General features: G+C 40.9%; 2 protein-coding genes, 1 long non-coding RNA gene and 1 pseudogene across 6 annotated transcripts; 3 read left to right on the plus strand and 1 right to left on the minus strand.

The window, feature by feature from the left end:
- The first annotated feature begins 19,237 nt into the window (after positions 1–19,237).
- Positions 19,238–53,186, plus strand: GIMAP8 (GTPase, IMAP family member 8). 4 transcript variants are annotated; one of them, XM_007983432.3, is made up of 5 exons: positions 19,238–20,061; positions 41,086–41,752; positions 45,047–45,092; positions 48,238–48,864; positions 50,914–53,186. In XM_007983432.3, the coding sequence occupies exons 2-5, from the start codon at positions 41,117–41,119 to the stop codon at positions 51,600–51,602; spliced, it is 1,998 nt and encodes a 665-aa protein (XP_007981623.3). In that variant the 5' UTR covers positions 19,238–20,061; positions 41,086–41,116; the 3' UTR covers positions 51,603–53,186. The 4 variants fall into 4 exon arrangements, with proteins under 4 accessions (XP_007981623.3, XP_007981622.3, XP_072865594.1 ...); XM_007983431.3 differs by having other exon boundaries at positions 19,239–20,061; positions 41,089–41,752; XM_073009493.1 differs by lacking the exon at positions 19,238–20,061 and adding an exon at positions 20,069–21,050.
- A 19,233-nt stretch (positions 53,187–72,419) lies between these two features.
- On the plus strand, positions 72,420–111,711 carry LOC140709725 (uncharacterized). Its single transcript, XR_012090473.1, has 5 exons — positions 72,420–74,440; positions 86,957–87,065; positions 89,164–89,313; positions 97,713–97,892; positions 101,324–111,711. It is a non-coding gene; the product is annotated as an uncharacterized lncRNA (long non-coding RNA).
- LOC103227217 (GTPase IMAP family member 1-like) lies at positions 83,786–89,137 on the minus strand (annotated as a pseudogene).
- Positions 111,712–123,394: 11,683 nt separating the features above from the next.
- GIMAP7 (GTPase, IMAP family member 7) lies at positions 123,395–140,227 on the plus strand. Its single transcript, XM_007983436.3, has 2 exons — positions 123,395–123,523; positions 128,731–140,227. The coding sequence occupies exon 2, from the start codon at positions 128,772–128,774 to the stop codon at positions 129,648–129,650; it is 879 nt and encodes a 292-aa protein (XP_007981627.1). The 5' UTR covers positions 123,395–123,523; positions 128,731–128,771; the 3' UTR covers positions 129,651–140,227.
- The last annotated feature ends 3,952 nt before the right edge of the window (positions 140,228–144,179 follow it).

Raw genomic sequence — 144,179 nt, forward strand, 5'->3', positions numbered from 1 at the left:
CGGAGCAAGAACACAGGGGTGTTCTTTCCATCTGGCCTTGGTTGCAGCATCTCCCAGGGGCATTGTATCCCTGGTGCTCTGGTTGGTGGAGAGTCATAGGTGCTCTTGTTAAGCGTCTGTGTGCATGTAGAGGAGAGTGCTTGGGAGGGACGGGGGGTGGCATCAAGGGCATCTGCAAACCTCGGGTGACTGGAAGATGGCCAGGTGGCTGCCTGTCTGTAGCTCGTGTTGTGAAACATCTTTCTGTGCCCACTTATTTGTGCTCGACCCTGGGCCACAAGTTTCTGGATAGTTACAGGGAGAGGTTCCAGCCACCCTGTTGGGTGCCTCAGCCCCATCCAACTCCTGATGTTTATTGTGGACCAGGTTGTAGACAGATCTTCATCAGTTGCCCCTGTGAGTCTTCTGTGCAGACACCTGCCTGTGGAGGAGTTGGTCTCTGGTTACCGTTTCAAGTCTCCGCTGTGGCCACAGCTTTCTTATCTCTCACTTTGGGGATCTCAGGAAACGAGAGACCAGGAAGAGTCTGCTATACAAAATCGTATTTGCTCAAGGCACCTGCATATCTCAGCTCATGTTTCTTAATCATTTTTCTGATTCTAAAAAGTCCATTACAAAACTTCAATAGGAACACAGTTCTAGCATTTGGGATTGGAGGAAGAAGTGTATTCAGCTTTCTACCTTCTTCCTGACCCTGTGAGCTTAGATCTGCTTCCACTTTAAATCTCTCTCATTGCAGGCCAAAGAGGAGTGGCCTTTCAGTGGCCCTCATGGAGCGGTAGGATGCTGAGCTTGGCTCTCTGCCACATTGTTCAGTTCCCACAGCAGCCTGGTAGGTCAGGGTAGTCACTTCCGTGTGAGAGATGAGGAAGTCGAAGGAGAAAGCTAGAGTGAGCCAGAACTGAGGGCTGATCACAAATTGGATGAGTAACTGAGATAACTAGGATGGCCCCTAGCTAAGGCTGCAGGCAGTACCCCAAGGAGACAGCTACCTTTTTGTTACAATTTTCCAGGGTGGGATAGAGCTTAGGAGGATGATGTGTCTGTCCCTAGGACTGTAGGTTGTTCTGGAGAAAAATAAGATGTTAAGGACTTTTTCTTTGTGCATATGCCTCAGGTAGATATCATGTGGGCCTAGGCAATAGGACCTAGGAGGGAGACTACCCTGCCCCCAGGCCTGCTGCTTTTACTCACGAGGCTGAAGGGTCCCACCCCAACTAACCACAGTCAGACACACTCTTCCTAACACACCTTCCTCCTGACCCCCTAGCTTCCCTCTTTGTCACTGAAGTCATAGACTTTTTGTTTGTTTGAAGAATTGTCAACCTAAATAATGAACGGAAGTGATTCTCCAAAGATGATGAGTTTATTTGGAAATGAGCAGCATGATTGTGATGCGGAGTGCCCGTGCCATGGCAGCCATGGGCGTATCCAGGAGGCTGAGGCAAGGGGAAACTTTTAAGGGCACAAGGAAGACTGGGCGCGGTGACTCAGGCACTTTGTGAGGCTGAGCCGGGTGGATAACTTGAGGTTAGGAGTTCGAGACCAGCCTGACAAACATGGTGAAACCCCATCTCTACTGAAAATACAAAAAATTAGCCGGGCATGATGGCGCATGCCTGTAATCCCAACTACTTGGGAGGCTGAGGCAGGAGAGTTGCTTGAACTTGGGAGGCAGAGGTTGCAGTGAGCCCAGATCACACCATTGCACTCTAGCCTGGTCAACAAGAGCGAAACTCGGTCTCAAAAAAATAAAGGCAAAAGGAGGAGTGCACCGGAGTTGTTGAGTTGTTTTTGAACAAAGAGAACATTGGTTACTGGGGCACAGGAGTTGAGGTCACTTTCTTAGTGGAGACGGCATGTGAGGCGAGAGTGCTCCAACACCAGGCTGGCCGTCCAATGACTCCTGTGGCAGGTTGCAGTTTGGAAAACCCTTGGAAAAAGTCCTTATTACAGGCATATGTACATCACAGCCTTCAGAGAGTCTTTGTAATAGTTCTTTTTTTTTTCTTTTCTTTTTAGAAATAGGGTCTTGCCTTGTCGCCCAGGCTGGAGTGCAGCGACGTGATCATAGTTTACTGCAGCCTGGGCTCAACTCCTGGGCTCAAGTGATCCTCCTGCCCCAGCCTCGCAAGTAGCTGGGACCATAGGTGTGAGCCACTGTGTTTGGCTGTAATCGTTCTTATTGTAGGTGCAGGTGCATGAGAACCCTCTCTTCTTAGGCTCCTGACTCTACTTTGCTTGGGTTTGACACAAGTGACTCCATCTTGAAATGGACAACTGGCACAGAATAGAGCATTTCAAGGGTAGTTTAGATGGCAACTTAAAAGAAAGGTAAAGAAAAATTAAAGAAAAAATTAAAGGTAAGGAAATATTTAGACTTTCTAGTGACTTCAGGAAGGAAGGGGAACATGAAACCAAGAAAGAGAAGTGGTTATCAGAAACTAAACTGCACGAGGCTTGTGAGGTTTCCCATGTTCCTCCTGGAACTTCCTCCCAGTCTCTATTCTGCCGTCTGCTCTGGGAAAGGGCCTCTCTCCTTTCATGGCCTAGAAAGCGTGGCACTGAGCTGTTCTTTGGGCTGAGGTGGGTATCTGGGGTACTGGTGGGGACAACCAGGCCCTGCCTTCCTGGGTACCCCTTGCTGCTTGTCACCAGGCCCTACCGTCCATACTGTGAGGGACTGAAGGACTGACTCCTATTCTTTCCTGTCCTCCATTCATACCCATGCTGTTGTTCATCTTGGGTGGACTGTATTTCCCTGTCCATTGAATTTGGGTTTGGTCTTGTGACTTGCTTTGGCCACTGGAATGGGGCAAAGTGAGAGGGTTCCTAGTTTCAGCCCACCTCTTGTAAGACTCTGCAGGCTTCTGCTGGCCTCCTGGGCTTCTGCCCTTGCCTGGGAGCTTTCCCTGGGTGGCTTCGGTTCCTTCTACTTGGTACCTGAAATGAAGACACATGGGACAAAGCCACTCCAGCTGACCTAAAGATGAACAAGATGAAGCCAGTGGACCCACAGATGACTGAGAAATGTGTTTATTGCTGTATCTATGCCATGCCGATTTTTGTGGTTGTTTGCTGTATGTCACTATTTTGGCACTAGCTATATATTCCCTTTTCCTTCTTCTCTGTACTCTAGTCTGAATTAATGCCTCTTTGTTTTGTCTCATTTGCCATTGCTTTTCACTTTATTACAAAAGCATTGCAATTTATACATTGAAGCAAAAAAGAAGGGTGGAATCCCCGAAATTCCATACCCTTCTGTGAATACACTGGTGTCTAGACTGTTGGAATATGTTCATTTAGCCTCTTCTCCTATGTACATTTAAAAAATGAATCAATTCTTTTTTTTTTTTTTTAAAAGCAAATTGTTTCATTTAACAATACATGGTAAATGCACTTGGTGTTAGTGCTGTCCTCAGAGTTCTGTGGCGCGTTTTACAGTCTTCCTTTTAGCACCCTCCTAAAGATGTTGAAGGAGGCGGGTGGTGGGGTCACCTGACTCCTTCACCGGGAGCATCCTCACATCCATCTCTTTCACACATTGGGGTTTCACATGCGTGCTTATTTGCAAAACAGGGCTCTGCTACAAAAATCACCAGTTGAAAATCATCATCTAAAAACTCCTTTTTATGTGTTTTAATTATATACCATGTAACATTATAACCAATCCCTTAATTGAAAATTTAGGTTGTTTGGGGTTTTATAATTAAAATCACATGCTTATGGCTTATATTTGTATATACTGTTAATTATTTCCTTACCATAAATTATTAGAAGTGGACATATAATTTCTACAAGTGTAGGTATAAAATCCTGGCAGTAGAATTCCTAAAAATGGAAAGCATATGTACATTTAAAGGCTGCTAAATTGCCAAAATACCCTCCCCAAGCCTTATCAGTTACTCTTCCACTGGCAGTGATGCCGGGTAGAACCTCTGACTGGCAAATGAACGTTTGTATCTTGTGGTTTTAAATTACTGCTCTTTACCAATTAAATGAGACTATTTCTTCATATAGTTATTACTATTTGCATATCTTGTTTGTGAATTTTTTGTTTATGTGCTTTGAGCATTTTTTTTGACTAGGATGTCATCTTTTTCTCATTGATTTATAATACCACTTATATATGCTTTATTAGAAAGAATGCTGGATTATAATTTGATGTATAAAGACGGTCTGGCTGGCATTACAGATTAGCAGAAAGTAAAGGATGAAATATTCAATAAACAATGATAGGACAATTAATTATTTATATGAAAAAATAAAATTACATATATAGTTTTTTAAATTATAAGTTTTATAATTATAAATTACAAAAAATAAGAACACTCTGTCGCTCAGGCTGGAGTGCAGTGGTGTGGTCTCGGCTCACTGCAACCTCCACCTCCCAGGTTCAAGTGATTCTCCTGGCTCAACCTCTCGAGTAACTGGTAGGTGCGCCCCACCATGCCCCACTAATTTTTTGTATAGAGATGGGGTTTCACCCTGTTGGCCAGGCTGATCCCGAATTCCTGACCTCAAGTGATTCACTTACCTTGGCCTTCCAAAGTGCTTGGATTACATGTGTGAGCCACCGGGTCCAGCCAGAAAATTACATTTTTATCTCTCTCTATTCACAAAAATATTTCACTGTGGAAAAAAATGAAGCTTATAGAAGAAATATGAGGAAGATTTTCAGTTTTTAAGGTACACACAAAAAGCACAAATCGTAAAATATTGATAATTTTGACCAGATCAAAGTTCTGTATAACAGAAGACATTATAAACTACATCAAAATACAAGCCAGAGACTTTGGAAAGAGTGGCTTTGGAAAGACCTGCAATACATAAAAGAGTAAATTATTAGTATAGATGCTCCTTGATTTACGAAGGGATTATGTCCTGATAAACTCATTGTAAGTTGAAAATATAAATTGAAAAGGCATTTAGTATATCTAACCTATGGAACATCATAGCTTAGCCTAGCCTACCTTAAACATGCTCAGAACAGCCACCCACCTGAGCCTATAGTTGGGCAATAGTCATCTAACACAAAGCCTATTTTATAATAAAGTATTGAAAAATCTCGTGGAATTTATTGAATACTGTGGAGCATTATGAGAAAGTATTGTGCCATGTATTGCTAGCCTGGAAAAAGATCAAAATTCAAAATGCAAAGTACAGTTTCTACTAAATGCATATCACTTTCTACTATTGCAAAGTTGAAAAATTGTAAGTCAAAAAATCCTAAGTGTAAGTCAGGGGCTATCTGTACATAGAACATAGAAAAATGGGGGCGGTGGCTCACACCTATAATCCCAGCACTCTGGGAGACCGAGGTGGGAGGATTGCTTGAGCTCAGGAGTTTGAGATCATCCTGGGCAACATGGGAAAAGCCCATCTTACAAAAAAAATACAAAAATTAGCTGGGCATGATGGTGCAAGCCTGTAATCACAGCTACCTGGGAGATTGAGTTAAGAGGATCACCTGAGCCCAAGAGACTGAGGCTGCAATGATCCGAGATTGCACTTCTGCACCCTAGCCTGGGCAACAGAATGAGATGTTGTCTCAAAAATAAAAAATAAGAACATGTAAAAATGTGGAATATAAAATATAGGATATAAAAAACTTACAGCATATCAAATGCCTATAACTTAATAGGGAATGTGCAGACAACCCAATAAAAAACTGGGCAAAGGATATGAATAGGCAAGACACAGAAGAAGAACATGACTGGCCAATAAACATTTAAAGGATGCTCAGCCTCACAGCTAATCAAACAACCTGATACCATCTCATACCCACCAGTCTGGCAATAAAAGTCTGATAATACCAACTATTGGTGAGGACGTAGAGAAATGATAATTATCAACCACTGTCAAACAGAAATGTAAGTTTTTATAAACAGGAGAACAATGTGATGATATCCAGTGAACTTTAAAATGTGCATTCCCTAAGACAAAGAAATTTAACTTTACAGCATAGACTCCAGGAGAACTCTCACATGTAGTTGCGTTAATTGCAACCTTATTTGTAGTAGCAAAAATTGGAAGCAGCCTGTAGGTTCGTCACTGGAAGGGTATATAAGGGGCTACAGCTGTATCTGAAATATTTTCACTTAAAAAATCTAGAGCAAAAATGACAAACTGTTTAGACTTAATGAACTGGGTGTTGAGTACATGGGTTATTTTCTATGCTTGTTCACACCCTGTAATGTCTTGTTTTAAAAAGATGATATTGTATTAGGAACCCAGGAATACCCCAATCCAGCTCGAGACCACAGTCAATCCTCCTTATTTTGTCTAGGCTGACCCCGGGGCTGGAATCTGTGGCACCTTCAAAAAGTGATGTGGAGGGTAGAAAGAAGGGTCACCTGTGGCAGGAATCACAGAGCAGTAAGGAAAATGGCCATAGGAAAGTCTCATTTGTTTTATGACAATTTTGAGATATGATTCACATGCCACAAAATTCAACCATTTAAAGTGTACAAGTCAATGGTTTTTAGTATATTCACAGATATGTGCAACCCAGCGCCACAGTCTGCCTAATGACATTTCTATCGCCTTATAGAGAAACCCCATACTTTAAGGATCACTCTTCATCCTCCCATCTCCTCCCAGCTCTAAGTAACCACTCATCTACTTTCTGTCTCTATTTGATGTAACTGGAATCATATAATAGGTGGCCTAATGTTTTCAAGGTTCATCCATATTGGATCATGTATCAGTACTTCATCCCTTTTTAGGGCTGAATAATATCCTCTTGTATGGAAATACTGCATTTTGTTTATCCATTTATCAGTTGATGTTGAGTTGTTTCCACTTTTTGCTTACTATAAATAATGCTGCTACAAACATGCAAGTACTAGTTTTTGAGTAGACATGTTTTCCTTTCTTTTGGGTAAATATCTAGGAATGTCATTGCTGGATCATTTGATTATATTTCACCACGTGAGGAACTGCTAGACTGTTTTCCAAAGTGACTACACAATTTTACATTCCCACCAGCGATGTATGAAGGTTCCAATTTCTCCACATTCTCACCTCTTCCACATTCTCCCCATCCTCACTCTCTTGTTATCTGACTTTTTGATTATAGCCATGCTTGTGGGTATGAAGTCATGTTCTCTTTTGGTTTTGATTTGCATTTCCTTTATGACTAATGATGTTACACATCTTTTCATGTGCTTTTTGGCTATTTGTGTGACTTCTTTGGAGAAATGACTATCCATATCATTTTCCCAAGCTAATTTATAGATTCAGTGCCATCCCCATCAAGCTACCAATGACTTTCTTCACAGAATTGGAAAAAACTACTTTAAAATTCATATGGAACGAAAAAAGAGCCCACGTTGCCAAAACAATACTAAGCCAAAAGAACAAAGCTGGAGGCATCACACTACGTGACTTCAAACTATACTACAAAGCTACAGTAACCAAAACAGCATGGTACTGGTACTAAAACAGAGATATAGACCAATGGAACAGAACAGAGCCCTCAGAAATAATACCACACATTTACAACCATCTGATCTTTGACAAACCTGACATAAACAAGAAATGGGGAAAGGATTCCCTATTTAATAAATAGTACTGGGAAAACTGGCTAGCCATATGTAGAAAGCTGAAACTGGATCCCTTCCTTACACCTTATACTAAAATTAATTCAAGATGGATTAAAGACTTAAGCGTGAGACCTAAAACCATAAAAAGCCTAGAAGAAAACCTAGGCAATACCACTCAGGACATAGGCATGGGCAAGGACTTCATGTCTAAAACACCAAAAGCAATGGCAACAAAAGCCAAAATTGACAAATGGGATCTAATTAAACTAAAGGGCTTCTGCACAGCAAAAGAAACTATCATCAGAGTGAACAGGCAACCTGCAGAATGGGAGAAAATTTTTGCAATCTACTCATCTAACAAAGGGCTAATATCCAGAATCTACAAAGAACTCAAACAAACTTACAAGAAAAAAAACAACCCCATCAAAAAGTGGGCAAAGGATATGAACAGACATTTCTCAAAAGAAGACATTTATGCAGCCAACAGACACATGAAAAAATGCTCATCATCACTGGCCATCAGAGAAATGCAAATCAAAACCACAATGAGATACCATCTCACACCAGTTAGAATGGTGATCATTAAAAAGTCAGGAAACAACAGGTGCTGGAGAGGATGTGGAGAAATAGGAACACTTTTACATTGTTGGTGAGACTGTAAACTAGTTCAACCACTGTGGAAGACAGTATGGCGATTCCTCAAGGATCTAGAATTAGAAATACCATTTGACCCAACAATTCCATTACTGGGTATATACCCAAAGGATTATAAATCATGCTGCTATAAAGACACATGCACACATATGTTTACTGCAGCACTATTCACAATAGCAAAGACTTGGAACCAATCCAAATGTCCATCAATGATAGACTGGATTAAGAAAAAGTGGCACATATACACCATAGAATACTATGCAGCCATAAAAAAGGATGAGTTCATGTCCTTTGTAGGGACATGGATGAAACTGTAAATCATCATTCTCAGCAAACTATCACAAGGATAGAAAACCAAACACCACATGTTCTCATTCATCGGTGGGAATTGAACAGTGAGAACACTTGGACACAGGAAGGGTAACATCACACACCAGGGTCTGTCGTGGGGTGGGGGGAGTGGGGAGGGGGGAGGGATAGCATTAGGAGATATACTTAATGTAAATGATGAGTTAATGGGTGCAGCACACCAACACGGCACTTGTATACATATGTTAACAAACCTGCACGTTGTGCACATGTACCCTAGAACTTAAAGTATAATAATAAAAAAAATTGGGTAATTTGCCTTTTTATTATTGAGTCATAACATTTCTTTATATAGTCTAGTTAGACACAAGTCCCTTATGAGATACGTGATTTTCAAATGTTTCTCCCATTCCATGCGTTGTATTTTCAGTATTTAAATAATGTCATTTGAAGTACAAAAGTTTTGATTTTGATAAAGCCCAATTTATCTATTTTTTCTTTTGTTGCTCATGCTTTTGATGTCATATCTAAGAATCTATTGTCAAATCCAACCATGAAGATTTGCCCTATGTTTTTTAGAAGTTGTGTAGTTTTAACTCTTATGTTTAGGTCTTTGATCCATCATAATTTTTGTATATGGTATGAAGTTAGAGTTCAATGTCATTATTTTTATATGTGGCTATCCTGTTATCTCAGTATGATTTGTTGAAAAGACTATGTTTTCCCCCATTGAATGGTTTTGGCACTGTTTTTGAAAATTAATTGATCATATATGTGAGGCTTTATTTCTGGACTCTGAGCTCTATTTTATTGATTTATGTGTTTATCCTTATCTCAGTATCACACTATGTAGATTACTGTTGCTTTGTAGTAAGTTTGGCAATCAGGAAGTATGAATCCTCCAGTTTGTTCTTTTATGAGAGTATTTTGGCTAGTCTAGGTCCCTTGAATTTTTTTTTTTTTTTTTTTTTTTTTTGAGACAGAGTTTCGCTCTGTCGCCCAGGCTGGAGTGCAGTGGCCGGATCTCAGCTCACTGCAAGCTCCGCCTCCCGGGTTCACGCCATTCTCCTGCCTCAGCCTCCTGAGTAGCTGGGACTACAGGTGCCCACCACCTCGCCCAGCTAGTTTTTTGTATTTTTAGTAGAGACAGGGTTTCACTGTGTTAGCCAGGATGGTCTCGATCTCCTGACCTCGTGATCTGCCTGTCTCGGCCTCCCAAAGTGCTGGGATTACAGGCTTGAGCCACCACGCCCAGCCAGTCCTTTGAATTTTTATATGAATTTTAGAATTAGCTTGTCAACTTCTACAAATAAGCCACCTGGGATTCTAATAGGGCTTTCTTGAATGTATAGATCAATTTTGGGAGTATTGCCATATTAACAATATTACATTTTTAGATCCATGAATATGGTGTATTTTTCATTTATTTAGACCTTTAATTCTTTCAACTATGTTTTTTAGTCTTTAAAGTATAAATTTTAAACTTTTATTAAATTTATTTCTCTTATTCTTTCTGGTGCCATTATAAATGGAATTGTTTCAACTTTATTTTCAGATTGTGCATTGTTTTGAAATATAATTGGTTTTGTATATTGACCTTGTATCCTGTAAGCTTGATGAAATTATTTATTCATTCTAATAGTTTTATTTAGTAGATTCCTTAGGATTTTCTGTGTAGAAAATTTCTATGTAATCTGTGAATAGAGAGTTTTATTTCTTCCTTTCAAATATGGATGCCTTTTAATTTTTTTTCTTTTTTTTTTTTTTTAGTGCTTAATTGCCCTGGCTAGAATGTCAACTTAATGCTGAATAGATGTGGCAAGAACAGCAATCCTTGGCTTGTGTCTAATCTTGAGGGAAAGCATCCAATCTTTGACTATTAAGTATAATTTTATCTGTGTGTTTTTTTGGTAGTAGATTCCTTGTATCAAATTGAGGAAGTCTCCTTCCATTCCTGGTTTATGAAATGTTTAATTACAAAAATGCATTAGATTTTGTCAAATATTTGTTCTGTATCTGTTGAGATTATTATGTGTGTGTATGTGTGTGTGCGTGTATTCTTAAAAGTCTTTTGATACGGTGTATTACATTAATTCATTTTCAGATGTTAAACCAACCTTGCATTCCTGTGATAATTCCCACTTTTTCATGGTGTATAATTCTTTTTCTATATTTATGGATTTGGTATGCTAGCATTTTGTTGAGGACTTTTGCATCCACACATCTATATTCATAAGAGATATTTGTTGTTCCCTTCCCTTCCCCTTCTCCTTCTCCTTCCTCTTCCCCTTCCCTTTACCCCTTGCAGGTCTTCAGGAGCACCTCTCACCAGTCCTTGGTCCCAGCCCATTGGCCTATTGGATCTGCCTTTCTTTTCAGCTTCCATAGGGAGCTCAGGGTATGGGTATCTGCTCTGAGGCCCCTGTGCTGCCTGCCCAGGAGCCCTGGGGAGCCATTTCTCCCAGGGGTCTCCCCAGCACCCTTGCTGTGCTGCTGGGAAGTGGGATGCGGCCCCTTCTCTCAGGGCTTCCTGGCCCGCCTCTCACTTGCCTTTCTCCTTCCATCAGGTATGTGGGTAGCAGGAAAGGGAAACCCTGGGGCCTGAGCGTATCCCCTACCTTCATCTGCCTGGCCATGTGTCTTCTCAGATCCCCTCCTCCCGTCATCTCTCTGAGGCTGATGCTGTTGGAAACAAGGTCAAGTTGCCTCTTCTTCTGATTCTACCTCTCTGTTCCATCAAAGAGCAGGAGCCTGCTAGTGCCCACATGGGAGGGCAGGGCCACCAGGGTGACAGTGCCCTGTGTGCAGGTCGAAACCTCAACACAGCGCTCGGCGGCACAGGGAGCTATCTATTGTGATTAACCCCAGCAAGGAGGGAGGAACGTGGCCACCAGCGATGCCTGGATTGCTGCTTGATTTTTCTAACCCTTTCCTACTTCTTGCCTGCAGGTGAAGAAGCAGCAGAAAAAAATGGAAGCCATTTTGGTTAACGGGTCACATCTTAGCAGTTGGCAGTGTAAGAAGGGGAAGGTTCCACTGGTCAGAAATGGAGACTGGGGAGAAGCTGAGAGCACGGAGGGCTTCAGGGGAGACCCTGTCCTTTGGAAAAGCAGGCAGTTTGCACTCGTGGTAGATGAGTGGGGAGGCCACTCAGACTCTCTGCCCCTTTGCATGTGCTGTGACCCGTTTCCAGTTTGACGTTGTGGAGAGCACCCCCAGGCACAGGCTATGTGAAAGGGTTTAAAAGTTTGGGGGCATGGCTGGGGGTCCCCACATGAAGGGTGCTGTGTAGGCTCCCATCTTTCCTGCTGGGAGCCAATGGCACTGGCTCCTGACCTGGGGACTAGCCCTGTGCCACGACGTGGGGACTCGCCTTATGCCCTGCGCCCAGGTTCCTGCTTGGTTCTGTGTCTCCTGGACTCATTTCCTTTCCAGGGTCCGCAACTGCCTCTGACACGATCACTGTTTTGGCTGCAGCCACAGCTTCATCTGCTTCAGCTCCGATATTTTCTCAGAACAGAGAGCACAGGGAAGCTGGGAGGAGTTCTCCTAGATGGGTAAGGACGGTATTTCTGGCAGCAGTTCTGGGGACCCTCCCTGATCAGCCTGTACCTCTGCCCTGGGTTGCGGGGTGCATTTCCAGGGAGGGGGTGAAGAGGTGAGAGCAGCTGGGGAGAGCCAGGGGCTGAGGGCCCTTTGCTCTCTGAAGTGTGGCATCATCACGGGTGCTGAAGGAGACACAGGGTGGCTGGGTGATCAGTCTCTGCCCTGGAATCTGTATTTAGCCCCTGTCGTCGTCTCAGGAGTGATGGAAGCTCCCGCTGGAGAACACTTTCTGGTCTTGAGCCTCCTGATCTCTTGATCCCTATGGCAGTGAGCCCTGACTCTTGCTCTTGTTGCCACCAGTTCATCTGTGGGTGTTGGCAGGAACCTGAAGGTGTTGACAGGGGTTGAGCGTAACATGTAGCCTGTGCTAGAATATGTGGGGGAATGTCCACAGGAGACGGGATGGAAGAGAGAGAAGAGGATGCCCCTGCTTCCAGGGGCAAGTGGGCACAACCAGAGGATGGGACAATGATCCCCTGGAGAATGGCCCAGGCTCCATCTAGACCTGGCTGGTCCCAGCCCCGGGCTTGTCCTAGGTCCTTGGCATCTGTGCTAGTAGCAACCCCAGGGCCACCCTCAGCGTCTCATGACTTCTGCCCTTCTCTGGTCCCTGTAGAAATTATGTTCAAGAGAAAACACCAGGGGGCCACAATGATAACAACAATAACACCACCACCAGTGCCCAGTGAATGTGAGGGCTGTCATGGAGAAAGCAGAGCTCCTGAAGGGGCCTCAGCTGAGAAAGGGCTAGAATTTCCTTTGTGGTTTGTGTGGAGTGGCTATGGAATTCAGAGGCAGAGCAGAATCTATCTGGGCTGTTGCGGCAGGAACCTGAGACTCCAGAGGGACCCTGGTTAGGCTCTCAGAGGAGAAGGAGCCTGGGAGAGTGAGCCAAGGAACAGGCCTTTGTCCCCAAGCCTGGAGCCAAGGGCTCTGTTTCCCTGGCCAGAGGCAAGGGGCGCCCTTTGGGGTCTCATGGTCTCATGGTTCAGGTGGCCTCTTCTCTCTTAGGCCTCTTCCTCCAGATCCCCACTCACCCCACGGGGCACAGCCCCATGTGTGGAGTCAGCCTTGACTCTGCCCTTCAGTGTCCCTGCTCATAGCTGGCTGCACTGGCTATCATTCCCCAGTCCCGCTTCTGGCAGGCCCCTACCCGGAGACAGACGCTGTGGCACCCACCACGACATGGGGGACCCTGGGCAGTGCTTTAGTGCTTGACAGACATTGGGTCCTCCGGTCCCCCTCCAATGCAATGAGCTAACAATTGTATCCCCATCTCACAGATGACAAAACTGGGAGGCAGCACAGCTCAGGAGCTTGTGTAAGTTCACACAGGGCATGATTGACAGGGCTGGGATTCAGATGCAGGTAGGATGCTGCCTTATCTCAGGCTCTGCTGCTCCCCAGACTTCTTGGCCCTGATGCTCCTTTCGAGGTTATGGAACTCTCTTGAATGTCTCTGTCGGCTGCTGCCAGCCGATTAATTACCCTGCATGAATGGGGACTATGGGTGACAGTTTCCTCTGTCCCAAGTTCTGGCTGAAGCCTCCATTCTATTGGGTTAGGAGCCAGATGCCTGAGGATCTGCAGGAGGCCAGGGCTACACGCTGAACGAGAACTTTACCTGGGTCACCAAGTCCTTCTGAGCACAGGTGCCACTCCCTGCAGTTAGGACATGCTGGCCGGGGTCTCTGACCTCCACCTGGAATGTTCCTGGAAGCCCCTGTGTGACAATCTCCGCCACAGTCAGCTGCAGCCTCACAGGCCTTGTGTCATTTGCCGCTATAGGACCAGGGAACCAGGCTGACCAGAAGGCCTACGAGGAGAAACAGTAAACTCCAGAGGCTGAGGTGGAAAGCCAGGTGTCCATTTCTCTGCCTGCAGACTGAGTCCCCAGAGAGCCCAGCGGCCATGGCAAGGTGTCAGGGGCCCTGGCACAGGGCAGGGCTGCGGGAAGGGCACATGGGTGGAACTGTGGGCATGTGACCAGGAAGCTGTGGCTCTGGGGGAGGGTTTGTGTCCCCGGGGTGTCTGAATGCAGCTCCGGGGTGGGGCCAGCCTGGGTCTGGAGCTCCTGCAGGCTGGTCTAGTGCCAGGCCCAGGGGATGGCAAAGTCAGAGACTGGGGGACTTTGCCTCTGCTCGCTGTGTCCCCAGTGTTAAGAGCTGGCTCAGGACTGGGTGGGTGTCCACATCAGAAGAGGGGCTTAAGCCATGAGGATTGAGGCTTCCCTCCAGACCTGAGTGGGTGGGGAGGGGTGGGGGTGAGGGCTGTGGTCATACCTGTTCCATCCACTCCCTGGAATGTTTTTCTCATTCCTCACTCGCTCATTCTTCCATCTCTGGTGTGCCAGGCCCCGTTTTGGTGCTGGAATAGAGTCATAAGCAAGACAGACACAGCCCCCACATTCAGAAAGCTTTTGTTTGGTACAATGCTGTGGAAATGAATCTCGATCAAATATTACAGAGGAACAATTTGGAGTGGAGCTCAAATCATTCCAGAAACTCACTTTTTAAAAATTTTATTTTATTTTGTATTTTTGTATATATTTTTTGAGACAAGGTCTTGCTCTTTTACCCAGGCTGGAGTACAGTGGTGCAATCATAACTCACTATAGCCTGTACCTCCTGGGTTCAAGTGATCCTCCCACCTCAGCCTCCTAGGTAGCTGGGACCACAGGTGCACACCACCAAGCTCAGCTAATTAAAATTTTTTTTTTTTTGTAAAGATGGAGTGTCTTTTTGTTTCCCAGTCTGGTCTTGAAATCCTGGCCTCAGAGGATCTTCCCTTCTTGGCCTCCAAAAGTGTTGGGATTACAGGTGTGAGCCGACACATCCAGCTGTCCTCACTTAAATTTTTTTTTTTTGAGACAGAGTCTCACTGTGTTGCCCAGGCTGGAGTATAGTGGTGTGATCTTGGCTCACTGCAACCTCTACCTCCTGGGTTCAAGTGATTCTCCTGCCTCAGCTACCCGAGTACCTGGGACTACAGGAGTGCTCCATCACACCCGGCTAATTTTGTACTTTTAGTAGAGACGGGGTTTCACCATGTTGACCAGGCTGGTCTTGAACTACTGACATCAAGTGATCCACCCGCCTTGGCTTTCCAAAGTGCTGGGATTATAGCGGTAAGCCACCGCACCCGGCCCTCACTTTTTATAGGTGAAAAAATATGGAGAATTTGGGAAAATCCCAGGAAGAAGAACCAGTAGTGAGGTGCTGGGAAAACCCTGGGAGCATATGAAGCTGCTGTGGAATTTTACAGGAATTGCCCCTCCCTCTCTGTTTGGGTGATCCTTCTCTTTTGGTGGATTTTTTCATTTCAAAATCAGGTCTCTTGCCAGCTTTTAACTACCATTGACTCACAGTTTTTACCTTCACAAAGCTGTTTGCTACCACTATCAATCACTTAGAGTTTAAGAACTTTCTATTTCCACTCCTGATTATTGTCTGTGGGCCTCTTGTGCCTGCCTGTATCTCTCTAGAATCTTCTAGAAGCAACTTGACTCTTTTAGGCCTTTGCTGCCAGCTAAGAAGGTGAAGAAAAGTCACCGTTGCAATAAAAAGAGGGCACTTTGTCTCACTTGGCAATAAACCACCACCACCAGCAGCAGCAATAGCGGCACCCCCCACCCCCACCAAACCAAAAACAAACAAGAAAAGAAAAAGGAAACCTGTAAGCAAAGCTCAGGGGAGCTGTGTTGAATGTAGGTACAGAGTGGGGTTGAGGGCTGCAGCTGGGCACAGGGTGCCTGCGCCCCAGCAAGAGTACAGGCTGGAGGAAAGTCATTCTTTATCATCTCATTGGCCCTTGGATGGTGTCGACAAGATTTAAAAATGTTTTTATCCTCTTTATTTTTAGTTGTTTTCAGTGGGAGGATGGGCATGAAGAATCCTTGGGAAACAGGAATCAATCAAGACCTTTGGACGCCCCTGCTTGCTCTGTGTCTAGAAGCCTCAAGCCCAGCATCCCCAGGCCGATGTGCTCATCTCTAGTAAAACACCAGCCTCTCAACCCTCTCTCCATAAAGGCCGCTAGAAAGTACTGTGATGCCAGGCTGCTCCACATCCAGGCAGCCTGGGTGACCACTGCCCTTTATGAGAATCAGAAAAAGGTGTCTCCCGAGTAGTTGGGATTACAGGTGCATGCTACCATGCCTGGCTAATTTTTGTATTTTATTAGAGATGGAGTTTCACTATGTTGGCCACGCTGGTCTCAAACTCCTGATCTCAAGTGATCCACCTGATTCGACCTCCCAAAGTGCTGGGATTACAGGAGAAGTTAAAAGTTTTAAAATAAGTATAATATTTCTTAATTACTATAACAGACATGGACTCCATTTGAACAAGATACTTAATTCCTTCAAAACATTGTCAAAACATACAAATTTAGTCACAAGACACTTTACTACCATCTGCCAAAGCTGTAGGAAACACACACATTTTCCATCTTTGAAATGAAACAACGTATAATAATGTTTTCCAAAATAACAAAGATGCCTCTGCAGTGAATAGCACTCCCTTTGATGTGGCAACTGGTCCAATCGTGGTAACAACTGCGAATTCATCTTTTTTAAAAATTCTTTTACTGTTTCTCTTCTTTTCTCTCCTCTTTTCTTTTCTTTTTTCTTGTTCCGAGACAGTCTCACTCGTGTCGCCCGGGCTGGAGTGCAGTGTCGGGATCTTGGCTCACTGCAGCCTCCCAGGTTCAAGCAATTCTCATGCCTCAGCCTCCCGAGTAGCTGGGATTATAGTCACGTGCCACCACACCCAGCTAATTTTTTGTATTTTTAGTAGAGACGGGGTTTAACCAGGTTGGTCAGGGTTGTCTCGAATTCCTGACCTCAGTTGATCTGCCGACCTCGGCCTCCCAACCTGCTGGGATTACAGGCATGAGCCACCAGGCCCGGCCTTATTGTTTCTATTTTCTAAATTTGTAATAAATCTGTTCCGCTTGCTGCTGTCTCTGTGTTAGTTCTCATTTCTAGCTTTGGCACTGCAGCAGCCTCCGACTGGTCCTTCCGGGTCCTTCCCTCCCCAGCCTGACTGCTTTTTCCTGCACCTGCCGGGCTGTCTTAGGGCTCCGATGGCGGTGGCGTTTGCCATTCTCCTTCTGCCTCAGGCGTCCTCTCTCCATCATCTGACAGGCAAATGTTTACAGCTCTTCAAGACTTAGGCATTACCTTTCCCGCGCGGCCTTCCCTCCACTGTGCCTTGCAGTCTTCTCCATGGCAGTACCTGCCACAGGAAATGGCGGGTCTACTGATTTGTTTATAAGTTTATTTCCCCAGTTGGTTGTTTTTCCGTCTTGTGGGGTTTACATCGTCTCCTCTTCACTTGCATGGCAGCCTGGACGCATCTCTGTCACAGCATATTACCTCGTTTCGTGACCACAGCGTAGTCTTTTCCCCATCCTCAGACTGAGTTAGGGCCCCTTGAGTCAGGAATTTGCCTTGCTAACCTTTGTGCCCTCTGTGTCTAATACGGTGCTTGGTCCTGGTGGATTTCTCCTTGCTTGCCTAACATGCGTCTTCCTGGCTTATTCGATTTCCGGAAGTCCAGTCCTTCTCCGCACTGTTTCACCTGCCTGCTGAGTCAGGGCTCTTAGCCCGCTGGGGAGCATTTTGCTGCACTTGTCATTAACCACAAAGCCACTAGAGGGCAGGGAGCCCCCATCCTTCCTCAGATCGGTGCCAAACCAGAACCCGGCAACCTTCCTTCTGCACGGAAATCAATTAAGCTGATTTGTTGAAAGATCATTTTGCAAAATGGTCAACTCAGCAAATAATCGACTTCCTGAATCTTTGAGGAGTTATTTGCAGCTTCAGTTTTACTCAGAGCAATCCCTGGATGCTTAATATTTCATTTAAGAATGAGTGAGCCTTTTCTTCTCTATTTTAGGGAAACAGTTTCTTGCTGAGCCTCTGTTAGTACCGCAGCGGGCATGAACTGCAGTACCTGGCTTAGGGTTTTTGTCTTATCATTTTAATGAGTTGGTTTTATGTGCATTGACCTACCACAAAGGAAGGGTTGGGGTTCTTCCAAAATAGATCCTCTTTTAATGAGGAGGCAGGTGGAGTGGGACATGGGAGGAGGGGCTTTGTCAGTTTTCCCCATCAAGATGTGTCCTGTGTGTCCCCAGACCTCTTCTTGGGCCATCCCAGCATAACCAGGGTTTCCTTCCGGTTCATAACAAGGTAGAGCAGCCCTCAAGGCTGGCGCATGAAGACCAGTCCATGGAGAGGGTGGATCCCTCGGGATGTGATAGGCTGACAGCAGCACCCCAAAGTCTGTGGTTTTGACTACTGTAGAGACTTCATATCTGAAGCATGCCCCTCTACTTCAGCCACCCCCACTGCTCCTCCTTCTGTGGGGTCCCTTTGGAAAGCTCAGCACCAACTCAGACATTTGGAAAACTGCAGTGAGCTCCAGTCCCTTGAGGCCCCAGCCTCTGCATTCCGTGAAGACAGCCCTGCGTGCTGAGTGCAGAGGGTTCCGCACTCACTTGGACGAACCTCGAGGGCATTCTGCTCAGTCTCAGAAGGGCAGACATTGTGGGACTCCACTCACATGAGTATCTGATGTTGCCAAAAATCATAGAAACAGGCTGGGTATGGTGGCTCACACCTGTAATCCCAGCACTTTGGGAGGCCGAGGCAGGTGGATCACTTGAGGTTAGGAGTTCAAGACCAGCCTGGCCAACATGGCAAAACCCCATTTCTACTAAAAATACAAATATTAGCCGTGTGTGGTGGCAGATGCCTAATCCCAGCTACTCGGGAGGCTGAGGCAGGAGAATCGCTTGAACTTGGGAGGTGGAGGTTGTAGTGAGCCGAGATCTCACCATTGCACTCCAGCCTGGGGAACAGAGCAAGACTCTGTCTCAAAAAAAAAAAAAAAAAAAAAAAAAAAAAAAAAATCATAGAAATGGAAGGTGGTTACGCGGGCTGGGGTTTGGGGAGGGGAGTTGGGGTGTAATGGGGAGAGTCTGGGTGCTGCAGGATGAAAAGTCCTGCAGACCTGGCACACAACAATGTGAATGTACTTTCTACCGTGGTTAAGATGGTACCTTTAATGTTACATCATTTTTACCCCAGTAAAGGTTTTTAAAGAAGTCTTCCTCAGTGTTTGACTTCCTTATGAAGTAGAGACCAGGGATTTGGGACACTATGTTCTTTCACAAAAGGGGTTTCATTTTGTGAAATATTTGAAAGCATCGAAGCATAGCATTTCACATGTTTTGCAAGCTGGGGAAAAGCATTCATTCCCTGAGAAGCAGCGCTGCTCTGTCAGGCTCGGAGTTCCCTGGGTTGTGGGTTTTAGGGAAGGCAAGGGAAGCGAGGAAGGACTTGTTAGAGGAAGTCCTAAAGGCCACTTCAGAGCACACAGAGGCCGGGAGCTGGCTTTGCTCGGAGCCTGTAGCGGAGCCACAATCTCTGTCCTCTCAGGAACAGGAACCGGCTTGACATCCTTCTCCTGCCCTATCCAAGCCCCTGTTCTTGCAGCCCTTCTGAAGCTCAGCCTGGCACCCGCCCCGGCACCCCAGCCCCTGGCCAATTCTCTGCTGTCATTTCTCCTCCCTCCTCTCAGTCTACAGCTGCGGGAGAGGCCGGGCTCCTCAGTTTCTGCTGTGTTGTGACTCCACAAGGCACTCAGCACCCAGGGAAGGTGCGTGTGTCCCCAGTGCTGGCTCCTCCCTGAGCCCCGATGGCTCTTGACGTGCTGAGCCTGTGGCCTGCACACGGAACTTCCTCTCCAACTGCATTTATGCCTCTGTGATTGTGAAGGCTGTTTCTAGAAATCTCGTCCTTTGCAGAAACACCCGAAACCCTCCTGCCAGGAGGACCAGGGCCTGGGAAGAGGGTCGCTCTCTGGTGTTCTCCCCTCACCCTCCTCACCTTCCTCACATCCTGTGCCCTGGGGGACCAGCAGCTGCTTCCACCCAGGTGAGAGATGGAGGGATAGAGCCAGGTGGATTGCAGAGCCTGGAGACTGGGACGCCATGGGACAGGACTGCAGTGCATGTGTGATATGTGCACACGTGTGTAGATGTGTGTGCGCTGGTGCATAGCTGTGGGGGAGGATGGGCTTGGCACCGGGAAGGTCGCCTGTTCAGCCATGGGAGAAGAGGCTGCTTGTGGGGTTGGATCGCAGGGACCCTGGAAAGCTTTCCTCTTGGTCCAAAGCGTGTCTCCCCAGCCTGGTGGGGAGCAGATTCCGCAGGATGGGGACAGAGGCACATTCCCAGACATCTGTGAGAGTGGCTGTCCTGAGAGAAGTTGCATCGGGGAGTGGGTGTGAGCCCTGAAGAGGAGGAGGGCTGAGGCTGGCAGAAGGGAGGAAGAAGCGGGCGGAAGGAGCCTGTCAGAAGCCCCATAAAGCTAGATGGTGCCGCAGAGCGGCCCCCAGGAGGAAGCCAGCGGAGCTCCTAAAGCAGGGGGTGGGGATATGCTGATTTTTCCATGTCTGCCTTTCTGGTATTTCCTGCCCCTTGCACAGTTAGGATTCTGTGAACTGGGCATTGGAGGGGTCAATACCTTACCAAAAACAGTATTTCTGATTTCATCTACATTTCAGCCAACCTGGCCCGCAGCAGTTAACCCCTTCCCTTCCTCTTGATGGCTGTCCTGCTGGGCTGGGCCTAAGGTCTCCCCCACGCTGGGCTCTGGAGCCATCTCCGACCACCCTGCTCTATAAGTGGGAACTGCGACTAGATGTGGGATGAATCCTCGCATGGCTGGACACTGTGCTCAGATGCCTGAGTCCACGTTTGCCTTGGGCTGTTTCCTGAGAAGGAGGCGGAGGCTGCCTTTACAGTCTTCAGTGAATTACAGGAAGAACGCTCTCTTTTTCTCTCAGTTGCTCTGCTGGGGCCTCCAGAGTGGCCTGGGAGATTGAGCAGAGGGAAACGTGGGCTGGCAGAGCGCGAGGGAGGGTGAGTTTGGGTTCCTTTTTGTCCTTAAGTGCACTTTCTACCGGCTGGGAAGCTGTATGTGTGGTAGGAGTGTGCATGTGTGCGTGCATGTGTGTGTGCGTGTGTGTGTAGGTCTTGACATCATGTGGAGCTGCAGGCAGGAGTCCAGCAAAGATTCATCGGTTTGGTCATACTCTGCTGGGGAACCATGCAAGGCTGTGCCGCCTAATTGGGAAAGAAATTTCTTTCTTCTTCAGGCCTGTGGGAGGCCTCTGCTTCCTTCAGCTTGCTGTTTACTCTCTAGTGTCTTTTTTTCTTACATTAATTTGCAGAGACATCTCACTTCACTTGCGTATATATATATATGTATACACACACACACAATTTAAGTCACTTCCCTTTTACCATTCAAAGTGACATCTCTTTTGTCTGCTTCTCAGTTCTTTTTATTTTTGCTTTGAGACGACGCTCTGTCGCCCAGGGTGGAGTGCAGTGGTGTGATCTCGGCTCACTGCAACCTCCACCTTCCAGAATTCAAGCAATTCTCCTGCTTCAGCCTCCCAAGTAGCTGGAACTACAGGCACCCACCACCATGCCCAGCTAATTTTTGTACTTTTAATAAAGATGGGGTTTCATCATGTTGACTAGGCTGGTCTCAAATTCCTGATCTCAAGGGATCTGCCCGCCTTGGCCTCCGAAAGTGTTGGGATTACAGGAATGAGCCACTGTGCTCGGCCTTCCTCTCAGTTCTAAAAACCATTTTTCTTCTTTTCTTCACGTTTCTGTCTCTCCTGTGATCATTCATTCATTTAACACCACGTATTGAGCATCTACTACATGCCAGGCACAATGTTAGGGCCTGGGGACACAGAACAAAACAGGCATGTTTGGAGTTTTGGCATATGCCATTATGGAGCTTTGTACCAGGGGTAGTACAGAGAAAATTTAGAAATGTAAAAATAAAATTAATAAATAATTATAAAATAATAAATAATATCAGATAGAATCAATGTTATTTAGAAAATTGAGGACAGACAGGAGATAGGGCATTAGCGTGAAAGCTTCTCTCCATAGGGTGTATCTGGGTGAAAGATGATCTTAGAAGACCCTGGTGCTGATTAGGTTTGAACCCACCAGAAGTATTTTTCCCCTGGTGGATGGTTCTGAGGTTCTGAGGTGTTTGAGGCTGCGGTGGGCTCTGCCTTGTGCCGTGCAGTCATCCAGATGATTCCAGAGAGAGGCCTCTGTCAAGGCCCTCATGGGCTTCGCCTCGCCCTTTTCGAAAGTGAGCTGTGCCACTGCCTTTACTACCTCCCTGGGTCATTCCCTGCAGTGCGGCCTCTTCCCTGAGTGCCACAGACCCCATTGTTTGAAAAGGTATGAACCACCAAATCACTGCACAGAAAAAGGGCTAAAGGACTTTCCCACTCTTCACTGTCTTTGGCGTATCTGCTGCATTTTGCTTGTTTTTCAAGTCAATAACCATCAACCCGGAAACAAGTATTTATCAGATACTTTCTCTATGTTGTAGATATGGTGGTGAGAAAAACAGAGCAAGTCCTTATTCTCACAGAACTCACTTCTAATGGTGGGAGACTAAAAAGCGTTAAGCAAGTAAATGCAGATGTGAAGGGTGGCAGTAGTGGGTGCTGGGTACGAGGTGGGGGTGCAGCTGAGGCACAGAGGAGTCACGACTCTTATGGTGGCAGTAGAGGGTGCTGGGTATGGGGAGGGTACCAGTGGAGCACAGAGGGGTGGACGGCTCTTAGGGTGGCAGTGGTGGGTGATGGGTATGGGGGGTGTCAGTGGGGCACAGAGGGGTGGATAGCTCTTAGGGTGGCAGTGGTGGGTGATGGGTATGGGGCGGGGGTGTCAGTGGGGCACAGAGGCATGGACAGCTCTTTAGTAGCGGATGGAGGATGGAGATGGTCTCCTGTACCAAAGGGATAGTGTGGTAGAGACCTAAGGGAAGTGCACATGTCTGCAGGGGAGAATGCCCCAGTTCAGATGAACAGCAAGCATGTTTGAAGAATAGCGCAGGCTGACATGACTGCGGCAGACAAAGTGAGGGGAAGGGAGTGGAAGATGAGGTCAGAGGGCAGCTGGGCGCAAGGTAGGGTCTCGTGACCACTATAAAGGCTTTGTCTTTTACTTTGAATGAGTGAAGAGCCATTGGAGGGTTTTGGAATGAAGCGTGACATCACCTGTCTCTTGTTTTAACAGGAGAGGAGAACTCTGGCTATTCATGGACATTAGACAGCAGGAGAAGGGTGGAAACAGGGGAGCAGTGTTAATATTACTGCAGAAGTCCAAAGAAGAGACGATGACAAGTTCAATCTGGAAAAGTCAGGAAAGGCTTGACATGGAGCCTCAGAGTCCTTGGACTAAGCGATGGAGAATGGGTAGGAACGTTCCAGGCAGACAGGAAGATGGGGTGCAGGCAAGGGTGTGCTGGACCATCTGAGAAGCTGTAGCTAAGGTGGCAGCGGAGGGATGGGGCCTTGACTGTGGAAGGTACCACAGTAACAGGCTGCACATTCTTTAAGAGCCTACAGGAACACCTACAAAAGTTTTACTGAGCCAAACAGTAAATCTCAACCAATGACAAATAGTTTATACAGACATTCTTCTCTGGTCACAATGCAGCATTTGGAATAAGTAAAAAGGAAGCCAATGTCTCAATACATTTTGAAATTTAGTAATCACTTCTCTTACCTTTGGGTCAAAAAGAAATCATAATTGAAATTAGAACATATTTAAAACTGGTCAACAAAAAAGAATGGAGGGAAAGACAACAAAGAATAGAAGGAAAGACAACAACAAAGCTATAAATGCAATGCAATGGCATTCAGCATTTCAACAGGACTTAAAGAAATTGACAGCTGATTTTAAAAGTCCTATATCAGATTAAAAAGCTGAGAGGAGCCAAGACAGTTTCGAATAATAGCAAGGTGTTGGGAGTTGCTCAATCAGTTAACTAAGACTTATTTTAAAGTTATACTAAAGTTATACTAATTAAGTAATATTGGCGTTTGGTAATGAAGGCATTCTGGTTCAGGAATACACTGAGTCCAGTGGACAAAACAGAGAACCTAGGGATAGAACTGTGGACCTACGGGCACTTGGCATCTGATAGAATCATTGGAGAAAGCATGGACTATTCAGTAAATGCTGCTGGGAAGCTTGGCTCTTCATGTGGGATCATTTAGGAATGCTCAATTTTAACTAAAGGTGGCTTAACCAGAGCTTGTTAAACTTAAATGCTCATGAGAATAACCTAGGTCTTGTTAAATTATAGATTCTGATTCAGTACATCTGGGGTGGGGTCTGATTCTGCAGTTCTAATGAGATCCCAGTTCTTGGCGATGTTGCTACTCTGTGAATTGCACTTTGATTAACAAGCTCTTAAATCATTAGAATATTAAGTGCTCATTTAACAAAGGGTTGGTCTCTGGGATGTTCTGGGAGCTCAGTGATAGCAGCAGAAATCCAGGTGCCTTTTATCTTTCTGTTTGGTGGTGCAATGTTCACTTTTTGTTTTAATATTTGTGACCTTATTGCCCCATACTATCTGCCACAATCCCAGATATCACACTTCAATCCCATGCAAGAAGAAGGGGGAGGAGATGACAACAGGAGCTGTCTACTTGAGTCTGTCTCTATCACCAAGGAAATAGTACTAATATTCCCAGAATTTCCAAGCAGACTTTCATGTAACTATCATCTGGTAGAGCTGGGTCACATAGACAACCCTAGTTAGAAGGGAAGCTGGCAGAGAGAGTGTATTAGTTTCCTACTGCTGCTGTAACAAATTGCCACAAACTTAGTGGCTAAAAGCCCACCAATTTATTTTACAGTTCTGGAGGTCAAAAGTCCTGAAATCAAGGTTTTCTGGGCAGGAATGTGGTCCTTCTGCAGGTTCTATGGAATAATCCATTTCCTCGCCTTTTCCACCTTCTAGAAGCCACCTGCATCCCCTTGACTCCTGGTGCCTGCTCCTTCCTCCATCTTTAAAGCTAGCAATGTGGCATCTTTAAGTCCCTCTGTCTCTGTGACCTCTGCCTCTGTCCTCACATCTCCTTCTCACTCTGACTTTCCTGTATCCCTGTTATAAGGACCCTCCTACAGACCCCTGAGCCCACCTGGATGATCCAAGATTATCTGTCTCGAAATTCTTAATAACATTGGCAAAGTCCCTTTTTCCATGTAAAGTAACACAGCTACAGATTCTGGGAATTAGCACATGGACACCTTGGTGACCATTCTGAGAGAGTACTCAGATCCCCCTCCCCAACATTTGTAGTGGGTGATGTGTAAAAGAGAAGGGGATTAGTTTGTTTGGCCAATCAACAGTGTCATTTTGTTCAAGATGGAAAAAGGATAAAATTAGTTGCCTACCTCATACTATACACAAAAACAAATTCCAGAGAGATTAAAGTTCTAAATTGAGTAAGAAATATTTAGAAGAAAGTAAAGAATATCTCTTTGATATCATGATAAAAACAGAATTTTTAAAGAAAAAAATGCACAATTCGCTGAGACCAGCTCGGTCGTGGAGACCCCAACCCAGTGGTGTGAGAGGAATGAAGACACAGACACAGAAATAGAGTGCAGAGTGGGATCAGGGGGCTGGCGGCCTTCACAGATGAGAGTCTCAAACAGTGTTTCACCCACCTATTTATTGACAGTAAGCCCGTCCTTTCGGCAGTTTATAGATTAACTAAAAGTATTCTTTACGGAGAACAAAGGGACAGGTTCTGGCTTGTTATCTGCAGCAGGAACATGTCCTTAAGGCACAGATCACTCATGCCATTGTTTGTGGTTTAAGAATGCCTTGATTTTCTGCCCTGGGTGGGCCAGATGTTCCTTGCCCTCATTCTGGTAAACCAGCAATCTCCAGCATGTGTGTCATAGCCATCATGAGCATGTCACAGTGCTGCAGAGATCTTGTTTATGGCCAGTTTCTCATGGCCTATTTATGGCTAGGCTTGGGGCCTGTTCCCAGCAACAATGCTTAAATTATGAAACAAAGGGTTGATAAGAGTAGATTAAAATTTAGTGTTTTTGTGTGTATGACAAAAGACATATTTAGAAACCTAAAAATAGGCCACAGACTGTGAAAAGATCTATGAAATGTGTAGAATCAACAAAGGTTTAGTAACCAGAACATATACATCATTTCTACAAATCAATAAATTATACAAATACCCATAGGGACAAATGGGAAAATAATATTAACTAAAAATTCACAGAAGGGCCAGCCCAAATAGCCAACAAGCACATGAAAAAATGTAAAATGTAAATTCTGACAGCTGAAAACATTTGTGAAGTACTGTTTTACCCCTATCAGATTGGTAAGATCTTGAAGGTCTGATGAGATTAAGGTCTGAAGAGATGCAGACACCCTGAGGCCCAAGTCCCAGCAAGTCCCACAGGCTCTACCTTGCTCATGGGCAGTTCTTTGAGCTGCTCTCGGCCACTCTCCACTCCAGCTGCACTGCCTTCCTTGCTCCTTCCCCAACAGGCCCTGGCCTTTGGACTTGCTGCTCCCTCTGCCTGCAACACTCTTTCCTCAGAGAGCCACATGCCTGGTTCCTTCAACTCCTCACCACTTCTGTCTTGCTCAGATGTAAGGCACTGAGCACTTTAGCACCTTTCCCATGTGTGTTAGCCAGGGTTCTCTAGAGAAACAGAATGAATGGTGTGTGTGTGTGTGTGTAAGATATTTATTTGAGGAATTGGCCTACATGATTGTGGAGACTTGGTGAGACCAAAATCTGATGGGGGAGGCTGGTAGGCTGGAGACTCAGGAAAGAATTGCTGTTTAGGTCCAAAGGCAGCCTGCTGTAGAACCAGGAAGAGCCAATGTGGCAGATGAAGTCCAAAGGCCATCTGCTAAATGATTCCTTCTTGCTTGGGGCAGGTAAGCCTTTTATTCTAATCAGGTCTTCAACTGATTGGATCAGGCCCACCCCCACTAGTGAGGGCAATCTGCTTTACCCAGAGTCCACTGATTTTTAATGTAAATCTTATCCCAAAACACCCTCACAGAAACATTCGGAATAATGTTTGACTAACTATCTAGGCTCCATAACCCAGACGAATTGACTCATAAAATTAACCAGCACACGTCCTTACCTTATCCACCTGGAATCCATACACTTCTCCTTAAACTACACTTAATCTCCCAATTAAAGACAATAACAAGGTCATAAATCCATCTAACAGGATACAACTGTCCTGCATACAACTGATATGCACTAATTCCTTCTCCAGAAAAAGAAATAAAGTTCTTTTATCCTTCTCTTTGATATCCTCTAACTTAAGTACTATGATGTAAAGTTAACCATACTTAAATATTATAATGTAAAATCAATACGTCTTATGTTGCATGTTAAAGAGATAAGAGAGGGAAGAAAACAAATATATTTGACACACATACATTCATTACAAAATAAGGAGGAAATACTCACAAGAATTATAATCCTCATTCCTGTAACTGGTCATGTGGTCATAACTGGTTTTGATAATTACCTCCTTTTTCCACCCATGCTGTTTTCCTTTTACCATCATCAGTGAGCTCAGCTGGTTGTGGTTTTTTATCTGGGGAGGTGGAGGGTGACCCAGACCTTTATTCCTTAAAAATCTGAGTTATTAGTAGCCCTGCCTGGATTGGGTTGTTGTAATTTTCCATTGACTTTAATCATAGGATGTGGCAATACTAAGAGATGCTCTAAGGGATTTCTTGTATTCCATATTCTTTCTTACCTCTATTGTAGAGTAGTAGTCCAATTTCCCCTTGGTAGTAAGGATCAATCACCCCCCCAATAGCAAAACTCCCTTCTTGGCCTGTTGATTTAGAGGTATGAGGAGCCCAAAGTGGCCAGGTGGCATTCTTAACTTCCAGTTCAATGGAGTCATTGTTGTATCTCCAAGTGGAAGCATTTCTTCTTTTGGAACTAAGATCTTTAGGCCAGCATAAAGCCTTGAGGATGGGAAGCAAAAATGTTGCTAGTGGGTCACTAGGAGTAATAGCAAGTGGTACCACTCCCGTTTCTACCCCTTGATTCCTGGACCCATGAATCTTGGCTATGGGAGAAATAGCATCATATATTGGATGCTGATTCAGAGCATGTAGAGCCTCCTGGAGAACCTTGCCCCAGTCCTACAAGGTGGCATTGTCATGTAACTGGTGCTATAACTGAATCTTCAGAAGGCCATTCCACTTTTCTATCAATTCAGCTCCTTCAGGATGGCAGGGAACATGGTAAGACCAGTGAATTCCATGAACATGGGCTCATTGCCTCACTTTATTTGCTGTGAAGTGTGTTCCTTGGAGTGAGTTCCTGTGAAGTAAGCCTGTATGGAAAACTGTAACAATAGGTAAAGTTTTACGTAAGCCCAAGGATGGTAGTTTTGGCAAAAGCATTGTATGCAGGGAAGGCAAATCCATATTCAGAGTAAGTGTCTATTTTGATAAGAACAAAACATTTCCTCTTCCATGTTTGAAGTGGTCCAATGAAATCAATCTGCCATAGGTAGCTTGCTGATAACCCTGGGGAATGGTGCCATATCAGGGACTTGGTGTTAGCCTCTGCTGCTAGTAGATTGGGTACTCAGTGGTGGCCATAGCCAGATTGGCCTTAGTGAATGGAAGACCATGTTGCTGGGCCCATGTATAATCTCCACCTCTGGCAGCATGGCCACTTTGTTTATGAGCATATTGGATGATGTCAGGGGTGGCTGGGGGAAGAGGCTGACTGGTATCCACAGAATGGGTCATTTTATCAATTTGATGATTATTTTAATAAAATCCTCCTCTGCTGAAATCACCCTTTGGTAAGCATTCATATGGGACTAAATGTCTTCATGTTTTCTTCATGTTTTTCACTCATTCCAAGAGGTCTATCCACATACTTCTTCCCCAGACTTTCTTGTTACCAATTTTCTAATCATGTTTCTTCAAGGTCCCTGACCATCCAGCCAAACCATTGGCCACAGCCCATGAATTGGTATATAATTGTATCTTGCCATATCTCCTTTCAAATAGAATGAACAACCAGGTACACTGCTTAAAGTTCTGCCCATTGGGAGGATTTTCCTTGACTACGATCCTTCAGAAATGTCCCAGATTGGTGCTATAGTGATGAAGCTGTCCACTTTGGGTAGTGCCTGCATATTGTGCAGAACTATCTGTAAACTAGCTCTGAATTTTCTCTTCCTCTGTCAATTCATTGTAGGAAACTCCACTATGAGGTCATGAGTGCAGATTGGGAGAGATAAGGCAGTATAGCAGGAATAGGGATCACAGGCAGTTGGGCTACTTTTTCATGTAACTTGTGCCTTTAGGGCCTAGTTAGGTCCAGTCTCATATATACCACTTCCAGTTGATGACGGAGTCCTTCTGTGCACACCCAACTTTACTATATACTCAGGTTGCATGTCAACTTGGTGGCCCATGGTTAAGTGTTCAGTGTCTACTAAGGCCCAGTGGCAGGCCAAAAGTTGTTTCCCAAAAGGTGACTAGTTATTCATAGACGATAACAGGGCCTTGCTCCAAAATCTTTAGGGTTTATACTGTGAGTTATCTATAAGGGCCTGCCAAAGGCTCCACACAATAGCCCATATTGGCTACTGATACCTTAAGCACCATTGGAGCTAATAAATTATTTGCTCAAATCATATCAGGATAATGCTGACATAACAGATGGTCTAGCATGGAGAATTCTCCATGTGTTGATAAGAAGAAAGTGTGTCATGTAGCTGTTGGAGGAAATGTTCTGTAAACATCTGTTGAGTCCACATGATCTGTAGTGTAGATTAAGTCCTATGTTTCTTTGTTAATTTCCTATCTAGATTATCTGTCCAGTGCTGAAACTGGGGTATTGAAGTCTCTACCTATTATTGTATTGGGGTCTATCTCTCTCTGTAGCCCTAATAATATTTGCTTGACATTTCTGTATTAGGTGCACAAATATAGTCATTATACTCTCTTGCTCAATTGATCTATCATAATATAATCTTCTTTGTGTCTTTATGTTTTTGATTTAAAGTCTGTTTTGCCTGATTTAAGTATAGCTACTCCTGCATGTTTTTGGTTTCTGTTTGGGTGGGGTATCTTTTTTTTTAATCCCTTCACTCTCATTCTATGTGTTTTACAGAGGAAGTGAATTTCTTGTAAGCAGCATATAGTTAGGTCTTGTTTTCTATTCCATTCAGTCAGTCTATACCTTTAAATTGGTGAATTTAAACCATTTACATTTAAGGTTGTTACTGATAGATGAACTTACTCCTGTCATTTTGTTGTTTTTGGATTGTTTTATATATCCATTGTGTCTCACGTGTCTATGTGAAGACAGTCCAGGAACAGGCTTTGTGTGAGCAACAAGGCTGTTTATTTCACCCAGGTAAAGGTGGGCTGAGTCCAAAAAAGGAGTCAGCAAACGATGGTGGGATTATCATTAGTTCTTATAGGTTTTGGGATAAGTGGTGGAGTTAGGAGCAACGTTTTATGGCCAGGGGGTGGATCTCACAATGTACATTCTCAAGGGTGGGGAGAATTACAAAGAACCTTCTTAAGGGTGGGGAAGACTATAAAGAAACTTCTTAAGGTTGGGGGAGATTACAAAGTACAATGATCAGTTAGGGTGAGGCAGAAACAAATCACAATGGGGAAATGTCATCAGTTAAGGCTATTTTCACTTCTTTTGTGGATCTTCAGTTACTTCAGGCCATCTGGATGTATATGTGCAGGTCACAGGGGATATGATGGCTTAGCTTGGGCTCAGAGGCCTGACATACCTGCCTTCTTATATTAATAAGAAAAATAACATAAAATGGTATTGAAGTGTTGGGGCAGCAAAAATTTTTTGGAGTGGTATGGAGAGATAATGGCCGACATTTCTCAGGGCTGCTTTGAGCGGGATTAGGGGTGATGTGGGAACCCAGATTGGGAGAGATTAAGCTGAAGGAAGATTTTGTGGTAAGGGGTGATATTGTGGGGTTGTTAGAAGAACCATTTGTCATATAGAATGATTGGTGATGGCCTGGATATGGTTTTGGATGAATCGAGAAACTAAATGGAAGACACAAGGTCCAGATAAGAGGAGAAAAACAGGTATTAAAGGACTAAGAATTGGGAGGACTCAGGACATCCAATTACAGAGTGCCCAAGAGGGTTCAGTGTAATTACTTGCTTGGTTAGTGAGTTTTTGGGCTCTATCCTTGACAGAGTCCTCCTTTCTAAGTATGAGGCTGAGCTTGGTGAAGAGTGTTTTTAAAAGACCATTAGTTCATTCTACCTTTCCTGAAGATTGAGGACGGTAAGGGGTATGAAGATTCCACTGAATACGAAGAGCCTGAAAAACTGCTTGGGTGATTTGACTAATAAAGGCCAGTCTGTTATTGGACTGTATAGAGGTGGGAAGGCCAAACCAAGGAATTATGTCTGACAGAGGGGAAGAAATGACCGAGGGGCCTTCTCAGACCCTGTGGGAAAGGCCTCTACCCATCCAGTGAAAGTGTCTACCTAGACGAAGAGGTATTTTAGTTTCCTGACTTGAAGCATGTGAGTAAAGTCAATTTGCCAGTCCTGGGTGGGGGCAAATCCCCGAGCTTGATGTGTAGGGAAGGGAGAGGGCCTGAACAATCCCTGAGTAGTAGTAGAATAGCAGATGGAACACTGAGAAGTGATTTCCTTGAGGATAGATTTCCACGGTAGAAAGGAAATAAGAGGTTCTAAGAGGCAGGCTAGTGGCTTGTAACGTACATGGAAGAGGTTTTGAAATGACGACAGAATAGAATGGGCCTGTGAGGCTGGAAGTAGATTATTTTCCTTGGTCCAAGAACCATTTGCCTTATGTGGGAAGAGATTGATAGGTGGAAGTTTCAGTGGGAGAGTAGGTGGGAGTGACCCATGAGAAGGAGAAAAACTGCCATAAGGGATAAAAGATGGAACACTAGCTGCTTCTTTAGCTACCTTATCAGCATAAGCATTGCCCTGAGTGATGGGATCTAATGCCTTTTGATGGCCCTTGCAGTGAATGACTACAACTTCCTTTAGAAGTAAAGTGGCCTTGAGAAGAGTTTTTATTAAAGAGGCATTAATGATGGAGGACCCTTGTGTAGTGAGGAAACCTCTTTCTGCCTATATAACAGCATGGTGGTGCAGGATATGGAAGGCATATTTAGAGTCAGTATAAATATTGATGCGTAGTCCTTTTGCAAGAGTGAGGGCTTGAGTTAAGGCAATGAGTTTGGCTTGCTGAGAGATAGTGCGTGGGGGGCAGAGCAGTAGCCTCAATGATAGGTGTGCAAGATACTATAGCATAGCCTGCCTTTGCTGGTGAATGGCAATTAGGCCTGGTGGAACTGCCATCAATAAACCAAGTATGATCAGGGTGAGGAACAGGAAAGAAGGAAATATGGTGAAATTGAGTGAATGCCAGGTGGATTAGAGAGATACAGTCATGGGGGTGGAGGCCAGCCTAAAACAGTAAGGTCAAGTTTTTTGGACAGAAAGGCTACAGGGTGTGGTCCTGACTCTTGTGTAAGAATTTTGACCACACAGCCCTGCACTTTGGCTGTGTGTAATGAAAAAGTTGGGATGAATTAGGGAGAGTTAGTGTGGGAGCAGCTTTTAGGGCTGTTTTTTAAGGAATTGAAAGGGGAGTGGGGAAAGGATTTAGGATTTATGGGGTCAGCTAGGTTTGCTTTTGTGAGTTTACATAATGGTTTAGTCAGGATGGTAAAACTAGATATCCAAAGGCAGAAGTACCTAATCATGCCTAGGAAGGAAAGGAGTCATTATTTTGTAGAAGGGGTTGGGGTTTGGGAGATTAGCTGGACACGATCAGCAGGGAGAGCACATGTGTTTTCATGAAGAATTATGCTGAGATAGGTAACAGAAGAGGAAGAAATTTGGGCTTGACTGAAGTAATGGGGGCTATCCACAAAGCCTTGCTGCAGTGCAGCCTAGGTAAGTTGCTGAGTCTGATGGGTGTCAGGGTCAGTCCAAGTGAAAAAGAAGAGAGGCTGGGATGAAGGATGCAAAGGAATTGTAAAGAAAGTATGTTTGAGATCCAGAACAGAATAATGGGTTGTGGAGGGAGGTATTGAGGATAGGAAAGTATATGGGTTTGGCACTTTGGGGTGGATAGGCAAGACAATTTGGTTGATAAGGCGCAGATCCTGAACTAACTTGTAAGATTTGTCTGGTTTTTGTACAGGTAAAATGGGGGAATTGTAAGAGTTTATAGGCTTTAAAAGGCCGTGCTGTAACAGGTGAGTCATAACAGGCTTTAATCCTTTTAAAGCCTGCTGTGGGATGGGATATTGGCATTAAGTCAGGTAAGGGTGATTAGGTTTTACTGAGATAGTAATGGGCATGTGATCAGTTGCCAGGGAGGGAGTAGAGGTGTCCTATACTTGTGGGTTATGGTGTGGGGATAGGAGAGGAAGATGCGAAGGAGGCTTTGAACTGGGGAAAAGGGTGGCAATGAGATGTGGCTGTAGCCTAGGAATAGTCAGGGAAGCAGATAATTTAGTTAAAATGCCTCGACTTAATAAGGGAACTGGGCAGGTGAGGATAACTAAAAAGGAGTGCTTAAAAGAGTATTGTCCGGCCGGGCGCGGTGGCTCACGCCTGTAATCCCAGCACTTTGGGAGGCCGAGGCGGGCGGATCACAAGGTCAGGAGATCGAGACCATGGTGAAACCCTGTCTCTACTAAAAATAGAAAAAAATAGCCGGGCGCAGTGGTGGGCGCCTGTAGTCCCAGCTACTCGGGTGGCTGAGGCAGGAGAATGGCGTGAACCCGGGAGGCGGAGCTTGCAGTGAGCCGAGATTGCGCCACTGCACTCCAGCCTGGGAGAGGAAGCCAGACTCCGTCTCAAAAAAAAAAAAAAAAAAAAAAAAAAAAAAAAAAAAAAAAAGAGTATTGTCCAAGTTGGCACCAGAGTTGGGAGTTTTAAGAGGTTTAGAAGCCTGGCCATCAACACCCACAACAGTTATGGAGGCAAGGGAAACAGGCCTTTGAAAAGAGGTAATGTGGAGTGGGTAGCCCCCATATTGATTAAGAAGAGGATGAACTTACCCTCCACTGTAAGAGTTACCTGAAACTTGGCATCTGTGATGGTCCAGGGGCTTCCAAGGTGATCAGGCGGTGTCAGTCTTCAGCTGCTAAGCTGAGGAGATTTGGGAAGGAGTCAGCCAAGGAACATTGGGTTTGGGCTCCAGGGATTTAGGAGCAGTGGCGATGTGAGTTGGACAGTCAGACCTCCAGTGAGGGCCTGCACAGACAAGGCATGGCTTAGGAGGAATCCCAGGCTGTGGGCATTCTGAGGCCCAGTGACCAGGCTTTTGGCATGTGAAGCAAGGTCCATGAGAATGTTTTGAAGGAGCCCCTGGGAGCTGTGGCTTGGATGTTTTGAAGTTTTTGTATGCTAGAGACGTGGTTGTGGGTTGTCTTACAGCGGAGGCAAGTAACTGTAACTCAGAAATACATTGCTACTTGGCTGCCTCTACTCCATTATTATACACCTTGAAGGCAAGGTTAATTAGGTCCTGTTGTGGGGTTTAAGGGCTGGAATCTATTTTTTGGAGCTTTTTCTAATGTAAGGAGTGGATTGGGTAATAAAATGCATAGTGAGAATAAGACGGCCTTCCTCTGGGATATAGGACAGTAAAGCATCTAAGAGTTGTTGCCAAATGGGCAATGAACTGGGCTGGGTTTTTATATTTGATGAAAAAAAGCCTAAATGCTAACTGATTTGGGAGAGGTTGGATAAAGAAAAAAGGAGCATTAACTTTGACTATGCCTTTAGCTCCAGCCACCTCTTTAAGAGTAAATTGTTGGGCAGGTGGGGGAGGGCTAGTCGTGGAACGAACCTGTAAGCCAGACTGGGTGTGACGAGGGGAGGAGATAGAAGGATTATAGGGTGGGGGAGCAGAGGCTGAGGAAGAATTGGGACTTGGCTCGGCCTGGCAAGGAGCAGCCTGGGGAGAAGGGGAGAGGTCAGATGAGTCCATAGAAAAGAAGGATTCAAAGGACTTAGAACTGGGGTGGAGACTGAAGGAACAGACAGAAGAGAAAGAAGAAAGATTTGGGATGAGTCACATTGGGAGCAGAGATTAGGGAGGGACCAATGTGTAAAAGAATGCCTGGATGTCAGGCACCTCAGACCATTTGCCCATTTTTTGACAAAAATTATCTAGGTCTTATAGGATGGAGAAATCAAAAGTGCCATTTTTTGGCCATTTAGAACCATTGTCAAGTTTGTATTGGGGTCAAGCGGTGTTGCAGAAGAAAATGAGATGCTTAGATTTTAGGTCAGGCAAGACTTGAAAAGATTTTAAATTCTTGAGAACACAGGCTAAGGGAGAAGAAGGGGGAATGGAGGGCGGAAGGTTGCCCATAGTGAAGGAGGTAAGTTTAAAGAGAAAAGTAGAGACAAGAAGAAGGGAGTGGGGAGCAGCCCTGGGCTGCAATATAGGTGAGCAGCCAAAGCAGGCATCCCCGCAATTGACTTGCCACCAAGGGAATGTGGGTGAATGACCAAAGCAGGTGTCCCCTTGGTGATCAGACACCCATGGAGTGTGGGTGAATAATCAGGCAGGCGTACTCGCAGTGATTAAACACCACAGGAAGACTGTCTTCCCGAGTCCATGACTGGTGCCAGAGTTTTGGGTCCACAGATAGAATGTGTCTCCTTTGTCTCTACTAGAGAGGAAAAGGAACTGGAATTGGAAGGACAGGGAGATTGAAGGGTAGCAAGAGGGGCTGGAGAAGAGAGTGAAAAGGTCGCATACCCGATTTGAAATTGGTGAGATGTTCCTTGGGTGGTTGGTCTGAGGACCTGAGGTCGTAGGTGGATCTCTTCACAGAGTGAGGATGAGGACAGGGGACTGGTCTCCTGAAGGAGTCCCTCTGACCCAGGTCTTTAGCACCAAATGTCTCACGTGTCCATGTGAAGAGAGTCCACCAACAGGCTTTGTGTGAGCAACAAGGCTGTTTATTTCACCTGGGTGCAGGCAGACTAGAGTCCAAAAAAGGAGTCAGCAAAGGGTGGTGGGATTATCATTAGTTCTTATAGATTTTGGGATAGGCAGTGGAGTTAGGAGCAATGTTTTGCAGGCGGGGGTGGATCTCACAATGCACATTCTCAAGGGTGGGGGGTATTACAAAGAACCTTCTTAAGGGTAGGGGAGACTATAAGGAACCTTCTTAAGGGTGGGGGAGATTACAAAGTACATTGATCAGTTATGGTGGAGCAGAAACAAATTACAATGGTGGAATGTCATCAGTTAAGGCTATTTTCACTTCTTTTGTGGATCTTCAGTTACTTCAGGCCATCTGGATGTATATGTGCAGGTCACAGGGGATATGATGGTTTAGCTTGGGCTCAGAGGCCTGACACATTGTTCCTTTATTTTACTCTTATTGTTTAATCCTTGAAATTTGGTGATTTTCTATAGTAATAACATTTGATTCCTTTCTTGTTCTCATTTGTATATCTGCTCTACAAATGAGTTTTATACTTTGTGCATTTTCATGGTGGTAGATACTGTCCTTTCACTTTCAGAAGTAGGACTCCATTAAGCATTTCTTATAGGGTTGGTCCAGTGGTAATATATTATCTTAGTTTTGGCTTGTATGGGAAAGGCTTTATTTCTCCCTCATTTCTGAAGGATAGTGTTGCTGGGTATAGTATTCTTGGCCAAAAATTTTTTTTCCAGCACTTTGAATATATCATCTCATTCTCTCCCAATCTGCAAGATTTCTGCTAATAAAACATGGTGTTAGTCTGATGGAAATTCCCTTAAATGTGACTTTACACTTTTCTCTTGCTGTTTTTAGAATTCTCTCTTTGTCTTTGACTTTTGACAATTTGACTACAATATGCTTCCGAGAAGATGTTTTTGGATTGAATCTATTTGAGAATCTTGAGTTTCCTGTATCTGAATGTCTATATCTTTCACAATACTTTGGAAGTTTCCAGCTATTATTTATTATATAGATTTTCTATGACTTTTCCCATCTTGTCTCTTTCTGGAACTCTCAAAATTCAAGTATTTGTTTACTTTATGGTGTCCCATGTGTCATATAGGCTTTCTTTATTCTTAAAAGAGTTTTTTTTCAGACTGAATTATTTTAAAAGACCTGCCTTAAAGTTCAGAAATTCTTTCTTCTGCTTGATCTAGTCTCTTTTTGAAGCTCTTGGTTATACATTTTGTTCATTGAATTATTCAGGTCCAGGATTTCCATTTGGTTCTTCTCTTTTTTTAAAAATAGTATCTATCTCTTTATTGAATTTCTCATTCAGATCATGAATTTTTTTTTCTGATTTCTTTGTATTGTCAATCTGTGTTCTCTTTTATATTGTTGATGTTCCTTAAGATCATTATTTTGAATTCCTCTTCAAGCATTCTAAGATTTTCTTTTCTTTGGGATCTGTTACTAGAGAATTACTGTGTTCCTTTGGAGATATTATGTTTCCTTGCTTTTTAATGTTTCTTGAATTTTTGCAGTCTGTGCATCTGGTGTAACAGTTGCTTCTTTCAATTTTATGCATTGGCTTTCATAGGGAAAGACTTTTTTCTGTACATGTATCTCTAGTGTTGATTGGGTAGAGTGCTTTGGCTTTGATTTTGGGTAGGTGCAGGAGTGTAGTCTTCATATGATTTCTCTGACTGTAATCAATGTCAGTGATGTCTGCAAGTTCCTCAGTGGTTTAGCCTGTGATTGTTAGTGAAGGCCATGGTAAGGTTTTCCTGGGGACAGAGATACCAAGTGGGCTCACCCTTGGACCCTGGATGATGCACATGGGCACCAGTATTGGTGGCTATGGGCTATGTGGGTCAGTAGTCAGTCCTCTGGGTGGCATATACAAACACTGATAGTGGCAGGTGGAGGACCCATGTAGGCCAGTATTGGGGCTCTCAGGTGTGTGTTGGCCACAGCAGCAGATTTGGTGGGTCAGTCCTTGGGCCCCTTGATGATGTATGTGGCACTGGCAGTGCCAGTAGTAGTGGTGGGCCAGCCCTTAGAGCCCCAAGTGGCATGCATGGGCCCTGGTGGTGACAGTAGTGGGCTGGGCTGACTGGAACCTAGGCCCCTGGGCAGTGTGTATGGGTATTGGTGGCAGCAGTGATAGGCAGGGTAAAGTAAATTATTTTACTACTACTTGTTATTTTCAATATTTGGAGTAATTTCTAGGGTAAACTTTCCTCATACAGAGTTTACATTAGCTTCAGATGGACACATACATATAAGTATGATAAAACGGAAAAAAACCTAAAATGCTCATTTACATGTAATAAAAACACTACAAATTGATATGATTCTTTGTAGATGGCAGATCACTTTCCAATCATGATTTTGTTTATTTTCCAACTTATTTTAAGGAATATGTTATTCTTATTTAATGAAAATATATTTTACGAGAGAAGTTATTGCTAGATGATGCAAATATATGTGTGTATGAGGAAATTATGGGCTGAACATGGTGGCTCATGTCTGTAATCCCAACACTTTGTGAGGCCAAAGCTGGAGGATTGCTTGAGGTCAGGAGTTTGAGACCCGCCTGGGCAACATAGGGAGACCCCATCTCTACAAAAGATTTTTAAAAAGTAGTTAGGCATGGTGGTGTGTGCCTGTAGCTCTAGATAATCTGGAGGTTGAGGCAGGAGATGACTTGAACCCAGAAGGTTGAGGATACAGTGAGCTGTGATCCCACCACTGCACAACAGCCTGGGAAACAGAGAGAGACCTTGTCTCTAAAATAGAAAAGAAAGAAAAGAAATTATATGCATATTTTAACAAACGCTACTTATGTATGATGGAGCCATAGATGGAGCCAGATTTTTTCTTTAAAATTTTCAGAATATACAAAATTCTGTAGAATAAACACCAAACTTCATAATCAGAAAAATACAAAGAATGAAGAGGTTACGGTGCAGAGCGATCAGATAATGAGTATAAGCACATTGTGAATTGACAGCTAAGGGATCTTTGCTCTCTGCTGCAGCAGTTTTTATGGAGTGGTACCAATCTGTCCCCAGTGACTGACTCCTCCCTGGGCTCCCACAACATTGTCCTCATGTGTGTCACATTCTTCTTATCTGCTTGCTGCATCTCTGAGTTTTATTTGTTGTTGTTCAGTCTTTTCATACAAGTGCAAAAAGGATGCTGGAGCAGGCTTGGTGGGAAGAGGAAGGAACCCATCAAGGGGCAGAGACACTGCCCAAGGGTGTGAAATAACATGAAGAATTTTCTGACTTCACCATGGACCCTGGAGGGGTGGCTGTCCAAGAGGGTGCTGTACGAAGGTTTCATAGGGAGAGTCACTCTCTTGTAGATCTGCATAGGTAAACCCTCACAGGGGAGGGCATCATGGCCAGGTTTGCAGTCTTGGAAACTAAGTTTTTTTTTTTTTTTTTTTTGAGACGGAGTTTTGCTCTGTAGCCCGGGCTGGACTGCAGTGGCCGGATCTCAGCTCACTGCAAGCTCCGCCTCCTGGGTTTATGCCATTCTCCTGCCTCAGCCTCCGGAGTAGCTGGGACTACAGGCGCCTGCCACCTCGCCCGGCTAGTTTTTTGTATTTTTAGTAGAGACGGGGTTTCACTGTGTTAGCCAGGATGGTCTCGATCTCCTGACCTCGTGATCCGCCCGTCTCGGCCTCCCAAAGTGCTGGGATTACAGGCTTGAGCCACCGCGCCCGCCCCGGAAACTAAGTTTTTAAGGAGAGGAACACAGGATCCCTGGTGTAACCCCATGTGGGAATCACAGCTAATTGCTGATGTGCCCTAAAGGGAAAACCTGTGATTACGGTAGAGGGGAGTTGTTTCCTTGCAGCAGCAGTTTTGCCATGCATTTCTAGGCCTCACTTGATTTCAGGTCAGTGACTCTTGGGCAATCCAGAAGAAATTGTGCAAGGCAGGATGATTGAACAGTTACAGCAAATCAGCTCAAAACATATGTCAAACAAGGTGGGGCCTGAATAAATAAATACAGATGAATAGTTCACTTGACTGGAGCATACAGTGTGTTGAGGAGAGTGGCTACAAGTAGAGCGGAATCTGTGGGCTGGAAACAGACGCAAAGAACTTGGCACATTAGCTCAAGGGTTTTGGACTTGACTTGCCTGGCAGGTGGAAGCCTTTGCAGGGAGAAAATTAAATCTAAGCAGCACTATCTATATACTGAAATAGTACCACTTTGCATTTAGGTAATATGTAGAAACTTGCAAGGTACTTTCTCATGTGTCATCTCATTTGAGTTTTATAAAAATATCCTTGAAGTAGGTGATACCGCTTCTATCTTATGGATTAGGACACTGAGTCTCAGAATGGTTAAGTGGCCTCTACAGATCAGCTAATGGGTGTAGAGCAGAAGGTGAACCAGGTCAGAATTCAAGACCATGGTCATACCCACCACATCATGCTTCTCTGTTAACTTCACCTGGCACTGGGTACATCATGAGTCCCACAAACGAAGTTTTCTAGTTTGTCTTCTGTGACATTACTTTCAGAGTATCATGTATACCATACATTATATTTGCTTGTATGCTCTAGACATTTCTACTTCATTGTATTTTATAGGGCAACGCTTCCCAAACTTGGCTACTCATTAGAATTACTGTGACATTTGATGAATACAGATTTCTAAGCTCCATCCTTTGAGATTCTGATTTAATAGGTCTAGGTTGAGTCCCAGAGATCTGTATGTTTTAAACATCTGACCATTACTATTAATTATGAGATTTCCTTCAACTTTGAAACATGCTTGTTTACTATGGTTTCTAACATATCTGGCTCCTTGTGGTTCCCAATGGTAAAAAAAAATTCAAGGAACTAAAAGAGGTCTCTAGGTTTGTCTCAGAGATGGAACAGAAAGATCCTGGGAAAGCGTTTCTTGTTCTAATCTAGTCTGGGTCTAGCACTTCAGTAGCTCAAATTCATTGGCGGCAATTTGAGTCAAAAAGAGAATGTCTTTTCTTGCTGTTCTCCTGTCCATTCTGTGTGGGAGTTGAACATTAATGTGTTGCTTTCTGTCCCAGCAGAACCAGCGGGAGCCTGTGTCAGGAAAGCATGTCGGAGCAGAGCTGCCAGATGGCCGAATTGCGGCTCCTCCTCCTGGGGAAATGCCGCTCGGGAAAAAGTGCCACAGGAAATGCCATTCTGGGCAAAGATGTGTTCAAGTCCAAGTTCAGTGATCAGATCGTGACCAAAATGTGCCAGAGAGAGAGTCAGGTCCTGAGAGAAAGGAAGGTTGTGGTCATTGACACCCCTGACCTTTTCTCCTCAATAGCTTGTGCTGAAGACAAGCAACGCAACATCCAACGCTGCTTGGAGCTCTCTGCCCCCAGCCTCCATGCTCTGCTCTTGGTAATAGCCATCGGCCATTTCACAAGGGAGGATGAGGAAACAGTCACGGGCATCCAACAAGTGTTTGGAGCTGAAGCCAGGAGGCACATCATTATTGTCTTCACCCGGAAGGATGATTTGGGGGATGACTTGCTGCAAGATTTCATTGAAAACAACAAATCTCTCAAGCAGTTGGTTCAAGACTGTGAGGGCCGATACTGCATTTTCAACAACAAGGCTGATAGTAAGGATGAGCGGATCACCCAGGTGTTGGATCTCCTTTGTAAGGTTGAGTGTTTGGTGAATATGAAGGGAGGACCCTATCATGTGAACTTCAAAACTGAAGGCAGCAGGTTTCAAGTAAGAATTTTGTTAATATCTTGAAAGATTTCTATGTTGCTGAAGCTAGTGGGATGAAAATGGGTACAAATAAATGAAATATTGCATTGTGTGACGGAACATGGGTTTTGTTTAATAAGGTATTTATACATAATTTGCAGGATTAAGAGGTATCAGATTGTAGGGTACTTCAAGTATCAGCCTCAGGACTTTAGGCTTTATCAGCAAATTAATGGACAAATTTAAGCCTTTATCTTACTTGTTCCCTCATATTATTCAACACAATGATTTGTTAGACTGTCTCTTCCCCTGACTTCAATATAATTGCCCTCTCCTTGTTTGTTTGTTTGTTTTTCCCTCTTTTTCTGGCTATTCCAAAGATCGCTGAGTCCTCTTATATCTGACCTCTAAAAATGAACATCCTCAGGGCTTGGTTCTGGCCTTCCTCAATTCTTCGTACTGTCTTCTCAGATGATCCCACACTTTTATGGCATTGAGCTTCATCTACTACTAACAGTTTTCAAATGAGTAGTAACTCTAGTCCAAATCTATCCTCTGAGTTCTTCCTCCTTTACACAATTGCTGCTGGGGATCTCCACTTGTCTCTCTTATACTTTCTCACACTTAACATGTCCACATTTTTTATTTTCTCTCTTAAATCTATAAGATTTCTCCTTCATACTTCAGAAAAGGGCTGTGTTGTTCACCATGCTCTTTGTACTCACACACCCCAATGTCAGCTCTGCTACCCTGGTAGCTCTCCTTGGAGAGCCAAGAAATCATCAGGTCTTGCGGGATCAATATACCCAGAATCCACCTGCTTCCCTCCGTCCCACTCCCACCACCTGGTCCAAGCCTATACTATTTCTTGCCTGTACTATTTTAACGTAATGATTTTCTCCTCATGTATTCTTGGGCTTTATCCCGCAATCCATCTCACACATTACAGCTAGGGTGAGATTTTATTTAAGCTTTTGACGTGAAAGAAAAATGTATTTGTAACTAAGGAAGATACAAAAATGCAGTCTTTTGCCTTAGAGGTGCTTACACTTCAACTGGAGTGGCTGAGGCATAAGAAACAAAGCTCTCCTGGCTGAGTGTGAGGCGGATGCTAGCACAGAGGATTCGGCAAGGGGAAGCCCCAGAGGGTGTACAGCAGGCACATGCTGAACCTGGGGGACGTTCAGGTCAGAGAGAGACTGTTCAGAGGGAAGAGTAATAAGCCCAAGCAGCATAGAAATAAGAGGGAAATCATTTACTGAATGCCCATTAAATTCCAGACACAGACATGAATTAATTCATCCCTCGTGACAACCCTATGGACAAATGCTCTACACATGAGGAAACCGAGGCGCAAGAGAGCTGACGACACTTGCTCTTGAGCTGACGACACTTGCTCTCTTATCTCCTAGCCTAAGTGCTCCCTCCTCTGTGACAATCTGTCTCTTCCTTGAGGGCTGCATGGAACAGGGATGTCAGTAGAGAGAAGAATGGGCATGTAGTAAGTTTCCTACAATGAAACCCTCTTGTTTAACATGCTCCAGTGACTTCCTGCTGATCGTGAGGTAAAGTTCAGAATCCTCAGTGTGGCTTGACTCCTTGCCCTGTGCTCTGCTGTCTATGCCTTGGCCCTGCTGGCCTTCCTGTTTTCCCCTGAGTTACACTCACATCCACTCCTGAGTCTCAAGCCTGCGATTCTCTCTGCACTGACTCTTCCTCTCCCCGCTCCCACCCTGTACCAGGTTTGCTTTTATTTCTCCATCTGCATCAGCTAAAAGTCACTTCCTCAGGGAGTGCTCCCTGACCATCCTGGCTCTCAGGCCTTGGAATGAGCCCCACAGTTTCCTTTCCTCATGGCAATGTCACCACCATATCAAGTGATTTCACTGGTTGTCTCCCTACCAACTCCATGAGGGCAGAAGAAATCATAACTGTTTTGTTGACTACAGCATCTTAGTTTTGTCTTCTGTAAAGCAGAGATAATAATCACATGTATGTCAGGAATTGCTCTGAGAAATAAATGAAATGCTTACAAAGTTGTTAACAAATGCTTGAAACTTGGTAGGTGTTCAGTAATTATGCTGTTATTATTATGATTATGAAAATACCTGAGGATTAAATAAATTAAGGAATCATTAAGAACTTTAACAACCCAGAGACTGAGTCAGAGCCATAGTTTGAGGACTCTATGCCCCGGAAATAAAAAAAAAATTAGTATACATAAAGATAGGTGTACAAGAATAGTTAGCACAGCATCATTTGAAACAGTAAAACCAGAAATAACCTGAAGATTGATCAATCAAAAGATGGTTGCATCAGTTATGCATGTCTGTACTATGGAATAAATTCTGTCTACTTAAAGAATGATATAGTTCTATCTATATTGACTTTTACAGATGTACAGAATGCATTAAGCAGATTGTAAAACGAATAACTTAATAAGTCTCCATATGTGCATGTATGCTTCTATGTATTTGTATGAACATAGAAAAAGATAGAAGGATATACACCAGTTAACAACTGTTACTTTTCTGGTGGAGTGGGAATGCAAAGATCATTAATTTTTATATTATGGACATTTACCTCGTAACGATCTTTTGCATTTAGAGAACATTAAAGAATTTGAACTGGGCTATGTAAGGTTAAATAAATCTGATAATGACAGCTAAATGGAGAGGATGCAGGGAGAGGGATGGTTGAGGGTATCAGTGATATTGGGCAAAGCCAGGTAAGAAAGTGGAGGAAAGGTTTCCTTGGATGGCATGAAGATTTAACAAAGATAAGGTTAAAACGAAGTCTAGGAAGCTTCTAAGACTAGCAAGTTGATCAAGATTGCATACTGTTTTTTCACCTCCTTTCTTGATTCCACAACAATAAATATTTTGGAACTAAGTACAAGGATTCCCCAGGCAGGAGAAGGGGATGTCAGTTATGTGTTTGGTTCTCTATCCTGTTGTCTCCATTGGCCAGACTTAGGGGGTTGGGGGACGGGATTCCAAATTATATTGGACAATTAACCTCAGGTTAGAAGAAGCTTCCTTTCCATACTGGGAGTAGTGAGGGAAGGAGACATTGGAAACATCACCTTCTCCGAGAACCAGTCATAGCAGCCTCAGGGGATCTAAGGATCCAATGCCATTGTGGACAGGTCCACAAAGAGCAACAAAGACCATAACCAGGGCCTTGATTTGACCACATCTGACTCAACAGATCACTCTGAATTAATACTTCAATTTCCCCCGCCCTTTTTTTTTTAAGTTTGTGGAAGATGAAGTTTTAGATCTATATGCACTATTTTGTTCCTTTATTTTCTAGGATTGTGTAAATGAAGCTGCATCTCAAGAGGGAGACAAGTCACATGGTAAGTTGATCTTTAAGAAACATTAAGCTCACGCTTGTATTCTTTTGAACGCATTCTGCAGCCAGAGTGAAGCGGAAACATTATCCATATAAACCAGAACAAAAATTCACCCTGGGGACCTAGCTGAGGTTGGTTCCTGCAACCTGTCCCCCAGGAAACTCCTAACACTTGTGAGTAGGTATAGCACCAGCAAAGTTCCTGGACCCAGCGATGGTGTCCTTGGACTTTTCTGAAGGGTTACAGAGCTGGGCTTGCCTATTGTGTCTTCTTTCCTAACTCAGACTCTTCCTTTTGGCCTTGGATCCGGCCCTGCACAAGTTTTGACTCCTCTTAGGAAAGCAGAAATCACTCCTTCATGGACAACACCAACTTGGAGAATTCTCTGATGGGGTGCAGTATTCATGTGACGATTGCCGGTAATGATAGATCCTGCACATCTGCATAAGCCGATATGTATAGATCCACCTCTTTCTGTTTAGTAGAAACACACAACATCTGTTCGTTTCACAATGTGGACACACACAACCAATGCAACCATGCCTGTACTGATGGATTTGCGGGTTATTTCTGGGTCAGCCCTATGAGAGCTCTGAGTATCCAGTCGTGAATAAGATAGATAAGATCCTTTTTCTCGTGGAAATCTCCCAAATGATAAAATCATAATTTTAATAGTACTGATAATAATTGCAGCTGAGACCAGGTGCATTGGCTCATGCCTGTAATCCCAGCACTTTGGGAGGCCGAGTGGGTGGAACACTTGATTCCAGGAGTTCAAGACCAGCTTGGCCAACATGGCAAAACTCTGTCTCTACTAAAAATACAAAAATTAGCCAGGCATGGTGGTGCATGCCTGTCATCTCAGCTACTTGGGAGGCTGAGACATGAGAATCACTTGAATCTGGGAGCGCAAGGTTGCAGTAAGCTGAGATCATGCCACTGCACTCCAGTCTGGGCAACAGAGCAAGACCCTGTCTCAAAAAAAAAAAAAAAATTGCAGCTGACATTATGTCCTGGGAAATAACTTTTATATACATGTAATTCAATCTTCATAGCATATTCATATATAATCCTCTTAAAATACACAGTTCAATTCTCATAACAATCTTGTAAAGAAGATGTTGTGAGCCTCATCCTCATTTCACAGCTGAGTGCACTCAGCCAGAAATACAGGTACTCAGGCAGAAGGATTTCAAAATTCTGGCAATGACCTTTGGCCAAGACCCCCAGGAACACACACGTGACTGAACAAAAGTGCCTTTATTGACCTGTGGCTGTGAGGGCCCAGCACACCATGGGGAGTCACAGGGATGTCAGAAAGAGGGGGCTGGGAAGGACTTTTTATAGGATGTGGGCTCGTGTTAGATGATTTTGAGGAAGGTTCCAGGAAGTGGGACTTTGCTCTGGGATGGATGCTCTTAGGAAGTAGGGGGTAGTTCCACAATGAAGTGTTTGAATAATTCTTCTGTCCAAAGTGACAAGAGTAGAGCGAGGCTAAAGCTATCAGGAGGAAGCTGTCATCTATTTACCCAGGGCAGGGGACGTTCAGGCAATGCTGTTGTTTTTGTGTGCTCAGACATGATTGTAGAGTGGTTGTGGAAGATTTTCTGTAATACTGTGGATGAGAGACAGGAGGGTGCCATGGCCTTGCTGTGGAGGCTAGACCAGCTCCTGGCTCTCAAGGGTTACTCATTATCCCTTCTCACTCCTACTTTTAACCACTGCACTGTATGGTCTCTCCAAATTGAAGAGAGTCCATATTTGAAATAAATGTAAAATTATTATTTTGGTAAGAATAGAGGAACTACACATGGCAGCTAATTTGTATGGTTTTGCAGGGAGCAATTTAGGTGAAGGTCTCTTGAAGAAGTTATATTTGCACAGGAACCCAATTAGCCAGCAGGAGTTAGGACGGGAGGCAAAGAAAGTGCTATCATATGGGCAAACGTCCTGAAGGCTATAAAGGAAGGGGGTGGGGAGTGTGAGGGAGGGAGGGGTGCTTCCAGGCCTGACTCAAGTTCCTCCTTACCTGTGAAGCCTTCCATGCACACTTCCGTAACAGTCAGGTCCTAAGAACTTTACAGGTGCTGTTTCCTTTAGTCTTTTGAACCTCAACATGGGCATTAGATTCCCATTCTACCAACATGGAAACAGATTTGCACAGCAGTAAGTTTTCCAAGGCAACACAGCAAGGGCCTTTGATGCTGTGTCCATCCCACCTTCCCAACTTGCTGCTCAGACCCTTCCCATGAAGGCTGTTGATGACTCAGCCTCAGAGAAAGCTCCCTGCAGTTACTGACTCTCCCTTTTGCTCAGTACCTAGGTCTGCTGTTGATGCTGCCTCAGCCAGGGGATGTGTGGAGAGACAGTTGTAGGGTGCAGGTTTGCAGGTTTTTGCAGCAATTTATTGAGGTACAACTTACATAGAGTAAAATGCACAAATTTTAAGTAAACAGCTTGATACCTTTTTCTATATCTATATGTATGGGGTCCCCATCTAGATAAAGCTATAGAGCAACATTTCCATCATCCTAGAGATACTTACTGCCCCTCACCAAAGAGAAGCACTGTCCAGACTTCTATCAGCATAGATTAATTTGGTCTGTTCTTCAACCTCAGATGGTAGAATCACATAGTATGCAGTTTTTGTGTCTTGCTTATTTTACTTAGCGTGATTTTTGAGATCCATCTATATTACATATCACTAGTTCACTGTTTTTTTTTTTTTTAAATTGCTGAGTGTATTTGATTTTATAACACCAAGGGGCATTTGAAAATCAGATTCTCCCTGCTCCTGCCTTAGCCCCTGGACTTACCTTTGGTAAGTACTTACCTTTGGTAGGCCCCAGTACTTACCTTTGATAACAAAATGAGGGGAACCCTGAGGACCAAGATCAATGAAGGCCAAAGTTGGCATGTTCGTGTTCCTGGGGAATCTTAAGCTCCATGAATATCTCTTAGTTCACTCCTGCCTCTGTTTGTGGCTTTTACCTCGATGGAGAGCCTCTGGCCAAGAGTAGAGTTCTACTGGTTTACAGTGTTGTTGCTATTCTCTATACAAGTTGGCAGGGATGAGAAATCATAAAACCTGCCCACATCCATATTCAACTGCAGGAAGAGACTCTGAACCTGTCCATTTGTCCCACAGGCCCAAGGGAGAGGCAGCTGCAGTCCATAGGACCCGAGCAGAATCTGGGGACATCAGAACTGACAGTTCTCCTCGTGGGGAAACGCGGTGCTGGAAAAAGTGCAGCAGGAAACAGCATTCTGGGGAGGCGGGCCTTTCAGACCAGATTTAGTGAGCGGTCAGTAACCCAGAGCTTCTCATCTGAGAGCAGAAGCTGGAGAGAAAAGAAAGTTTTGATCATTGATACTCCGGACATCTCAACTTTAAAAAACATTGGCTCAGAAGTTAGAAAACACATCTGTACAGGCCCCCATGCCTTCCTGCTGGTGACACCACTGGGCTTTTACACTAAGAATGATGAGGCAGTGCTGAACACCATCCAAAGCAGTTTTGGAGAAAAATTCTTTGAGTACATGGTCATACTCTTTACCAGGAAAGAAGATTTAGGGGATCAGGATCTAGATACAGTCTTAAGAAGGAGCAGTGAAACTCCCCATAGTCTCATTCAGAAATGTAAAAACAGATACATTGCCTTCAACTACCGGGCAACAGGAGAAGAAGAGCAAAGGCAGGTGGACGAGCTCCTGGAAAAAATTGAGAGCATGGTGCATCAGAATGGCAACAAGCATTGTGTTTTCAGAGAAAAAGGTAAAACTGTGAATAGAATATATATTTTTTATATATCATTTAAAAATAAGTATACAATATACAATAACTTTTTATTTTCTAAAAGGCATAGAGAAGATAAAAAGGACAGGTCTTCTGTTTCTGTGTTAATTTGCTTAGGATGACAGCCTCCAGCTCTATGTTACTGCAAAGGACAGGATTTCATTCTTTTTTTATGGCTGCCTATTATTCTATGGTGCATATGTACCTGTACCTAAACTAAAAGTTGAATTACAAAAGAAAAGAAATTGAAACTGGCAGAAAAATAAAGGAAGGACAGGGCTGTTCTATTCACTAACTCTTTTCTCTCTCTTTGCTTCTCAAATTGTACCGAAGTTAGAACCTTTCCATGTGCATTCTCTTGAACTGATCTTTAATTTTCTCATGATCCCTACTATCTCTTCAACTGGATGATGGATGATGTGGGTCTTGAGGAACGGAGCTGATACTTTCCAACCCTTTGTTTCCCCACAGTGTACTGTTGCCCAGAACTTGGCACACTGCTCTTTTTACTATTTAAGAAGGACTCCTCACCCACTTAGTGTTACATGTTCAGTTTACCTATGCTGAGGTCCTTCCCATTCTTACTCATCCCGTTTTTTTTCTGCTTCAAACACCCTCATCCAGGAAGAGTATAAAACCCAAAGGAGCATATCTTCTTATTGAACTCTCCTTTAGAAGTACAGATACGTGGGAAATTCAGGAGAGGCTGTGTGTAGAAAACCCAATTTGAAACAGGTTTTAGAGAATGGGTAGGGATTAAATGGCTGAGCAGAAAGCTGGAAGATATTCCAGAGAGTACACCAGCAATTTGAAGCAAAGATGTCAGGCTAACCATGTCACTTGTTAGGGGACAAAAAAGAATAATCTTGGTGGAGATGGGGGTTCACATCTCTAAAGGAAATCTTCCAAGAACGTTGAAGATTAAGACATTGAATATTAAGAATATTGAATTAGAGAATATGGGATGGGGAGTGAGGTCGGATTTCAGAGGTATATGAGAATCATACCCTCTGTAGGTACAGAAGTAGGGACTGAAATATATGACAAATATGGGAGTGTTGGAAGATTAAGCTATTGTTTATCTGCTAAGCATAACTATGAAGTTGAAGGTTCAGGATAAACAGGTTAATAATTTCCCCTTGAAGGAAGAGCATGAGATGTGCTTTCTTCCTCCTTTGCATTGAAGTAGATATTAGCTATTTGATATGAAATTCATAATGGAAGAGAACTATGAAGAGACTTGAATGAGCACTGGACTGTCACAGTGCAAGTGCAAAAGCATAAGGACAATCTGCAAAGAACACATATTGTAAGGTCTCTATTCATCTGTAAATTCCATTTATAGGGAAATTCATTCTCTTTCTCCATCATGGACACCACACACCCAATAGTGTTAGTGGATATTCATTATTATAACCATGCAGTTTCTTTGACTCATCAGTGAAAGGCAATTAAGTTCAATGTGGTTTCAATGAGAAATGAATTTTTATATAACTAAGGAAACTGGTAATCTATCAGTGGTATGTAGAGTTCCTTTTTCATGAAAGTCAATTTTACAGAATAATTCTTTAAATACTGTAAGGAGATGTTGCTATAGTTAGCAGTAGTTGGGAGTGAGAAGATGTAGTTGTAACAGGAACAGAAGACAAAGGGATAAGATGTATACACAGGAGCTGGCTGAGGGAAGTAGAGAGTAAGAAGGCCAGGGGGCACTCACAGGTGCCAGGGAGTCTGGAAGGTGCTGCAAAAAAGGAGCAGAGCCATTCAGTGATAGGAACAGTGCCACATTGGTGGATGAACCCTGGATGGAGACTGTAGTCCAAGTCCTGCCGTGAATCCACAGACTAAGCGAACTGGTCCAAGTCATTCCTGTGTTTGGAGATCCCCCTGCTGGGGTGAGAAGGAGGCCTTGATGCTGTTTGAACATCCTGTTTGTTTTAGTGATATAATGTTGCTTCATGGGATAACTTTAAAATCCAATTTCAGATCAGCCCATGATCACGAATCTTTCCCACTTTCCTTTGACAGAAACCCTGAGCATTGTCCTCGTGGGGAGAAGTGGGACTGGAAAGAGTGCGACCGGGAACTCTATCCTGGGGAGCCTCATCTTCACCTCTCAGCTCCGGGCCCAGCCGGTCACCAAGACCAGCCAGAGTGGCAGGAGGACCTGGGACGGACAGGAGGTGGTGGTTGTGGACACTCCTTCCTTCAACCAGATGCTGAATGTCGAAAAGGACCCATCCCAGTTAGAAGAGGAGGTCAAGCGCTGTTTGTCCTGCTGTGAAAAAGGGGACACATTTTTTGTCCTGGTGTTCCAGCTGGGACGATTCACTGAAGAGGACAAAAGAGCGGTGGCACAACTGGAGGCCATCTTTGGAGCAGACTTTATGAAATACACGATTGTGCTGTTCACCCGAAAGGAAGACCTAGGGACAGGGAAGTTGGAAGACTTCATCGGGAACTCAGATAACAAAGCCCTTAAGAACATTATTAAAAAGTGTGAGCGGCGTTATTGTGCTTTTAACAACAAAGAAACTGGCCAGGCCCAGGAAACCCAGGTGAAAGCTCTTTTAACAATGGTCAATAATCTGAGAAAGAAAAGTGGGTGGTCCGGGTATCCCCATACACAGGAGAACGTCAGCAAACTAACCAAAAATGTCCAGGAAATGTCCCAAGCCAAAAAACTCCTTAAAAATTTAAAAGATAAGTTACCATAGGTAGCCGAAGTGCCTGGGATCTCTTCAGTTAGAGACACCCTCAGGTTGGGGGGAGGGGCGGGACATGGTATGACTTGTGGGAAGGGAAGAGGGTTCATGGCTTTAAGGGCCTGAGAGGCAAATACATCCCACCTTGTGATGTATCAGCTATTTATAGATAAATAAATTGCAGGCGGGGGTGAATAGTAGGGGATTATAACGGAGAGAGAAGATACAAGTTGGGGAAATCTGGAAAAAGGTTTCAGACATTAGGCTGATAATAAGAGGTAGAATCAAGTCACAAGAATCACCTCATCTGTGTAGGTAGGTTGGAATCAGGATAGACACTGTGATCAAGGCTGAGGCCACCTGGCATCAGAATATAGATAGTCATGCAACAACTCGGGGGATCCAGATACATGAGACCAGGGCAGCGTTCAGCACACTCCTGGGCATGGCAGAAGTGGGCAGTAGACTCCAGAGGGCCTCTCTGTTGTCCAGGGCTGTTGGCTCCCTGAGCTCTCCCGTCTCCTTTGGGATGTGACTCAGAGCTAGAGTGTTCCTTTCTTCACATGGTAGCTATTCCTTACTGCTCTTCACATTCCACGCCTAGGTGTGAAGTGGGACATAGTCTCCTCTTGCTGGCTGTCCCTGAGGAAACAGACATGAGTCATGGAGGTTCTGAATGATTTTATTGCTAATTATCACAGTGACAGAGACTAGAACAGAAATTTGAAGCACAGTAAGATTGCCAAAATCAGAGAATCTTGCGAAGTTCTATAATTCTAAGTGTTGTTCCAGATTTCCTCTAGAGAAGGTTAATTGGAATCTCCATTGCGTTTCTCTTTCTCCCTCTCTTTCTGCTGAGGTTAGGAAACAGGTTAAAACTCAGAGAACTCCAATAATAATGGTTTAAAAACATCAGGGGATTCCTGTATCTCATGTCAGGAAGCCGAGGAGTAGGCAGTCTGGGTCTGTGGGTGTCAACATCCCAGTTTTGTTCTATCTTTCTATCCCACCTGCACTGGGATGTGGCTTCTACACTCCAGTTTGCTTCTTGGTTTCAAGACAGTGGTGTTGTTTCCATGGCTGAGCAGATTATTTTGAGAGATGGGTGATATGTGAAGAGAAATCTGGAACCTTCTTCTGGGTAGATATAGGGTAAGATGTTTAAATGTTGAGCACTTTGTACATGGTTTGAGGGCATAATCTTTGTCATCCATTTTCTTCCTCTAGACAATATCAGGTTACTGTCAACATTAATCCATTTAAAAGAGCATGGACTGTTACCATTAATACTTTTGGATTCCATATAACCCTTAACATGATAACTTCTAGAAAATGTGTGTGCCATGGACACAAAGAAGGGAACAATAGACACCAGGGTTTACTTGAGGGTGGAGGGTGAGAGGAGGGTGAAGATGGAAAAGCTGCCTATTTGGTGTTGGTGACAAAATTACCTGTACACCACACCCCTGTGAAACACAACTTACCCATGTAACAAACCTGTGCATGTACCCCTTGAACCTGAAATAAAAGTTGGAAAGTAAAAAAAAAGTGTGTAAATATATTTAGTTGAATCAAATAATAAAGATGAATCAGATTCATATTCTCTTTCTGATTTCTATTTTTCTGATTTAGGGAAGGAGCATACCTTCATGAAGAAACAATTGAGATGTTTAGACGCCTTGACTCAGGCGAGGTTTTTGTATTTTTGGTGCCTGAGGACATTTATTTAGACTGGGTGACAGCCATTTGGGTGGCAGGTCCCAGACAGCTCAGTTATCTTTCACTCTGGACATCTTACTATAGCAAGGACAAATAAACGTAACCAGTATTGGAACCAGAAACATGGGAGGAATAAAGTCTGAAAGGCATTTTGTGCTTCTTCCCTGAGTTTCCCGTCTGCTTGAAGACAGAAACAAATCCCAGTGTGCTACCTATGGCGGAGCAGGTGACACTGGGAGCTGCACAAGACGGGTGATGTGTGGGCTAAGCAATGTGGCATCCTCTCACAGGTTGGCTCTAACATACCTTGCTGTTTTTCTTTAGGTCCGAGTCTGAGCGGGGCGACAATACTGCTGTGTCAGTTTCTCTGAGAAGTACATGCCGAGAAAGAGTTAGGAACACAAGAGGTTTATTTGTGGGGAATGCCCATGGAAGACAAAAGAGGGAAGAAGCAGAATTGGTCAGGGAAAGCATTCAGACTGTCATTTAGACTGGACACTTGCAAGAGGAAAGTGGGGAGGAGCTGAGTTGGGCAGGGAGAGCCTGGCAAAGCCCAGGCCAGCTCAGTAGGGAATTCTGGGGCAAAGACCGATCAACAGCCAAGTCCTGCATTGGACAGACACTAGGAGCTCTGCTGTGCTCAGCTTTAGGCTAGGGACTGGCTGGAGAAAGCATGGCTTCAGTTCAGAAGCTGAGGTGGGGCCTGACAGCGTTGCAACTGGAGGCTGCCAACTAGCTGCATTCCTTGGAGCTGAATGGCAAGTTTCTTTTTGAAATGAAAGCCTTCAAGAGTGGCATCCCTTCCTCACTGGAGTAATTGGCTGACATCCTCCATGTCTCACTGAAGACCCTCCTTGAGCTGCAAGTCCAGAATTGATATTCTGCTCTCTGAAACATATGTGCCTTACCAAGGCCGCTATCATGCTGGGCACCTATTGCTTGTCCTGCCTCTTAAATGTGACATTATTGAGGTAATGTGCTAGTTCTCAACTGGAAACAGTTTTGCCCTGTAGAAGACATTTGGCAATTCCTGGAGAATTTTTTGTTTTGTTTTGTTTTTGAGACGGAGTCTTGCTCGGTCGCCCAGGCTGGAGCGCAGTGGTGCGATCTCGGCTCACTGCAAACTCTGCCTCCCGGGTTCAGGCTATTCTCCTGCCTTGGCCTGCTGAGTAGCTGGGACTATAGGCGCCCGCCACCACGCCCGGCTAATTTTTAATTTTTTTTATTTTTAGTAGAGATGGGGTTTCACCGTGTTAGCCAGGATGGTCTTGATCTCCTGACCTCGTGATCTGCCCACCTTGGCCTCCCAAAGTGCTGGGATTACAGGCGTGAGCTGCTGCGCCCAGCCTCCTGGAGAAATTTTTAGTTGCCACAACAGGGAGTGGGTGCTACTGGCATGTGGTAAATAGAGTCCGGAGATGCTACTGAACATCCTAAGATGCACAGGACAGTCCCCCGCAACAAAGAGTTATCTGGACCAAAATGTCAATAGTCCCGAGGCTGAGAGACCCTGATACAGTGAACAATGTGATAGATTGCAGGACATACAGATGGTCCAAACCTCTTTTCACTAGACAGTGGGAGAGGTAACTTCTAAGGAAGTGGTTTTTGCCTATTTACAGTGTCTCTGTTTTGCTAATGCACTAAGAACATGCTTATTTTTTCACAAAGTGTCTTCCAGCACCCCCAGCCTCCTCTCCTTCCTCATAGCAATCCTTTTCACTTCATTTCTCTCTTTTCCTGCACTGAGAAAGATGTACTGAAGGACAAGGCTTTTGTGATGAGCTTAGCATAAAGAGTAAAAAAAAAAAAAGTTTCATGATAACATGAAGACAGAAAATCCCATAAAATTTGGCTAAATTTCTGCAAGGGAGTCAGCTAAGTTGCTGACATGATCTGTGAAGCCTCCAGCAAGCTCACTTCCCTAGAAGAATCCCCAGGCCACTTAGCTATGAGCCTCTTCTCCTCCTACCTCAAATGAAGCATCCACCTTTTCAGTAAAAGCCCTCTCTTTCCTAGCCCATCATTACATTAGTTTGTTCCATGGGCCCATTGGTCCAGCCTCTACCACTAGCGCACTACCATCCTCCCTAGCAGATGAAGGCATTGGCAGGCCTCACCTCTCATTCTCCCAAGAGAGGCAGCTTGATGTTCGTGACAAACCTCTGTGGCTTTCACTCTTGCACCTCTGTATTTCTGTGAATACACACAGGATGTGCTCAACAGGCTGGTGTAAAATCTAGTTGTGAACAGCTTGATCAGCATGATGTATTTTCCTCTTCAGCTACAAACAGCTCCTGTTTATTGCTCTTCACTTCACATCGTCCTCATGTATGTTGGTGGGTGGTGGTGCGGCGGGCTTGCATTTCCTGACCCACAGATTACAGGGCAGTGTGTAGCCTAGATTAAAAGGGGTTAAGCCAGGGCCAAGGTGTCATGCCTAAAAGACCCTCTGGGAATATATTTGTAATTTGTCCTTCGAAAACCATCAGTAACCTGAAGTTTAAAATGACATCGTGTCGACAATAATTATGAATGTTTTCCTAGCTTGCAACCCACCTGCTTTTACAGTACTGTGGGCTGCCAGCAAGTTCCTGTTTCCCCTCAATTTATTTCTGAGGTTTCCCAATGGATGAGTTACATTAGCTACCAAAAATTTCTATCACTTGTCATGTGCCATTTATCTTTTACTTTTGTCCTGATCCAAATCCTTCTCCACTGGGTGCTGCTTACTAGGCACTGTTAACTACAAAGCATGCCTTTCAATCCTGCTGGCCACCATAGCTTCAAGTCAACACTGCAAGGTCTACTGGGTATTGGAGCATGCGCTAAACACCTTTGGTCTTTCCTCTATTTGTGTTTTCACTGGGTAATGAGGTTCTCATGGGCACCACTTTTGGCTCCACTGGCTGTTCATCCCTTCCTTCCTGGGTTTTCTATTTTGCAAATGGTGCCATAATCTGTCAAGTTGTCCAAGCCAGAAGCCTTGACTGTTTCTTCCAATAAATAACAAAGAGTTGTGTATTATAAAGGCTTCATATCTCATCCACTTTTTTTTTTCCTTATCTCTACTTGAGTTATGGTCACCATCATTTCTGGATTGGATTGTTGCAACTGTTTCTTTGGATTGGACCTGTTTTGAGGCTTGCTTCTCTCAAATTATCTTTCACACTGCAACCATAATGCTATATATTTATAAGACAAATATAATTGTGAGATGATGTCAGTGGGAATAGCAGAATAATGCCCTCCAAAAATCTCCACAAAAATAGAGAACATTGTCAAAAATAGTCAGAATCAACCTTTTTTTTTTTTTTTCCCAGAACTCTGGGTATCAATCCAAGGCTTGAAGCAATATTGAGAGTGTTCATTCAAGAAAAATAGTAAGAATAGTGAGTTCTGTCATGTTTCAACTTGCCCCTTTCTCATTACCCCCAACTCCGTGGTAACCTCGAAAACAAAAAACTAAAATCACTATGAAAACTAGCAGCCTGGAAGCCACTGAAGGGAACTGAATAGAGTTAGACCCCGTTAAAAGTCCCATTTCTAGAAAAACGTCATATTTGACCTGTCTAGTGGTGCCCTGGGAGATCCCACTTGCAACTCAGGAATGGAAAACCAAATCGTGTATTTTCTCACTTCTTAGTGGGAGCTAAGCTATGAGGATGCAAAGGCATGAGAATGATATAATGGACTGAGGAACTGGGAGGGGGAAGATTGGGAGGGGGATGAGGAATAAAAGACTACACATTGGATACAGTGTACTCTGCTTGGGTGACGGGTGCACTAAAATCTCAGAAATCACCACTAGACAACTTATCCATGTAACCAAAAAAAACACCTGTACCCCAAAAACTATTGAAATAAAAATAAAAATTAAAAAAGGACAAGGTAATGAAAAAGAATAAACATAGTACTAACTTAAAAGAAAGAAAAATCCTGAAATCCTCTCCACTTTCTAAGAGTCCTCTTTTTCCTCAGCCTTTCCTCTACATCCTCAGTCCTATGGAATTATGCACTGTTTCTTTGTTGGTACAAGACTCCAAAAGCCTAAAATGTGGTGCTTTTACTGTTACTTAAAAAACAAACAAACAAACACAAAAACCTGGTATTCACACGCACAATTATTCCTATTCAACTTTTTCTCTTTCCTGTTGTGTTAGTTTCAGGAAATTTTACTGGAGATTCTGCAGAGAACATGCAGAGTCAGCACACAGCCTTCCTTCCTGATTTTGATCACTCTTCCTTTTGCTCCTTCCTCTTTTAAAAAAGTGTAAGATGCTTTTATTTGTGTCTTTGAGAGACTGTTCTTTAGTGGATAATAATATCTCTCTTTTAGTCTGTCAAGCTTTGGGTAAGAAAACTCATTCCTACCCCCTTCCACATTATACTGAAAGGTAGGAAAAGTCAATTTAATAAACATTTAAAAACCCCACGTATTCAGAATATTGGATACGTTATAAATGATCATCAAGTATGGGCATAAGAATGTTTAGAGTACCCTATCAGGTTTAACAAGAAGATATAGTTATACTGATTTCTGGCATTCAGTTTATGTTCCTTAAATATCTAAAAGACTCATTTCTAAATCTTCTAGCTCCTGGAGAAGGGCTGTTTCTTTTTGAATTTTCTCCAACTGCTTTTTTTCCTAGCTGTTTGCAGGTTGCTGCTTGTTATTTCAGTTGTTTGATTGTTTTCGGTTTCTTAGGTTCTCATGTTTTCCCCGCTATCTTAAAATCTCTTAATGTTGGCTGACAGAAGATATTTTGGGGTGTTTCCTGTTTTGCAGCGATTGGCCTCATACTTCCTTTGTTCTTAGGGGATGTTTTGGGAAATGGCTTATTGTTTGCCCTTGTAGTTTCATATTCTCTGTGGCCCCTCCTCATGCAACTTAAGATCAATGACTTGTTCATTTCTTGTAACTGGAGTTCTAAAAGTTATTGCAATATTGGCTCCTCACAGGGTACTTAGAACTGCTTGATGAGTTACTGATTTTATTGGAAATACTATGTCCAGAATTTTTCGCTAAGGATTTCTGCACTTGATGGCATGCTATTCTTGTGCAGGATAGAGCTAGTATAATGCAAAATCTCGCACCTATTATTCACACATAACCTGGGGGCACATGTAGTAATTGTTGCAAGCCTGGTTCAGTATACAAGTATCAGTCATGTATTACACCATATTAACAGAATGAAGGACAAAAATTGCATAATCATCTCATTGGATGCAGGATAAACATTGTACTGCCCTTTATCTGGGCACCAAGCAAAGCATGTAAAATTTGAAGCTATAGGTTTGTGGGTTTTTAACACCCCACAATTTGTCCCCTTGATTTCCAAACCCCTACAGTAGTAATATGTATGAATACAGTGGCAGTATGTATGAAGGCTGTAGTAGACTGTATTACAAGAGCCAGTCCCAAAGTCAAGTTTACAATCACACAGCAAGTAGAGAATTGCTGCTTTGACAAGAGTTTGCCTAGAAGGCCCAACTCATTAAAAATGGGATCACTCTTCAGTATTTACATTATAGCATTTTATTTGTTGCAATATAGAAACATGTTTGTTATTGACAGTAGGAAACTATGGTTTTGTCGACATCTGCACTACCTATTACCAACTCACCGGTAGCTTTTAGATTGTATTTTAGTTCTCACTACTAATGTTAGTTTGCCTCAAACCAGGAAACAGGTTCCTGGTTTGGAACCTGTTTTGGAAAGCATTGTTTTGTTCCTGGTTTGGAAATTATTTTTTTGTCGACAGCTGTATTACCTAGTAGCAGCTCACCGGTAACTTTTAGATTGTATTTTAGATCTCACTACTAATGTTACTTTGCCTCAAACCAGGATTCCATGTTCCTTCTCTTGGGTTCCTAGATCTCCCTGAACCCATGTGTAGGTAGCCTGCCTGGGGCTTCCTGTTTCCATGGTATAAGCTGACTGGAGTAGGTCTATTTCAGGCAGATTCAGGCTAACCTTTCCTCTTCAGGTTTACTTTTCTCAGTCTAATGTGGCATGGATGTTAGCTGAGTTGTACTGTGGGCTCATACTACTCCATTTAGGAAGAAGATTTGGGAAGCCTCATTTTGAACTTTGATTCTTGCTGTGGTCTTCACTCCAACATCTTAGGGGGTTCTGTGTTTTGGATGAAAAGGTTATCATTTGCCCAACTGACTTCATTCTTTATGCATATATGCTATTATTCAGAGCTATCGAGGAAAGAAGGGGCTCATCGGCACTCTGAATCTAAACAGTAATACCTGGAATGTGAATAGTGGTTTGAAAAGTATTAACATGCTTACTTTTGAGTATTTCTAAGCACATGAACATCCTAAATTCTGTTGGAGGCACTCATCTGTCCTCAGATGAAATTAAGATATGTTTGGTTACAGAAGAGATGCCAAGAGAAAAATAAAGGTAATATTCAGATTCAAATATTTTAAGAAAATGACTTGCATAAATCCAACAACATTGCAAGCCAAAGTTTTGTCTAAGTATATCAACGGTCATGCCTGGTGGGGTAGACAATCTGTTTTTCTGTTTCACTCCAAGAGCATACCAAAATATTTCAATCACATTTATCTTCCCCAAAAGTACTCTGATATTAGCTTAACATTACAAACTATTTCCCCTTTTAATTAATGAACGAATCACCTCTAGCTACTACTAACTCTTAGTACACAATTTTTTAAGACAAACTCTGGGGCTTCTGATATTTGTTTTAAGTTTTATTCATTAATGGACGACTGTTTCTGAAAATCCACTTCTCCCTTTGCATCTGTGAGATAAAATAAAACAGACTGTAAACGTCAGACAAGGTTCAGCTAGAGAATTATATTCTGTACAAATAAGGGTACAACAGCAATCTTTGGTTGTTGGGGCAGCTGCAACACAGCACAGATGTTACATTCAACTTCCTTTGGAAAAAATAAAATAAATTTAAGTGTAAAAAATATATTATGACTTTGTGGTAAGGAAGACTGGGGACTCTTTTCACATCTAATTTTTGAATAAATAATATATTTACGTGATTCAAACAACAAAAGAATATGAAAAGGCAAATATTAAGATATATTGATTCCACCTTGTCTGCCTGGTTCTCCCACAGTTTTTAAAAAATAACCATTGTTTCTTGGGTATACTTACATTGTTTCTTTCTAAAAATATAAACAAATCACAGCACATGTTCTTAATTTCTTTCTTTTTTCAGATACAGAGACCCCTCTGTCACCCAGGCTGGAGTGCTGTGGCATGATCATAGCTCACTGCAGCCTTGAACTCCTAAGCTCATGGTCCTCCTGCCTCAGCCTCCAAGTAGCTAAGACTACCAGCAAGTGTCATCATGCCCGGCTAGTTAAAATTTTTTTTTTTTTTTTTGCAGAGACTGGGGCAGGGAGGGTCTCACTGTACTGCCCAAGCTGGTCTTGAGCTCCTGGCTTCAAGCAATCCTCCCACCTCGACCTCCCAAAGTGTCGGGATTATACGTGAGCCTATGTGCCTGGCCATAGATTCTTAATTTCTTCTCTCTCTCTTTTTTTTTTTTTTTTTTTTTTTTTAACATAAAAGGTAATATACTGTTTATATGGCTCTATGTCTTGTTCTTTTCACTTAACAACATATCATGGGGATTGCTCCATCTCAGTATCTACAGAGTCTCCTTATTTGTTTTATACAACTGCATAGTAGTCCTTTGTCTATCAATACCTGCATTTGTGTTAAACTGTTTCATCTGGGATATTTCTAAAACTTCACAGTTTCAAACAGTACTGCATTGTTTGCTACATTTCCCTCCACGTAGGTTGTGCCACTCTGTATTTTCACTAATGAAGTGTGAAGGTGCGTGTTTGTTCTCCTATCATGGGTTTTGAAAATCTGATGAATTTGCATTTCTCTCCATGTGAGTGAGATTAAGCATCTTTTCTATATATTTAATATCAGTTTGTTTTTCTGTTAAAATTTTTTCACATATTTTGTCCATTTTTACAATGAATTATTGGACTTTTGCATCTTTACAATCAGCAAACTTTATTTTTTAGAGCAGTTTTAGATTCACAGCAAAATTGAGTGGAAAGCACAGAGTTCCCATACACTCCCTATCCTCACACATGCCCAGCATCCCCAGCTGTTGACATCCAGCACCACAGTGATACATTTGTAATAAGCAGTAAACATAGCCTGACACTCTACACAAGAAGAGCTTAGTCACTTGTCTATTCTGTGAGTTACAAATATTATTTTTCAGGTTGTCATATTTTACTTTGTTTTTGTTATGTAGAAGTGTATCACTATTATGCAGGCAAATTAATCAAATTATATGTATTTCTGGTTTTTGAGTCATACCTTCCACATGTATAGATTTTAATGGAATTGTTTTGTTTCCTTCTAGGACTTAAGAAATTTTTTTCTAGCATTTAAATGTTTTATTCATTTGTAATTCATCCTGATGTTTATCAAGCAATTCTTCTCCCTTGCCTGCATAAACTGTTCTTCTAGCTACTAAACAATTGAAGAGGAAGAGAATATCTTAATAAAAAATATTCTAGCTACTTAACAGAAAGGACATGTTAGAATATGATATCACCAGCTCACAATATCCAATAAGGTAATGCATCTACACAACTCTCATGAGTAACTGCTAACATAAAAAGAGAAAAAGCAAAGCATCAAGTGCCCCCGATGGAAACATACAACACCATCTACGAGTAATATTGTCAAAAAATTGAACTTGATTGTGACCTCTTTGATCAAATCAACCACAACTAAATTCCAGTTTATAAAAATGTTTGAGACTGAGGAACATGGCAAGTGATATTAAAGAGAAAAATTCAGAATGGAGAAAAATCAGGAGTACAAATTATGTGGTATTTTTAAATGAATACGTTGCAAGAAAAGAAATGGGGGAAGAATCTTTTGTTTTGGGCCATGATAGAGTAATGGGAATTGTTACTTACCCTCCTTCCATAAACAACCAGAAAATGGTAAAATATATAAAGGAATTGTTTCCAGACATTGGACAATAGGCTGCTCAGGACTGATTCATGAGATAGGTCAAGTGGGTGGAAAATGAAAATAGATGTCAACTGAGATTTCCACTAAAGAATAAGAGATCAAAAATAGTAAATACTTGGATAAATATAAAATATTATTTTTATCATTTAAAATTTCTTTAGAAGATAGCTGATAGATTCTTGAAAGCATTTTCATAGTATTTACCTTTTATGTAAATGTAAAATATTTGATAACAATAATGCAGAAGATGGAAGGAAGGGAGTGAAAGTATAATATTATAAAGGTCTTACAGATGAAGTGACATAATATTTACTGATAGTAGAATGTGATGTTACAGAGAATAAAATAAGGTGCAGCTAATAAAGTAATAGTGGGAATAAAAAGAAATTTTAAAAAGTTGCCATAAAAGGCTGGGTGCAGTGGCTCACACCTGTAATCCCAGCACTTTGGGAGGCTAAGGCAGGCGGATCACCTGTGGTTAGGAGTTTGAGACCAATTTGGTCAACAAGGTGAAACCCTATCTCTACTACAGAAAACAAAAACAAAAACAAACAAACAAACAAACAAGAAAACAAAAATTAACCTGGTGTGGTGACATACTCCTGTAGTCTTAGCTACTTGGGAGGCTGAGGCAGGAGAATCGCTTGAACCCAGGAGAAGGTTGCAGTGAGCCGAGATCGCACCACTGCACTTCAGCATGGGCGACAGAGCAAGACTCCATTTTAAAATAAACAAAAAAGTTGGCATCAAAAAGAATAGTTGGAACAAATAAAAACAAATAGCAAAATGATGGATTTAAACACAACCATATTGATAATCATATTAGATGTAAATTTCTAAATGCTCCAATTAGAAGACACATTGTCAGACTGGATAAAAAAGCAAGACTTCACTGTATGCTGTCTAAAGGAAAGTCACTTTAAATATAAAAGCACAAATGGGTTAAATGTAGACGAACTGAAAAAGATATATATCATGCATACATTAGACATACAAAAACGGCAATGGCTATATTAGTTATCAGACAAAGTGGGCTTTAGAACAGTGCTATCTCTTCACCAGGGATAAAGAAGAATACTTCATAATAATAAATAGTATAATAATAATAAATTAATTCATCAACAAGACAATAATATTGGCTGTGCATCCACCTAACTAATAACTAACAACTTCAAAAAATAACAGAACTTCAAAATTCAAGAAGTGAAAATTGACAGAAATGGAGAAACAGACAAATTCACAATTACAGTTGGAGATTTCACCATAACTTTCTTAATAATGTATACTATTTCCAAACATCTATAAGGACTTTTTTCCCCCTAATATTAAGCACAGATGACCAAAGAGAAACTGTGTTTCATAATTCAGATTCCTGCACACCAATCTTTGACTTGAGGTATCATTTCCTGATTTCCCATAATCTTATTACTAAGTAGGTGGGTTGAGATCTGAAGAGATGCATGAAGGGACAGAAGGAGAATGAACCATTTTAGATTAGGGTTCCAGATCTCGCACAGTGGGTGGCTTTGTTTATACATCTAAGCTTTCTGGGCCTCAGTTTCCTCCTGTGTTAGAAAATAATAGTAGTCTCTCTGCCATCTCTGAAAAGAAAGCTGGAGTCCCTCCAGTTACTATGAGTGGATAAAGAACATTGCTGTTCTTTTTAAAACTTAAAAAAGTTTTATTGTTAGGTGTATATATTTATGAAGTACATGAGATATTTTGATACAGGCATGCAAAGTGTAAAAATCACATCATGGAGAAGGGGGTTTTCATCTTCTGAAACATTTATCCTTTGTGTTATAAACAATCCAATTAGCCTATTTGGGTTGTTTCTTAAATGTACAATTAAGTTATAATCGATTGTAGTCACTCTGTTGTGTTATCAAATACTAGGTCTTATTTATTCTAACTATATTTTTGTTACCCATTAACTATCCTCACCTCCCCCTCACACCTCTGGTAACTGTCCTACTTTCTGTGTCCATGAGTTCAATTGTCTTGATTTTTAGATCCCACAAATAAGTGAGAGCATACGATGTTTGTCTTTCTGTTGCTGGCTTATTTCACTTAACACAATAATCTCCACCTCCATCCATGTTGTTGCAAATGACAGGATCTCATACTTTTTGATGGCTGAACAGTACTCCATTGTGTATATGTACCACATTTTATTTGTGTATTCATCTGTTATGGACACTTAGGTTGCTTCCAAATCTTGGCCCTTGTGAACAGTGCTACAACAATTATGTAAGTGTAGATATTTCTTCAGTACATTGATTTCCTTTCTTTTGGGTTTTATCATATGATTGCTAGATCATATGATAGCTCTATTTTTAGTTTTTTGAGGAACCTCCAAACTGTTGTCTCTAGTGGTTTTACTACTTTACATTTCTACCAACAGCATACTAGGATTCCCTTTTTTCCACATCCTCACCAGTATTTGTTATTGCCTGTCTTTTGGTTATAAGCCATTTTAATTGGAGTGAGATAATATCTCATTGTAGTTTTGATTTTCATTTCTCTGATGATCAGTGGTGTCGAGCACCTTTTCATATGCCTGTTTGCCATTTGTATGTTTTCTTTTGAGAAATGTAAATTCAGATCTTTTGCCTGTTTTAAAATTGTATTATTAGAGTTTTTCGTATTGAGTTGTTTTAGCTCCTTTATATTCTGGTTATTAATCCCTTTTCAGATAGTTGGTTTGCAAATATTTACTCCCATTCTGTGGGTTGTCTTTTCAGTTTGTTGATTATTTCCTTTGCTGTGTAGAAGCCTTTCAACTTGATGTGATCCCATTCTTCCATTTTTGCTTTGGTTGCCTATATTTGTGGTGTATTGCCCAGACCAATGCCCTGGAGATTTTCCCCAATGTTTTCTTGTAGTAGTTTTATAGTTTGAGGTCTTATATTTAAGTCTTTAATCTATTTCAATTGATTTTTGTATATTGCAAGTGATAGGGGTCTAGTTTCATTCTTCTGCATATGGATATCCAGTTTTCCCAGCACCATTCATCGAAGAAACTGTGTTTTTCCCAGTGTGTGTTTTGGCACCTTTGTTGAAAATTAGTTCACTGTAGGTGTGTGGATTTGTTTCTGGGATCTCTATTCAATTGGATTGGTCCATGTGTCTGTTTTTATGCCAGTACCATGCTGTTTTGGTTATCATAGCTCTGCAGTATAATTTGAAGTCAGGTAATGTCATTTCTCCAGTTTTGTGTGTGTGTGTGGTTTTGTTGTTGTTGTTGTTTTGCTTAGAATAGCTTTGGCTATTCTGGGTCTTTTGTTGTTCCATATAAATGTTAGGATTTTTTTTCCTATCTCTGTGAAGAATGTCATTGGTATTTTGATGAAGATTGCATTGAATCTGTAGATTGCTTTGGTAGTATGAACATTTTAACAATATTGATTCTTTCAATCCATGAACATGGAATATCTTTCCAGTTTGTGGTGTCTTCTTCAATTTCTTTCATTAGTGTTTTATAGTTTTCATTATAGAGGACTTTCACTTTGGTTAAATTAATTCTTAGGTATTGCATTTTATTTGTGGAAATTATAAATTTTCATTTTTCAGAATGTTCACTCTTGGCATATAGAAATGCTACGGATTTTCGTATGCTGATTTTGTATCCTGCAACTTTACTGAATTTGTTTATTGGTTCTAACAATTTTTTTTGTGGGGGGAGTCTTTAAGTTTTCCCAAATGTAAGATCTTATTATCTGCAAACAAGGAGAATTTGACTTCCTCCATTCTGATTTGGATGCTTTTTATTTTGCTCTCTTGTCTGATTGCTCTAGGTAGGACTTCGTACTATGTTGAAGAACAGGGATGAAAGCGGGCATTCTTGTTGTGTTCCAGATCTTAGAGGAAAGGCTTTCAGTTTTTTTCTATTCTATATGGTACTAGCTGTGGGTCTGTTATATATGGCTTTTAGTATGTTGAGATATATTTTTTCTATAGCTAGTTTTTTGAGGGTATTTTTTAATCATGAAGGGATGTTTAATTTTATCAAATAATTTTAAAGCATAAATTCAAGTTATCATATGGTTTTTGTCTTTCATTCTATTGATACAATGTATTCCATTGATTGATTTGCATATGTTAAACCATTCTTGCATTTCAGGGATAAATCTCACTTGATCATGATAAAAGATCTTTCTACGTATTGTTGAATTTGATTTGCTAGTATTTTGTTTAGGACTTTTGCATCAATGTTCATCAGGGATACTGATTTGTAATTTTCTTTTTTTGATATGTCTGTGTCTGGTTTTGGTATCAAGGTAATACTGGCTTTGAAGAAGGAGTGTGGAAGTTTTCCCTCCTCTTCTATTTTTTGGAGTAGTTTGAGCAGGATTGGTATTAGTTATTCTTTAAATATTTGATAGAATTCAACAGTGAAGCCATCAGGTCCCAGGCATTTCTTTATTATGGGTTTGATCTCATTAGCTGTTACTGGTCTGTTCAGGTTTTGGACTTCTTCCTGGTTCAGTCTTGGTAGGTTGTGTCTAGGAATTTGTCCATTTCTTCTAGATTTTCCAATTTATTGGCTTATAGTTGCTCAGAGTAGACACTAATGATCCTTTGAATTTCTGCAGTATCAATTGTAATATCTTCTTTTCCATTCTGATTTTTTTTTTTTTTGTATCTTTTATCTTTTTTCTTAGTCTGGCTAAAGGTTTGTCAATTTCATTTAACTTTTCAAAGAAATCTCCTTTTTGTTTCATAGATCTTTTGTATTGTTTTCTTCATTTCATTTTCATTTATTTCTGCTCTGATGTTTATTATTTCTTTTCTACTAATTTTGGGTTTGGTTTGCTCTTGCTTTTCTAGTTCTTTAAGATGCATTACTAGATTGTTTATTTAAATTTTTTTCTTTTCTTTTATGACATAGGCAGTTATAGCTATAAACCTCCTTCTTAGTACTGCTTTTGCTGTATCCCATAGGTATTAGTATGTTGTATTACCACTATTATTTGTTTCAGAAAACTTCTCAATTTCTATCTTAATTTCTTCCTTGACCCACTGGTCATTCAGGAGCATATTATTTAATTTCCATGTATTTATATAGTTTTCAAAATTCCTCTTGTTATTAATTTCTAGTTTTCATTGGGTCTTGTTTCCTAATCCAACTTACTACTTTGCACCTTTTAAGTAGGGCATTTAACTCATTTACATTCAAGTTAATATTCATATGTGCAGATTTGATCCTGATATTGTGATGTTAGCTGGTTATTATGCAGACTTGATTGTTTAGTTGCTTTATAGTGTCAGTGATCTATGTACTTAAGTGTTTTTCTATGGTGGACAGTTATATTTTATTTCTTTATTTTGTTTATTTATTTATTTTATTATACTTTAAGTTTTAGGGTACATGTGCACAATGTTCAGGTTTGTTACATATACATACATGTGCCATGTTGGTATACTGCACCCATTAATTCATCATTTACATTAGGTGTATCTCCTAATACTATACCTCCTCCCTCCCCCCACCCCACGACAGGCCCTGGTGTGTGATGTTCCCCACCCTGTGTCCAAGTGTTCTCATTGTTCAGTTCCTACCTATGAGTGAGAACATGTGGTGTTGATTTTCTGTCCTTGCGATAGTTTGCTCAGAATGATGGTTTCCAGTTTCATCCGTGTCGCTACAAAGGACATGAACTCATCCTTTTTTATGGCTGGATAGAATTCCATGGTGTGTATGTGCCACATTTGCTTTTTTTCTTTTTTTTGTTTGCTTGATTTTATTCATTCATTAATCAGATTTTCCCAAAACACAAACTACATTCTGAGAATACATTAAAAGTGATAGTACCTTGTTTGGGCTTACTTTAATTTAGTAACAAGAAATTATATGTTGTGGATCTTCTTATCTGAGCTCATCTCAATGATACCATGTGAGTACTTTTAATTATTTTTTATAGTTTAAGTTCTAGGGTACATGTGCACAACGTGCAGGTTTGTTACATATGTATACATGTGCCATGTTGGTGTGTTGCACCCATTAACTCGTCATTTACATTAGGTATTTCTCCTAATGCTCTCCCCCCCGCCAACCCCATGACAGGCCCCAGTGTGTGATGTTCCCCAGCCTGTGTCCAAGTGTTCTCATTGCTTAATTCCCAACTATGAGTGAAAACATGTGGTGTTTGGTTTTCTATCCTTGTGATAGTTTGCTCAGAATGATGGTTTCTAGCTTCATCCATGTCCCTACAAACGACATGAACTCATCCCTTTTTATGGCTGCATAGTATTCCATGGTGTGTATGTACCACATTTTCTTAATCCAGTCTATCCTTGTTAGATATTTGGGTTGGTTCCAAGTCTTTGCTATTGCGAATAGTGCTGCCATAAATATACATGTGCATATCTCTTTATAGCAGCATGATTTATAATCCTTTGGGTATATGCCCAGTAATGGGATGGCTGGGTTAAATGGTATTTCTAGTTCTAGATCCTTGAGGAATCGCCACTCTGTCTTCCACAATGGTTGAACTAGTTTACAGTCCCACCAACAGTGTAAAAGTGTCCCTATTTCTCCATATCTTCTCCAGCACCTGCTATTTCCTGACTTTTTGATGATCCCCATTCTAACTAGTGTGAGATGGTATCTCATTATAGTTTTGATTTGCACTTCTCTGATGGCCAGTGATGATGAGCATTTTTTCATGTGTCTGTTGGCTGAATAAATGTCTTCTTTTGAGAAGTGTCTGTTCATATCCTTTGCCCACTTTTTGATGGGATTGCTTGATGTTTTTCTTGTCAATTTTTTAAAGTTCTTTGTAGATTCTGGATATTAGCCCTTCATCAGATGGGTAGATTGTAAAAATTTTCTCCCACTCTGTAGGTTGCCTGTTCACTCTGATGGTAGTTTCTTTTGCTGTGCAGAAGCTCTTTAGTTTAATTAGATCCCATTTGTCAATTTTGGCTTTTGTTACCATTACTTTTGGTGTTTTAGACACGAAGTACCTGCCCATGCCTATGTCCTGAATGGTATTGCCTAGGTTTTCTTCTAGAGTTTTTATGGTTTTAGGTCTTACATTTAAGTCTTTAATCTATCTTGAATTAATTTTAGTATAAGGTGTAAGGAAGGGATCCAGCTTCAGCTTTCTACTTATGGCTAGCCAGTTTTCCCAGAACTGTTTATTAAATAGGGAATCCTTTCCCCATTTCTTCTTTTTGTCAAGTTTGTCAAAGATCAGATGGTTGTAGATGTGTAGTCTTATTTCCAAGGGCTGTATTCTGCTCCATAGGTCTACCTCTGTTTTGGTACCAGTACCATGCTGTTTTGGTTACTAAAGGCTTGTAGTATAGTTTGAAGTCAGGTAGCGTGATGCCTCCAGCTTTGTTCTTTTGGCTTAGTATTGTCTTGGCAATGCGGGCTCTTTTTTAGTTCCATATGAACTTTAAAGCAGTTTTTTCCAATTCTATGAAGAAAGTCATTGGTAGCTTGATGGGGATGGCATTGAATCTCTAAATTACCTTGGGCAGTATGGCCATTTTCACAATATTGATTCTTCCTATCCATGAGCATGGAATGTTCTTCCATTTGTTTGTGTCCTCTTTTATTTCATTGAGCAGTGTTTTGTAGTTCTCCTTGAAGAGGTCCTTCACATCCTTTGTAAGTTGGATTCCTAGGTATTTTATTCACTTTGAAGCCATTGTGAATGGGAGTTCACTCATGATTTGACTCTCTGTTTGTCTGTTATTGGTGTATAAGAATGCTTGTGATTTTTGCACATTGATTTTGTGTCCTGAGACTTTGCTGAAGTTGCTTATCAGTTTAAGGAGATTTTGGGCTGAGACGATTCGGTTTTCTAAATATACAATCATGTCATCTGCAAACACAGACAATTTGACTTCCTCTTTTCCTAATTGAATATCCTTTATTTCTTTCTCTTGTCTGATTGCCCTGGCCAGAACTGCTAACACTATGTTGAATAGAAGTGGTGAGAGAGGGCATCCCTGTCTTGTGCCAGTTTTCAAAGGGAATGCTCCCAGTTTTTGCCCATTCGGTATGTTATTGGCTGTGGGTTTGTCATAAATAGCTCTTATTGTTTTGAGATACATCTCATCAATACCTAGTTTATTGAGAAGTTTTAGCATGAAGGGCTGTTGAATTTTGTTGAAGGCGTTTTCTGCATCTATTGAGATAATTATGTGAGTTTTGTCTTTGTTTCTGTTTATATGATGGATTACATTTATTGATTTCCATATGTTGAACCAGCCTTGCACCCCAGGGATGAAACCCACTTGATCATGGTGGATAAGTTTTTGATGTGTTGCTGGATTTGGTTTGCAAGTATTTTATAGAAGATTTTTGCATAGATATTCATCAGGTATATTGGTCTAAAATTCTCTTTTTTTGTTGTGTCTCTGCCAGGCTTTGGTATCAGGATGATGCTGGCCTCATAAAATGAGTTAGGGAGGATTCCCTCTTTTTCTATTGATTGGAATAGTTTCAGAAGGAATGGTGCCAGCTCCTCCTTGTACCTCTGGTAGACTTAGGCTGTGAATCTGTCAGGTCCTGGACTTTTTTTGGTTGGTAGGCTATTAATTATTGCCTCAATTTCAGAATCTGTTATTGGTCTATTCAGGGATTCAACTTCTTCCTGGTTTAGTCTTGGAGGGTGTATGTTTCCAGGAATGTATCCATTTCTTCTACATTTTCTAGTTTATTTGCTTAGAGGTGTTTATAGTATTCTCTGATTGTAGTTTGTATTTCTGTGGGATTGGTGGTGATATCCCCTTTATCAATTTTTATTGCATCTATTTGATTCTTCTCTCTTTTCTTCTTTATCAGTCTTGCTAGTGGTCTATCAATTTTGTTGATCTTTTAACAAAACGAGCTCTTGGATTCATTGATTTTTTGAAGGGTTTTTTGTGTCTCTGTCTCCTTCAGTTCTGCTCTGATCTTACTTATTTCTTGCCTTCTGCTGGCTTTTGAATGTGTTTGCTGTTGCTTCTCTAGTTCTTTTAATTTTGATGTTAGGGTGTCAATTTTAGATCTTTCCTGCTTTCTCTTATGGGCATTTAGTGCTATAAATTTCCCTCTACACACTGCTTTAAATGTGTCCCAGAGATTCTGGTATGTTGTGTCTTTGTTCTCATTGGTTTCAAAGAACATCTTTATTTCTGGCTTCATTTCGTTATTTACCTAGTAGTCATTCAGGAACAGGTTGTTCAGTTTCCATGTAGTTGAGTGGTTTTGAGTGAGTTTCTTAATCCTGAGTTCTAGTTTGATTGCACTGCCATCTGAGAGATGGTTTGTTATAATTTCTGTTCTTGTACATTTGCTGAGGAGTGCTTTACTTCCAACTCTGTGGTCGATTTTGGAATAAGTGAGATGTGGTGCTGAGAAGAATGTATATTCTGTTGATTTGAGGTGGAGAGTTCTGTAGATGTCTATTAGGTCTGCTTGGTGCGGAGCTGAGTTCAATTCCGCGATATCTTTGTTAACTTTCTGTCTTGTTGATCTGTCTAATGTTGACAGTGAGGTGTTAAAGTCTCCCATTATTATTGTGTGGGTGTCTAAATCTCTTTGTGGGTCTCTACAGACTTGCTTTATGAATCTGGGTGCTCCTGTATTGGTTGCATATATATTTAAGATAGTTAGATCTTCTTGTTGAATTGATTTCTTTACCATTAAGTGATGGCCTTTTTTGTTTCTTTTGATCTTTGTTGGTTTAAAGTCTGTTTTATCAGAGACTAGCATTGCAACCCCTGCTTTTTTCTGTTTTCCATTTGCTTGGTCGATCTTCCTCCATCCCTTTATTTTGAGCCTATGTGTGTCTCTGCACATGGGATGGATCTCCTGAATACAGCAAACTGATGGGTCTTGACTCTTTATCCAATTTGCCAGTCTGTGTCTTTTAATTGGGGTATTTAGCCCATTTAGATTTTAGGTTAATATTTTTATGTGTGAATTTGATCCTTTCATTATGATGTTAACTGGTTATTTTGCTCATTAGTTGATGCAGTTTCTTCCTAGCATTGATGGTCTTTACAATTTGGCATGTTTTTGCAGCAGCTGGTACTGGTTGTTCCTTTCCATATTCAGTGCTTCCTTCAGGAGCTCTTGTAAGGCAGGCCTGGTGGTGACAAAATCTCTCAGCATTTGCTTGTCTGCAAAGGATTTTATTTCTCCTTCACCTATGAATTATAGTTTGGCTGGATATGAAATTCTGGGTTGAAAATTCTTTTGTTTAAGAATGTTGAATATTGACCCCTACTCTCTTCTGACTTGTAGGGTTTCTGCTGGGAGGTCCGCTGTTAGTCTGATGGGTTTCCATTTGTGGGTAACCCGACCTTTCTCTCTGGCTGCCCTTAACATTTTTTCCTTCATTTCAACCTTAGTGAATCTGATTGTTATATGTCTTGGAGTTGCTCTTCTCGAGGAGTATCTTTGTGGCGTTCTCTGTATTTCCTGATTTTGAATGTTGGCCTGCCTTGCTAGGTTGGGGAAGTTCTCCTGGATAATATTCTGCAGAGTGTTTTCCAACTTGGTTCCATTCTCCCCGCCACTTTCAGATACACCAATCAGACGTAGATTTGGCCTTTTCTCATAGTGCCATATTTCTTGGAGACTTTGTTCATTTCTTCTTACCCTTTTTTCTCTAAACTTCACTTCTTGCTTCATTTCATTTATTTGATCTTCAATCACTGATACCGTTTCTTCCACTTTATCAAATCAGCTACTGAAGCTTGTGCATGTGTCAGGTAATTCTCGTGCCATGGTTTTCAGCTCCATCAGGTCATTTAAGGTCTTCTCTACACTGTTTATTCTAGTGAGCCATTCATCTATCTTTTTTCACGGTTTTTAGCTTCTTTGCAATGGGTTCCAACATCCTCCTTTAGCTCAGAGAAGTTTGTTATTACCGATCGTCTGAAGCCATCTTCTCTCAACTCATCAAAGTCATTCTCCATCCAGCTTTATTCTGTTGCTGGCGAGGTGCTGCATTCCTTTGGAGAAGAAAAGGCACTCTGATTTTTAGAATTTTCAGCTTTTCTGATCTGGTTTCTCCCCTTCTTTGTGGTTTTATCTACCTTTGGTCTTTGATGATGGTGATGTACGATGGAACTTTGGTGTGGATGTCCTTTCTGTTTGTTAGTTTTCCTTCTAACAGTCAGGACCCTCAGCTGCAGGTCTGTTAGTTTGCTGAAGGTCCACTCCAGACCCTGTTTGCCTGGGTATCACCAGCGGAGGCTGCAGAACAGCAAATATTGCAGAACGGCAAATGTTGCTGTCTGATCATTCTTCTGGAATCTTCATCTCAGAGGTGCACCCAACTGTATGAGGTGTCAGTTGGCCCCTGATGGGAGGTGCCTCCCCATTAGGTTACTCAGGGGTCAGGGACCCAGTTGAAGAAGCCATCTGTCCATTCTCAGATCTCAAACTCTGTGCTGGGAGAACCACTACTCTCTTCAAAGCTGTCAGACAGGGACGTTTAGGTCTGTAGAAGTTTCTGCTGTTTTTTGTTCAGCTATGCCTTGCCCCCAGAGGTGGAGTCTACAGAAGCAGGCAGGCCTCCTTGAGCTGTGGTGGGCTCCACCCAGTTTGAGCTTTCCCGCTGCTTTGTTTACCTACTCAAGCCTCAGCAATGGCGAGTGCCCCTCCCCTAGTCTCGCTGCCACCTTGCAGTTTGATCTTAGACTGCTGTGCTAGCAATGAGGGAGGCTCCGTGGGCTTGGGACCCTCTAAGCCAGGCACGGGATATAATCTCCTGGTGTGCCGTTTGCTAAGACTGTTTGAAAAGCATAGTATTAGGGTGGGAGTGACCCAATTTTCCAGGTGCCATCTGTCATGGCTTCCCTTGGCTAAGAAAGGGAATTCCCCAACCCCTTGCACTTCCCTGGTGAGGTGATGCTTTGCACTGCTTCAGCTAATGCTCCATGGGCTCCACCCACTGTCCTGCACCCACTGTCTGACAAGCCCCAGTTAGATGAACCCGCTACCTCAGTTGGAAATGCAGAAATCACCCATCTTGTGTCGTCTCTGACGCTGGGAGCTGTAGACTGGAGCTGTTCCTATTCGGCCATCTTGGAACCTCTCCAGATGCGTCTTGCTGAGGGTTAAGCACCAAAGGAGCAGTCATATAACAGAGAGAATGTGAAAAACAAAGTAAGTCTGCAATAATTGGATTTATTATATGTTAGAAACAGCAGTTACATACTAAATGTTTTACAAAGTGTTTTTCATTTTTTGTTTATCTTTTCAAAGAACTAAACTCATTTCATTAAACTTTTGACATGAAATTAACCTTTTTCTGGTCTCAGTCTCATTTAGTTCTGCTCTGATCTTTGTTATTTCTTTTCTTCTGCTAGTTTTGGGTTTGGTTTATTCTTGTTTTTCCAGTTTCTTGAGGTGCAACGTTAGGTTATTAATTTGAGATATTTCTGTCTTTTAGATTCAGGCATTTAATGCTATGAAATTTCTTCTCAGCACTGCTTTTGCTGTATCCCAGAGATTTTATTATGTTGTGTCTCTATTTTCATTTGATTCAGATAATTTTTTTGATCTCTGCTTTAACTTCATTTTTTACCCAAAAGTTGTTTAGGAGCAAGTTGTTTAGTTTCTGTGTATTTGTGTAGTTTTAAGAATTCCTCTTGGCATTGAGTCTAATTTTATTCCACTGTGGTCTGAGAAGATACTAGATATGATTTTGATTTTTGAATTTATTGAGACTTGTATTTTCTAATGGCTAATGATATTGAATATTTTTTCATACACTTTTAAAAATCATCTATACATCCTCTTCAGTGAAATGTCTGTTCATGTGTTTTGTCTACTTTCTAATTGGATTGTTGTTTTACTGTTGAGTTTTGACAGTTCTTTATTTAGTCTAGATACCGTTTCTTTGTCAGATATGTGCTTTGCAAATATTTTCTCCCAGTTTGTAGCTTATTTTTTCATTCTCTCAAGGAGGTCTTTTGCAGATCATATTTTTTTCAGTTTTAATGAAGTCCAGTATATCATATTTTTCTTTTATGGATTGTGCTTTTGGTATATCATCTAAGAACGTTTCTCCTAGTCCTAGATCCAGAAGATTTTCTCTTTTCTTTAAACAAAATATTTTACAGCTTTACATTTTACATTCAGGTTAGTGATACATTTTGAGTTAATCTTTGTATAAGGTGTGAGATGTACTTCAAGGTTCATTTTTTGCCTATTGGTATTTATTTTTTTCCAGCACCATTTGTTGAAAAGGCTACTTTTCCTCCTATAAATTGCTTTTGTATCTTTGCCAAAAATCCGTCTGGAATATTTGTGAGAATCTATTTCTGATTCTGTGTTCTGTTTCATTGATCTATGTATCTGTCTCTTTGTTTATACCACACAGTTTTGATTACTATAGTTATATAATACATCTTGAAATTTGGTAGACTGATTCCTCCCATTTATTCTTCTTTTCTCAAAACCGTTTCATTTATTCTACTTCATTCTCCTTTGCATATGAATTGTAGAAGAATCTTATCTATATCTACAAAAATATTGCTGTATCTTAGGGAGAATTGATCTCTTTACTATGTTGGGTCTTCCAATCCATGCAAATGGTATGTTTCTCCATTTACCTAATTTTCTTTGATTTCTTTCATTAGTTTTGTGTAGTATTCAGTGTACAAAAAGTTTGTACAGGTTTTGTTATATTCATACCTAAGTATTTTATATGCTTGTAAGCAATTAGAAATGGTACTGTATTTTATATTTCAGTTTCTACATGTTTGTTGTTAGTGTATAGAAATTCAATTTATTTTTGCATTTTTATCTCATTTCCTGTGACTTTGTTGAACTCACTTATTAGTTTTAGGAGATTTTCTTAATAGGTCCCTTGACCTTTTCTACATAGTCAATGGTGTCATTTGAAAATAGATGCAGTTTTATTTCTTCCTTATCTGTCTGTTTTCCCTTTATTTCCTTTTCTTATTTTATTGCACTGACTGAAACTTCCAGCACTAAGAGTGGCAAAAGCAGGTACCTTGTCTGGTTTTCAATCTTGGGAGAAAGGATTCATTCTTTTACTATTAAGTATAATACTAACTGTAAGGGTTTTTTTTTTTTTTTTGGTAGATACTCTTTATTTTTTGAGAATTTTTATTATGTTTAAGTGTTGAATTTTATCAAAAGCTTTTTCTGCATTGATTAATATGGTTATATAATTTTCTTTAGCTTGCTAATGTGGTGGATCATATTGATTGATGTTAAAATATTGAATAAGCCTTAAATCCCTAAAATAATCTCCACTCGTTCATGATGTTTATATACTGCTGAATTTTATTTGTTGCTGAATTTTATTTGCTAATATTTTGTTAATTTTTCTTTACATCAGTATCTTTGAAGAGTATTGGTCTGTAGTTTTCTTTCTTTGTACTAGTTTTACCTGGCTTCAATATCAGAATAATTAACACTAGTTTCACAAAATGAGTGAGAGAGGGTCTTCTCCTCTGTATTTTTTGGAGGAGATTGTAGAATTTGTGTTAATTATTTAAAAGTTTGGTAGAAATCTCCAGTGAAGCCATTTGAACATGAAGATGTCATTTTTAGTATTTTGAAATTACAAATTCAATTTTCTTAGTTGTTATAAAGCTATTCGAATTACTCATTTCAAGTGGAATGAGTTGCAGCACCTTCTTTTTTTCTAGGAATTGGCTCATTTCATCTAAGTTGTCAAATTTATGTGTGTAGAGCTGTTCATAGCATTCTCTTATTATCCTTTTGATGTCTATAGGATCTATAATGATAGACCCTGTTTCATTACTTGTATTGGTAATTTGTATCTTCTTTTTGTGGTCACTCTTGCTAGAGAGTTTTCAATTTTATTGATCTTTTCAAGAAATTTGTTTGTTGTTTCATTGATTGTCTGTATTTTTTTTCCATTTCATGGATTTGTGATCTCACATTTATAATTTCCTTCCTTCTGCTTGCAAGAGGCTTATTTTGCTCTTTTCCTAGGTTATTGAGATGGGAGTTTAGATTATTAATTTGGGAAGTTTCCTCTTTTTAAATGTATGCATTTAGTGTTATAGATTTCCCTCTCAGCATTGCTTCAGATGTGTCCTACAAATTTTGATATATTTTATTTTCACATTATTGAGTTTGATATAATTTTCATTTTTTTGAGACTTTCTTTTTGGCTTACAGATTATTTAGAACGTGTTGTTAAGTTTCTAAGTGTTTGTATATTTCTCTTATTTTTGTTATCAATTCCATTGGTTCAGAGAACATACTTTGTATGATTTCAATTTTTCTAATTTTGTTGAGTTTTTTAAAAATCAGGATATGGTCTATCTTGGTATATGCTCCATGGGCACTTGAAGATAATGTGTATTCTATTGTTGGGAGGGGTGTTCTACAAATACCAATTAGATCTTGTTGGTTGATGATGTTGTTGAATTCTTCTATATCCTTGCTCATTTTCTGTGAAGTTGTTCTACAGATTGCTGAGAGAGGAGTATAAAGTCTCCCAGTATAGTTGTAGATTTGTCTATTTCTCCTTTTAGTTTTATTAGTTTTGCCTCATATCTTTTACAGCTTGTTGTTTGGTAACACATTTAGAATTGCTATGTCTTTTTGGTGGGTTGGCCTATAAAATGTCTCTCTCTATATCTGGTAATTTTATTTGCTCTGAAGGCTCCTTTATCTAATATCTGATATTAATATAACCATTCATTTTTTTCTTTTGAATAATATATATTATTCAAATATCATATATTAAATATATATTTATCCTTTTATTTTCAATCTCTATCATTGTATTAGAAACAATTTTTTTGTAAAATCATGGAATCAGGTCATATTTTTATATCTATGCTACCAATTTTTGTCTTTTAACTGGTGTATTTAGACACCTTATAGTTAATATAATTATTGGCGTATTAGGGCATAAGTCTGGAATTTTAGTTTATTTTTCTCTGATTTTCATTTCTTTATATATCTCCTACATTTTCTATGGGTTACTTGAATACATTTTAGAATTCTATTTTGATTAATATACAGGGTTTTAAAATTTTATATTTATTTATTTATTTATTGAGATAGGGTGTCATTCTGTCATCCAGGCTGGAGTGCAGTGGTGCGATTATGGCTTACTGCAGCCTCGACCTCCCAGGCTCAAGTGATCCTCCCACCTTAGCCTCCTAAGTAGCTGGGACCACACACATGCACCCCTAGGCCTGGCTAATTTATATTTTTTGTAGAGACAGGGTTTTACCATGTTGCCCAGGCTAGTCTCAGACTCCCGGTCTCAAATGATATGCCTGCCTCAGCCTCCCAAAGTGCTGGGATTACAAACATGAACCACCATCCCCAGCCTTAACATTTATTTTCAATTGACAAGTGATAATTATGTATGCTTACCCCATATATAATGTTTTTAAAATGTATTTTTCTGTGTAACTTTTTAAGTGGTTGCTCTAGGTATTAAAACATAGATACATAATGTATCACAGTCCACTGATGCTATCATTTTACCAGTTTGTGTGAAACACATAAGTGTTACTTTCCTTTACATCCCTTTAACTTCTCCTGTTTACAGTATAAATTATCATAAATGTTTTCTCTACATAAACTTAGAACCACACCAGACAGTGTTGTAATATTTTATTCAACCATCAATCATAATTTAGAAAACTCAAAAGAATAACGTCTATTGCATTTCTTCATATTGTTGCTTACTGAGTTCTTTCTTCTGTCCTAGTGTTCCACGTTCCTTCTTGCATTGTTTCCTATTTGTGTACAGGACTTCTCTTAGTCTTGCAGAGAGGTCTGCTGGTGACAAATTCTCGTAATTTCTTTTCATCTAATAATACCTTGACTCCTCTTTTATTCATGAAAAATGTTTTCTCTGGCTATAGGATTTGGGGTTGACAATCCTTTTCTCTCAACACTTGAAAAATGTTGTGTCACTTACTTCTGGCCACCATGATTTCTGGTGAGAAATCAGGATATAATCCTACACTATGATAGAAGCAGAGCTTGATATACCTCTCAAAGGTGTGCCACCTCTGTTCTCTCTCTACAGATTTTAGGCACCTTCTCCCCATCCCAATATATTTATGTGTCGGGAGTATAAGTGTCATAGGACTTTTAAGTTTTTCTTTGTGTATTTGCTTCTCCAGGATCACTTTGTGCTTGAATGTCCCTTAGTTCTATAGTGGGCCTTGCCTTGCTTTGGTTTTGGTCAGCACCTTGTCCTTCAGGATCAATGTGCTCCCTTGGTCACTGCTGCTACCATTGTGCTTTTCTCAGAGGAGGGTGGTTGGAGGCAGCCTGTACTCCCCTCACTGCCCTGCCTACTGACACTTGTATACTACCTTCCCTTTCATCCCCAGAATGGCATCAACATATAATTATTAGTGTTGACCAGGATTAACTAGAGAATCTCAACATGGAGGATATACTGGTTTCCTAGGGCTGCCATAACAGAGTATCACAAACTTGGTGACTTTAACAATAAAAATTGATTCTCTCACCATTCAAGAGGTCCAGAGTCTGAAATCAAGGTGTTGTTAAGGCCATGCCCCCTCTGAAGCCGCTGAAGGAAAATCCTTGCTTGCCTCTTTCAGTTTCTGATAGACCCAGGTGTTTCTTGGCTTGTGGTAGTAAAACTCTAAATCTCTGCCTCGACTTCACATGGCTGTCTTTTCTCTGCATGTGTCTCTGTCCAAATCTTCCTCTTGTTATAAAGATACCTATTAAATTGAATTAAGTCTAACTCTTGTGACTTTAATTTTAACTCAACTAAATATGAACTTGATTAAATTGATTAAATTTGCAAAGACCTTGTTTCCAAAAAGGTCACATTCACAGGCATGGGAGTTAGGACTTCAATATATCTTTTCTGTGGAGAACATAATTCAACAATAAGAGTAGAGAAAAACTTAAAAAGTGAAGCAGAATATAAATGTCAACAGAATGCAAGAAACTAAAGTTAAAATCCTCTGAAGAACACTCTTAGGAGTCCACCCTGGTTCTGGAGGTTTCATGTAAATGGAATAATGTATTTATATGATCTTTTGTGTCAGTCTTCTTTTTCCTAGAATAATACTTTCAAGGTTCATTCATGTTGTAGCATGTACTTATATTTCATTGCTTTTTATGGGTAGATAACATTCCATTGTATGAATATGCCATATTTGTTTGTCCATTCATCAGTTGACAGACATTTGTGTTGTTTCCACTTTGGGGTTATTATGAGTAGTGCTGCTGTGAATATCCATGCAGAAGTATCTGTATGAGCATATGCCTTCACTTCTCTCGGGCACATACCAAGAATGGAATTACTGAGTCATATGGTAAGTCTATGTCTAACTTTTTGAAGAAATGCCAAATTGTTTTCCACAGCAGTGTTACCATTTTACATAGCCACCAGAAATGTATAAGGGTTTAATTTCCCCACATCTTCATCAATATTTGTTAATTTTTTCATTAAAAATATTATAACCATCCCAGTGGATCAGATGTGGCATCTTATTTTGGTTGTTGATTTGCATTGCTTAATGACCAATAATAATGAGCATCTTTTCATATGTTTATTGGCCATTTTTGTATCTTCCTTGGAGAAATGTCTATTCAAATCTTTTGCCCATTTTTAAATTGAAGTATTTGTCATTTTTAGAGTTGTAAGAATTCTTTATATATTCTGATACTTGGTCTTTATCAGATATATTATTTTCAAATATTTTGCTTTATTCTAGGGGTTGTCTTTTCACTTTCTTAGTGGCATTCTTTGATAGGGAAAAATTTTAATTTTGAAGAAATCCAGTCATTATGCTAAATGAAATATGTTGAACACAGAGAGACAACTAGAGTTGTCTCTAGTTGAACACAGAGAGTGCATGGTCTCACTCATTTGTGACGTCTAAAATAGTCTAGCTCATAGAATGGTGGTTGCCTGGGGCTAAAGCGAATGAAAATGGCAATATTGGTCAAAAAGTAAAAAATGTTAGCTATGGAGCTCTAATGTAATCAATGTGACTATAGTTAACCTGTGTATAGTTAACAAAGTTGTATGACTATAGTTAACAGTGTTGTAGTCATGTGATGCATAATGATGTTTTGGTCAATTAATGATGGATCACATATATGATGGTGGTCCTCTAAGATTATAATGGAACTGAAAATTTCTATCGCCTAGTAATATGTTAGCTGTCATAACATCATAGTGCAATTACTTTATTTTTAAAATAAATTTATTGTAGCCTAAGTGTACAGTGTTTACAAAGTCTACAGTAGTGTACAGTAATGTCCTAGGCCTTCACATTCACTCACCACTCACTTACTCACTAGCTCACCCACAGCAACTTCCAGTCCTGCATGCTCCATTCATGGTAAATGCCCTATACGGGTGTACCATTTTTTATCTTTTATACTGTATTTTTATTATGCCTTTTCTATGTCTTTATGTTTATATGTGTTTACATACAAAAATACTTACCATTGTGTCATAATTGCCTACAGTATTCGGTACAGTAACATGCTGTACAACCCTTTTCTCTCAACACTTGAAAAACGTTGTGTCACTTCTGGCCACCATGGTTTCTGGTGAGAAATCTGGATATAACCCTATACTATGGGATGGAAGCAGAGCTTGATATATCTCTCAAAGGTGTGCCACCTCTGTTCCCTTCTCTACAGAGTGGGTACCCCATTCTCTCTAGAGCCTAGAAATAATAGGTTATGCCATATAACCCAGGTATGTAGTAGGCTATACCAACTAGGTTTGTGTAAATACACTCTATAATGTTTGCACAATGCCAAAATTGCCTAATAATGCATATCTCCGAACACATACCAGTCATTAAGCAATTCATGACTGTCCTTGGAATTTGCTAAAAGGGTAGATCTTACATGTTCTCACCATGCACAAAGGTAACTATGTGAGGAAATGATATGTGAATTAGTTTGATTGTGGTGATATTTTATAACATACATGCATATCAAAACACCAAATTATATGCCTTAAATATATAAAATTTTTGTCAAGTACACCTTACTAAAACTTCAGAAAACCTAATTTATCTATTTCTCCTCAGTTGCTTGTGCTTTTGGTGTCATATCTAAGAAATTGTTGCCTAGTCCTAGGTCATGAAGCTACACACCTGTTTTCTTTTTAAGACTTTAATCGTTTTAACTCTTATATTTGGGTATTTGATCTGCTTTGAGTTAATATTTGCATATAGTGTGAGGTAGGGGGTCCAACATTCTTTCGTATGTGGATATACAGTTGTCTCCTCACTGTAGGTTGTTTTTACCCATTAATTTGTTTTAGGTATTTTTCATGACATCCTTTATCCTTTTGTATATATCCCACTACTTACAGACAGCTTTGTAACACACTGCATACTAAACACACTCTTTTCCCTAGCATGTCCTGCATTCAGCCCTAGCTGGGTGTCAGTTGAACCAGATAATCAACTTCCTCTCTGGGATTCCTGGAGTGCTCCTTCCACATTCCCACCAGCTGAGTCACTGCCCCTTAGTAATTGCCTGGGCCCATTCCTCCTCAACCAAAGAGTAAGAATCTAGTGTTTCTCACTTGATTTGGGTCAAGGGTTAAAACCTTCAACTGCTTACAATGGGCACTTTGCTATTCTTTTTTCACACTGATTTTCATCAATGATCATTCCCTTTCTCTTCAGGCTGCCAATGGCAGAACTTTTCTCTGTTTGTTCACGGCAAGAGTATATTGAAAAGTGATTTCCTACCAAGGCCTCTGCTAAGATCTGTTCACAACTCCCTAAACCAACTCCCTAAAAGCCCCTGCTGCTGAGGAAATGTCAAGTCTCAGCAATTGGCACTGGTGTTCCTGTTGATGTGTGCAATGGCTTCCAGGAGGGACTTGTGCGCTTGCTCTCCAGCATGAGCTCAGGTGTTGCAGCTTATTTTCCCTTTTTGCTTGTCTCTTCAGTCATCGAGGCCATCAGTAACCTGGGTCTCTCTGGCTGTGAATGCAATGGGTGGTAGATGTTGTAGGGGAGAGGTTTGGAATTACAGAGCAACACCAAAGAGATGAGCTGGAATCTGTGGGTGAGAGTGGTGGGGTTGGAGACAAAGTCAATGTGGGTGGAGGAATATGGAGGAACTGTAGGGGTAGACAGCACAGGCTAACCTGCCTCATTTTACCTGGACCAGAAATCTGATTCTCCCAGGTATGTGTGGGTCAGAAGAGGAGTCTCTATTCCATCATCGTATCACCGGTTCTCAGTCCACAAAAACCTGTTTGCCCCTTTTTAGTAAAATAAAAATTTCCAAACCTCTTAATTTTTAAATTTATCTTTGAGTTGAACAGATCTCAAGAACTAATTCATCTTGCATAACTTACTCTGTGAGTATATAAGCCTCCTTGAAGTAAGCTTTGTGCAGGCCCTCAATAAACCCTGGGAATTGAGCCTCTAGTTATATTCTCCTTGGACTTGCAGAATCATCTGCATTCAACTGTTGAAGGGTCTGAGTGGGGACACATGGGGAGACACTCCCCAACTGGTGCAGATGGCAAATTTTACACCAACATACTTTCTTTTATGGCTACACACAAGAATGTATGTTCGTGTGTGTGTGTGTGTGTGTGTGTGTGTGTTTCTGTGCATGTTTTTGCTGGTAAGGTTGACAGAGTCATGTCTTTTTTCAGGGGGCATGTAAGGCAGATGAGCAAACACCCACAAAGACTGATTTCCTTTGATACATGTGATCATGCAGTACATTTATTTATGGAAATAAATTCCATTCGAATAAACAAGGGTGCAAAGGACTGAAGCTCTGCATTGGGATGGTTCTTGCTTGTGGTCCTGTGGGGACTGCAGGGAATGGGGGACAAGCACCCCTCATCTGTTCTCTGGAGAGAAGAAAACTCAGTGCAGGGAAAGACAGCCAAGGCCACTGGAGAAGAGGCAAAGCAACAGTGGTCTTTGGCTTCAGTAGTGAGAATGCTCAGGGAGGCTGGGTGGTATGAGACGGTTTTGTGGGAGATGGGTCCCGGCAGAACTCTCACGGTGGTGGATTAAGGCGAGGTGAGGGAGGAGAGGAGAGTCTGTGAGCTCTGAACACCAAGTGAGGAGGATGAATGCGATTATCAGCTGAGGGGTCAGAGCCACGTTTACAATCTGTCAGTCAGATCTGACCTCAGCAAAGGCCGCCGACCAGCGCCAGTGGAGCAGCACGTAGAACAGGAGTGCGCCCCCCAGCAGCAGTGCCAGGCCCAGCCTCCAGCTCCAGGGCGGCTTCGGCCACGCCCACAGCCCGGCCCGCAGCCAGGCGCCCCACGGCCTCCTCCGCATGCGGGCGGCCACGCCCTCCGCCACCCTCCGAAGCCCCTCCTCCGGGCCAGCCCAGCGCAGGAGATGCGCCAGCTCTTACAACTCGTTGGAGTAGTGGGCGCCCTCGTGCTCCCGCACCAGGCCCTCCACCAGCCCCAGAAGCTGCTCCGCCTGAACCTCCTGCTCCCGGCCAGTGGCCCGGTTGTCAAAGGCACAGACACGGCCCCCGCACTCGGCCACTAGCTTGCGCAGGGCCTGGTTCTCTGTGCTGCGCACGTAATCCTGCAGGGAGCCCCCCGTCAGGTCCTCCTTCCTGGTGAAGACGGTGACCTTCCATTTCAGGACGTCCTCCCCGAACATGTCCCTCACCTGCCTCACCGCTTGCTGGTCCTGGGCGGTGAACCGGCCCAGCTGGGTCACCAGGAGCAGCGCGTGGGGCCCGGGGGGCCGAGAGCAGGTAGCAGCGACCTCTCTCCTCACAGCCGGGGTCTGTCTTAGGCACTTCGGAGCTGAAAATGTCCAGAGTGTCCACTACTTCCACATGCCACTTGTCCCACCTGCGGCTGGCCGTGGTGTAGGCCCTGGTCACAGATGTGGCCCCCAGCCTGGAGAGGAACCGTCTCTTGCCCAGGATGCTGTTCCCAGTGGCGCTCTTCCCGGCCCCTGTTCTCCCAATAAGGATGAGCCTCAGCGTGCGCCCCTGCTGGGACTGGGTGTCCTCTGCTGAACCTGAGAGAATAAATTATTTGTAAGCTTTCAAACCTAAGCCAGCATACCTAGGTAAACGGATCTCTTGGATGCCTTCTGAATCAAGGAGAAGAGTGCGTTCGACTTTTGCTTTTTAAAGCAAACCTTCACTGAGGTGATCTGATGAGAGATTTGTGGTCCCGGGTGGTCCTTACTCATCCAGTCCTGTCCCCTTTGGTTTCACCGCATGCCCCTGTTGATGTCCCAGCGCTTGAGGAACCTTTCTCCAGGGGGAACCCTTTATAGTTTCAGGCCATTACCTCATATGACAGTAGCTCTCTCTAGTCATCTGCACACATGCAGGCTGCACAGGGATTTATTTCCCCTGCTTTCGCATTGGCCTTCCCACTCTGGACAACTGCAACTGTGGTGGGCTCTCTAACAAGTCTTCCAGAAACCACCCTTCGGAAGTGAGAGTAGGATCTGAGCGGCGGCTAGAGTCAGCCCCTGGGTTTGAACCACCGCCTCTGCACTGGCTAACCAGGTAGCTGTGGGAAGTTATTTAATCTCCCTGAGCCTTAATTTCCTTCTGTAAAATGGGAGTAATAATATCCATGGTTCCTCAGAGGGTTTTTGAGAGGGTTATATGAGCTAATCCGCATACATGCTGAGCAGAGTGGCTGGCACGTGGAACATCTTTAGTGAATCTTAGTCGTTGCTTTGAGAGGGCTGGGAATAAGAGACCGTATCAGCTTGGGTGGTAGATAAGGAATGTGATCTGGGGGTCTCCTGACTAAAATTCAGATCCTGGTGCCATTTCTAAGGCCCCTGTCTGTGATTTTGAGCCAATCTCTGGGAAGCTGAGCTGATACAAGGCAACTGTTTTTAGGTCAGCCTTGTATACAGAGCCTAAGAGGGTGAGGCAATATATTGGTTTTCACTTCTCTAAGGTCAACTTCTTTTGAAATCTCTGTCCCTGCCCATCCGGATCTGGGCATTGAGGGCTGGCATTACTCTCTGCAGGGGCTCTGGGGACTTCAAGGTCTAAAGTTATCTAGGCCAGTGGCAGACAGAGTGGAATCTACCGTCCCACCCCAGAGATCAAAGCCTAACACTTTATTCCTAATCAACTGGGCCATACCAGCCTTTGCCATTGTATTAACAGGGGCAAGGAAATTACAAAGCCAGTGCTCCTGAATTTTCTTAGTCCCATTCAAAAGTCACTAATTGACTTCTGACTCTAATTCTGATTAGGAGAGAGGCACCTACAGGGTGTTAAGAGCTGCCCATACCTGGAAGGTAGAACACCTGAATGGTGGCATCTGCCCTGCTGCTGTCTGAAGTCCATGTACAGGAAGATCTCTGAATTTCACTTTTGTCACATTTTAAATGAAGGGGGTTGAATTTTGATAATCCCTGAGGTGCTCTCCAAATCTACCCTTCCAAAATCTTCTTGTATCACTTCTCTTGGTAAATTTCAAAGTTTGTTCATTTCTGTCACAGTGTCTAGCATGACTCCTTACCCACCCTAGTACCACATAATATTTCCAAGTCAACTATTTTGTGGTGTATGGCAAAAGTCACTCCTTTCCATTTATAGCTCTTCTCAGTAATTATTTCTGACCTTACTTTACCTCTGCTATCCTCAGTTTCCTCATATTGAAAAATGCAGATAATAACTGTTTAACCTACCTTAAAGATTCCTTTCAGGATTAAGTGGGATATTGGATACAGAGCCTGTCATACACTGAACTACTCATGATGCCCCTGATCCACAGGCTGTCCTGCAGTGCCGGCTTCCTGACCAAGTGAGTCCTTTATCATTTGAATAAGTAGTGCCCTGCCAAAATGGAAGGTAGGCAGAGACATTTCTTTTAAGGTGGGATGTGAAATAAATGATTGGAATTTATTCCACCCCCCCTTTTCCTGTTCAGTCAGGATGTCATCTCTCTCCCAACTAAATGCCCTCACTGGGCTCTGTCATCACTCTGCTCTTACATCACCATGTAAGTCGGTCATTCAGAGGAAATGATGCATGTGAATCCCCGCTCATCTCCCCTTCTTGACTTGGATCTTAGTTTGTAAAATCCAACAGCAGAACCATGTTAGAGAGGTGCTCTCTTTGTCATTATCAGTCAGTCTGCATTTCCCATCTTCTGTCTCTCAGTCTCCCTTTCTTCTCTCTTTCTCCCTCCCTCATTTTCTCTCCCTTGAGCTCTCCTAATATTTTAACTCTTACTCATTGTTCTCCAACACTTTCTTTGGTAAAATCATGTTTACTCGATCTTCTATACCCTTGGTCCTCACCCTGTAGAAAAGGACAGAGCCTCAACTATGCTCTCTTACTGAGGCCAGAGCAGTCAAAAGACTTTCCACAACATCACACAGCAGACCAGGAGCAGAGATAGTGCCAGGGCCTTCACTGTGATATCCTACTGGTCACAACCCCTCTATCTTTTAGAAGATAGCTAAAGGAATTTTCTCCCAAAAGAAACATATCTTAGCTGTCTTCAGGCTTGAGTCATTCCTCACCTCTGTACCCAATCCAGGCACAAACACAGAGGGCATACGTGCCCTCCAGACACAAGTTCTTACCATGGACATGCTCCTTATTGCCTCCCATCTTCCCTTGTTGTCCCATGCTCAGCTGGAAGAGTCACAAACACAGCTCGTTTGTCCATTCATTTGTCACATAGGTATATATCACCTAAAGTCAGGAGGAGAACAAGATTCTGGGGAAACCACAGCGAGAAGACATTGTCCCTGCCTTCAAGAGTCTTAGAATCTAGTTGTGTATTGTGGTGTGTGTTTGTAGGAGTTGGGATGGGATGGGGTGGGGAAAGAATACAAATGGAATCAGTGATAAGTCCTACTTTAGGAGTGACATTAAGATATCAAATGTTAGCATTAGGATATTAGGATCTGGAAGGAAAGAATAAGGGCACCCATCCTGTTCTTGAGTTAGAAGGACATTTTGGAACCGTTTAATGTTTTCAGTTTCTGGTTCAGAAACTAAATAAGAGGATATTCTATGTCAATGACACATGAACTGTAGAAATACATTTTTTCTAGGGAATTTGGGGATTACAAGAGACTTCAGTAAAAACTCTGAGTGTCAGAACATGTACTCAGTAACTTAGGGAATTGCCTTAGTGGGAACTGGCCTAGCAAACAAATGAGAAGACACTTGGAAAAATCTCAAGTTTCTTGGGTTCACAAATACATACAACAAGCTGACCAGAGCTTTTAGCTTTGCTCTCACAAAGCCAAGTATCTATTTGCTTGTCTGAATATGAACTCTGTGCTGTGGAGGCTCAAATGCTGTCCTCCACCTTTTGATGTCCTTCTACTCAAATCTGCGGCTTTTCTAAATAAAGTAATTGTGCTCAATCCTAACATTATTTAATATAACTAACACTCTGTGATCCAGTTTGCCTGATCACACAAGCTCCTGAACACAAATGTACTTCTCCCTGCCTCTACGTCTCCAGCCTAATTCCCAGCCAATCCCCTACTCAGTCAGCTACTCCGCAAACAGCAGATTTCAGGGCCTTTCCAACCTGCTCTGCTTCTCCTCCTAGGATTATTGATCCTCCCCAACCCTCCCCAACCGTCCATCTGTGCCTCACCATCCATGTCAAACTCACCTCTTTGTGTCTTCCACCCTGGTCACTCAGGTACCTGTGTTTTTTCCCATCGGCACCATTCATGAAGGAAGGGCAGAGAGAGAGGCTGTCTGAGTAACTTGTCTCTGGCTGAAGACTTGTAGAACAAGTTTGCCTTGTACTTATTCCAAAGTTGTTTCTATCTCTGCAGGAACTCCCCTAACCTCCGCACCCCCCCTGCCAAAGTCTCCAATAAAGTTCACTCCATGGGCCTTAATGTGATTAATTGTTTTGTGTGTAGGAATTAACAGATGATAATAATTGACACCAAAGCAGAAAGTGAAGAATCAGCCACAAGATTCAGAGCAAAGGACAAGAATTTGACAGAAGCAAAAAGTACTTGCCAATGAAGACAAGGCAAAAGTGTGCCTCAGGGACCTGGAGAAATCAGGTAGGCCACTTGGAACTTCCCACAGAGTTTGGGATACAGTTTCAAAAGTTAGTGCAAAGTTCTTAAGTGCCAAAATATGGAGTTACAAAAGGCATATATTTAATGGAGAATGTAAAATGTGTAGAATCCTATAATTGTAAAATTCTGAGGTATCTCCAAAATTATCTAGTTCAATGCTTCCCCAAACTGCTACCTGTTGAAATTGTCTAAAGGACTCTTTAAAGTGAAAAGCATTATTTCTTACAGATTGTGGCTTACTAATCTGTAATTTTAATAAGCACCTCACTTTTAATTTTGGCTTTTGTTGCCATTGCTTTTGGTGTTTTAGACATGAAGTCCTTGCCCATGCCTATGTCCTGAATGGTATTTCCTAGGTTTTCTTCTTGGGTTTTTATGGTTTTAGGTCTAACGTTTAAATCTCTAATCCATCTTGAATTAATTTTCGTATAAGGAGTAAGGAAAGGGTCCAGTTTCAGCTTTCTACTTATGGCTAGCCAATTTTCCTAGTACCATTTATTAAATAGGGAATCCTTTCCCCATTTCTTGTTTTTGTCAGGTTTGTCAAAGATCAGATGACTGTAGATGTGTGGTATTATTTCTGAGGGCTCTGTTCTGTTCCATTGGTCTATATCTCTGTTTTGGTACCAGTACCATGCTGTTTTGGTTACCGTAGCCTTGTAGTATAGTTTGAAGTCAGGTAGCGTGACGCCTCCAGCTTTGTTCTTTTGGCTTAGGATTGTCTTGGCAATGCAGGGTCTTTTTTGGTTCCATATGAACTTTAAAGCAGATTTTTCCAATTCTGTGAAGAAAGTCATTTTTAGCTTAATGGGGATGACATTGAATCTATAAATTACCTTGGGCAGTATGGCCATTTTCACAATATTGATTCTTCCCATCCATGAGCATGGAATGTTCTTCCATTTGTTTGTGTCCTCTTTTATTTCACTGAGCAGTGGTTTGTAGTTCTCCTTGAAGAGGTCCTTTACATCCCTTGTAAGTTGGATTCCTAGGTATTTTATTCTCTTTGAAGCTATTGTGAATGGGAATTCATTCATGATTTGGTTCTCTGTTTGTCTGTTACTGGTGTATAAGAGTGCTTGTGATTTTTGCACATTGATTTTGTATCCTGAGACTTTGCTGAAGTTGCTTATCAGCTTAAGGAGATTTTGGGAAGAGATGGTGGGGTTTTCTAAATATACAATCATGTCATCTGCAAACAGAGACAATTTGACTTCTTCTTTTCCTAACTGAATACCTTTTATTTCTTTCTCTTCCCTGATTGCCCTGGCCAGAACTTCCAACACTACGTTAAATAGGAGTGGTGAGAGAGGGCATCCCTGTCTTGTGCCAGTTTTCAAAGGGAATGCTTCCAGTTTTTGCCCATTCAGTATGATATTGGCTGTGGGTTTGTTATAAATAGCTCTTATTATTTTAAGATACGTTCCATTAATACAGAATTTATTGAGAGTTTTTAGCATGAAGGGCTGTTGAATTTTGTCAAAGGCCTTTTCTGCATCTATTGAGATAATCATGTGGTTTTTGTCTCTGCTTCTGTTTATTATTATTATTATTATACTTAAGTTCTAGGGTACATGTGAACAATGTGCAGGTTTGTTACATAAATATACACGAGCCATGTTCGTGTGCTGAACCTATTAACTCGTCATTTGCGTTAGCTATATCTCCTAATGCTATCCCTCCCTCCGTCCCCCCCCCCCACAATAGGACTCGGTGTGTGATGTTCCCCTTCCTGTGTCCAGGTGATCTCATTGTTCAATTCCCACCTATGAGTGAGAACATGTGGTATTTGGTTTTCTGTTCTTGCGATAGTTTGCTGAGAATGATGGTTTCCAGCTGCATCCATGTCCCTACAAAGGACACGAACTCATCCTTTTTTATGGCTGCATAGTATTCCATGGTGTATATGTGCCACATTTTCTTCATCCAGTCTGTCAGTGATGGACATTTGGGTTGATTCCAAGTCTTTGCTATTGTGAATAGTGCTGCAATAAACATACGTGTGCATGTGTCTTTAAAGCAGCATGACTTATAATCCTTTGGGTATATCCCCAGTAATGGGATGGCTGGGTCGAATGGTATGTCTAGTTCTAGATCCTTGAGGAATCGCCACACTGTTTTCCACAATGGTTGAACTAGTTTATAGTCCCATCAACAGTGTAAAAGTGTTCCTATTTCTCCACATCCTCTCCAGTACCTGTTGTTTCCTGATTTTTTAATGATTGCCATTCTAACTGGTGTGAGATGGTATCTCATTGTGGTTTTGATTTGCATTTCTCTGATGGCCAGTGATGATGAGCATTTTTTCATGTGTCTGTTGACTGTATGAATGTCTTCTTTTGAGAAGTGTCTGTTCATATCCTTTGCCCACTTTTTGATGGGGTTGTTGTTTTTTTTCTTGTAAATTTGCTTGAGTTCTTTATGGGTTCTGGATATTAGCCCTTTGTCAGATGAGTAGATTGCAAAAATTTTCTCCCATTCTGTAGGTTGCTTCTGTTTATATGCTGGATTACGTTGATTGATTTGTGTATGTTGAACCAGCCTTGCATCCCAGGGATGAAGCCCACTTGATCATGGTGGATAAGCTTTTTGATGTGCTGCTGGATTCGGTTTGCCAGTATTTTATTGAGGATTTTTGCATCGATGTTCATCAGGGATATTGGTCTAAAATTCTCTTTTTTTGTTGTGTCTCTGCCAGACTTTGGTATCAGGATGATGTTGGCCTCATAAAATGAGTTAGGGAGGATTCTCTCTTTTTCTATTCATTGGAATAATTTCAGAAGGAATGGTACCAGCTCCTCCTTGTACCTCTGGTAGAATTCGGCTGTGAATCCATCTGTTCCTGGACTTTTTTTGGTTGGTAGGCTATTAATTATTGCCTCAATTTCAGAGCCTACTATTGGTCTATTCAGGGATTCAACTTCTTCCTGGTTTAGTCTTGGGAGAGTGTAAGCGTCCAGGAAATTATCCATTTCTTCTAGGTTTTCTAGTTTATTTGTGTAGTCATGTTTATAGTATTCTCTGATGGTAGTTTGTATTTCTGTGGGGTTGGTGGTGATATTCCCTTTATCATTTTTTATTGCATCTATTTGATTCTTCTCTCTTCTTTACTAGTCTTGCTAGTGGTCTTTCAATTTTGTTGATCTTTTCAAAAAACCAACTCCTGTATTCATTGATTTTTTGGAGGGTTTTTTGTGTCTCTATCTTCTTCAGTTGTGCTCTGATCTTAGTTATTTCTTGCCTTCTGCTAACTTTTGAATGTGTTTCCTCTTGCTTCTCTGGTTCTTTTAATTGTGATGTTAGGGTGTCGATTTTAGATCTTTCCTGCTTTCTCTTGTGGGCATTTAGTGCTATAAATTTCCCTCTACACACTGCTTTAAATGTGTCCCAGAGATTCTGGTATGTTGTATCTCTGTTCTTATTGGTTTCAAAGAACATCTTTATTTGTGCCTTCATTTCGTTATGTACCCGGTAGTCATTCAGGAGCAGGTTGTTCAGTTTCCATGTAGCTGAGCGGTTTTGATTGAGTTTCTTAGTCCTGAGTTCTAGTTTGATTGCACTGTGGTCCGAGAGACAGTTTGTTATAATTTCTGTTGTTTTACATTTGCTGAGGAGTGCTTTACTTCCAACTATGTGGTCGATTTTGGAATAAGTGCGATGTGGTGCTGAGAAGAATGTATATTTTGTTGATTTGGAGTGGAGAGTTCTGTAGATGTCTATATCTTGGCACAGAGTCGAGTTCACTTCCTGGATATCCTTGTTAACTTTCTGTCTCGTTGATCTGTCTAATGTTGACAGTGGGGTGTTAAAGTCTCCCGTTGTTATTGTAGGGGAGTCTAAGTCTCTTTGTAAGTCTCTAAGGACTTGCTTTATGAATCTGGGTGCTCCTGTATTGGGTGCATATATATTTAGGATAGTTAACTCTTCCTGTTAAATTGATCCCTTTACCATTATGTAATGGCCTTCTTTGTCTCTTTTGATCTTTGATGGTTTAAAGTCTGTTTTATCAGAGACTAGAATTGCAACCCCTGCTTTTTTTTTGTTTTCCATTTGCTTGGTAGATCTTCCTCCATCCCTTTATTTTGAGCCTATGTGTGTCTCTGCATGTGAGATGGGTCTCCTGAATATAGCAAACTGATGGGTCTTGACTCTTTATCCAATTTGCCAGTCTGTGTCTTTTAATTGGACCATTTATTCTATTTACATTTAAGGTTAATATTGTTATGTGTGAACTTGATCCTGTCATTATGATATTAGCTGGTTATTTTACTCGTTAGTTGATACAGTTTCTTCGTAGTGTTGATGGACTTTACATTTTGGCATGTTTTTGCAATGGCTGGTACCAGTTGTTCCTTTCCATTTTTATTGCTTTCTTCAGGATCTTTTGTAGGGCAGGCCTGGTGGTGACAAAATCTCTCAGCATTTGCTTGTCTGTAAAGGATTTTATTTCTCCTTCTCTTATGAAACTTAGTTTGGCTGGTTATGAAATTCTGGGTTGAAAAATCTTTTCTTTAGGAATGTTGAATATTGGTCCCCACTCTCTTCCAGCTTGTGGAGTTTCTGCTGAGAGATCTGCTGTTAGTCTGATGGGCTTTACTTTGTGAGTAACCTGGCCTTTCTCTCTGGCTACCCTTATCATTTTTTCCTTCATTTCAACTTTGGTGAATCTGACAATTACGTGTCTTGGAGTTGCTCTTCTCGTGGAGTATCTTTGTGGCATTCTCTGTATTTCCTGAATTTGAATGTTGGCCTGCCTTACTAGGTTGGGGAAGTTCTCCTGGATGATATCCTGAAGAGTGTTTTCCAACTTGGTTCCATTTTCCCCATCACTTTCAGGCACACCAATCAGATGTAGTTTTGGTCTTTTCACATAATCCCATATTTCTTGGAGACTTTGTTCATTTCTTTTTACTCTTTTTTCTCTACATTTCTCTTCTTTCTTCATTTCATTCATTTGATCTTCAACCACTGATAATCTTTCTTCCAGTTGATTGAGTCAGTTTCTGAAGCTTGTGCATTTGTCACGTAATTCTCGTGTCATGGCTTTCATCTCTATGAGTTCTTTTAAGGTCTTCTCTGCATTGATTATTCTAGTTACCCATTCATCCATTCTTTTTTCAAGGTTTTTAGTTTCTTTGCGCTGGTTACCTGGTTGCTCCTTTAGCTCTGAGAAGTTTGATTGACTGAAGCCTTCTTCTCTCAACTCATCAGTCATTATCTAGCTTTGTTCCATTGCTGGCGGTGAGCTGCGTTCCTTTGGAGGGGGAAATGCGCTCTGATTTTTTGAATTTCCAGCTTTTCTGCATTGCTTTTTCCCCATCTTTGTGTTTTTATCTGCCTTTGCTCTTTGATGATGGTGCCGTGCTGATGGGGTTTTGGTGTGGATGTTCTAACTGTTTGTTAGTTTTCCTTCTAACAGTCAGGACCCTCAGCTGCAGGTCTGTTGGAGTTTTCTTGATGTCCACTCCAGACCGTGTTTGCCTGGGTATCAGCAGCAAAGGCTGCAGAAGATAGAATATTGCTGAACAGCGAGTGTTGCTGTCTGCTTCTTGCTCTGGAAGCTTTGTCTCCGGGTGTACCCAGCCGTGTGAGGTGTGATGTGTCGGTCTGCACCTCAGTTGAAAATGCAGAAATCACTCGTCTTCTGCATCACTCACGTGGGGAGCTGGAGGCTGGAGCTGTTCCTATTCAGCCATCTTGGGTGGCACCCTGCTTATTCAATCTTTCATGGGTTGAACCTTTGGTATTGTATCTAAAGTCATTGCCATTCTTATGGTCATCTAGATTTTCTGCTATGTTAACTTTTAAAAGTTTTATACTTTTGCATTTACACTGGAGACTGACCCCTAATTCACAATTCCCTAATTGTGTGAAGGGAATAAGGTTTATGTCTAGATTTATTGTTTTAAATGTGGATGTCTGACTGTTCCAGTGTCTTGTCAACACTATGTTTTCCCAATTATATTAACTTTGCTTTTTTATTGAAAATGAATTGACAGTATTCGTATGGGTGTATATCTGGGATTTCTCTTCTCTTCCATTGATCTATTGGTTTATTCTTTCACCAACACCACATTGTCTTGATTACTGTAGCTTTATGGTAAGATTTGAGGTTGGGTAGTGTCAGTCCTCCAACTTTGCTCTTCTCCTTAAATATTGTGTTGGCTATTCTGGGTCTCCTGCCTCTCCATGTAAACTTTAGAACTAGTTTGTAAATCTCCACAAAATAACTTGCTGGCATTTTTATTGGAATTGCATTGAATCTATAGATCAAATCGGAAGAGCTGATATCTTGGCAGTATTGAGTCTTCCTATTATGAACCTGGAATACCTTCCCATTTATTTTTTTATTTTATTTTATTTTTTTTAAAGCTATTTTATTAAGATATAATTTACAAACCATGCATTTCACCCATTTAAAGTGCACAATTCAAGGGTTTTTAGTATATTCATAGATATGTGCAACCATCACCAGTCGGTTTTAAAATATTTTCATCACCTCAGAAAGAAACTTCATACCCTTTAGTCATCATCACCCTTTCTTTTTTTTTTTTTAATTTATTTATTATTATTATACTTTAAGTTGTGGGGTACATGTGCACAACGTGCAGGTTTGTTACATATGTATACTTGTGCCATGTTGGTGTGCTGCACCCATCAACTCGTCATTTACATCAGGTATAACTCCCAATGCAATCCCTCCCCCCTCCCCCCTCCCCATGATAGGCCCCAGTGTTTAGTTCTTTCACTTTATTCCTCAGAGTTTAGTAGTTTTTTTCATATACATTTTATAATATCATGTTAGATTTATACCAAATATTTCATTTTGGGGGTTGCTTAAGTAAATGATATTATGTTTTTAATTTCAAATTCTACTAGTTCATTGCTGGTATATAGAAAAGTGATGGACTTTTGTATACTGACCTTGTGTTCTACAATCTTGTTCAAATCACTTTTTAGTACCAGAAGCTTTTTTTTTTTGTTGATTCTTTCAGATTTTCTACATGGACAATCATGACATCATGACATCATAAGACAAATACAGTTTTATTTCTTCCTTCCCAATCTGTATACTTTTTTTCCCTTTATTTTTCTTATTGCATTAGCTGGAACTTCTAGCACAATGTTGAAAAGGAGTGATAAGAAGAGTCATCCCTGACTTGTTCCCGATCTTAGTGGGAAAAGTTCTAGTTTATCACCATTAAGTATGATGGTAGCTATTTTTCTAGATATTTTTCTAGATATTCTTTTTCAAGTTGAGGAAGTTCCCCGCTACATCTAGTTTACTGAGAGTTTTTGTCATGAATAGATGTTAGATTTTGTGAAATGTGTTTTCTGTGTCTTGATCTGATCATGTGATTGTTCTTTAGTCTGTTGATGTGATGAATTATATTAATTGAATTTTTCAACCAATTATCTGCAATCAATCTGCATAATTAGCACAAATTCCACTTGGTCATGATATATGATTTGTTTTACACATTGTAGGATTAGTATTTTGCTGAGGAGTTTTGCCTCTTTGTTCATGAGAGATTTTAATCTTAGCTTTTTTTCTTCTGGTAATGTTTTTGTCTGTTTTTGATAATTTGGTGAGTCTGGCCTCATAGAATGAGTTAAATAGTATTCATTCTGCTTCCATCTTCTGGAAGACATTGCAGAGAATTTAAGAATTTCTTCCTTAAATGTTTGGTGGAATTCTCTGGTGAACCCACGTGGGCCTGATGCTTTCTGTTTTGAAAGGTTAATAACTGTTTTATTTTTTTTTTTTTGAGATGGAGTCTTGCTCTGTTGCCCAGCCTGGAGTGCAGTGGCGTGATCTCGGCTCACTGCAAGCTCTGACTCCTGGGTTCATGTTATTCTCCTGCTTCGGCCTCCCGAGTAGCTGGGACCACAGTTGCCTGCCACCATGCCTGGCTAATTTTTTGTATTTTTAGTAGAGACGGGGTTTCACCGTAGTTAGCCAGGGTGGTCTCGATCTCCTGACCTTGTGATCCGCCCGCCTCGACCTCCCAATGGTTTGATTTTTTTAATCATATAAACTTATCCAGATTGTCTATTTCTGCTTGTCTAAACCTTGGCATACAAAATCTTTCAAAGAATTGGTCCATTTCATCTAGGTTACCAAATTTGTGGGCATAGAATTGTTCATAATATTTCTTTATTATCATTTTAATGTCAATGGGATCTGCATGATGTCACCTCCTTCATTTCTGATATTAGTAATTTGTGTCCTCTCTTTTTTTTTTCTTATCCTGGCTGGAGGCTTATCAATTTTATTGATCTTTTCAAAAAAGTAGCTTTTGCTTAGTTTCTCTGTTGATTTTCTATTTTTAATTTCATTGATTTCAGCTCTAATTTTTATTATTATTTTTTCTGAACAGGCATTTTGTAAAAGAAGACATACAGATGGTTAACAAGCATATGAAATAATGTTCAACATCACTAATCATCAGAGAAATGCAAATTAAAACTACAATGAGATATATTACACCAGTAGAATGGCTATTATTGTCATTTTAACTTTTATTTTGGATTCAGGGGTCCATGTGCAGGTTTGTCATGTAAGTAAACCATGTGTCATGGGAGTTTGGTGTACAGATAATTTTGTCACCCAGATAGTAAGCATAGTACCTGATAGGTAATTTTTCTGGTTTTCTCCCTCCTCCCACCCTCCACTCTCAAGTAAGCCCCAGTGTCTGTTACTCCTCTCCTAGGATCCATGTGTTCTTGTTGTTAACTCCCACTTATAAGTGAGAACATATGGTATTTGCTTTTCTATCCTGCTCAAGATAATGGCCTCCAACTCTATCCATGTTGCTGCAGAGGACTTGATCTTGTTCTTTTTTATGGCTGCATAGTATTTCATGGTGTATATGTACCACATTTTCTTTATCCAGCTACTATTGATGGGCATTTAGGTTGATTCCATGTCTCTGCTATTGTGAATTGTGCTACAGTGAACATGTGCACGCATGTGTCTTTATGGTAGAACAATTTATATTCTTTTGAGTACATACATGATAATGTGTTTGCTGGGTTGAATAGTAATTCTGTTTTAAGTTCTTTGAGGAACGGCCACAATGCTCTTTCCACAACGGCTGAACTAATTTATATTTCCACCAGCGGTGTATAAGTGTTCCCTTTTCTCCACAGCCTTGCCAACATCTGTTTTTTTTTTCTTTCACTTTTTAATAATAACCATTATGACTGGTGTGAGATGGAATCTCATTGTGGCTTTGATTTACTGTGATAAACATTTTTTCATATGCTCTTTGTTCACATGCATGTCTTCTTTTGAAAAGTGTCTGTTCATATCCTTTGTTCTTTAATGGGGTTGTTTGTTTTTTGCTTGTTAATTTAAGTTCATTATAGATTCTAGATATCAGACCTTTGTCAGATGAATAGTTTGCAAATATTTTCTCCCATTCTGTAGGTTGACTATTTACCCTGTTGATAGTTTCTTTTTTTTTTTTTTCCTGTTCGAAAGCTTTAGTTTAATTAGATTCCATTTATCAGTTTTTGCTTTTGTTGCAGTTGCTTCTGGTGTCTTTGTCATAAAATCTTTGTGAAGTCTTGTGTTCAGAATAGTATTGTCTAGGTTGTCTTCCAGAGATTTTATAGTTTTAGGTTTCACATTTAAGTCTTAATCCATCTGGAGTTGATTTTTGTATGTGGTGTAAAGTTAGGGTTCCAGTTTCAACCTCCTGCAAATAGCAAGCCAGTTATCCCAGCACCATTTACTAAATAGGGAGTTCCTTCCCTATTGCTTGCTTTTGTCAGCTTTGTGGAAGATCAGATGGTTGCAGGTGTGTGGTATTATTTCTGGGCTCTCTATTCTGTTCCATTGGTCTAGGTGTCTGTTTTTGTACCAGTACTATGCTGTTTTGGTTGTTGTAGCCTTGCAGTTTAATTTGAAGTCAGGTAACATGATGTCTCCAGTTTTTTGCTTTTTTGTTTAGAATTGTGGAATGGTTATTATTAAAAAGACAAAGAATAACAGATCCTGGGAAGGATGCAGAGAAAAAAGAATGCTTATACTGCTGCTAGAATGTAAATTAATACAACCTCTATGAAAAACAGTATGGAGATTTCTCAAAGAACTAAAAGTGAAACTACCAGTTGATCCAGCAATCCCACTACTGGGTACATACTCAAAGGAAAAGAAATTATTATATAAAAGGCACATGCACTCATGTTTACTGCAGCACTATTTACAAATGTAAGGAATCAACCTAAGTATCCATCAACGAATGTTTGGATAAAGAAAATGTTATACATTTATATATAATATATATAGTATATTTAATTAAATATTAAATATTTTATATTATAAAATATCAAATTTTCTTTATATGTAAATATACTTAAATATATAAATTTATATAAACACATAAATTTATATTATGCATATTTATGAATATATATTTAAATTATATATTTAAATATATTTACATATATAAACTGGATCCCTTCCTTACGCCTTATACAAAAATTAACTCAAGATGGATTAAAGACTTACGTGTAAGACCTAAAACCATAAAAACCCTAGAAGAAGAAAACCTAGGCAATACCATTCAGGACATAGGCATGGGCAAAGACTTCATGACTAACACACCAAAAGCAATGGCAAAAAAAGCCAAAATAGACCAATGGGATCTAATTAAAGACCTTCTGCACAGCTGTAGGGAGAACCCCCTGAAACTATTGCTACAGAATAAAAGACGAAATGCTCCTGATTATTGTAAATACAAAATTGCATGCAGGATTGTGTAAAGACAATGCCAGGTTGGACTGCCAGAATGGGCCAACAGCGCGTGATGTGCTTCCCCCTGCAGACAGCCTATGAATGGACGTGCAGTCAGGGAGGTTTCACATCACCAAGATTCCTATCCCAGAAAAGCAGATGTTCATAGCTCTGGGAATGGAATGTGACCCTCGTGGAGAGCCTATAAACAGACACATGGGGGTGGGGGCGCCTGTCCATATGGATAAGATAGGGCTATAAATGCCTTCATCTTGCTGCGGCTCTTCTAGGCCTCTTTAGGGTTAAGGCATACTCCCTTCTGAGAAATTCTGGTCTAACCGGTTGTCTAACTTCATGTCCTTTTTCTATGAATTGTTTGTAACCAGCTTTTGCTGTAACTGTTACTGCTGATTAATATCTTGCTAATCATAGGTTATGGAAAGGCTATGTTCTTGTCTTAAGGCTCTGTTAGAAATTACTGATGCACACACTATATTGTAAATTTGTATCTGTATATACTGCTGCATACAGATGCTATGTTAAAGAATTACTTCATCCCCATGTGACCATCTCACCTCATAATCAAATGACCCTAAATACCTCACAAACCTACCCCTGCCTTCACTAAACTTAATAATAAATGCTAACATATCCAGCACATTGTTGGCACTATGGAACCAGAAGGCGGTGACCCCCCTGGACCCAGCTTTCACTATCTTGTGTGTGTCTATTATTTCTCGACCTGCCAGTCCACCTGGGAACAAAGAGGGAGCCCCATTGCATTGCGGGCTGCTGGTCAGATCCCGTAATATCTGGTGCCCAACGTGGCCTTCTTTGTTCCTCAGTTCAGTGCACTCTGAGTGCAGGTTCATGATGGCTAGTCTTCAGTCTTGATGGTAAGGTCTCCGGGTGTGCTTTTTCTGACTCTCCCCTCTTTTTGGATTTGTCAACTGGTAATATTCCAGGGTTATTATGGGACAATCACAGTCTAAACACCAGGCTTATCTGTCTTTTATTAAACTTCTTCTTAAACAGGGTGGAATCAAGGCTGATTCCAATAACCGTATTCTTTTATTTCAGACTATTGAAAAATATTGTCCTTGGTTCCCTGACAAAGATTCTATGGACCTATTAGACTGGGATAGAGTTGCCACCACTCTCCACCAACTCATTAGAGATGGTGTTTTACTTCCTATTTCTGTTTGGACTGACTGGGCTCTTATTTGTGTTGCTTTACTTCCTTTTCAGTCTGGTGATCCTCTTCAACTGCCAGAAGTTAACATGGATGGTGAACCGCTCCCTTTACCTCGGGTAGCTGACCCCCCTACTAGCCCTCCTGATGATGAGGAAGAATTCGGTTGCTCCTTGTTTTCTCCCCAAGAGGAGAAACCTGGTGATGATCCCCTCCCTCTGCCTTCTATCTTGGAACCTGTGTATGTTAACTCTTCTTCTACTAAGCCGTTTCCCCCTCTGTCAGAGGAGGATGTGTGGCATTCATTTAAATGGTCTGGTTCTCATTCCTCTCGTCCTTTTGGAACTCTCCTTTCTTCTAAGCCTACTGTTTCTTTTGGCACTCCGGGACCCCTTCTTTCAGAGGCTTGGAATCCTGCTTCCCCTTAGTCTGCATCCCAGCACCCTCGGTCTCCTTCTCTTCTTCTGCCCCTGCACAGTGGATGTGTGAGTCACCTGTTTGGGTAGAACAGTGGCCACTTTCCAAACACAAGTTGGAGGCTTTAATTGAAATTGTTAATGATTTACTGCAAGCAAACACTATTGAGCTCTCCTTGTCTCCATGGAACTCACCTGTGTTTGTTGTACAAAAAAAGTCAGGAAAATGGAGAATGGTAACAGATTTAAGAGCTGTTAATGCAGTTATTAAACCTATGGGGGCGTTACAACCCGGTGTGCCCTCCCCCTCCATGATTCCTAAGGAATGGCCTGTAATTATCATTGACCTTAAAGACTGCTTTTTTTCATATTCCTTTAGACAAGTCAGACTGTGAAAAATTTGCTTTCATTATACCATCCATTAACAATTCTGCTCCTGCAGCTAGATATCAATGGAAAGTTTTACCTCAAGGAATGATTAACAGTCCTACTATTTGTCAGTTGTTTGTCAGTACTGTGTTAAAACCTATCCGACAGATTTTTAAAAATAATTATATTCTTCATTATATGGATGATATACTGATTGCTTCCCCCACTAAAGATGAATTAATTCAATGTTTTACCTCTTTAAAATTAGCTGTTGCCAATGCAGGACTCCACATTGCTCCCGATAAAATTCAACAAGCCACTCCTTTTCTGTACTTAGGAATGCAGCTAGGAGCTCGCTCCATTAAGCTCCCAAAAGTCCAACTTCGTACTGACAATTTAAACACCTTAAATGATTTTCAAAAATTGCTAGATGACATCAATTATCTCAGACCAACCCTAGGCATTTGTACTTATGCATTATCTCATCTATTTGCCACTTTATCAGGAGATACAGATTTAAACAGTCGTCGCTCTCTACCTGAACCAGCAAAACAAGAGTTGTCTTTTGTAGAATAATGAGTGAGAGAGGCACAAGTCTCTCTTATTGACCCAAATTTACCTTTACAATTTTTAGTTTTTCCTTCCATCCACTCTCCTACAGGACTTACAGTACAAAACGATTCTCTAGTTGAATACGTATTTCTTCCTAATTCGGCCTCTAAAACTCTTTCAATATATCTTGATCAAATAGCCACTTTGCTTGAGTTAGGACGCCAACATATCACTAAAATTTCCGGCTTTGATCCAAACAGTATTGTGGTCCCTTTGTCAAAAAATGAAGTTAAAAATGCCTTTTCTACATCTTTGTGCTGGCAGACTAATCTGGCTGACTTCATTGGCACTATTGATAATCATTTGCCTAAGTCAAAATTCTTTCAATCTCTGTGAAATAGTTCCTGGATTCTACCAAAACTTACTTGTTCATCACCACTAGAGACAGCCACTACCATTTTTACTGATGGATCCAGTAATGGAAAAGCAGGGTATGTACGACCAAAAGATAAAGTCATTTCTACTCCATACACTTCTGCTCAAAAAGCTGAGTTGTTTGCTATTATCTCTGCATTACAGGATTTTGATTAGCCTCTTAATATTGTCTCTGACTCAGCTTATGTAGTCCATGCCACTAAGGCAATAGAAACAGCTACCATCAAAAATATTGCTGACACTAATCTGTTTTCCTTGTTCTCTTTGTTACAAAAAACTGTCAGAAACTGAAACCATCCTTTTTTCATCACTCACATTCGTTCTCATACTAACTTGCCAGGATCTTTATCCAGTGGTAATCATAAAGTTGATACTCTAGTTTCTCTAGCCATTACAGATGCAGAACAATTTCATCAACTCACTCATACTAATGCCTCAAGTCTTAAACATAAATATTCTCTCAGTTGGAAACAAGCTAAACAAATTGTACAATACTGTTCTCAATGTCAGGTTCTTGTCTTACCCACACAATCTCCTGGAGTTAATCCCCAAGGCCTATCCCCTAATGTTATCTGGCAAGTGGATGTTTCTCATATTCCTTATTTTGGAAAATTAGCTTATGTGCATATCACAGTTGACACCTTTTCCAATTTCATCTGGGCTACCTGTCAAACCAGAGAAGCCACTTCTCATGTTAAAAAACATATGTTTTCATGTTTTGCAGTTATGGGAATTTCCAGTGAGCTCAAAACAGACAATGGTCCAGCCTATTGCAGTAAAGCTTTTAAAAATTTTCTTGATCAGTGGCATACTAAACATCTTACTGGTATTCCTTATAACCCACAAGGCCAAGCTATTGTAGAAAAAAGTAACAGAACTTTAAAATTATGATCACTTAAACAAAAAGAGGGGGATAAGGAGTTGTCTACCCCTCACATACAAGTAAACTTGGCATTGTTGACGTTAAATTTTCTTAATATTCCTAAATCTAGTTCTGTTACTGCTACTGAGAAACATTTCCCTGGTAACCATCCTACGGTAAACCAAGGAAGGGTATGGTGGAAAGACGTCCAATCTAGTATATGGTCAAAAGGTTCTATTTTAACGTGGGGAAGAGGCTATGCTTGTGTTTCCCCAGGTGAACATCCATCTCCTGTTTGGATTCCTGCTAGACACCTGAAATTGTGTCCTGAAGATGCATGCAACAAGACAGAGAAATTTGCTGAAAAAGCACCACAGCAGGAAACAACTAACACATCCAATTGTCAAGAAGAAGAAAATGACCACACTAACTCCTTTACAACAGACAATCCAGTCAGCCATCCTGAACAACTTGTCTCCAGTGATCCAGGTCTGGCTCAACCTCTGCCTACTCCTGATGACACTGATCCTTCTACCCTCTGTCACCCCACAACTGTTAAAAACTGTACATATTGGGCCTGTATTCCTTTTCCTCCTCTTATTCGAGCCATGACATGGATGGACACTCCTATCGAAGTCTATGTTAATGATTGTATTTGGATGTCTGGTTCCGTAGATGATCGTTGTCCTGCCCAACCTTCAGAAGAAGGAACTCCTTTCAATATCACTTTAGGTTTTAGGCTCTGGCCCCAAATGTGCCTGCCCTTGTCTTCTGTCTCTGGATCTAGAGGGGCTGCTGAGCACTCCAGTAGCCCTTGCAGCCACTGGGACCTCCCACAGCTCTTGCCACCAAGAACTACACAGTTGCTGATGTGATGGACCCCAGCTACCTGATCTGATAAGACATCACACCTCCTAAACCTGGAGCCACTACATGCCTCCACACATGATTCCCTGAATGACTAGATCTGGTTCCATTACACTCCAGCATTCCCCCACCCCAGATGAAGGCCTTTCTTTAATGAAGTCAATCCATAAAGTCTGGAAGAAATGACTGCTTTTTCAAATGTACAGACATGAATGCAAGACTACAAGAATAAAAAACAACCAAGAAAACATGACACTATTAGAGAAACACAATAAACTTCCAGTAATTGACCCCAAAGATTGAAGAACCCCAAAAATTGACCCAAAAAATGAAGAAGTCGAAATAATTGTTCTAAAGAATCTCAGTGAGTTACAAAAGAACACAGATAAACAACTTAATTAGGAAAATAATACATGAACAAAACGAGAAGCTCAACAGAGAGACAGAAAACAAAAAGCAACCAAACACATTTTGGAGCTGAAAACAGAAGAACTAAAAATACAACAGACTGTATCAAGAAAATAATAAGTAAATTCAAAGATAGATATTTGAAATCATCCAGTCAGAGGATAAAAAAGAAAAAAACTAATGAAAAGGAATGAAAAAAGCCTGTAGATTCTATGGAACACCATATAGAGCTAACATTCGCATTTTAGGAGTTTTAGAGGGAGTAGAGGGAGAGGAAGGAACAGAAGGCTCCTTTAAAGAAATAATGGCTAAAGTTCCCCAAATCTGGGGAAAGATATGAACATCCAGATATGTGAAGCTTATAGGTCTAGAATCAGATTCGACCCAAAGAATACTTCACCAAGACACATTATAAATGAACTATCAAAAATCAAAGACAAAGAGAGAATACTGAAAGCAGTAAGAGAAAAGAAGCATATCCCATCCCAGGAAATCCCAATAAGGCTATCAATGATGCCTGCAGACCAGAAGTTCTGCTATAATCAAATACTATAATCAAAGTAATGGAAGGGAAAAAAAAGAACAGTCAACCAAGAATATTTTACCCAGAAACATTGTCCTTCAGAAATGAGAGAGAGATAAGGACTTTCCCAGACCAACAGATCTGAGAAAGTTCACCACCACTAGATTTGCCTTACAAGAAAAGCTAAAGGGAGTTCTTCATTCTGAAACTAAAAGACACTGTATTAGTCTGTTTTCACACTGCCATAAAGATACTACCTGAGACTGGGTAATTTATAAAGAAAAGAGGTTTAATTGACTCACAGTTCCACATGGCTGGGGAGGCCTCAGGTAACTTATAATCATGGCAGAAGGCAAAGGGGAAGCAAAGTATGTCTTACATGCCAGCAGGAGAGAGAGAGAGAGCAAAAAGGGGGAAGCACCAGATAGTTATCAAACAACTAGGTCTCATAAGAATGCATGTACTATCACAAGAATAGCGTGGGGCAAACTGCCCCCATGATCCAATCACCCCCCACCAGGTCCCTCCCTTGACATGTGAGGATTACAATTTGGATTACAATTCTATATGAGATTTGGGTGGGTATGCAGCCAAATCATATCAGACACTAAGTGATAACATAAAAACATATGGATGTATAAAACTCACCAGCAAAGGTAAATATATAGTCAAATTCAGAATAGTCTAATGCCACAATGATGTATAAACCACTTATATTATTAGTATGAAGGTTAAAAGACAAAACTATTAAAAATAATAATAGCTACAATAATTTGTAAAGGATATGCAATATAAAAAGATGTAAATTATAGTATCAAAAATGTTGGTGGTGTATTTGAGTAAAACTGTAGAGTTTTTTAAAAAGTGTGATCAAAGTTAAGTTGTTATCAGCTTAAAACAGACTGGTATAGGCCGGGTGCGGTGGCTCATGTCTGTAATCCTGGCACTTTGGGAGACCGAGGAAGGTAGATCACCTGAGGTCAGGAGTTCAAGACCATACTGGCCAATATGGTGACACCCCATCTCTACGAAAAATACAAAAATTAGCTGGGCATGGTGGTGTGTGCCTGTAGTCCCAGCTACTCGGGAGGCTGAGGCAGAAGAATCACTTGAACCCAGGAGATATGGGTTGCAGTGAGCCAAGATCATGCCACTGCACTCCAGCCTGGGTGACAGAGTGAGACTCTATCTCAAGAAGAAAAATAGACTGATATAGCAATAAAAACCTTCCATACAATGTTAAAATGATGTGACTAGAGAAGAACTCTTGTCTTGTTCCTGGGTGGGGGAAAGCTTTCAGGCTTTTACTGTTAAATATGGTATTAGTAATCACATTTTCACCGATGCCCTTCATCAGGTAGTAGAAGTTCTCTTTCACGGAAAGAAATGATCATGTGATTTTTTTTTCTGCATTATTTTGCTGACATAATGTTTGGTCAGCATTGTGATTGGTTTGGATGTTAAACCAATCTTGCATTCCTAAGATAAATTCCACTTGGTCATAATGTATATTCCTTTTTGTAGATCGCTTAATTTTCTTTGCTAGTGTTTTTCTTGGGGATTTTCTGAGTCTGTAGTTATAGGAGATAATGATATGTGTTTTTCTTTGCTTGTCTCTTTCGGGTTTGGTATCATAGAATGAGTTGGGAAGTGTTCTTCCTCTTCTAAATTTTTGAAGTTAGTGAAGAAATGGTATTAATTATTCTTAAATGTTTTGTGGAATCCACTAGTGAAGCCATCTGGGCCTAGGTTTTCTTTGTAGGTAATTTTTAAAATTACTAATTGAATCTATGTGTTTTGCTAATTGAATATATGTATAGGTGTATAATGTACTATGGAAGTAGAAAGCCTATCAGTAGTTTTAGATCAAACTTTGGTCACATTGCTAACTCCTCTCTTCTTCCTGTTGATTGCATGGATTTTGCAGAGGTTTATTTTTCCATTTTTGTTGTTATTTATTGTATTAGAATAAAATTGCTAAATGGGGACCTGGGTAGCCATTGACATTGTCTTCTGGGTTACTATATTTATCTGTAAGTCATTGGTCTCCCACTAATTGCAAATCTGTTACGCTTATAAGGGATAAGAGAACTGCTGAAGACCGGTTCCAAGCTAGCTGAATAGGAACAGCTCCAGTCTGCAGCTCCCAGCGTGATCGATGCAGAAGATGGGTGATTTCTGCATTTCCAACTTAAGTACCTGGTTCATCTCACTGGGACTGGTTGGACAGTGGGTGCAGCCCACGGAGGGTGAGCTGAAGCAGGGCAGGGCCTTGCCTCACCTGAGAAGCACAAGAGGTTGGGGTATTTCCCTTTCTTAGCCAAGGGAAACCGTGACAGACTGTACTGGGAAAATCGGGACACTGCCACCCAAACACTGTGCTTTTCCAGTGGTCTTAGCAAATGGCACACTAGGAGATTATATCCTGTGACTGGCTCAGCAGGTCCCATGCTGATGGAGCCTTGCTCACTGCTAACGCAGCAGTCTGAAATCAAACTGTGAGGTGGCAGCCTGGCTGGGGGAGGGGTGTCCATCACTGCTGAGGCTTGAGTCGGTAAACAAAGTGGCCCAGAAGATTGAGCTGGGTGGATCCCACTGCAGCTCAATGAGGCCTGCCTGCCTCTGTAGACTCCACCTCTGGGGGCAGGGCATAGCTGAACAAAAGGCAGCAGAAACTCCTGCAGACTTAAGCGTCTCTATCTGACAGCTCTGAAGAGAGCAGTGGTTCTCCCAGAACAGTGTTTGAGCTCTGAGAATAGACTGACTGCCTCCTCAAGTGGTTCCCTGACCTCATGTAGCCTAACTGGGAGACATCTCCCAGTAGAGGCTGACTGACACCTCATTCAGTGAGGTGCCCCTATGAGACGAAGCTTCCAGAAGAAGGATCAGGCAGCAATATTTGGTGTTCTGCAATATTTGCTGTTCTGCTGCCTCCGCTGGTGATACCCAGGAAAACAGGGTCTGAAGTGGACCTCCAGCAAACTCCAACAGACCTGAGCTGAGGGACCTGACTGTTAGAAGGAAAACTAACAAACAGAATGGAATAGCTTCAACATCAACAAAAGGGACATCCACACCAAAACCCCATCTATTAGGTCACCATCATCAAAGACGAAAGTTAGATAAAACCACAAAGATGGGGAGAAACAAGGGCATAAAAGCTGAAAATTCTAAAAAACAGAGTGCCTATTCTCCTCCAAAGGATTGCAGATCCTCGCCAGCAATGGAACAAAGCTGGATGGAGAATGACGTTGACAAGTCGACAGAAGTAGGCTTCAGAAGGTCAGTAATAACACACTTCTCTGAGCTAAAGGAGGATGTTTGAATCCATTGCAAGGAAGCTAAAAACCTTGAAAAAAGATTAGACAAATGGCTAACTAGAATAAACAGTGTAGAGAAGACCTTAAAGCTCTTACCAAACAGAGCTGAAAACCATGGCATGAGAACTATGTGATGCATGCACAAGCTTCAGTGGCTGATTTGACCAAGTGGAAGACAGAGTATCAGTGATTGAAGACCAAATTAATGAAATGAAGTGAGAAGAGAAGTTTAGAGAAAAAAGAGTAAAAAAAAAAAAGAACAAAGCCTCCAAGAAAATATGGGACTATGTGAAAAGAGCAAATCTATATTTGATTGGTGTACCTGAAAGTGATGGAGAGAATGGAACAAAGCTAGAAAACACTCTTTAGGATATAATCCAGGAGAACTTACCCAACCTAGCAAGGCAGGCCAACATTCAAATTCAGGAAATACAGAGAACACCACAAAGTTACTCCTCGAGAAGAGCAACTCCAAGACACAGAATTGTCAGATTCACAAAGGTTGAAATGAAGGAAAAAATGTTAAGGGCAGCCAGCAAGAAAGGTCGGGTTACCCACAAAGGGAAGCCCATCAGACTAATGGTGGATCTCTCAGCAGAAACCCTACAAGCCAGAAGAGAGTAGGGGCCAATATTGAACATTCTTAAATAAAAGAATTTTCAACCCAGAATTTCATATCCAGCCAAACTAAGCTTCATCAATGAAGGAGAAATAAAATCACTTACAGACAAGCAAATGCTGAGAGATTTTGTCACCACCAGGCCTTCCTTACAAGAGCTCCTGAAGGAAGCAATAAACACGGAAAGGAACAACCGGTACCAGCCACTGCAAAAACATGCCAAATTGTAAAGACCATCGATGCTAGGAAGAAACTGCATCAACTAACGGGCAAAATAACTAGCTAACATCATAATGACAGGATCAAATTCACACATAACAATATTAACCTTAAATGTAAATGGCCTAAATGCCCCAATTAAAAGACACAGACTGGCAAACTGAATAAAGAGTCAAGACCCAACAGTGTGCTGTATTCAGCAGATCCATCTCACGTGCAGAGACACACATAGGCTCAAAATGAAGGGATGGAGGAAGATCTACCAAACAAATGGAAAGCAAACAAAACAAAACAAAACAAAAACAAAAACAAAAACAGAAAAACCGGGGTTGCAATCCTAGTCTCTGATAAAAATGACTTTAAACCAACAAAGATCAAAAGAGACAAAAAAGGCCATTACATAATGGTAAAGGGATCAATTCAACAAGAAGAGCTAACTATCCTAAATATATATGCAACTAATACAGGAGCACCCAGATTCATAAAGCAAGTTCATAGAGATTTACAAAGAGACTTAGACTCCCACACAATAATAATGGGAGACATTAACACCCCACTGTCAATATTAGACAGATCGATGAGACAGAAGGTTAACAAGGATATTCAGGACTTGAACTCAGCCCTGCATCAAGCACACCTAACAGACATCTACAGAACTCTCCACCTCAAATCAACAGAATATACATTCTTCTCAGCACCACATCACACTTTTTCCAGAATTGACCACATAGCTGGAAGTAAAGCACTCCTCAGCAAATGCAAAAGAACAGAAATCACAACAAACTGTCTCTCAGACCACAGTGCAATCAAATTAGAAATCAGGATTAAGAAACTCACTCAAAACCACACAACTACATGGAAACTGAACAACCTGCTCCTGAATGACTACTGGGTAAATAACGAAATGAAGGCAGAAGTAAAGATGTTCTTTGAAACCAATGAGAACAAAGACACAATGTACCAGAATCTCTGGGACACGTTTAAAGCAGTGTGTAGAGGGAAATTTATAGCACTAACTGCCCACAAGAGAAAGCAGGAAAGATCTAAAATTGACACCCTAACATCAAAATTAAAAGAACTAGAGAAGCAATAGCAAAAACATTCAAAAGCCAGCAGAAGGCAAGAAATAAGTAAGATCAGAGCAGAACTGAAGGAGACAGAGACACAAAAAACCGTTCAAAAAATCAATGAATCCAGGAGCTGGCTTTTTGAAGAGATCACCAAAATTGATAGACTGCTAGCAAGACTAATAAAGAAGAAAAGAGAGAAGAATCAAATAGACACAATAAAAAATGATAAAAGGGATATCACCACCAATCCCACAGAAATACAAACTATCGTCAGAGAATACTATAAACACCTCTATGCAAATAAACTAGACCATCTAGAAGAAATGGATAAATTCCTGGACACATACACCCTCCCAAGACGAAACCAGGAAGAAATTGAATCCCTGAATAGGCCAATAACTGGCTCTGAAATTGAGGCAATAATTAAGAGCCTACCAACCAAAGAAAGTCCAGGACCAGATGGATTCCCAGTCGAATTCTACCAGAGGTACAAAGAAAAGCTGGTACTATTCCTTCTGAAACTATTCCAATCAATAGAAAAAGACAGGCCGGCATCATCCTGATACCATAGCCTGGCAGAGACACAATGAAAAAAAGAGAATTTTAGACCAATATCCCTGATGAACATCGAGGTGAAAATCCTCAATAAAATACTGGCAAACCAAATCCAGCAGCACACCAAACAGCTTATCCACCAAGATCAAGTTGGCTTCATCCCTGGGATGCAAGGCTGGTTCAACATATGCAAATCAATAAGCATAATCCATCACATAAATAGAACCAAGGTCAAAAACCACAATTATCTCAGTAGATGCAGATAAGGCCTTTGACGAAATTCAACAGCCCTTCATGCTAAAAACTCTCAATAAACTAGGTATTGATGGAACATATCTCAAAATAATAAGAACTATTTATGACAAACCCACAGCCAATATCATACTGAATGGGCAAAAACTGGAAGCATTCCCTTTGAAAACCAGCACAAGACAGGGATGCCCTCTCTCACCACTCCTATTCAACATAGTGTTGGAAGTTCTGGCCAGGGCAGTCAGGCAAGAGAAAGAAATAAGGGTATTCAGTCAGGAAAAGAGGAAGTCAAATTGTCCCTGTTTGCAGATGACACGATTGTATATTTAGAAAACCCCACCGTCTCTTCCCAAAATCTCCTTAAGCTGATAAGCAACTTCGGCAAAGTCTCAGGATACCAAATCAATGTGCAAAAATCACAAGCATTCCTATACACCAATCACAGAGAAACAGAGAGCCAAATCATGAGTGAACTCCCATTCACAATAGCTTCAAAGAGAATAAAATACCTAGGAATACAACTAAAAATGTATATGAAGGACCCCTTCAAGGAGAACTACAAACCACTGCTCTATGAAATAAAAGAAGACACAAACAAATGGAAGGACATTCCATGCTCATGGATAGGAAGAATCTATATCATGAAAATGGCCATACTGCCCAAGGTAATTTATGGATTCAATGCCATCCCCATCAAGCTACCAGTGACTTTCTTCACAGAATTGGTAAAAACTACTTTAAAGTCCATGTGGAACTAAAAAAGAGCCCGCATTGCCGAGACAATCCTAAGTCAAAAGAACAAAGCTCGTGGCATCACGCTACCTGACTTCAAACTACACTACAAGGCTTCAGTAACCAAAACAGCATGGGTACCAAAACAGAGATATAGACCAATGGAACAGAACAGAGGCCTCAGAAATAACACCACACATCTACAACCATCTGATCTTAAACAAACCTGACAAAAACAAGAAATGGGGAAAGGATTCCCTAGTTAATAAATGGTGCTGGGAAAACTGGCTAGCCATATGTAGAAAGCTGAAACTGGATCCCTTCCTTTCTCTTTATACAAAAATCAATTCAAGATGGATTAAAGACTTAAATGTAAGACCTAAAACCATAAAAACCCTAGAAGAAAACCTAGGCAATACCATTCAGGACATAGGCATGAGCAAGGACTTCATTCTAAAACACCAAAGGCAATGGCAACAAAAGCCAAAATAGACAAATAGGATCTAATTAAGCTAAAGAGCTTCTGCATGGCAAAAGAAACTACCATCAGAGTGAACAGGTAACCTACAGAATGTGACAAAATTTTTGCAATCTACTCGTCTGTCAAAGGGCTAATATCTAGAACCTACAAAGAACTTAAACAAACTTACAAGAAAAAAATCAACCCGATAAAAATGTGGGCAAAGGATATGAACAGACATTTCTCAAAAGAAAACATTTATGCACCCAACAGACACATGAAAAAAATGCTCATCATCACTGGTAATCAGAAAAATGCAAATCAAAACCACAATGAGATACCATCTCACGCCAGTTAAAATGGTGATCATTAAAAAAATCAGGAAACAACAGGTGCTGGAGAGGATATGGAGAAATAGGAATGCTTTTACACTGTTGGTGGGATTGTAAACTAGTTCAACCATTGTGGAAGACAGTGTGGCGATTCCTCAAGGATCTAGAACTAGAAATACCATTTGACCCAGCCATCCCATTACTGGATATAGATACCCAAAGGATTATAAATCATGCTACTATAAAGACACATGCACACGTATGTTTATTGTGGCACTATTCACAATAGGAAAGACTTGGAACCAACCCAGATGTCCATCAATGATAGACTGGATTAAGAAAATGTGGCACATACATGCCATGGAATACTATGCAGCCATAAAAAAGGATGAGTTTGTGTCCTTTGTCCTTTGTAGGGACACAGGTGAAGCTAGAAACCATAATTCTGAGGAAACTATCTCAAGGACAGAAAACCAAACACCGCATGTTCTCACTCATAGGTGGGAACTGAACAATGAGAACACTTGGACACAGGGTGGGGAACATCACACACTGGGGCCTGTCGTGGGGTGGGGGTTGGGGGAGGGATAGCTTTAGGAGAAATACCTAATGTAAATGACTAGTTGATGGGTGCAGCATACCAACATGGCACATGTATACCTATGTAACAAACTTGCATGTTGTGGGCATGTACCCTAGAACTTAAAGTATATATATATATGAAAAAAAGAATATATAACAATAAAAAAGAGAACTGCTGATGACTCTTTATATTTCCAGATAGTCATTTATAATATTTCTCAGCTTAGAAATGTGTCATTTAAATACTATTTTCAAATTATCTTTCCTCATAACGAGCAATTTAAAAACACGGAGTCTGCTCCACTGTTTATTAGCTACATAAGTTTTCAGAACTTCATTGTTAGGGTTTAGAAAAGTAGCAACACACATAAGCACCTATTCCAATTCACAGCAAATTTTATTTTGTTTAGCTCACGTCAGAGTCAAGAATGATAATGATTGCACCCCCGAATAAGGCACTGGTGTGGGTTTGGAGACTCAGAGGAAAACTCTTCTGCCTCATCTCTGGGCCAGTACCAACTGGAAGAAGGACCAAAGGAGGAGACAGAGCACAGTTGAAAGCAATCTCCATGGTGATATTTCTTCTTGGCACTGTCTGCCTCTTTCAAATTTCTTCTGAATACTTTAGCAGATGCAAAGATGGAGACCTGGGCCTTGTAGCATAACCTTTCTAGCCTGTGATTTGACCACAGCTTTAAGTGATGGGTAAGACAGAATGGGAAGGAGGTAAGGCAGGAAATGGCTGTGGCTGAGGCAGGATGCATTTGTTTTTTAAATGAACCAGCGAATTTACAATAAATCATCTTGTAGCTTATTTCTTGAAGATATAAGGGATTACGGGAAACAGAAGAAGAAAGGGTGTTAAATTGAAAACAAAATGAGGAAATTAAGATAATAGCAGAAATTGCACAAGCCTAATTATAAATTCTAGAGAGAGGGTAAGTTACTGAATGCTATCTGGTGGCGATGGCAACCTCTTAATTATTTTCCCAGTTTCTGTTCTCCTAAGCATATTTTGCTTCCACAATTAGTATTATGGAATGGCTAAGAATTCAGGAGTGTATAAGCAAATCCTGGATATTAGAGGGGTGGGGCTAAAAAGACTGTGTAAACAAGTATGGAAGGAATCTGGGGTGTGGAGAGAGTAGCAGAAACCTATGGAAGAAAAATGCCTGCTTCCTTGCTTCATGCTTTGTTGGCTGTTCTGTGCCAAGTAATAAATAAAGCTGGTATCTGTAACTGTCTGCACATTACTCATATGACCATAGGGACTCAATAGCACTGGGAGAAGAGGGCTTGTACTAATATTGCTCCCTCATGTGGGACTCCTCAAGAGAAGTCCCAGGACTGTTCTGTCCCTTGTGGTCTCTCTTTGAGGATCATCGTTCTCTGCACCACTTCGTAGGTTTATAACTATGTTCTGACCAACATACCACCCTGTAGGTTTGTAACTATGTTCTGACCAACATCTGAGAAGTACTGTGGGTAGGTGGGCCAGGGCTCATGATTTGAGAGAGTCTGGGAATTTGTACTCATTGGGTAAGGCCTAAAGATACTGGTGCTTAGTAACATTTTTCCCCTTTAAAGCCATAGATATTACCAGTGGCAGAATCAGACTCATACACTTTTCCACTGACACTGCATTTTGTATAGTAATGGGAGACATCCAGTGCTGATATGCTAACCTGAGAATCTACTACTGAAGCTCATGGTACAAAGCAGGCGTCACTGGGCTAACAGAAAGATACTGTTTACTCTTAAACAACTCAGATAAAGTTAGTAATCTTGTGCTGACAGTGTCCCCCAGGGAGAAATCCCCTGCATATTTAAATGCATTAAAGCTTGTTTTGTTTCATTTTAAGGGATAACACCCTCCTCTTTAGTGATAAAACAGTTGTTTTGATATAAATTGGGAATTCTGTAAGAGTAGGCAATCAGCTCCTGCTGGTGAGACTGGGACATGCTTTTAGGCCGAGGTGGCCTTATAACCTGCTCAGCTCTTCCTGTTTCAATTGTCTGTCTGCTCCTCATAGGATTCAAAGGCCTGTTTGCACACCTTAATTTCCTATGACTGTCTTTAAAGGTAACACTTTTTTTTTTGTCTTGGTGTTTATAAATTGATGACAAAAGTTAAATACTTCTGCCAAAGGATCTGAGGTTGGAAAGGGTAAAGTAAAAGGGAGTGGGTTGAAGGCAGCTGCAGAGTCAGAGAGACCTGGCAAATGAAAAGTACCTGAGGAACAGTCTCAGGTAATGTCTAAAATGACCTTCGGAGAAAGCCCACAGCTACTTCTCTCATCAGCGAGAGTTTCATGTTCCATCTGGGCCAGATATGTGGATGAGGAATGAGGAAGGATGTACAGGTGCACTTCATTTTATTGTACCTCACTTCATTGCACTTTGTGGATGACGCACTTTCTACAAATTGAAGAAACACTGCATCAAGCAAGTCTGTTGGTGCCATTTTCCCAACAGTACGTGTTCACTTTTTGTGTCTGTGTCACTTTTTGACAGTTCTCACAGTATTTCAAACATTTTCATTATTATCTGTCCTGATGATTTGGGATCAGTGATCTATGATGTCCCTATTGTAATTGTTTTGGGGTGCCACAAACTGCACCTTACAAGATGATGAACTTAATTGATCATTGTGTGTTCTGACTGCTCCACCATGCAGCTGTTCCCTTGTCTCTCAACCTTGCCTCAGGCTTCCCTATTCCCTGACACAACAATATTGAAATCAAGTCAGTTAACAACCTTACAGTGGCCTCTAAGTGTTCAAATGAAAGGCAGAGTCGCACACTTCTCACCTTAAACCAAAAGCTATACACGATTAAGTTTAGTGGGGAAGGTATGTGAAAAGCTGAGATAGACCAAAAGCTAGACCTCTTGCACCAAACAATTGGCCAAATTTGAATGCCAAGGTAAAGTAATTGAAGGAAATTAAAAGTGCTACTCCAGTGAATACATGAATGATAAGAAAGCTAAACAGCCTTACTGCTGATATAAGGAAAGTTTTATGGGTCTGGAGAGAAGATTAAGCCAGCCACAACTTTCCCTTAAGCCACAGTCTAATTCAGAGCAAAGACCCCACAATTTTATATAGGCTGACAGAGGTGAGGAAGCTGCAAGAAATAAGTTTGAAGCTAGCAGATGTCGGTTCATGAGGTTTAAGGAAACTACTTGTCCCCATTACATAAAAGTGGAAGGTGAAGCAGCAAGTGCTGATGGAGAAACAGCAGCAAATCATCCAGAGGATCTAGTTAAGATCACTGATGAAGATGGCTACAATAAACAACAGATTTTCGATGGAGACAAAACAGACTTTTGTAGGAAGATTATATATCCAGGACTTTCATTGCTTGAGTGGAGAGGTCAATGCCTGGCTCCAAAGCTTCAATGGGCAGGCTGACTCTCTCATTAGGGGCTGATGCAGCTGATGACTAAGTTGAAGTCAGTGCTCACTTACCATTCAAAAAAACCCTAGAGCTTTTAAGAATTATGTTAAATCTACTCTTCCTGTGCTCTATAAATGGAACAATAAAGCCTGATGACAGCACAGCTGTTTACAGTATGGCTTACTGAATATTTTAAGCCCACTGTTGATACCTACTGTTTAGAAAAAAAGATTCCTTTCAAGATATTACTGCTCATTGACAATGCATTTGTTCACCCAAATCTCTTATGGAGGTGTACAAGGAGATTTCACGCCTGCTGATACAACATCCCTTCTGCAGCCCATGGATCAAGGATAATTTTGACTTTTGAGCCTTATTATTTAAGAAATACATTTTGTAAGGCTATAGTTGCCATAAATAGTTCCTCTGATGGACCTGGGCAAAGTAAATTGAAAACTTTCTGGGAAGGATTCACCATTCTAGATGCCATTAACAACATTCATAATTTATGAGAGGAGATAAAAATATTAATATTAACGAGTTTGGAAGAAGTTGATTCCATCCCTCATAGATGACTTGGAGGGGTTCAAGACTTCATTGGAGGGAATCACTACAGATAATGGTGGAGGTAGCAAGAGAAGTAGAATTAGAAGTGGAGGCCAGGTGTGTTGGCTCATGCCTGTAATCCTAGCAATTTGGGAGGCCAAGGCAGGAGGATCACTTGAAACTAGGAGTTTGAAACCACACTGGGCAACACAGTGAGTTCCTGTCTTGACAAAAAATAATTAATCAGGCGTGGTGGTGTGTGCCTATAGTACCAGCTGCTTGGAAGGCTGAGGTGTGAGCATCACTTGAACCCAGGAGTTCAAGGCTGCAGTGAGCTATGATCACATGACTGTACTCAAGCCTGGGTGACAGAGTGAGACCCTGTCTCTAACAACAAAAAAGAATGTAGGCTGAAGATGTGACTGAATTGCTACAATCTCATGATAAAACTTGAATGGATGAGGAGTTGCTTCTTATGGATGAGCAAAGAAACTGATTTCTTTAGATGAAAGCTACACTATGAGAATGAAAAGGCATAAGAATGATACAATGGACTTTGGGGACTTCGGGAAAGGGTGGGAGGGGGTGAGGAATAAAAGACTACGCACTGGGCACAGTGTACACTGCTCAGGTGATGGCACCAAAATCTCAGAAATCATGATTACGGAACCATCCATGTAACCAAACACTACCTGACCCCCCAAAACCTATTGAAATAAAAAATAAATAAAATCTCCTTCTTCATCTTAAAAAAAAAAAAAAAAAGAAACTACTTTTGGTGAAGATGCTGTGAACATTACTGAAATGACAACAAAGGATTTAGAATAATTAAATAAACTTGATAAAACAGCCACAGGGTTTGAGAAGACTGATTCCAAGTTTGAAGGAAGTTCTACTACACTTAAAATCCTATCAAACAGCATCACACATGCTACAGAGAAACATTTTGTGAGAAGAAGAGTCATTCTATGTGACAAATGTCATTGTTATTTTATTTTAGGAAATTGCTACAGCCACCCCAGCCTTCAGCAATCACCATCTTGACCAATCAGCAGCCATCAATACTGAGGCAAGTCCCTCCACCAGCAGAAAGATTATGACTCACTGAAGGCTCAGAGGATTGTTAGCATCTTTTGGCAATAAAGTATTTTTAAATTAAAGCATATACATTGTTTCCTAGACATAATGCTATTGCACATGTAATAGACTACAGTGTAGTATAAACATAACTTTTATATGCACTGAGAAACCAAAAAATTCATGTGGCTCTTTTCATAGTTACATTTGCTTTATTGCAGTGGCTGGCATTGAACTTGCAATATCTCTGAGGTGTGCCTGTAGTATCTATAAAGGGGTTAGAAGGGTGCTCAGCATACAGTAAGTGATCAGCAAGTGTTAGCCAGTAGTAGTGGTGTCAGCAATAGTGATGGTAATGGTAATACTCTTGATGTCGGTCTCAGGATCATGGCTTGGTCTCCTTAAGCTCACGTATTATATAGTTTCACATCATAGGTGTCCAGATATATAAATAGAACTGAAGGCTCTAAAGGGAGAGAAAGAGGTGGCAGACTTGGAAAACACTTACCTCATGTTACCTGTACACTGCAGACAGCCTCACCTTCCAATTCCAAGAAAGGACTGTGCCTTACTAGCAGATACGAAAGTTCCCAGTTGCTGTTGATTCGTGGTTCAGCAGCTCCTCCTCTGCCTATGTATCTGAAAACACTTCCCTCCTAAGTCTTCAAAAAAGGCAAAATCATAAACCTCTGCTACAAAACATCCCTTCCTTCAGGCAGGGATCAATGTGGGGACAGACATTGGGCCTGACCCAGTGTGTCTTTTATCTGGATCGTCAGACAGATGATGGGTGACGAAGGCAGCCAGGGACATCAGCACTAGGGCCTTATCTAGAGTGTGATATCTGAGAGTGTTTTTCATTTAATCAAGTACAATAAGGCCACTACTGAGGAATAGTGATTAATATTCTATGTGAGACTAATGCCTCCAAAACCCTCTCAAGAAAATTGACATCGTACCTGTCATCCAGGCTCCTAGTCTCACAGGCAGTAAGTCAGTCCGCTACCTGTCAGGCTGGGAACCTCTGCAAAGTTTGGAGACCTCACAAAAAAGTCAAATTCACCTACATTTATAAGAACTGCATGTAAAATCTATTGGAAAAAGTGTCTTTGTCTTGGCTTTCTACATTTGTGATAGAAAACAAATAATAGATCTTTTCAAGATTGTAATTCAAGATTCATTTTGAAAATTTCCAAACAGAAGTTCATTCTTTGGCATTGGTAGTTATTTAACGCTGTTAGGCTCTGGATTTCCTGAGCAAGCTTAGGAAGGCCTATCTGGCTAATTAAAACTCTTGCTGTATATATGTAAATAACCAAGCCATACATAATAATGGTGTTGAGGGATCAAGAATCATTGTTGGAGATTATGTATGATTACAAGGTAGAAAATGACATTAAAATGATCCAATGTAGGGAAATAAGCAAAATAGATTAATGGGTATTCTTTCTGTGTGATTCGAGGCTTGGCTGATGTCTAAGATATTACAACTCTGTTGAGAGGTAACTTGCAATTTTGCTTATAGACAAGTAAATAATTTTTTTGACTGGCAGAACATATACCCCAAAATTACATTTTATGACTGATTTTGGTTTGGGTCTATGTCCCTTTCCAAATCTCATGCCAAACTGTAATCCCCAATGTTGGAGGTGGGGCCTGGTAGGAGGTGATTGGGTCATGGGGGTGGTCCTTCAGGAACGGTTTGGCACCATCCCTTGATGCAGTTCTTGCGATAGTGGGTAAGTTCTCACGAGATCTGACTGTTTAAAAGTGTGTAGCACTGCCGCCTTCCACTCTTGCTCCTGTTCCAGCCATGTAAGACATGCATGCTTCCCCTTTTCCTTCCAACATATTGAAAGTTTCCTGAGGTCTTCCAAGAAGCCATCATGCTTCCTGCACAGCCCATGGAACTGTGAGCCAATTACACCTCTTTTCTTTATAAATTACCCAGTTGCAGGAATTTCTTTATAGGAGCGCAAGAATAGACTAATACAATGACCATCTTAGGAACAGTCATTAAATGGGCCCACGGGAAATCTTATCCCCTTACAAATGTCCTTTGAACTAATTATAATATCTTACTGGTTTCCTCATTAATCAATAAGTTAAGTAAAATCTTTTACATGTATGTATTTTAAATTTGCATAAAAATCATGACCTTGCTTTTTTTTTTTCTTTTAATTTTACTTTAACAGGAAACACAGAAATATCACAAGCAAAGCCTCAGCAGTGGGACTATGAGACACAGAGAAGATTAACCAACTTGAGGAGGGATCTGCTGCTGTCTGAACGTTTGTGTATCCTCTTCCAAATTAATGTATTGAAACCTAATCCCCAAGTGATGGTATTAAGAGGCAGGACCTTTGGAAGGTACTTAGGTCATCATGGTGGAGCCCTCATGAATGGAGTTAGTGCCCTTATAATAGGCTGGAGAGAGACCCCTCACCCCTTCCACCATGTGGGGACACAGCAAGAAGGTGCCATCTATGAATCAGGAAACAAGCCATCACCAGATAACAAACCTGTCAGTACTTTGATCTTGGATTTCTCAGCCTCCAGAACTGTGAGAAACAAATTTCTGTTGCTTATAAATTACTAATTCTACAGTATTTTGTTATAGCAGTCCAAACAGACTAAGATGGGATCATTAAAGCATTTACTGAGTACCTGTGACATTTCAGAAACTGCCTTTATACCTCTGTCTCCTTTAGCCATGTGAAATAGGTATTAACAGGAACTGTGATTGGAATTTTAGGTAAGCAGAGCTCCACTGAAATATTGTGTTGAATTACCTCTCAAGGAGAGGAATAGAGGAAAATTTGGCCCAGAAAGAAAGATTGAAACACTGCAACAATAGCTGAATTCCAGGCTTAGCAATAAGGATGCTAAATCTTATGCAGTAAGAGCTTTCCAACTACCATGACATGGACTGTCTGCATAGGCTTCACCAATTCATTGCAACGGGGACTGGAAAGGGAGAGATCTAGAGTGTTTCACTCTTAAAATGCATACACTGTCCTTTTTTTTTAACAACCAATTTTCTATCACAATTTAGAATTGTATCCACTAAAAGAAATGTTCAAGATCTAACCCCTAGTACCCTAGTACTTGAGAATGTGACCTTATTTGGAAACAGTCTTTGTGATGTAATCAAGTTAAGATGAGGTTTTGGGGCAAGCTCTTCTAATGCAATGACTTTTATCCTCAGAAAATGAGTGAAATTTGAATAGGCGCATGGGGAGAAAACCATGTAGCTGCGGAGGCAGAGATTGAAGGGATGCATCTACAAGTCAAAGAGTAGCAAGGATTGCCAGAAACCACTAGAAGCCAGAAAGAGGCAAGGAAGGATCCTCCCCTAGAGTCTTCAGAGAGAGTGTGGCCTTGTTGACACCTTGTGGCCTCAAGAACTGTGAGACAATAATTTTTTCTTGTTTTAAGCTACCAAGTTTGTGGTAATTTTTTACAGCAGTCCTGGAAACTAATACAGACTTGATATTGGGAGGTACCAGTGCCTGTTGCTTTATATAGCAAAAGAGTCTTTGTAGAGGTGATTAAATTAAGGCTTTCACAGTGAGGAGACTATCCTGGATTATCTAGGTGAGTTTAAATCTGAACACAAAGATCTTTCTAAGAGGGAAACAAGAAAGTCAAAGAAGGAAGGCAATGTGAAGATGGCAGCAGAGATTGGTGTGATGCAGCCACAAGCCAGAGAACACTAGTAGCATAGAGATGCTGGAAGAGGCCAGGAACAGATTCCCCCATGGAGTAATGTGTAATATGGGTTTTTAATTGTAGTCTTTCAGGAAGGCCTCAAGTTACTCATTCAAAAGTTAACAGCACTGAGGCTCAAAGGCAGAGTCTAAATCATTAGGAACCAAGGAAAAAAAGGAAGGTGAGGCCTGGAAAAATAATCTGCCCTTGACCACATAGTTTCTGTAGTTGCTTTTCATATAATTCTTCCAAGTTTGAAAATACGCATGACCTAACAAGTAAAGATGCACCCATGGAATAGATCCTACATCCCTTCCCTACCTTCCTCTCTACCCCACATCCTCCTACTCCAGTCTCAGGCAGAGATAGATTTTCCCGAATTTACCCAGTGGATGGTTCCAATCTGCTCTGGAGGTTTCTTGAGGTGAGAGGCATGTTCCCAAAGCTCTCGCAGTTGACCAGATATTCCGGTTGGCTCCATATTACACAATCAGTAAGAACCCCCAGCTCTACGCTTGGAAACAGCAAGGTATATGCCTGTCTCCCTTCTTCCCCAAATCACCCCTCAGCCTCCCACTCCACCCAGGGAAGACAATCAGATCCCATGCCTTGTTTTCTAGGCAATATTTGGGTCGTTTAATAAGGCTTTTTTGCACCCATCACTATAACCTGAAGCAAAAATTGTAGCTTTGGAAATGATGTTTACAGCAGGCCCATGGGCAAAAGGTTTCAACCGGCAAAATTGAAGCAATCACCAGATTGTGGATCACTATTTCTGTTTCTTTAAAGACAAACCTTTTTTTTTTTTTTTGTGGCTCCACCCAGTCTGAGCTTCCTGACTTAGAGGTTTTGGTGGGGGTGCAGGCACTTCTGCCTCACAGTCAAAGCAAAAGCAACAACTCAAGCAGCCTCCTTGGAGAAAATCTGAAAATTCAACTTGTTCAAGAGAAGGTGAGCCTGGCTGAGAAGAGGGCCTGGGGCTATCAGGCTGTGAAGGGCAGTGAGAACAGGGTGTGTGGGTGGAGTGGACTCTGCCCTTAGGAGGGACAAGGCACTGTGCCAGCAGCACTGCAGAGAAGGGACTGTGGGAGGGGTGAGTAGGAAGGGGAGTGAGGAGATTTATTTGCACTTGAAAACTCAACTTGTTCAAGAGAAGATGAGCCTGGCTGAGAAGAGGGCTTGGTGCTATTGGGCTGTGAAGGGCAGTGAGGACAGGGTGTGTGGGTGGAGTGGACTCTGCCCTGAGGAGGGACAGGGCACTGTGCTAGCAGCACTGCATAGAAGGTGTTGTGGGAGGGGTGAGAAGAAAGGGCAGTGAGGAGATGTGTTTGCGGAGTCTATGCATCTCATATGTAACAGGACATGCGTGGCTGCCTAGTGCACCCTCCACTCAGTGGCTGTTGTGGTAGACACAGAGTATTGCCTGATAACCTGCATAAGAAATTAAGGGCTCCTAAGGCAGATTTGTAGAGGTGACAGGCAATTTAGGGTCCACCTGTCTAAGTCCCTCTTCTTACTGAAAAAGAATCAGAATCCCAATTCAAGGGGTACCCAGAATCCTAACCCAGAATCCCAAATCCAAGGGGTACCCAGATCACTCATGGCAGAGGAACACTAGAATTCAGTCTGCTGACTTTTTCCAGCATTAAGCAGAGACAAGCTGTGTCCCTAACAGTGTAACTTGTGGGGCTGCTCCGCCATTCAATACAAAAAGAGTTGCTATAAAAGACCTTTATAGAAATCACTCTATGAAAGCCTAAGGACAACCCTGCAAGATTGGTTTTATTTTCCCTTTTTATAGCGGAGAGAACTAAATCTCAAGGAGCTTATGAAATTTTCTAGAACTGGTGGGTCTGGCCACAGTTTAAAACTGTCCACCTCTGTTGTAAATGCTTTTGTTACTTCTCAGCCTTTCTCTTAGCTGGAGGTCCTCTGGATCTTCCAAGAACCACTTGAGAAAGTTTTAAAGTGATTTTTCTGACTGTCTCTCTCACGTTTGGCTTCTCAATATGGGAGAGATGGAAAAGTCCATGAGAAATGCAGAGCGCTCCTCACGGTTCCCTTATCACAGGCTGGCTCCCAGCTCACTTTTTTGCAGAAAGTGTGGATCATCTCCTTTGCCCTCCACTGATCTATCTCTGATGCCATGTCAATGAAAATTTAGAATCATGGCCTGAGAACAACCAAGAACAGGCGGTAGAGTGCATGGTTAAGAGTGAGCATGGTAGAGTCAGACAGACTTTGAATCGAATGTCTTCTCTGCCCAATACCTATTAGCACAGTGACCAGAGGCATGTTTCCCAGAATTTTTGAGCCACACCAGCTTCCTCATTTAAAAAATTAGAATAATAAAATTAGTTTCACTGTAGAGTATTTTTGAAGAGTAAACGAGATATACAAAACATGTTTTATCAGGGTGTTCTGATATGCAGTATGTACTCGATAGTGGTTACACTATACATGGGTTCATTTTTTTATTTGAGGAAGATTTATACTTATTCAAAGGTAAAAATAATATAAGGAACTTCCTTGTACCTATACTACAATCTAACAGTTATCAATTTATGCCAGTCTTGTTCAACTATCTGCTCCTATTCTCAACTCTATCACAGATTATTTTGAAGCAAATGTCAGACATTACATCATTTTATCAGTAAATATTTGCATATGTGTCTCTGAAAGATAAAGACCATTTAAAAGCATTTCCACAATTTCATAAACAGGCTTCAAAAGACAATTATAAATTTTAATACTACCAGTTGTATTCAGATTTCCCTGAAGATCTCATAATTTTTAAAATCATTTGAGGTAGGATCTAAGTAAAATTCATACATTACAATTGTTTGACATCTCTTAAGTTTCACTTAATGTTGTGTTAAATTTCTTTGTTTAAGGAAGGGAAGGTCTTTTGTCCAACAGAACTGGACAGTATTCATACTGCTGAATGCATCCTAACAATGTCATTTAACATTCACTTCTAGCTCTAGTGTTTTCTGTGAATTTATATTAATGGGGAGGTTGGATCAGATTAAAGTTTGACTTTGTTTTTTTAGTGGGAATACTTCATAGATGCTATCCTAAACTTCCATTAGAAGGCACATAATATTTGAGTGTCTCTCTTTTTGTGATGTTAGCAGATGTTAATGATTGTCTAGAATGAATTTGTTTCATTAAAAGTTACCAAAAGATGATATTCTATCATTCTTTATTCATTTATTAGATGGAATAGTCCTATGCAAAGGAACTTTCATTCAGCGATTCTTTCACTTTTGTGAGATATAGTTAAAAGATGAGATGTATGAAAGACAAGATAAATGCTTCTTTCCCTTTAGTTGTCATTGTTCAGCATGATGAGTCACTTTCCTAGCATACTTCCAAGGGAGCAATTAACTTCTTTCAGGAACATGGTGTTGTTATAAACTACTGGATTTCAATATATTTGGTATATTTTAATCCATTGGAACAATCTTTATTAATGATGCTCAAATTGTTCCATCTTTGTCCAGTTGGAACCTCTTTAAGATAGCTTCCAAGTTCTTCTGATAAAACTAAGTAATTTTTTATAACATCCCTGCTTTCTAGTATGAAAGATGTTATAGGCTAAACTTGTATGTTTACTGGCCCAGACCTGCAATCAGTACTTTTTCCTAGTAGTCCTAATTTATTTTGTGGGAAATGCCATTTGAAGATCACAATCTGGGTGTTAAGTGCACTCATTGCTACTTGGCTGACCATGGTTTATGCCTTTTAGATGGACTTCAAAACAGTACACACACACACACACACACACACATAGTGAAATTATTAATGCTACATTTTCAAGCCTCTCAGGACAAATCTTTGTGTGGTTCAACCTTGACACAAAATACAATTAGGTTTATTTGTTCCATTTCTTTTAACTTTTACTGGTGTTTTAAAATATAATTTTTATTGTACAATTATGTAAACTATTGAAATGTTCTCAAGATCAAATTTGCAAAAACAAAGGATATTCAAAGAAGTCTAATGACCATTTTCTGTTCCTGTCCCTTGTACCTTGTTCCTCCCATCTTCATATAAATAATTCTTTCGTTTGCTTAGTTTTCAAATGATTCTGCCATTGCTTTTTCACATGCACATAAAAATTATTTATACATAAAACTAATATTCCTTCTTACTATATAAATGGTAGTAAAAGATACGTTATTTTCTTCACTTGGCTTTTTTCACTTAACAGTATATCCCAGAGATCTCTTCATACTGGTATATAGATCTATTTCTCATTCCTTTTTGCAGTTGGATAGTACTTTTCTGTATGAATATACCTTAGTTTATTCAACTGGTCCCCACTGATGGCCATCTGATAGGGTTTTGATCTTCTGCTATTACTAATAGTACTGCATGAATAACCACATGCATATATATCTTTCTGTATTTTTGTCAGTGCAGTGCTGGGATAAATCCTAAAATTGGGATTGATAATCAAAGAGTAAATGCATGTGTAATTTTCCAAGGTATTGCTACTTTCTCCTCTATAGGTGTTAGGTTATTTTCCCCTTCACACTAGTCATGCAGGAAATTACCTGTTTTCCCCATACCTTTACCACCAGATTATGCTGGGAAATGTGTGGATTTTTGCCATACCTATAGTTGAGAAAGAGTTATCTCTGAGAATTTTTTATTTTTTCTATGTTTTTAATTTATTTTTCTCTATTGTGAATGAACTTGGATATCTTTTTATGTATTCAAGGATAATTTGCATTTTTTCCTTGGCTGCGTATTTATATTTTGCCCTATTTTCTATCAAGTCATTGGTCTTTTGTTTCTTTACTTTTAGATATTCTTTGTACAATAAGAAAAGTAGCCGTCTTTGAGATAAATTGGAAAAAATGTTTTCCTAGTTTGATATTTGTGTTTTGTCTATAGTGTTGTATGGCTTACATAATTTTTTAGATTTTTGTGTAATCAAACTTACCAGTCTTTTCCTTATACTATTTTAAATCTTAGTTATTAACATCCTCTCCACTGCCAAGTAACAAAGAATTTACCCGTGTTTCTCTTATTATTTATATGGGATAGTTTTTTACATTTAAATTTCTGATCTATTTGGAATTTGTGTGACATTTTAAAGATAAAATTGCATTAAATTATATGGTGGTATAGTTATTTCAGTGTTGCTAATAAAAGTGTCCATCATCTTTCCCATTGGTATGAGGTGTTGCTTCACAGAATGTAAGTTAATGTAATTGAATTGAATATAAATGAATGTAAAATGAGCAATAGCCTATTTGTGAATTCTGTTTCTGTTTCATGGCCCATCTCTATTCACTCACCAATATCATACTGCTTTAATTATAGAGATTATAATGTTTAATTGTCTGGTAGAGCTAATCTTTCCCTGTTCTTCTTTTCCTTGATTGTCTAGGCTAACTTGCACTTTCCTTCATCCGAATGAACTTTATAATCAACTATTTTAGTTCCAGAAAAAAAATAAAGATGACAAAATTTAAAAATTATATTTATATAAAATCATGTTAAAGAAATATATATTTTTTCTGTTCTACAAACTACTTTAAACACGAATCCGTGTTAAATTTGGCCAAATATCTTTCCTGCATCTAGTTAATTTTCTTCTTAACCTATTAATGGGATGTGTTGTAATAATCAGCATTCTCATATTTGACCCACCATAGTATTTCTGAAATAAATCACACTTAATCACAGTCTATTATTTATTAGAGTCTAATAATTTATTTAGGATTTTTATATTAATATTCACAAATGAGACACATCTGTAGTTTTCTTTATTGATGAAATATTTGTCAGCCTTTGGAATCAATATACTTGCTTCATAGAAAAAAATGTAACTTTTTCCTTCTTTTCATATGGCCAGGAGCAGTTTTAGGTAGCTTTGAGATGATCAGATCTTAAAAGGTTTAATAGAATCCCCCTGTGAAACCATCTGTACCTGGTACTACTTTGTGAGGAAACTCTTTAACTGCTTTCTCTATTATTTCTTCCATATTAATCGGACTATTTCATCCTTCTGTCTTTACTGGGATTAATATGGATAATAGGATGTTACAAATTTTCAGGAAGAAAGAGAAAGCAGAAAAGAAGGTTGGGAATGGATTCCACTTAACAAAACCGGCTTTTTTTCCTATCTTCCCTTCTTTAAGGTCTTGTAGGTGCCTAAGTTCCAGAGCCTCCTGACGTGAGCATGGCTGAGAGAGAGGACCCCTCTCTGAGGATCGTTCTGGTAGGGAAAACTGGAAGTGGGAAAAGTGCAGCAGCGAACACCATCCTTGGAAAGGAAATCTTTGAGTCTAGAATTGCTGCCCAAGCTGTTACCAAGATCTGTCAAAAAGCATCCCGGGAATGGCAGGGGAGACACCTTCTTGTTGTTGACACTCCAGGGCTCTTTGACACCAAGGAGAGGCTGGAAACCACCTGTAGGGAAATCAGCCGCTGCGTCATCTCCTCCTGCCCAGGGCCCCATGCTATTGTCCTGGTTCTGCAGCTGGGCCGCTACACAGACGAAGAGCAGAAAACTGTTGCATTGATCAAGGCTGTCTTTGGGAAGCCAGCCATGAAGCACATGGTCATCTTGTTCACTCGCAAAGAAGAGTTGGTGGGCCAGAGCTTGAGTGACTTCATAGCAGATGCGGATGTGAACCTAAAAAGCATCGTCCAGGAGTGCGGGAACCGCTGCTGTGCCTTTAGCAACAGCAGCCAAACCAGTGAGGCAGAGAAGGAAGGTCAAGTGCAGGAGCTGGTGGAGCTGATAGAGAAAATGGTGCAGTGCAACCAAGGGGCCTACTTTTCTGACGCCATATACAAGGACACAGAGGAAAGGCTGAAACAACGGGAAGAGATTTTGAGGAAAATCTACACTGATCAATTAAAGAAAGAAATTAAACTAGTAAAAGAGGATGAGCATAAATCAGAGGCAGAAAAGGAGGAAAAAATAAAATTATTAAAAATAAAATATGATGAAACAATAAAAAATATAAGGGAAGAAGCTGAAAAAAATATATTTGCAGATGTTTTAAATAGGATTTTGCAGATGATTTCAAAAATATGGCATTTCTTTTGGTAGTAATGTAAGTTTTATTCTTCTTAATTTACTATGATTTGTTAATGTGATGAATTGTATTTTGCAAGATAGTTACAGAAATACCTACCTCCCTTTAGCTTTATTAAGGTATCATTGATAAATAAAAATTAAATATGTTTAATGTGTATAATGTGATTTTTAATAGATATGTGTATATATACACATACACATTGTGAAATAATTAAATCAAGGTAATTAACACATCTAGCACCTCTCAGTTACTATTTTCTTTGGTATGGTGAGAACATTTAAGGTCTACTCGCTTAGCAGATTGCAAAAATGCACTACAGTATTATTAAGTATAGTTGTCATGCTGTATGTTAGATCTCCAGAGGTTATTCATCCTGCATAACTAAAGTTTTGTACCCTTTGACGAACATTTCCCCATTTCCCCCAACACCCAGCCCCTGGCAACCAACATTCTATTCTTTGCTTCTGTGCATTCTACTTTATCAAATTCCACATGGAAGTGAGATCAAGCAGTGCTTGTCTTTCTGTGCTTAGCTTACTTTACTTAGCATACTGTCCTCTGGGTTCATTGATATTGTTGCAAATGACACGATTTACTTCTTTTTCAAGGCTGAATAATGTTCCATTGTTAATGGAATGTTAATAGTGCACCACATTTTCTTTATCCATTCATCTGTCTGTGGACGCACTTGGGTTATTTCTATATCTTGGCTATTGTGAATAATGTTGCAGTGAGCCTGGGAGTGCAGATATTTCTATACTAATGCTCATTGCAGCATTATTCACGATGGATAAAGATATATTTCAGTGGAATATATATACATAATATAGATGTATATTATATATATATAGTTGTTTATAAGCCACCTAGTTCATGATATTTTTATAGCAGCCCGAATGGACTAATACCTAAAGGAAATGAAATATATCTTTATCCACTGGAATATATATATTCAGTGGAATATATATTCAGGGGTCTCTCTTCAGCCTCTTTTATGAGGGCATTAATTTCATTTCTGGAGGCTCTGACCCGATGACCTAATCGCTTCCCTAGGGCCTACCTCCTTATACCATCACATTGGGAGTGAGGATTTCAACATATGAATTTTGGGGGGATGTAATCATTTAGACCATAACATTCTGTTCCTGGCTCCCCAAAATGTATGCCCTTATCACATGCAAAATACATTACTTTCATCCCAGTAGCCTCAACAATCTTGTTTCAGGATCAATTTTCACATGTAACTCCAAAGTCTCATCTAATTATCATCTAAATCAGATATGGGTGAGACTTAAGGTCTAATTCATTCTGAGGCAAATTGCTTTCCAGTTGTGAATCAGTGAAATCAAGTAAATCATGAGCCTCAAACATATGATGGTGGGACAGGCATAAGATAGACATTCTCATTCTGAAAGGGAAAATTAAAAATGAATAAAGGAGTGACAGTTACCACGCAAGTCCAAAACCCTAAGACTCAAGAATAATCTTTTTTGGTTTGATGCTCTCAAGGCCCACTGATATGGAGGTCCTGCCTTTTGGACCCTTTGTGGTAGTAGTCCAGCTTCCAAAGCTTTGCCTGTCCCCACAGCTTTGCTGAGCTCAGCACACACCACACCAGAGCCTGCCAGAGCAGCACCTAGGGGAGCCGAGCAGCATGGCAACAGAGTGTGGGGAGCAGAGTCCACAATGTGAGGTAACTCTGGGCAGCAGCGGCCCCTCCTTTGAAATTGTTCTGATCCCACGGGCCCTAGCATTCTGTGACGGCAGTCAGCCCTACTGATTTCTGAAATGCCTTTGGGGTCATTTTTCCATTGTCCTGGACAATAGGTCCTCGCTTGGGTTTAGATGGCTCACTGCCTTGGTCAATAGCACATGACTTCCATTGAGATGGCTGATCCATACTAATTTTCTTTATCAAATGATCAATAGGCCACATCATTTTCTCTTCTGATAAAGCTTTCTTATCTTTTTTCCAATATGGACAGACTAAGAATTTTCTAAATGTTTCAATTCTACTTCCCTTTAACTAACAAATCCATTTTCATTTCTCTCTTCTCACATTTTACTATAGGCAGTGAAGAGAAGCCACACTGTACCTTCAACGCTTTGCTTATAAATTTCCTCAGCCAGATACCCAATTTCATTACTCACAAATTCTACCTTCCACAAAATACTGGAAAAAGAACACAACACAGCCAAGTTATTTGCCACTTTATGATAAAGAGTTCTGTTCTTCCATTGTCCAAACAACACATTCTTCATTTATCTCTGGTGAGATCTCATCAGAATGGTCTTTACCAGCCATATTTCTACCAATAACCTAAGTTATTGGTATATCCACTTAGGTATTCACTAAGAAAACCGAGGCTTTCTGAACTTTAGCAGAATCATCCTTAATGGTCCATTCATAGCAATGCAGGCTTTTTCTAGCACAAACCTCTCACTTCCAGCTTATACTTATCACCCAGTTCCAAAACTGTTTGCATATTTTAGGTATTTATTACAGCAGCACCTTCAGTTCTTGGTACCAATTTTCTCTTTTAGTTTGGACCGCTATTACAAAATACTATAAGTTGCATGGCTTATAAGCAACAGAAATTTATTTCCTACAGTTCTGGGGGTTGAGAAGTCCAAAGCACTGGCAGATTCAGTGTCTAGTGAAGGCCCACTTCCTCACAGACATCTATCTTTTCACTCTAACCTCACATGGTGAAAGGGACAAGGGTTTTCTCTTGAGCCTCTTTTATTTTTGTTTTTAAACTTCCTATTGAGCCTCTTTTATAAGGGCACTAATCACATTTATGAGGTCACTACCCCTATGACCTAGTCACATTCCAAGAGCCCCACCTCCTGTTATCATCACATTAAGCATGAAGATTTATCATCACATTAAACACATCAATTTTGTGGGAACATAAACAATCAGAATATAACAGATATATACCCAGGAACTTGATGGATTATATGATAGTTCTTATTTTTAATTTTTTTGGGGAACTTCCATCCTGTTTTCCATAATGGCTGTACCAATTTACATTCCCACCAACAGTGTACAAGAGTTACTTTTTCTCCACATTCTTGCCAACACTTGATATCTTTTGTCTTTTTGATAATATATAGGTATGAGATAATATCTCATTGTGGTTTTGATTTGCCTTTCACTGGCGATTACTGATGTTGTGCATTTTTTCATGCCCTTGTCATAAAGAAACCTGTATGTCTTATTTTGAGAAATGTCTGTTCAGGTCCTTTACCTATTTTTTAATCGGGCTATTTGTTTAATTGCTCTTGAGTTATTTAAGTTCCTTGTGTATTTTGGATATTAACCCCTTGTGAGATGTATGATTTACAAATATTTTCTCCTATTCCATAGGTTGTCTCTTCACACTATTGATCGCATCTTTTGCTATGCAGGATATGTTTTGTTTGAGGTAACCATGTTTGTCTATTTTTGCTTTTGTGGCCTATGCTTTTGGTGTCATAAAAAATCATCACCCAGATCAAGATTTTCCCTGTGTTTCTTCTAGTAGTTTACAGTTTTAGGCCTAACATGTAACTATTTAATCCATTTTGAGTTGATTTTTTTTTAAGATAAGGGCCCAATTTCATTCTTCTGCATGTGGATATCCAGTTTTCCCAACACCGTTATTGAAGAAACTATCCTTTTCTCTTTGTATGTTCTGTGTTCAACTGACCATAAATGTGTAGCCTTATTTCTGGGTTTATTATTCTGTTCATTGGTCTTTATGTCCATTTCTACGCTAGTAGCATATTTTTTTATTACTATAGCTTTGTTTTAATTATAACAGTATGTTTTGATTGCCACAGCTTTGTTTTGGTTACTATATTTTGAAATTAAGTAGTGTGAAGGCCCCAGCTTTGTTCTTTTTGTTGAAGATCACTTTGGCTACTTAGGGTCTTTTGTGGTTCCATATAGATTTTAGATTTTTTTAAACTCTTGTGAAAAATGGCATTAGAATTTTGACAGAATTTCATGGACTATATAGATTGCTTTGGGTAGTAAAGACATTTTAACAATATCACTTTAATCCATAAACATCACTCTCTCTCTCTCTCTCTCTCTCTCTCTATATATATATATATATATATATATTTATTTGTATTTATTTGTGTCATCTTCAATTTCTTTTATCAACGTTTTATAGTTTTCAGTGGATAGGTCTTTTGTCTCCTTGGTTAAATTTATTCGTGAGTATTTTAGGGGTAGCTATTGTAAATAAGATTGTTTCTTTAATTTCTTTTTTGTATAGTGAATTGTTAGTAGGTAGAAATACAACTGATTTCTGTATTTTTTTTCAAGTGGAGTCTTTAGTTATCTATGTATAACATCATGTCATCTGTAAACAGAGGTTATTTTATGTCTTTCTTTCCAATTTGGATATCTTTTATCTGTATTTCTTGCCTAATTGCCCTGGCTAGAACTTCCCACCGTGTTAGAAGTGGCAAGAGTGAGCATTCTTGTCTTGTTCCTGATCGTTGAAGAAATGCTTTCAGCTTTTCAACATTGAGTGTGGTGTTACCTGTGGGCTTGTCATATAAGGCCTTTATTGTGTTGAGGTACATTTTTTCTTTCTTTTTTCAACTTTTATTTTAGGTTCAGGGATACATGTGAAAGTTTGTTACATAGGTAAACTACCATTTCTAGGTAAATTAAACTAGATTACTTCATCACCCAGGTATTAAGCCCAGTACCCAATAGTGATCTTTTCTGCACCTCTCCCTACTCCCACTATTCACCCTAAAGTAGATCCCAGTGTCTGTTGTTTCCTTCTTTGCATTCATAAGTTCTTATCATTTAGCTTCCCCTTATAAATGAGAACATGCGGTTTTTGGTTTTCTGTTCCTGCATTAGTTTGCTAAGGATTAACAGCCTCCAGCTCCATCCATGTTCCCAGAAAAGGCAAAACTTTATTCTTTTTGTGGCTGCATAGTATTCCATAGTGTATATGTACCATATTTTCTTTATCAAATCTGTCATTGATGGGTATTTAGGTTGATTCCATGTCTTTGCTATTGTAAATAGAGCTGCAGTGAATATTCATGTGCATGTGTCTTTATGGTAGAATGATTTATATGCCTCTGGGTATATACCAAGTAATGAGATTGCTGGGTTGAATGGTAGTTCTGCTTTTAGCTCTTTGAGAAATTGCCATACTGCTTTCCACAGTGATTGAACTAATTTACACTCCCACCAACAGCATATAAGCATTCCCTTTTCTCTGCAACTTCACCAGCATGCTATTTTTCTGGCTTTTTAATAATAGCTATCTTGACCGGTATGAGATAATATCTCTTTGTGGTTTTCATTTGCATTTCTCTAATGATCAGTGATGTTGAGCTTTTTTTCATATGCTTGTTGGCTGCATATATGCCTTCTTTTGGAAAGTGTCTGTTCATGTCCTTTGCCCACTTTTTAATGGGGTAGTTTTTTATTTCTTGTACATTTGTTTAAGTTCTTTATACATGCTGGATATTAAACCTTTGTTGGATGCATAGTTTGCAAAAATGTGTCTGATTCTGTAGGTTATCTGTGACTCTGTCGATATTTCTTTTGCTGTGCAGAAACTCTGATTTAGATAACTGTTTGTCAATTTTTGCTTTTGTTGTGATTGCTTTTGGTGTCTTGGTCATGAAATGTTTGCCCATTCCTATGTTGAGAATGGTATTGCCTAGTTGTCTTCCAGGGTGTTCATACTTCTGGGTTTTCCATTTAAGTCTTTAATCCATCTTGAGTTGATTTTTATATATTGTGTAAGGAAAGGGTCCAGTTTCAACGGTTTCAATCTTCCACACATGGCTAGCCAGTTATCCCAGCACCACTTATTAAATAGGGAGTCTTTTCTCCATTTCTTGTTTTTGTCAGCTTTGTTGAAGATCAGATGGTCGTAGATGTGTGACCTTATTTCTAGTCTCTCTAATCTGTTCCATTTATCTATGTACCTGTTTTTTTTTTTTTTTTTTTTTTTTTTTTTTTTTTTTTTTTTTTTTTTTTTTACCAGTACTATGCTGTTTTGGATATTGTATCTCTGTAGTATAGTTTGAAGTGAGTAATGTGATGCCTCCAGCTTTGTTCTTTTTGCTTAGGATTGCTTTTGCTATTTGGGCTCTTTTTTGGCTCTATATCAATTTTAAAATAGCCTTTTTTCTAGTTCTATGGAGAATGTTGTTGGTAGTCTGATAGCAATAGAATTTAATCTGTATATTGCTTTGGGCAGTATGGCCATTTAAACAATATTAATTCTTCATCTTCATGAGCATGGAATGTTTTTCCATTTGTTTGTGTCTTTTCTGATTTCTTTGAGCAGTGTTTTGTAATTCTCAGTGTAGAGATCTTTTACCTCCCTGGTTAGCTGTATTCCTAGGTATTTTATTCTTTTTATGGCAATTGTGAATGGGATTACGTTTCTGACTTGACTCTTGGTTTGGATCTTGTTGGTGTATAGGAATGCTAGTGATTTTTGTACATTGATTTTTGTATCCCGTAGCTTTGCTGAAGTTGTTTATCAGCTCAAAGAGATTTTGGCCCATGACCATAGGGTTTTCTAGATATAGAATCATGTTGTCTGCAAACAGACATAGTTTGACTTCCTCTCTTCCTATTTAGATGTTCTTTATTTCTTTCTCTTATCTTATTGCTCTGGCCAGTACTTCATCCTATGTTGAATAGAAGTGGCAAGAGAGGGCGTCCTTGTCTTGTGCTTGTTTTCCAGAGGATTTGCTTCCAACTTTTGCCAATTCAGCAATGTTAGCTGTGGGTTTGTCATAGATGGCTCTTACTATTTTAATGTGTGTTCCTTCAATACCTAGTTGATTGAGAATTTTTAACATGAAAGAATGTTGCATTTTGCCAAAGCACTTTCTGTGTCTATTAATCATATGGTTTTTGTCTTTAGTTCTGTTCATGTGATGAATCACATTTATTGATTTGTGTCTATGGAACCAACCTTGCAACCCAGGAATAAAGCCTAATTGACCATGGTGGAATAGCTTTTTTTTTCACGGATGATAGGATTTTTTAAAAAATTATTATACTTTAAGTTCTAGGGTACATGTGCACAACGTGCAGGTTTGTTACATATATATATACATGTGCCATGTTGGTGTGCTGCACCCATTAACTCACCATTTAGATTAGGTATATCTCCTAATGCTATCCCTGCCCCCTACCCCCTCCCCATTATAGGACCTGGTGTGTGATGCTCCCCTTCCTGTGTCCAAGTGATCTCATTGTTCAATTCCCACCTATGAGTGAGAACATGTGGTATTTGGTTTTCTGTTCTTGCGATAGTTTGCTGAGAATGATGGTTTCCAGCTGCATCCATGTCCCTACAAAGGACATAAACTCATCCTTTTTTATGGCTGCATAGTATTCCATGGTGTATATGTGCCACATTTTCTTCATCCAATCTGTCAGTGATGGACATTTGGGTTGATTCCAAGTCTTTGCTATTGTGAATAGTGCCACAATAAACATACATGTGCATGTGTCTTTAGAGCAGTATGACTTATAATCCTTTGGGTATATCCCCAGTAATGGGATGGCTGGGTCAAATAGTATTTCTAGTTCTAGATCCTTGAGGAATCGCCACACTGTTTTGCACAATGGTTGAACTAGTTTACAGTCCCACTAACAGTGTAAAAGTGTTCCTATTTCCAGTCTTCAAGTTCTGAGATTCTTTCCTCAGCTTGATTTATTCTGCTGTTAATACTTGTGATATTATTGTATTATGTTATTCAGCTCTGTCAGATGCATTGGTTCTTTTTTATACTGGTTTTTTTGTCCTTCAGCTCCTGTATTGCTTTATTGTGATTCTTATTTTCCTTGCATTGAGTTTTGCCATCCTTCTGAATCTCGAAGATTTTTGTTTCTATCCATATTTTGTACTCTATTTCTGTCATTCCAGCCGTTTCAGCCTGGTTAAGAACTCTTGTTGGATAACTGGTGTGCCATTTGGAGGACATACGACAATCTGGCCACTTGAGTTATTGGAGTTCTTGCGTTGGTTCTTTCTCATCTCTGCATGTTGGTGTTCCTTTAACTGCAGTGTAGATTGAATACATCAATAGACTTCTTTTTCTGGATGTTTTCACAGGGCCAAGTCTTTGTGCAGGGTCTTTGTTTGAAGCTGACTTCTTGTCTCTGGTTTCAGAGGAGGGTATGTTAGTGGGGTATTTTTGGTGTTGAAGGTTTAGGGTGTGATCCAGCAGGTGGCACTTGTGTTTGTTGGTCAGTTTGTAGACTCTTGCTTGGTTGTGTGGCTCCCCTATGTTTCCTCACATTTGTGGCCATGTTCCCTCTCAATGCTCTGAAAGTATTGGTTTCTCTCTCCTTTGAGTGCTGGCTGTAGATCGTGACTTGGTGCTCCTGGGCTTCCCACTGCAGCTCTGGGGTGATCTCAGTGTTGATGTTCCTTCCTCAAATTGGAGGCAGAAAGGAAGGACCTTAGTAGTGGTTGTGGACAAGGGTCTTTTGCTTGTCTCCCAGGGGCCCCACCCCAGAAAGATGCAGGTCAGCAGCTGCTCAGTGCAATTTAGCCCAAGATGGAGGGTCTGTGCTGGTGGGCCCAAGCCGGGGATTCCCTGTCTGGTGATGAGCAATGGGGGGTGTGGGGGACCCATGGAAAATTGACTGGCTTCCTCTTCTTGGGTCAAATGTAGCTTGTTGGAGGTGTGTATAAGGCACTTAGGGTCTTTGCTCCTATGTTAGTCCAAGGGTGGCAAAGGCAGTTCCACTGCAGAGGCAGGGGCAGAGAGGTTTTCAGTTGCCCTGGAAGGTTCTGTCCAGGGAGTTGCTGAGTTGCTATTGGCTTGATAGCTCTGGTGGTGGGTGTCTGGAGGCCAAGCCTGGAGGACCTATCTGGTAAGGAGATACGGGAATGGGCACCCACATAACAGTCTGGCCACTTTTCCATAGGGCTTCTGTGGTATGCTAGCGGCCCACTCCAGTCCCTAGTCACCTCGGATTTTCCAATGCCTGGAGGTATCACCAGTGAAGGCTGTTAAATAGCAAATATGGCAACGTGCCCCTCCCTCTGGGAGCTTCATTCCAGGGAGGTGCAGGCCTGTTGCTAGCCTGAACACACCTGTAGGAGGTGGTCTGAGACCCTGATAGAAAGGCCCCACTCAATGAGGAGAAATGTGATTGGGGACCCACTTTAAAAAGCAGTCTGGCCATCATTTCATAGAGCAGCTAAGCTGTGCTTGGGATCCACTTCAGTTCCCCATTGCCTCGGACACCCCAAAGCCTAAATGTTGGAGTAGCTAAGTTGCCCAAACAGCAAGGATGGTGGCCCACCCTTCATGCTGAGAGCTTCATCCCAATGTATTAAAATCTCTGTTGGCTGGAGAACACTAATGGGGGTGGCTGGAGGCCCTGGTTGGGAAGTCCTACTCAGGGAAGAGTAATGGGATTGGGCACCCACTTAAAGCAGCAGTTTGGCCACGTTTTGTTAGAGCAGCTATGCTGTTATTGGTGGGTCCCTTCTGCCTGTGGTCAGCCAAGACTCTCCAAATTCTGAAGGCTTGGTTGGGGGCTAAGTAGCTCAAACAACAAAGATGAAAGATGGTGGCCTGCCCCTTCTCCTGGGAACTCCATCACTGGGAAGGGCAATGCTGCCACCAGTGGCTGGCTGGAACTCCAAGCTAATGGGTCTTATCCTGTGAGGTGCCATGGAAGTGGGGTCTGCAGGCTGTCACTGCTCAGTCCCCTGGATTCAGCCTCTTTCCTAAGGGTATGTGCAGGGATCTAACCTCCCACTTTGCTGGAGTTGCAGCTACTTTTGCCAGAAATCCTGAGTAGCTAAGGTTCTCAGGACTCCATGCATGCCTGAGCAGCTGCTCTGCTGAGACTCCACAGCTCTGTTTGTCCACAAAAGACCCCAGTGGAGTGGGTTCACAAGAAGATCTCCTGGCTCATGGGTTGCAAAAATTTGTGGGAGAAGTGTGGGTTCCTGAGATCGCACATGCAATCACTGCTTCCCTGGGTGGGGGAGATTCCCCTGGCTCTGTGTTGCTCCTGTGTGGGCCGTCATGCTGTCTTGCTTTTCTTCATTCTCCAGGGTCAAATTATTTCCTTGATTAGATGCAATGCAAGTACCTGATGTTTCACTTTGAGGTGCTGTATTTACTTGTTCTTTTTGTTCCTCTCCATCAGAGCCATGCATACTAATTGTTTCTAGTTGGCCATCTTGGCCACCATAAAGGTACATTCTTTCTATACTTAATTAGTTGAGCATTTTTGTCATGAAAGGATACTGAATTTTGTCTAGTGCTTTCTTTGCATCTATTGAGATGATCATATGATTTTTATCCATTATTTTGTTAATATAGTGTGTCACACTTATTTATTTGCATATGTTGAGCCATTTTTGCATTCTAGGGATAAATCCCACTTGCTCAAAGTGTATAATCTTTTTAATGTGCTGTTGAATTCAGTATGCTTGTATTTTATTGAAGAGTTTTACATCTATGTTCATCAGAGATATTGGCCTCTAATTTTCTTTGCTTGTAGTGTCCTCTGGTTTTGTTATTAGGGTAATTGTGGCCTCATAAAATGAGTTTGAAACTATTCCTTTTCCTTCAATTTTTCAGAAAAGTTTGAGTGGAATTGGCATTACATTCATTTTGCTATAAGTGTTTGTTAAAATTCACCAGTGGAGCCTTCATGTCTTGAGTTTTTCTTTGTTAGGTGGGGATTTAATCTCCTTACTTGTCATTGATGTATTAAGATTTTCTATTTCTTGGTGATTCAATCTTGATAGGTTGTATATGCCTATGAATTTACTAATTTTATCTAGGCTATCAAATTTATTGGTCTATAAGTATTATAACAATTTCTTATGGTCCTGTGTATACCTGCAGTGTCAGTTGTAATGTTTCTGCTTTTATTTATAATATTATATAGTTCAGTCTTTTTTCTTAGTTAGTATAACTAAAGGTGTTTCTATGGCTCCAGACTCCAGGTCTTTCCCATTGTCAGGTGGCCTTTTATAGCCCCAGGCTCTAGGGCCACCTTGCAGACACAGGTCCTAGGCCAACCCTAGCAATAGGTCTGCCCTCATAGCCTCAGGCTCCAGGTCTGCTCCAGCACCAGGCCATCCTCACAAAGCCCCAGGCTTCAGGCTTGTCCCACAGCCTCAGGTTCCAGGTAAGCCTCTGCAGTCTCATTCTCTAGACTAGCACTCATGGGATGAGGGTTCGTGTTGGGTCTGAAGATCAGCCTTAAGGCCTGCTTCAGGGCCAAGCTGGCTCCCATTGCACCCCTGTAGACTCTAGGCCCACAGACTCAGAACCAGGCTCATCCCCATGGTCCCAGATGTGAGGCCCTTCTTAATGATAGGCCTGCCTGCATGGACCTAAGCTCCAGTGCCACCCTAGCGGACCCAGGCTCTAAGCTAGTCATTGTAGATCCAAGCACCAAGCCTGCCCACCTACTTGCTGAGGGACCAGGGTAGCATGCTCAAGGACTCCAATACCAAGCTGTGTTAAGCCATTCTTGCACAGCTTTAAAGAAATACCCATGGCTCAGTAATTTGTAAAGTAAAGAGGTATAATTGACTCATCAACCTGTAGGCTGCATCAAGATGGCTCCAGCATCTGCTTCTGGTGAGGGTCTCAAGAACCTTACATTTACGGAGGAAGGTGAAGTGGGAATAGGCAAGTCACATGATAAGAATAGGAGCCAGAGAAGGGGGATAGGTTCCACACACTTTTAAACAACCAGTTATCTCACATGAACTCAGAGCAAGAACTCACTTATTACCAAGGGGATGGTGCTAAAACCTTCATGAGGGATCTGCCCCCATGATCCAATGACCTCCAACCAGGCCCCACTTCCAACATTGGGAATCACATGTCAACATGAGATTTGGAGAGGACAAACATTTAAACCATATCACAAACCCACTGATAAACCCCATTAGCTAGCTTACCTAGAATCTTCAGGCTGACTGGTGAAGAGCTTTCTCTGCTGAATCCAGTATGTAAATACTGAAAAAGCTGCCTACTTCTTTAAATATGCAAACACCAATTTAAGGCCCCAAGGATTACAGATAATCAGAAAAACATGACACCAAAGGAACAAAATAAAACACCATTAACAGACCTTACAGAAATGCAGATCTATGAACTGCCTAAGAGTTCAAAATAATTATCTGAAAGAAGTTTAGTGGGCTACAAGAAAACACAAACTAAACAATAATCAGAATACATAAACAAAGAGTTGTTCAACAAAGAAATAGAAACCATTAAAAAGAATGAAATTAAGAAGCTGAAGAACACAATAACTGAACTGAAAATTTCAGAGAACTTCAACAGCAGATTTGAATGATAAGAACTAGTGAGTTCAAAGACAGGTCATTTGAAATTACCCAGTATGAGGAACAAAAAGAAGAATGGAAAAGTGTGAAGAAAGTCTGCAGACTTATGGGACGTCATCAAGTGAACCAACACACATTACGGAAATTTCAGAAGCAGAGAAAGATAAAAGAGCAGAACGTTTATTTAAAGAAACAATAACAGAAAATTCCTCAAATCTGGAGAGGGAAATGAACATCTAGGTCTATAAAGCATAAAGGACTCTAGACATCATAGACCCAGGATCTAAGTTATAACCCTGGTCCCTGCTTTCAGGCTTTTGCCCACAAGCCCAGGCCCCAGTGGACCCTGGTTCCAAGTTAGCCCCTATAAACTAGGTAGATTAAATGTAAAGAGATCTTCACTGAGATGCATTATACTCAGTTCTCAAGAGTAAAAAAATCAAATATAATTTTCAAATCAGTAAGAGAAATACAGCTTAACAGAAAGAAATCCTTTTTTTTTTTTTCTTTGAGACAGTGTTGCTCTGTCATCCAGGCTGGAGTGCAGTGGCACAGTCTTGGCTCACTGCAAACTCCACCTCCTAGGTTCAAGTGATTTTCCTGCCTTAGCCTGCCAAGTAGCTGGGATTACAGGTGCTCACCACCCATGCCTGGTTAATTTTTTAATTTTTAATACAGATAAGGTTTCACCATGTTGTCCAGGCTGTTCTCAAACTCCTGACTTCAGGGGATCTACCTGCCTTGGTTTCCCAAAGTGCTGGGATTACAGGCATAAGCCACTGCACCTGGCCAAGGAATCTTCATAAGACTGTTAGCAGATCTTGCCAGAAACTTTACAGACTGAGAGAGTGAAATGATATATTCAAAGTGCTAAAAGGAAAAAATTGCCAACCAAGAATCTTATACCCAACAAAACTGTTCTTTACCAATGGAGGAGAGACAAAAGATTTTCCCAGACAAATAATAGCTGAAGGAATTCATCACCATCTGCCTTACCATGCATGCAAAAGGGAGTACTTTAGGTTGAAATTAAAGGATGCTAACCAATATCATGAGACTATATAAACGTATTATTGAGCAATGGGCTTGCCGATCAATGTACATAGAAGCCAACACTATGGCACTGACTTTTGAGAATAAAAGCTTCATTTTGAGTTTACTGGCAAGGAGACAGGAGGAAATGCTCAAATGTGTCTCTTCAATTTGGGGGTGGATCAAGCTTCAATGGCATTTCTAACTAGGCCTAGGTGATGCCACTGCAGCTGGTTTGCCAGATGGGTAGTGTTAAAAATCAGGAGGTTAACATTGTTCATGGCTGTGGTAAATGACTTGCAATTTTGCCTCTGCAACATCTGTAACAACTTAAGCAGTAGTTAATTGGTTTGAGCTGGTCCCACGGTTATAAGCCCCCTGTATTATGTCATTCTTGCATTGCTATAAAGAAATACCTGAGATTGGCTAATTTATAAAGAAAAGAGGTTTAACTGGCACAGTTTTGAAGGTTGATGAAGCAGAGCTCTGGCATCTGCTCAGTTTCTAGAGAGATGAATAAAAGGGAGCTTTTATTCATGACAGAAGTTGAAGTGGGAGTGGACACATCACATGGCCAGAGCAGGAGCAAGAAGGAGAGTGGGGAAGGTGGGGGAGGTACAACACACTTAAACAACTGTATCTCAAGAAAGCTCACTCACTATTGCAAGGACAGCACCAAGCCATGAGGGATTCACTCCCATGACCCAAACACTTCTCATCAGACCCCACTTCCAACATTGGGGATTACAATTCAACATGAGATTTGGGAGGGACATATATTTAAACTATATCATTCCACCCCTGGCCCTCCAAATTTCACATCCTTCTCACATTGTAAAATAAAATCATGCCTTTCCAATAGCCCCCTGCCCACACACAAATCTTAAGTCATTTCAGCATCAACTCAAGGAAAAGTTCCAAGTCCAAAGTCCAAAGTCTCATCTGGTAATGAGTTCCTTCCACCTATGAGCTTGTAAAATCAAAGCAAGTTATTTACTTCCAGGATACAATGGGTTATAGGCATTGGGTAAACTACCGCAAAACAAAGCAATCAGCCACAAGAAATAGACTACAGGTCTCATACAAGTTTGGAACCCTGACTTGTATAGGAAGTCATTAAATCTGTTTGTTTTTTTCAAGATGGGGTCTCACTTTGTTGCCCAGGTTGGT

This window comes from Chlorocebus sabaeus, chromosome 21, assembly GCF_047675955.1.
Source record: "Chlorocebus sabaeus isolate Y175 chromosome 21, mChlSab1.0.hap1, whole genome shotgun sequence".
In the NCBI taxonomy this organism is placed as follows: Eukaryota; Metazoa; Chordata; class Mammalia; order Primates; family Cercopithecidae; genus Chlorocebus; species Chlorocebus sabaeus.

Excerpts from the sequence above, each read along its gene's own strand:
- GIMAP7 (XM_007983436.3), top strand. The coding sequence starts at position 128,772 with ATGGCTGAGAGAGAGGACCCCTCTCTGAGGATCGTTCTGGTAGGGAAA.
- GIMAP8 (XM_007983432.3), top strand. The coding sequence starts at position 41,117 with ATGTCGGAGCAGAGCTGCCAGATGGCCGAATTGCGGCTCCTCCTCCTG. Across the intron at positions 41,753-45,046 it reads CTGAAGGCAGCAGGTTTCAA|GATTGTGTAAATGAAGCTGC; the intron begins GTAAGAATTTTG and ends TTTATTTTCTAG. Across the intron at positions 45,093-48,237 it reads AGAGGGAGACAAGTCACATG|GCCCAAGGGAGAGGCAGCTG; the intron begins GTAAGTTGATCT and ends TTTGTCCCACAG.